The sequence below is a fragment of the Archocentrus centrarchus genome, chromosome 1 (assembly GCF_007364275.1).
Source record: "Archocentrus centrarchus isolate MPI-CPG fArcCen1 chromosome 1, fArcCen1, whole genome shotgun sequence".
NCBI classification, from domain to species: domain Eukaryota; kingdom Metazoa; phylum Chordata; class Actinopteri; order Cichliformes; family Cichlidae; genus Archocentrus; species Archocentrus centrarchus.
The window spans coordinates 14,707,912-14,852,090 of NC_044346.1; the positions used below are offsets into that span (position 1 = coordinate 14,707,912).

The window sequence follows — 144,179 nt, forward strand, 5'->3', positions numbered from 1 at the left end:
TGGGTGAAATGCCCTAGGACGAGTTCGTTCAAATAGCAGGCGTGGAAATCGCAAAAATTGACACCTTCAATTGAAGATGGCCGACTTCCTGTAGGGTTTGGGGTATGGGTCCAAGAGACTTTTTTGTACGTCTTAGTATGTTACATGAGCCTGTACATTTTCATACATGTAGATAAAACGTAGCTCCGGGGCTACTCAAAAAACATGCTATTTTAAGATATTCCGAGCTGCCACTAGGCGGCGCTCTAACGTTTATGGACTTTATGCATATGAATGTGTTCAGGGCAGCATGCTTATCACACCACTGAAGTTTGAGCCAGATTGGGCAAGTTGGCTTTGAGTTACAGCCATTTTTGTGTTCATGGCGAATCATCGAACTTTGCCGTCCCATAAGGGTCCCGCCCTTTTGTCAAAAAGTCACAGTTTTGAAAACACAGTAAGTCCAACTTCTTAAGGCTTTCCAGGTGAAATTTGAGATGGTTCTGCTAAACCACCTTGGAGCTGGACCTCCAAGTGTAAAATATGACATTTCCTGTTCCCACTAGGTGGCGCTGCGACTGATATTAAATATTGTCATATGTATGTGTTCAGGGGGGCACCCTCATCCTACTGGAGAAGTTTGATGCACATTGGATCATGTAGGTATGAATGAGAGGCAATCAAAATTTCATGGCGAATGATCAAAGTTCAAAGGGGCATAAGGACCCCTCCCCCTTGGCAAAAACTCACCATTTTCGAGATTTAGATTCCCCTGGGGGTGTAGGTTAGACAAACCAAATATGAAGATGATAACGTCTAAAACCTCTGAGTTATTAGAAAAAGTGTGAGGGCTGCAAATCGCCAAATTTGCATAATTAATTCAAAATGGCGGACTTCCTGTTGGGTTTAGGGCATGGCTCCAAGAGGATTTTTTGTGCGCCTGGACATGATATACATGTGTATGAAGTTTCATTCATGTACGTGAAACACAGCGGTGGGGCTCCAGTTTAGGGGGCGCTAGCGAGCCATTTGGGCGCGCCCTTGCCCGAGCCCATTAAAATACTTAAATTTTCACCAGGTGTGACGCATGTGCAAAGTTTCATGAGTTTTTGAATATGATAAAGCCCCCAAAAAGCCAATTCATTTGCCTGAATAATAATAATAATAATAAAAAAAAAAAAAAAAAAAAAAAAAAAAAAAATAATAATAAACGAAGCAATTACAATAGGGCCTTCGCACAGTTCGTGCTCGGGCCCTAATTAAAACCGCAAGCGGTGATATCGGGCCCTCGCACTCCGCGCGCGTCGACCTGTGGCGCTCGTCGACCCGTGCCGCACTCGGAGGTTTTGTGATCGTGATGGGTCTCTAGAAAGTTGAATTCTTTTATAGGAAAAGGTATCTTTTGCTCTCGGCATAGACGCAATGGAATATTTGGGGGTGTGGTCACGGCTCCAGCATGCAAAATAGGGCATGGGTCTGATTGACTTTTTTGATGGGCTGTTTGTCTAGATGATGTGGAGCCAATTTGGTCTCACTGGGTGAAATGCCCTAGGAGGAGTTCATTCAAATAGCAGGCCTGAAAATGGCAAAAATTGACACTTTCAATTGAAGATGCTGGACTTCCTGTAGGGTTTGGAGTATGGCTCCAAGAGACTTTTTTGTATGTCTTAGGATGTTACATGAGTGTGCAAAATTTCAGAGCTGTAGATAAAATGTAACTCAGGGGCTAGCTAAAAAACATGGTATATTATGATATTTAAAGCTGCCAGTAGGGGGCGCTCTAACGTTTATGGACTTTATGCATATCAATGTGTTCAGGGCAGGAGGCTTATCAAATAGATGAGGATTTTGTAAGGAATGGTGAAAGATATTTCATGTATTTCAGAGCAAAACTAATTCTGTGGACGGTCATACAAATTTTCATTTGCTTCTGTAGGGGGCGCTATTGCGCCTACAGTCTTGAATCTGTAGTTATGGATTCAGCCTGGGTGTGTACATGAGTGATTAAATTTTCAGCCTGATCAGACAAAGCATGTGCGAACAAGTGCACAAACAATTTTGGTGGTGAGGGAGAAAAACAAAGGCCAAATTTAATGGCCTGGTGTGACAAGGCCGTTTAATATTTTGTAAAGATTTCCACAATATTTGATGGGCTACTTGTGTAGATGATCTGGAGCCAATTTGGTGTCAGTGGGTGAAATGCCCTAGGACGAGTTCGTTCAAATAGCAGGCGTGGAAATCGCAAAAATTGACACCTTCAATTGAAGATGGCCGACTTCCTGTAGGGTTTGGGGTATGGGTCCAAGAGACTTTTTTGTACGTCTTAGTATGTTACATGAGCCTGTACATTTTCATACATGTAGATAAAACGTAGCTCCGGGGCTACTCAAAAAACATGCTATTTTAAGATATTCCGAGCTGCCACTAGGCGGCGCTCTAACGTTTATGGACTTTATGCATATGAATGTGTTCAGGGCAGCATGCTTATCACACCACTGAAGTTTGAGCCAGATTGGGCAAGTTGGCTTTGAGTTACAGCCATTTTTGTGTTCATGGCGAATCATCGAACTTTGCCGTCCCATAAGGGTCACGCCCTTTTGTCAAAAAGTCACAGTTTTGAAAACACAGTAAGTCCAACTTCTTAAGGCTTTCCAGGTGAAATTTGAGATGGTTCTGCTAAACCACCTTGGAGCTGGACCTCCAAGTGTAAAATATGACATTTCCTGTTCCCACTAGGTGGCGCTGCGACTGATATTAAATATTGTCATATGTATGTGTTCAGGGGGGCACCCTCATCCTACTGGAGAAGTTTGATGCACATTGGATCATGTAGGTATGAATGAGAGGCAATCAAAATTTCATGGCGAATGATCAAAGTTCAAAGGGGCATAAGGACCCCTCCCCCTTGGCAAAAACTCACCATTTTCGAGATTTAGATTCCCCTGGGGGTGTAGGTTAGACAAACCAAATATGAAGATGATAACGTCTAAAACCTCTGAGTTATTAGAAAAGTGTGAGGGCTGCAAATCGCCAAATTTGCATAATTAATTCAAAATGGCGGACTTCCTGTTGGGTTTAGGGCATGGCTCCAAGAGGATTTTTTGTGCGCCTGGACATGATATACATGTGTATGAAGTTTCATTCATGTACGTGAAACACAGCGGTGGGGCTCCAGTTTAGGGGGCGCTAGCGAGCCATTTGGGCGCGCCCTTGCCCGAGCCCATTAAAATACTTAAATTTTCACCAGGTGTGACGCATGTGCAAAGTTTCATGAGTTTTTGAATATGATAAAGCCCCCAAAAAGCCAATTCATTTGCCTGAATAATAATAATAAAAATAAAAAAAATAATAATAATAATAATAAAAAAAAAAAAAAAAAAAAAAAAAAATAATAAACGAAGCAATTACAATAGGGCCTTCGCACAGTTCGTGCTCGGGCCCTAATTAAAACCGCAAGCGGTGATATCGGGCCCTCGCACTCCGCGCGCGTCGACCTGTGGCGCTCGTCGACCCGTGCCGCACTCGGAGGTTTTGTGATCGTGATGGGTCTCTAGAAAGTTGAATTCTTTTATAGGAAAAGGTATCTTTTGCTCTCGGCATAGACGCAATGGAATATTTGGGGGTGTGGTCACGGCTCCAGCATGCAAAATAGGGCATGGGTCTGATGACTTTTTTGATGGGCTGTTTGTCTAGATGATGTGGAGCCAATTTGGTCTCACTGGGTGAAATGCCCTAGGAGGAGTTCATTCAAATAGCAGGCCTGAAAATGGCAAAAATTGACACTTTCAATTGAAGATGCTGGACTTCCTGTAGGGTTTTCCAGTATGGCTCCAAGAGACTTTTTGTATGTCTTAGGATGTTACATGAGTGTGCAAAATTTCAGAGCTGTAGATAAAATGTAACTCAGGGGCTAGCTAAAAACATGGTATATTATGATATTTAAGCTGCCAGTAGGGGGCACTCTAACGTTTATGGACTTTATGCATATCAATGTGTTCAGGGCAGGAGGCTTATCAAATAGATGAGGATTTTGTAAGGAATGGTGAAAGATATTTCATGTATTCAGAGCAAAACTAATTCTGTGGACGGTCATACAAATTTTCATTTGCTTCTGTAGGGGGCGCTATTGCGCCTACAGTCTTGAATCTGTAGTTATGGATTCAGCCTGGGTGTGTACATGAGTGATTAAATTTTCAGCCTGATCAGACAAAGCATGATGCGAACAAGTGCACAAACAATTTTGGTGGTGAGGGAGAAAAACAAAGGCCAAATTTAATGGCCTGGTGTGACAAGGCCGTTTAATATTTTTTAAAGATTTCCACAATATTTGATGGGCTACTTGTGTAGATGATCTGGAGCCAATTTGGTGTCAGTGGGTGAAATGCCCTAGGACGAGTTCGTTCAAATAACAGGCGTGGAAATCGCAAAAATTGACACCTTCAATTGAAGATGGCCGACTTCCTGTAGGGTTTGGGGTATGGGTCCAAGAGACTTTTTTGTACGTCTTAGTATGTTACATGAGCCTGTACATTTTCATACATGTAGATAAAACGTAGCTCCGGGGCTACTCAAAAAACATGCTATTTTAAGATATTCCGAGCTGCCACTAGGCGGCGCTCTAACGTTTATGGACTTTATGCATATGAATGTGTTCAGGGCAGCATGCTTATCACACCACTGAAGTTTGAGCCAGATTGGGCAAGTTGGCTTTGAGTTACAGCCATTTTTGTGTTCATGGCGAATCATCGAACTTTGCCGTCCCATAAGTGTCACGCCCTTTTGTCAAAAAGTCACAGTTTTGAAAACACAGTAAGTCCAACTTCTTAAGGCTTTCCAGGTGAAATTTGAGATGGTTCTGCTAAACCACCTTGGAGCTGGACCTCCAAGTGTAAAATATGACATTTCCTGTTCCCACTAGGTGGCGCTGCGACTGATATGAAATATTGTCATATGTATGTGTTCAGGGGGGCACCCTCATCCTACTGGAGAAGTTTGATGCACATTGGATCATGTAGGTATGAATGAGAGGCAATCAAATTTCATGGCGAATGATCAAAGTTCAAGGGGCATAAGGACCCCTCCCCCTTGGCAAAAACTCACCATTTTCGAGATTTAGATTCCCCTGGGGTGTAGGTTAGACAAACCAAATATGAAGATGATAACGTCTAAAACCTCTGAGTTATTAGAAAAAGTGTGAGGGCTGCAAATCGCCAAATTTGCATAATTAATTCAAAATGGCGGACTTACTGTTGGGTTTAGGGCATGGCTCCAAGAGGATTTTTTGTGCGCCTGGACATGATATACATGTGTATGAAGTTTCATTCATGTACGTGAAACACAGCGGTGGGGCTCCAGTTTAGGGGGCGCTAGCGAGCCATTTGGGCGCGCCCTTGCCCGAGCCCATTAAATACTTAAATTTTCACCAGGTGTGACGCATGTGCAAAGTTTCATGAGTTTTTGAATATGATAAAGCCCCCAAAAAGCCAATTCATTTGCCTGAATAATAATAATAAAAATAAAAAAAATAATAATAATAAATAATAAAAAAAAAAAAAAAAAAAAAAAAATAATAAACGAAGCAATTACAATAGGGCCTTCGCACAGTTCGTGCTCGGGCCCTAATAAACGAAGCAATTACAATAGGGCCTTCGCACAGTTCGTGCTCGGGCCCTAATTAATAGCTCAAGACTTTTGCACAATACTGTGAGCTTTTTCAAAGTTAAGTGTTAGCTGAGCTGACTTTTTAATTGTTTTATCAATAACTGAATTTATCTACTAAGTATGTATTATGCCTTCTTTTGTGACTGTTTAGACTCTAAGCCCTGAGAATTAGCCCTAGACTGGTGGCCTGATGTGTACCCCACCTCTCACCCTATGGTTTGATGATGATGATGATGATACTTTATTGATCCCACAATGGGGAAATTACAGTTAACAAACACTCATTGTTAAACCAACCAAAAAAAAAAAGTAATTTATTTTTAATTAAAACATTTCACAGAAACCACGCACTAAATACACATAAACAGTATTCAAAAAATCCCTTTTTTTGTGAGCAGAAATAAAGTTTTGTCATACATGCAGCAAACACACAAACTCACAAATATCCAAATGTGTAAAGTATTCCGAATGTAACACACTGTCAATATGAAATATGTGGATAGAAGTTGTTTATTTTTTGTAGTAGAAGGAGAAAAATATAATTACACAAGGATAAAGGTCCTTGGAAAAAAGGGTGTTAAAATTTTGGTAATAACACATACGTAACACATGTAATGTTTTCTTGAGCTGAAAGTATAGCCTTGAAATCCTTACTCCTTACTAATCCTGAATTGTGTTTGTCATTTTGTAAAAAGTATGTTATAAATTGTGAAGCAGAAAATATGCATTCAGATTTGCACATTTAGTAATCGTTTCAAAGATAGTTCTTTAAGAGTCACAATTTTTAAGCAATCAAATAATGTAAAAGCAGTCATAACTTTATTTACAGACTAAACGTTAATCATTTCAGTAAAACTTTACAATAAAATATGCATTTTAAAGTTTTTAATTGTAACTGTAATAATGGCATTTGCTTAAACAATGTAAGTACATTTATGCATGTGTGTATATATACAATAACTGGTATATGTTCACTGCCACTTCACCAAGCAAATTTCTTTGAATGCTGGCTTGCAACCTAAATCCAAAACTATTTACCCAGTATTTAGTCATTTTTGCATGCATTTGTAAAATATTAAAATAATAGAGGCTTGTCAGAGGTAATCAAATTCTGTTTGCATCAGTGTGGAAGGAAGTGCTTTACAAAGCTGCATTTTGATGTTTCAGGTTTATGTTGTGCTAATTGCAATGATGTGAATTTCACTTAAATTTTATGTCATTTGTGTTAAATAAATATATCTTTGTCCATCAGCATTTTTTTCTCTACCATTAGTAAACATTAATTTAAATTCAGTCATGTGTAACACTGTGCTGCACATATTCCTGTGCCAGTAGCTGGTTTTTCTCCTTTTAGTGCATGTGTACCAAGGCCATTATTGGTGCTAATTAAATATGAACATATTGGCTGAAAGGAGAACAATATTTAATGATTCTGTACAGCAGATTTATATCCACATGAATAATATTATAGAAGTCAACGTTCAATTTAACACACAATAAAACCCAATTAACTGCTGTCTCCATTTCAAGCTCATCACCAACGGACTGGACTATATTTATGTTTCCTGTCTAAATTCATGAGGCATATAATATTTTTATAATTTCCATCTACAGTGATGGGCTGCCCAGTGTTTGGGGCCCATCCAGCTGCTATATCCAGCCTGTTTCCAGGGGCTTCCGCTCTCCTTTAATGACAAGTGATAGCATCAGCCTATATCAATCTGCCCCACAGGATGCTTTAATCCACCATTAAGCAGATGAAATGTTGCACTGAGCCCGCAGAGCAACAGTGACAGCAGGAGCGGTTCTAAAATTTGTATGCACGCCCCTCCGGCCTGACCGCAGTCATGGACACCCTGCGTCAAACCACCCAGTCCAGCAAAACACAAACCTCTTCCTCCTCGGAACTGGATCCAGAGGTCTCAGTATCCTCTATTTATATGCAGTGTATATTTACAACAGGCCGGATGATTAGGATGCTAGCGAGTAGTGCAAGTGCAAAGAGAATGTGGGGGCAATCTTCCTCGGCTATTCTAAGGAGACAAGGGGTTTATCAGGGGTGAGCCACCTCTCTGATGTCAAAGCTTGTTTTCAAAGGATCTGTCAGAGCTCCTTTACCAAGGTGCTTATCACCTTCTGCAACTGATCCCAAACAGCTTTTTTCTTTTATAACTTGTATACAATCAGATAATTTATGTGAGACTGAGATCTAGATTGCAAAAGATACCGGGAAAAGAGTATGTAAGAAGAGAAGAAAAGAACAGGAGAATGAGGATACAGACTCACCAGAAGTGGACAATATATGATTGGAAAAATGTTGCCTGACCTTATAAGTCTTGATTTCTGCTGCAAAGTTCAGATGGTAGGGTCAGAATTTGGTATAAACAACACCAAAGTGTGTGGATCCAGTCTGCCTTGTATCAACTGTTCAGGTACCTGGTGATGTAATGGTGTGGGGGATATTTTCTTGCCACTAGGGGGTTCTAAGGTTCTAAGGGCCCCTTAGAACCAACTGAGCATCATTTAAACAGCGCAGCCTACCTGAGCACTGTCACTGACCATGTCCATCCCTTTATGACAGGGATCCTCAGGGGTCCGGTGTCCTGCAGGTTTTAGATGTGTCTCTGCTTCAACACACCTGACTCAAATATAGAAGTCATTAGCAGGACTGGAAAACTTGACTGCATACTGAGGAGGTAATTCAACCATTTGATTCAGGTGTGTTGGATCAGGGACACATCCAAAACCTGCAGGACACCAGACCTCGAGGCCTGGATTTGAGGATCCCTGCTTTATGACCACAGTACCCAAACTGGTTTCTTGAACATGACAGTTTTCTCAAATGGCCCCCAAAGTCACCAGATCTCAATCCAGTAGAGCACCTTTGGGATGTGGTGGAACAGGAGATTGCATCATGGGTGTGCAGCTGACAAATCTGCAGCAACTGTGTGATGTTGTTATGTTATTATGGACCAAAAACTCTGAGAAATGTTTCCAGCACCTTGCTGAATCTGTGCCATGAAAAAATGAATGCAGGTCTGAAGGAAAAGGGAGGTCTAGCCCAGTACTCGCTTAATAAAGCCTGGTGAGTGTATGCTGGCATACCAAGAGATGAAGAGATGAACCACGAGGTACAACTGCAATCTGATTCAGGAGTATACTGAACTAAATATACGGTTGGACAGGATAAAACACATGATCATCACACACACACACAATTGTCCTCAAACAGGAGACTTGTATTATGTCAGAAAATCCAAAATGTGAAACAAATAATGAAGCAAGATGTCATGTGGTGTTGATAAAGTGTTGAGATTTACAGTGCTTCTCAAATGTATTAGACCACCTCTATAGTTAATAGGTAGTATCACTCCAGTGTTTCTGAATATGTTCATATATATCGTAATGCTAGGCACACTCACACACCGGTAGCTAGGAAGAGCAGTTTTAATCTTTAAAAAATAGTTGAGATGCTCTTGCCTGAAAAGAGTTATGGACACGCTCAGAATCTGAAGAATGAGCACAAAAACATCAGCTTTCACAAAAGCAAAACATCCATTAAAGCTTCTGCCAGCGTGTTGAGCTGTGGAATGTTAAACTAGTTCGAGTTTACTGCTGCGTGTCATTTTCCTGACCCATTTTGTTCTTAAACAACCAAATTCCTTTATAACATTTTCTCAAAAATTCAAAAGAAACTGCAGGTGAGGCTGATGCCAAACAAAAAGATGAATTAAAAATTTGACCTTCAGTTGTTAAACCTGTTGCAGTGTTGGGTGTTTCTCACAGAACTGGCTCTACACCAGTGTGAGAAAAAAAAAAAAAAGACTTGCTTCTAACGTTCTCCATGAGAGATCATTTTACATGTAAAAATAACCAAAATCCCAGCGCTGCCGTCATCTCCGACTTCTGTGTACGGTGATTTTGTCAACCAACGTTGCAGTTATAAAAATCACACACAATCACCTCTTAAGTGGATTACTACCGGAGCCCAGAAAACAGCATACTATGATTTACTCATGAAAGTGGCTCTATTCACATTTTTCTCATAAGGCAGAGTGCTTATGTTAGTCATACTCAATTCTTATAATTATGTTGAAAGAAAAATGCAAAAAGAGACACTAGTATTGTATGAGACACATAAATCAGGACATATAAGACAAAAACATTTATTTATTTATTATTTAATGCCAATTCATCCATTACTTGCCAAATATTTGACTTAAAACCAAAAAAAATGTCACCCTCACGGTGGTGCTAGAGGGTTATTCCGCAAAGAAGATGCTTTTCTGGGGACCTTGATTACCTGCACAAACCTTCAAGGCAGGCTTTCAAGGAAGATGTATTTAATTTTAAACCTGAGAAGTGAACTCTGTGCCAAACTGTGACATCTGTCATTTAAAAGGAAATTACTAAAGAGCTTTGCTTTCTCTGTCGTCTGCTGAAGATGATGAAGCTCAGGAACTGCACCGAGAGGGAAAAGGAAGCAAATCCTGCATTTTGCCGTCATGGCTGTTGGGGATAAAAGGATGAGGGCTTTGTATTGCATCTATCACGGGGTCATTAGTGCCTGCTGTCATCACAAGCTTCCCCCTGGATGAAGAGTTGATCCTGGGCAGCAAAGCCTGGCTTCAACCAGCTTCTTTCTCTCTTTATCTGAGACACTCATTAAAAGCATGTCACGTCTTTAATGTCTAAATTGGAAAAAATGCAAGTTAACTGGTTGATGAATGTCACGCTGCAGCTTGACAGGCACCATGTGCAGCTGTCGTCCATTGATTGCATACATCTCTGTCATCAGTCATGCTTCACGCCCAGGAATCAATATCAGAATTTTCTAACTTTCCAACTGAGAATTTTTTTGTTTTTTAAAGTCTTCATTTTTCCTCCTTCCTCACTATGGGAGGAACGTGAGGCGTAACAGGGTATAAAAAGCTTACTGTTTGTTTCTATAGTTACACCATTTGGTGCGTGTCCCATTTTTATTCCTGGCTGGTCAAGTGAGGAGGGCAAGATTTATTTAGAGGATGCAATGAAAAGTGTGATACAGAATGCCTGGATGCATATGGCATCTCTGCTATTTGACCCACAGTTGGAGGAAGATTGCTGAGCGGTTCACAGTGTTGTCCTAAAACAGCACTGTTTTAGGATGTTTCTTTGAGTCTTCCAAATTAAAAAAAAAGAAAATTTTTAAAAAATAATAACAAATTGGACTCCTGTCTATATTCTGACTGCTGCACCCAATAAAAAGCAGCACTTTTACTGAATAATCATTTCAGTGGCTCAGAAGTTTCATTGTTCAATATATTGTAGCATTAATTGTAGTTAAGTTTTCTACCTACCACTGAATTCTTGCACATGAGCACAATTCGTGCTTAAATGGATAAATTTACTGGTGTTAAATTATGTAAAAAAGAAGCTTTTTTTCCCTATTATGTAAAATTATCACTGACACTGGCTACAATAAAACAAAAATCATACATTTTGAGCATTGCAGCTGCAAGAAAAGTGTGAAAATGTTCAAGTGTTGCACGTGGATCACTTCATCAAGTGTCAGGCTCAACTTAAAAGATGACCCATAAAAGGCGACTAGGTATTTTTATCTTAACATGACCTTGTGCAGCATACTGAATACACATTCTCACATTCTCACTGCATCCAGTACGACTGCTTTATGCGTCCGTGCTCTGCTTTGTCACTGCAGCAAAAGAATGTCAAATTTTCCTCACCTACTCATTCTGTTGAAACTATAATTTGCACACCGGGTTTTTATCAAACAGCAGCATTCAGTTGCATGAAATATGTAGATGCTGTAGTCATAGAGGAGGGGACTTTCCCTGATTTAAATCTTATTTAACTTCAAAACACACAGCCATCCAATTGAAGTTATTACAAGCCCCTTGCTCTGCAACTAAGCCTTGCAAGAAATGGTGGCAATATTTGTATGAAATGAAGCCAGAGACATCCAGCACTATATTTATGCAGCATTTTATGTATTTATTTCCATCACAGGTATCTTAGGTGCAATAATCAGCTACCAAAGGAGAAAAGGAGAAAAACATAATACAGCATATTTTGAGCTGTATTATGTTTTCTACATGTGTGTGAGACCAAACAGTTTCCAACACCTGTCCTGCCAACTAATACCAAGTTATTGTCCCCATGTTTGGGATAAATGGCGCCTCTGGAGCTGAAAGTGAGGTGACCTTCGGGGCACTCTAAGTCAGGAGAAGAACAGAAACATTTTCACACATCATCATTTCACACAGGCAGACCTCTGGCTGCGGATCGTGTTGTTGTTACTTAAGTGTCTGAATCCCTGCTGACTAGTTCGGCTTGTATATAATCTTAATTTGTTTGGGTATATCACATTGCATTCTCTTAATCCATCCTTCATGGTACTTTAATAAGGGATTGTTTCATTTACATATAATTCACGCCCTTACAAATAAAGCAGTGATCAAACATCAGAAGATGTTACTGACTTCAAAATAACTTTAAAAAAACAATAAAACAGATAAAGAATCAGAAATTTTATTATCAAAGAGAATTACTGTTTATTTCTTAGCTTTAATTCATAGCTTTAACAACTGGTTTGGATCCTAGTACATTTTCATATGCACACTTAATAAAACTAGTTTCTTTGCTTTGGATTTTATCCCCTACGCCCACACTCCTACCCCAACACCCTTTTTTAGTGAGAGAAGAGGAGAAGGGTAAGTGTTGTTTGGGGCAGTCTTGTCCAATGGTCTTTCTTAAATTAGCCTTGGGGGCCGGAGGCTCCCCTCCCTGCTCTGACAGAAGGAGGAGCCTATGCAAGTCACAGTCTACTGTTTCATTCACCTGCACAGCTCTGCAGCATTCACCACACTTGTGTCTGTGTGGCCACACCAGAAACAGAGAAACACACAGAGGGCAGATTCCAACTGGCCCAAAGTTTCTTTACTTTTTTCTTTTTTTTAATGCTTTCTTCCTTACTTAAGAGGAATCAGCCTGCTGCTGCTGCTCACTTGTTTTAACTAAATTGCAAGGCAGCTAGCAGTAGAAATGGCTGGTTGTCTGCAAAGTTTTGAACTTTGTAAAAAGAGTGCATTCTGGAGATGCCTGCTTTTGGCTTTGTCTCTCAGCTTCTGCTGTGCCTCAGTATATGCAGGGCCTTTTGATTCAGCTCACCTCTATCACCACAGGCCTGGACCTAATGAAGATGATATAATTGTTGCTAACAATGGAATCAGGGTGCCTTTTGGGCGTTCTGTGTTTCTGGACCCTGTGAATGACCTGGTAACAGAAGTACAGCCTGGTGACCGCTGCCACATTACAGTCCTGGACAATGATCCACTGGCCCAGAAGCCGGGGATGCTGACCCCTAAAAGGTTTCCCTGTTTGTTTGGAATGGAAGAAGTGAAATACACACATTTTGGATCCAGGAGCCCCAGTAAGGATCGTGTGAAGCTACAGCTTCGTTATGACTCCCACACAGATACAGTCATTGTCCCCTTCATGTTGGAAGTCGAGGTGGTTTTCCAACAGCTTGAGATCCTCACCAGGAATATGCCCCTTAATGTTGAAAAGCTCAATGGAGAGAGCAATCCTATTGACAAAAAGGGTCTGGAGTTTTCCGTTGAGGATGGTGTCACACAGTGTAAGATCACCACTCTGGTCGGCGCAGGAGGTCTTCCCAGGTATGGCACTCTTTTGAACAACCCTTCCAATGGTCAGATGACTGACTGTGATGAGTTTGTGAAGCAGGGTATTCGCTACAAGCATACTGCTAAAACCAACTCACCAAATAGAGACTATATTCCAATGATGGTAGAGCTACAGGATAATGAAGGCAGCACCATAATGCAAGAGCATTTCCAAATGATGGTTAGAATCAGAGAAGGTGCAGAGAACACTTCTCCCAAACCCAGCTTTGTAGCTATGATGATGATGGAGGTTGATCAGTTTGTGATGACAGCTATTACAAGTGACATGCTGGCAGCTGAAGATGTTGAATCTCACCCAGATGACTTAATCTTCAACATTACTGCTCCACTTAACCCTCAGCAGGGTTATATCATCAGCACAGATGATCAGAACCTGCCTATCACCTCCTTCCATCAGAGGGATATCAAAGATCTTAAAATAGCTTATAAGCCACCCTCAGAGGACTCGGAAAAAGAGAGGATTTTTCAGCTAGAGTTTGAAATTGTAGATACTGATGGTGCGGTGTCTGATCCATTTGCTTTTATGATTGTGGTAAAGCCTATGAATACACTGGCTCCGGTTGCAACCAAAAATACAGGTCAGCTATTGTTTGAAGGGCAGTCCAGGGCGCTCTCCAGCTCTCAGAATTTAGAAATTAGTGATGAGGATAACCTGGAAGATGTGAGAATCACAGTTGTTGATGGTTTAAAGCACGGAGACCTTACTGTGCTCGGCACACGCAGGAAATTCTTCACACCCGCTGATCTAGACACTGCCATTGTTGTGTACCAGCATGATGGCAGCGACACCTATAGCGACAACATTATTTTTAGAATGACTGATGGCAGTAATGAAGTGGAATTTTTGTTCCCCATCACCATTGCTCCTACTGATGATGAGCCCCCTATTATTAATGCAAACACTGGCTTGGTGCTGTTCAAGAATGAAATTATGCAGCTCTCTCCTTTCATCCTAAGTGCAACAGACATTGATTCTGAAGACTCCACTATTAAGTTTATCATGGAAGCACCATACTCCACTGTAGGGCAACTCCTGCTTAGGCAAGCAGAGCTACCACCTGAGCCATCTCTGTGGAAGTTCAGCGAGACAGATGAGATGTTTGAGCAGGTGGTGACTGAGTGGTTTCAGCAGGATATTCTTGATGGAAAGCTTTTCTATCGTCACATCGGACCCCACAGCACCACCACTGTGACTGATCACTTTGTATTCCGGGTCCAGGATGATAACGACCCTCCCAATCAATCAGGCGAGCACACATTCACGATCAAAATCCATCCTGTTGATGACCTTGCCCCAGAGCTTTTTCCAGGCACCACCCTTCACATGACAGTCCAGGAATATGAGCTCACATACTTCAGGAAGAAATACTTGTGTTATACTGATCTAGATTCAGATGACAGAGATCTGAAGTACACCATCACTAAGCCCCCAACTGATACAGATGAGAACAATCCAGCCCCTTTGGGTGAAATTGTACTGACTGACAGCCCTGACACTGTAATTACAGAGTTTACACAAGCCCAGGTTAATCACCACAAAGTAGCTTATAAGCCTCCAGACCAGGAACTGGGCATCACTCCAAAAGTGTCTCAGTTCACATTTATTGTGGAAGACACAGCTGGTAACACAGCAAATGGACTTTTCACCATTTTCCTACAGCCAGTAGACAACAAACCTCCACTTATAACCAACACAGGGTTCACTGTTTTGGAAAGAAGTACATATGTCATTACCAGGAAGGAGCTGCACGCCACTGACACAGATACAGATGATGACAATATCATCTTCACAGTGACCCAGATTCCCCAGTATGGGCAGCTGCAGTATTTAGGGATTGATATGTCAAATGGTGAAACATTTGTGCTCGAAGACATCACAAACGGTCGTCTAACTTACATCCACGGAGGACACGAATCTCTCACTGATGTCATCAAACTTTCTGTAAGTGATGGTTTCCACGAGGTACCCATTACCATCAGGATCACAGTCGAGCCAGTTGATGATGAAATCCCAATGATTATGCTCCCATCCGGCCTGCTTGGAGCCTCCATAGATGTACTGGAAAATGGAGCCACGGAGATTACAAGTAACGTCATTCAGGGCCGTGATGAAGACACAGATGACCTCATGCTCACTTTTATTGTTGAAGAGCCTCCAAGACTTGGTGAAATACTGGTTAATGGTGCTACTGCTGAGAGATTTACCCAGGAGGACATAATTAATGGGGTGGTTGTGTATGCTCATACATCTGGTGAAATAGGTCCGGTCAAAGAGCATGACTCCTTCAATCTTACTTTGTCTGATATGTCAGAGCAGTGGGTCATTGGTGGCAATAAGATCCAAGGTGTGACAGTCCATGTCACAATCCTTCCTGTTGACAGCATTCCACCTGTTGTCAGTGTTGGGGAGCAGTTTGTCGTAGTAGAAGGGGAGAAGAATGTCATTACTCTGAACCATATTAAAGCTGAAGATGCTGACACCATCAGTGATGATATCTTGTGCACCATTATCGTCCAACCAACATCTGGTTACGTGGAGAACATCTCACCAGCTGCAGGCTCAGAGAAATCAAGAGTTGGGATGGCCATCACTGCCTTTTCCATTAAAGATGTTGCCCTAGGCCATATCTACTATGTCCAAAGCATCCACAAAGGGGTTGAACCCGTGGAAGATCGTTTCACATTCCGCTGCTCAGATGGTATTAACTTCTCTGAACGCCACTTCTTCCCCATAGTCATCATTCCAGCCAATGATGAGAAACCTGAGATTTTCATCCGTGAGTTTGTGGTAATGGAGGGCATGAGTCTGGTCATTGACACACCTATTCTGAATGCAGCTGATGCTGACATCCCTGAGAATGAACTGCACTTTGAGATCATCATACCCCCCAAGCATGGCACAATAGTTCAGCAGCTCAGCACTGGCACCATCCCTGTGGAGAAGTTCAACTTGGAACAGATCAAAGAAGCATCCAACATTGTCTATGAGCATGATGACTCTGAGACCAAAGAAGATAGCTTTGAAATCAGGCTATCTGATGGAAAACACAAAGTGGAAAAAACAGTTCCTATTGTGGTTATTCCAGTTGATGATGAGACACCAAGAATGGCTATCAACGATGGCCTTGATGTTGAGATCGGAGAGACAAAAGTGATTAGCAACAGGGTTTTAAAGGCAACAGATCTCGACTCTGAAGACAAAGGATTAACGTATGTTGTGCGATATGGCCCTGGCCAGGGCTACCTTCAGCGTATCAATAAATTTGGTGATGTTTTAGGAAATATCACCCTGGGAATGAATTTCACACAGGATGAAATTGATAAACAACTCATTCAGTATGTACACACAGGCCAAGAGGGAATCCGTGACCTGCTGAAATTTGACGTCACCGATGGTATAAATCCACTCATTGACCGTTACTTTTACATCAGCATTGGAAGCATTGATATGGTTTATCCAGATGTTATTAACAAAGGTGTGACTCTCAAAGAAGGTGGAAAAGTAACTCTCACCACTGACCTCCTCAGCACCTCTGACATCAACAGTCCTGATGAATATCTCAGTTTTAGCATCACAAGAGCGCCTAGTAGAGGACACCTAGAGAGTACTGACCTCCCAGGTGTTCCCATTTCCACCTTCACTCAACTGCAGCTTGCTGGCAACAAAATCTACTACATCCACACCTCTGATGATGAAATCAAAATGGACAGCTTTGAGTTTGAGGTGACAGATGGTTACAATCCTGTCTTCCGAACCTTCAGAGTGTCCATCACCGATGTGGATAATAAGAAACCCGTCTTAACTATAAACAAGCTGGTTGTGGAGGAGGGAGAATCCAAACTCATCACACCTTTTGAACTTAGGGCTGAAGATCGAGACACTCCAGACCACCTGCTGCGCTTTATAATCACCCAAGTGCCAGTTCACGGCCTGCTGCTTTTTAACAACACCCAACCAGTTACAACCTTTACCAAGCAGGACCTGAATGAGAACCTCATCAGCTATAAACACGATGGCACTGAGACCAGTGAAGACAGCTTCTCTTTCACTGTCACTGATGGCACCCATACCGATTTTTTTATTTTCCCTAATACTGACTATGAGACACGAAAGCCCCAAATGATGACCATTCATATCAATACAGTGGATAATGGTGTCCCCCAGATTGTGGTGAATAAGGCTGCTGCTTCACTGAAAGTCCTCCAAACTGGACACCTGGGCTTTGTGTTCACCAGCAAGGTCCTTCGTTCAGAGGACCGAGACAGTCCCCAGAAGGTCCTAAAGTACACTGTGTCTGAGGCTCCACTGCATGGCTTTATCATGAATACCGCTCTGGGCAATGACAGCATCAAGACATTCACACAAGGTAAGCTGATGTCACACTATTAAACTTTGTAACAGTGTTTTTTAATGTAAGGTTTACTAATAATTTTTTTTAGAATTAATATTTGATTAATTGGCTTTGTATAGTACAAAGGAAAACCCTGAATTGTTCTGAATTTATGACTCCAACTGCTGTTTTAATTTTAAGCACCAAACAGCAGAGTGTTAGCATCATGTTGACAGAAGTCCAAATATTTTCCCAGGATTTGTTGCAGACAAAAACAGACCTAAAAGACCTAATTTCATAAGATGCAGAGAAACACAGCTCCAAATAATTGTTGTAGCTGCTGGATGTGTATAACAGAAAAATATCTCTTTATAATTAGAGGAAAAAATTATAAGTGAATAAATAATATGCAGTTAAGAACAGTTATTTGCATATATATACTAACAGTATTGATTCTAAAATAGCTATCACATTCCCCATAAAATAATTTTAAATATATTTCTGTAAACTACATTTTCTGACTTTGCATTTATAATGTGGCATGTTTAATTTTAGCTACAGGCTGAGGACTGTAACTAAAACCTCATAAAAGTGGCTAGGTCATCACAGTTATCATTTCGGCTAACGGTTTCTCTATATTTGTCATGCAAACAGCTGATATCAATGACATGAAGATCTGTTATGTGCTGCTGGATGGGAGCAACGCCACCAGTGATATCTTCTACTTCACAGTTGAAGACAATGGTAGGAACCCTCTAATATCTGATGCTCATGTGCAGGGGTGCCAACCTGGGGGGTCATTACCGAAGAATCATTTGCATGAAGGTTTTCCTCATCGTTTGTGTGACTTTTAATGGCTGCTTATAATTTAAACTTCTTGCTCTCTGTCAGTGACCTAAGTGTTTGCATCACAAAGACTTAAAGCATTTAGCCATGACTGACACCCAGTACCGAGGCGCCACCTCTGTTCGCCCCACTGGAAAGGGCAGCAGGTTTAAAGGACAGGGGTCAAAGGGCACTTAAGCCAAACACTGACTGTGTGTTAGTAAAAGTAAAAGACTACCACATGCTCTCAACTGTATTGTTAATGAACAATAGAGTCCTTTCCTTTGGGGCGCTTCTCTGGGCCTTCAAATGTCACCTTTCATCATCTGCTTGAAGCAACACAGTGAAACGTGCATAGGTACACATGATAATATATTCAGTTCCTCTTATAACAGGTCTCACAAACGTGTTTTCTTTGACATCCACTATTCCCTGCAAGCATGTGACATGTGATTTGTAGAAAACTGCGACATGACTAAGATTCTTAACATTTAACCAATATTATCCAAAATATATAAATCCTGTATTTTCAATTAGATCTATTAAATTTTTCTCTATTTTCTCTCTCTCTTACTCTGACATAAGACTGAAGCACCCAGGCTTTCTGTAACTCTGCCTTACTATAAAAACATTATTTATATCCACAGCAGATATGACCTGACAATCTGACAGTCGATGTCGTTTATCCTAAAGAATTCTCTTAAATGAACCGGATATGCACGGTACAGACATGATGATGGAATACAGCATAATAAAATCGCTTGTTGGCTTGTCACCTCTAACTCATGTGTAGATTTACTCGGACGGCATTACATATTTATAGCAAATGCAAAGCGATAAAATGCAGCAGGTGGGCTTTACTATTTTAGCATTGGCTATAAAATATGAAACAAGATTTAGAAATGCAATCAGTGCTGCAGGGAAAGTTCAGTCTATAATTATGCTGTTTGGAGATGCGCGCTCCTCTATGTATTCAATTGAGAAAAAGACAGAACCAGGAGGACCTGAGTTTGCCACATTTAGCCTCATCTTAATGTCTACTTATTAACTCCTACCCTTAGACAGCGGGTGATATAGGTGATCATTTATTTTTAATGAGGATCAGTAGTTCTGACATTAATCAAAATAGATGAGATAAAAGTCCTTTAATCCTATAATGTAAACTGTAGACTGATATTCTTCCACATGTGATTTAATAAGCTGCCTACAGCAAAGCATTTCTGTCTGTAAGTGTGGGTTTTACCACAGGAAGGGAACACAAGGGCTTCAATTAGCTCAGCGCTCCTTTTTCTGTTTGCCACTTTATTTAAGCTTCCAGCCAGTTCAGCTGAACCAGGTGCAGTGGAGCATACTGGGGCATAAAACTAGACCCATGTTTCTACATGACTGCAGTTCACATGTAAAAGGGCATTCATTCATTCAAGAAACTGACAAGATATTTATATATATATATATGTATTACTGCACTTAATGGATAAGCTAATTACATACACTTACAGTACACTCCTCACCATGCCTATACATAAGCACACATACATATACACAAATACAAAGAGGCATCCGGGAAAAGATCAAAGAGATAATAGATAAGAGCGAGTTCAGCCAGCTGGTGGATCGCTAATGTGAAGTGTTGAAGAGGTGACCCCCGGGGGACGTGGCTTTATCCTGGACATGTAAGGGCATGTGAGTGGAGAGCGCAGTGATGGCCAGGCTGTCTGCTAATAAATCTAAGTAGGTGAGCTGTTTGTGTGGGAACCGGTGCTAGGTCAGTGGAGATTAGCACCCAAGATAATCCATTAAAACTGGCCTCAGGGAACAAACTTTTTTGTTTGTTCCCTGAGGCCAATGAATGTGACTTCATTAACCTGAATAAGGTTAAATAGAAATCTTTGCTTAAAGACCACCAAAATGCTATTAAAGCTGATTATAATGAATGCTTAAACTAATGAAAATAGATCTAGATGCAGTCACAGCCCTTCAAAACCAGCGTTCTCCTTGGAAACATTTGAAATTTTTAACCCTAAATTGAGTTTAATCATTGCAGTACCTAGACATTACCACTTCTAAGCTGAGTAAGTGTTACACAATTACACACAATCTGAATGCAGCCTTACACCCCAGAAATACCCTTCTCCACTGATATGGAAAGCTGCCTAAGGGTCTTTGCAACCTTTAAAAGATACCTGCCACTACATGCTCTCTAGTGATGCTTCTTTATGAGCAGGTCAAGAATACACACACAGATAATTAGCATATGCTCATGTAGAACTGAAGCAGTCTGGCATTCCTCTATGAGCCCCACAGGCTCAAATGTTGCAAGCATACATGTACATATGTAACTGCAAGTACGTGTATCTGCTGATGCAGTACATTAAGATCTTAATCAGACTTAAACATGTAATGTGCAAACCAGCAACAGTGTGTGTGTGGGGGGGGGGGGGGGGGGGGGGGGGGGGGGGGAGCTGTCACAATATATTGTGAAAAATATTTGAATTCTAAATTTATTATTTGTCTTTTATATATACTGCATATAGGTTTTTTTTTTATTTCTATTATGATTTGTTTCCGCAGCCTCCAGTTCATTTGTGCCATTCTACACACATCTATATACACCGATCAGGCAAAACATTATGACCACTGACAGGTGAAGTGGATAACACTGATTATCTCTTCATCATGGCACCTGTTAGTGAGTGGGATATATTAGGGAGTAAGTGAACATTTTGTCCTCAAAGTTGATGTGTTAAAAGCAGGAAAAATGGGCAAGCTTAAGGATTAGATCGAGTTTGACATGGGCCAAACTGTGATGGCTAGGTGACTGGATCAGAACATCTCCAAAACTGCAGCTCTTGTGGGGTATTCCTGCGCTACAGTGGTCAGTATCTGTCAAAAGTGGCCCAAGAATGAGACAGTGAACACTGGTGGCCAAGGCTCACTGATACACGTGGGGAGCAACAGCTGGTTCTTATAGAAAGGTGTCAGGATACACAGCGCATTGCAGTTTGTTGTGCATGGGACTGCATAGCAGCAGACCAGTCAGGGTGCCCATGCTGTCTCCTGTCACCCCACGAAAACGTCAATAATGGGCATGTGAGCATTAGAACTGAACCACGGAGCAGTGTTTTTCACTGCTGGAAAACTGCAGTGTTTGCCACTGCTGGAAAACTGCAGTGTTTGCCACTGCTGGTGGTCTGGTCTGATGAATTATGTTTTCCTGTGCATCGCTTACCTGAGGAACACCTGGCACCAGGATGCACTATGGGCAGAAGGCAAGCCGGCGGAAGCAGTGTGATGCTTTGGGCAATGTTCTGCTGGGAAACCTTCAGTTCTGCCGTCCAATTGGATGTGCATGTTACTTTGACACGTACCACCTACCTAAGCACTGCTGCAGACCATGAACAACAAACTGAATACCATTTCCACCCTTTAATGGAAACGGTATTCCCTTTCAGCAGGATAACACACCCTGCCACAAAGTAAAGTGTTCAGGAATGATTTGAGGACCACAACAGCAAGTTTGAGGTGTTGACTTGGCCTCCAAATTCCCCAGAGTTCAGTCCATTTGAGCATCTCTGGGATGTGCGTTACTGAAATATAAATCCCCTCTAAGAGTACAGTCTGTCAAGCACTCATGTACTAAATGCAAAATCTTTGTGACAAATTTTACTGTCCACAGTAACAAGCAGATTTTCACAACATTTACCCTGCTAACTCGAGGACACTGAAAAAAGAACATACACAGTAAATAGTAAAAAAAAATGTATTCCTGCAATGAAGTGCCATTTCACAGCTCCCTGGTATAAATTAAAGCCAAAAACCAAAAAAACATGGCCAACTCTGCATCAAAACACTAATATTTTTATGTTTAACTAATCGGCTAAGTGAAACTCCACACCATCACACCACTGTCCTATTTCCAGCCTCACTGCCACTCTTCTTCTCTGCGTCTGGCAGCTGAATCGTTTCACTCCTTGGAGTCAGCTGTGCAGTTCAGCAATGGATTAAAGACACTAGTTGTTGAGTTTAAGAAGTATCCTACAAGATGATGGCAAAAAAGATATACACATCATATGAGAAAAACGTAATGATTGTTGACACGTGATTTTAAGTTGTCAGCATGTTCAACCACTATACCACTATACATGGATCAGACCACTAATGCAACTGTGCACGTTCTGTATTAGAAGGCAGTAACAGAAGTTATATTACCAGCTGAGTGAAGAAGAGACCGTCTCCTTAAAACCAGCAGCTAAACCAATGTCAGTATGGGCTGGCTGGGCTTATGGTAGAAAACTAGCGAGTTGCCAACTTGGCTAACAAAGCTAGACAGCCAGCGGGCTAGCGTCACTTGATTGGTCACTTTGTCTAGTAAAAAGAACACCTGCTCTTGCTTTTCACTTTGCAAGGCTCAAATAAACAAAACAGCCAAAAGACAATCTGAGATTTACTGCTTTCCGATCCCTAATTTGGTCATTCTCTCTTTTAATAAAGTTCTCTTGGATCTTCTTGTCTCTAGCATAATGTCTGACCTGAGAATATCAAGCCACCGTTTTTCTTTTAGCTAGCTGAAGAGCCATAATTGGTGGTGTGCAATTTAGTGTACATTTTCCCGGAGATTGTGCCTTGCTCACTCAAGATATACTATTTTGTTTGTGGTATAAAAAAAAAAACAGTTATGTTGCGTTCAACCCATTCATTCTTAGTAATGTTGGGTCTTGAAACTTCTAGCTGAGATCCACACTTAAATCTCTGCTGGAGAAATCTGATTGCTGAGCATTCGTACATGAGCAAGATAATGTGACAAAAGTAAAAATTGTTTTGGCAGCAGCTGGAAGGAAGAGAGTCAAGATGATTAGTAGCCAGTGTACCAGACTTACAGTAACAAAACTGTGGCAGTGATCTTAGGCACAAACTATGGTCCAAGTTTGGTCTGTTTGCTGGGAATTTCTGTTTGAAAAGCAATAACTTATATTCAAGTGACTAAGTCTGGAATTCCTTACAGCCATTCAAAGAGTGGAATACTGAAGCAATAAATACCTGTTGTGACACACACAGCTCACATATATCCTCGTCCATCAGGAATGTGTCCAGTAAGCCACTGGCGAAGCAAGAACCCCTTTCTGTCAGACCTGTTTTTGGAACACAAACCTTGTAAATGTAAAGATACATTTTTAACTCTTTAGATTTTGGAGTGTTTTCAAATTTAAAAAAAAAACAACAAAACTTTAAATTCTTGCCAATCTCAAATGCAAGTCAAACTCTTTTTATTAACATAAGGCAAAAGATAAAGAAAGAACAAAAAGCTTTGCATTCACGCCAGTCTCTGGGTTGTTTTTTTCTTTTTTCCAATTGCAACAATGTAGTGTCCCAACTCTGCAGGGGGATCATGGGCCCTGGTGGGTTGAATGTTATGTGATCATTCAGAGCTGGGGAGAGGAATGCACTTCCTACAAGACTCCAGACTCCATGGCCACAGACAGAGTAGGGCCTAGAAGTGAAGTGGCATCCCAGGCAGACAGGTGTGTACGTGAGAGCGGAGGCTCCAGGGGGATCCCCTTTCAAAGCCTGCGGTCACCCCACTCCCAGCTCTGCAGAAATCTAACCCAATCTCAGATAGCCCGATAACCCACAGATTTCCACTGTGGAGGTGCTTGCTCCGAAGGGGCAGCTCCCCAGAGGGTGCAATAATACCAAGACAAAAGAGAATGGGGAAATTGAGGAAAATAAACTAAAAATATTAAAAAAAAAAAAAAAAAAAAAGCTAAAGCCTTTTGTCACATTTCTTCAGTACAGTAAGGGCACCCTGCTGTGTGTGGACTTCAGGCACACTGACATGGCCCTGTTACACCTCAACATCCTAACAGTGTTTTGGGATCTTACATGTCACTCGTGTCAACAGTCACCAGGAGATTTACTGGCTAATGGTGCCACTGTCGGGGCCCCCCGTGATTTGAAGAAGCTAAGGCCTCTCGGTCCTCCTCCACCACACCCCGTCCTGTTCTCACTTACCCTCCTTCCTCTTTCTCCTTCTCTGAGAGCCCTTCAGGGTCTCGCTTTTCTTTTTTTCTCGTGTTTCCATCTTTTTATCACTTCTCTTTCCTCTCACGTTTCCCCCTTGGCCCTTTCACTAAACTCTGCTATTCCCTCATTCTCAGTGTCTATTTCTCTTTTTGTTCTTTATCTTCGTTCTTGATTTATGGTGGTTGGGGGACTTCTAGGGTGCAGAGTTATGATGTATAGCTATAGCAGTTATTCTTATCTGCTCCCATATGGCAAAGCTGTTGCCAAGCTGTAATTCAGTTACTTGAACTCTGTGCCATGTCCTTTTTTTTTACCCACACTACTGACTTTGCTACAGAGATGGAGACACTGGTTTGCTGGATTGTCGGTTTGTTGATACATAAATGACTCTGGTTTAAAGTGAAATCTCTTAACCAATTTTAAATGGATTAGCTAAGGCACATTTTAAAATGGGAGTTTATTAGGATGACTGAGCCAGTCTCAAGTGATATTTTTTTGCCTACTTTCACAGTGGCTCAATTTTTCCACCCCAGAAAAAATTTTGTGTTCTGACATTTTAGTCTGAAGTATCTCTCAGCACAGCCTTACAAACTATAGATTTATAGATTAGTGTTGTTTTGTTTAGTTGTTTTTTTTGTTTGTTTGTTTGTTGTTGTTGTTTTTTCACTTTTGAACTGTCTGCATGATTTGACATCTGCATAGAAATGTGGTCAAAGTTTGTTTTGGGTTTTTTTTGCCTCATCATTTTGCACATATTTTGGTGAAAGATGATGATCTGCATTTGTTATGTCATTGGATTTACTTAATAGTTGCAAGGATCTGTGACCCATGGCACAAGTGTGGCAGACAGGGGTCAAAGAGCGTGCTGCTCTCGGGCCCTGTCGAATTATTTGCAACTTCCTGCAGAGATGTTCTCAGTGTCCTGAACAGAAGCTGCGATGCAGACACGTTGATGTGTTGATTTATAGCATATATAGAAACTGTCCAGAAAGAATAATTAAAGTTATTATTACTTCTAAAAAAAACAAAAAAACCCCCAGAAATTTTACCTGATCTCCCTTTTTTTTCTGTTTACATCTGTGCTTGACATCCTCTTGATTTAATAGACCATACTTAAAACCAGTGACATTAAATACTACACTGTAAACCCGGATAAGTTGAATCTACTTAAAAAAAACCAAGGTAACTCGTTGCCTTAAATTTTTTAAGTAATGAAACAGTTCATTTAACTCAGCCTGTTAAGTAAGCACTACTCCATTTCCAATTGAACTAAATTGTATGTTCTAATTGACCAAACTTATCTTTTATAGTTCATGAAAAAATAAAATATCTTTTGATCAATCAATTCCCCCTATCCTTTTCATGGTTGTGCGGGGGTGGTGGGGGCTGGAGCCTATCCCAGGTGACAAGGCAGTAAGATGCAGGGTACACCCCGTACAGGTCTCCAGCCTGTTGCGGGGCTGACACAGACAACCATTCACACCTGTGGGCAATTTAGAGAGCCCAATTAACCTAACCCCAGTAACTGCATGTCTTCAGATTGTGGGAGGAAACCTATACAGACACAGGGAGAACATACATGAGTCCACACAGCAAGAGTCCCAGGCTAAGGTGGAATTGAACCCAGACTATCAGATAGCTATTCTAGCTGTGAGGCAGCAGTGCTAACCACCACACGACCCAGTAACACAAATATTTTTTACAGTGTTGAACTGTGTCTGTTTAAATTTGGTAAATAAACATGATAAAACTCAGCCCTGCTGAATGCTGGTACATTAACATTTACAAATAACATTTGTCCATGTAACAATAAAAAAAACTATACGAGAGAGCGTTGTGAACAAAAACCAAACAAAAACACCAAATATCTTCTATTCCAAACAGCGAGAGGCCTGGGCCAAGACGGAATTGAACCCAGACCTCCTAGATGGCATTATACCTGTGAGGGAGCACTGCTATCCATCGTGCCACCATGCAGCTGCGCATTAGTCCAATCTGTTAAAACTGGTATAAACTAGATTTTTAGCAGGTGCAAAACTTGATGATATTAAGTTGTTTGAACTCAAACACATGATTACAATAAGATAGACCATCAAAAAGTACAGTCTACTCAGCATTAACAAGTTATGTTCATATTCTAGGTAATTTTAAGTAATATGAACTCAATATTTTTAAGTGGAATCAAAATCTGGGTTTACAGTGTAAGCACAGCTTCCTGGAATCTCCCCAGTATTTATATGAACTGGATGATTGATGAAGAAAGGCAATAATGTGAAGCTTGTCACTTGATGAGGATATTCTTAGAAGGTTGCTCTTCCTTGCATCATGCTGGTGAAGTTCAAAGCCTCATATTGACCTTCCTCTCCAGTGATATCTCCAGCCTGACCCACTATCCCACTACATCTATGTATGGTGCAGGCAGTGCTGCAGTGTAAATATGATCTGAGGAAGATCGTGCGGTTAATGGATGCGGGTGCAGGGAAATTCTGAGGCTGTAATGTCCTCAATAAGTTATGGTGATGTTGTGCTGGCACAGAATATTTGCTGAGTCATTCTCTTACTCTGCACCTACTCTGTGTTGGTGTCACTCAGATCGTATAACACATATTTCTTTAGCATTCTTTGCCATCCAAGTGGCATCAATCAAAGTAAAGCTAATTTATTAGATGGCTGCTAACAGGAACATTTGGAAATACGTGCGGCCAATAAAACTTTTCATCCCGGCAGAAATCATGATGACTGTCAGTTTAAAAAGCTAATGGAAATATGAGCTTAGCAGTCAGTCAGTGTGTGTACTGGATTTGATAGGCAGTCTAATATAGTGTGAGTGTCATAAAAATTGTAATAAAGAAGACTGTCAGTCATAATTATTGATCATATGGCACAGTAATGAGATTCCTATGTTTGCAGCTACTTTTCATGTGGGGCTTTCTATTTAGAGCAAAGCGAAACCACTTTCACTTGTTTCTGAAGTGCTATGTCCACAGAAAGTTTGGCATCCTCATTCTTGATTTGCTGAGGCTCATGCCAGCTCCAACCTCAGCGTCTGACAGCATGTACAAAAGAATTCAGAGAAATGTGGAGGCAGGCAGGGAGGCACGCCATGGTGGCAGATCTGGCCCACCCAGACTGCGGCCTGCTGTCCCTCTCAGTTGTTCATCCCCTTTTGCGAACAAAGCCGACGCAGGGAGGAAGAGGAACACGGAGGGGGAGGAGGTTTGTGGAGTACATCTGTCACTCTGCTCCACATAATCTGGGAGTCTGGCGGGAAGGAAGGTTTTTGCGAGACGGGGAGGGATAGACTGACAGACAAAGACTGAGGGAGATCTTTGCTTTGATGTTCTCAGCCAGAAAACAGTTGTGCTGGTTTCCACTCCTCCTGAGGAGGTATATTACTGTGCAGCTTTGTGCGAGTAAACAGAGGATGACATTCTTCGTGCTTCAGGAATGAGGTGCAAAGAAAAATAAAAAGGAAGATATGAAACAGCCATTGTCAATCTGGGCAAAATGAATGATCTGTACTGCTTGTACAGCCAACATTTTTTACAGAATTAAAAATACCTGTGGACCACACTGTGTATAACAAGTAGGCGATGGGAGACATCGCGCTACTTCTCTGATGTCCACTTGAAGTCCAGGCACATGTTTAGTTGACAGGCACGCAGACGTCCGCAAAGCAGACCTGCAGACGTGGCAACCATAACAGTGTCAGCTGTGTAATAGGGCCAGTTGTTTAAAAACACGAGGCATTAATTCACTTCTGAGGCTTATTTACCATTGAAAAAAAAGAAAATGTAATGTGAGCTGGAAAGTTTGTTACTGATCATGGCTGAACAATCATCGTAGCATAAACTGAGAGACAGCATGCGGCTGAAGGCTCAAATAAGCCACAGTCTAATGAAAAGGCTTTCGCTGTAACTATTTTATGTTATTATATGTAAGTATAAGTTCATATATAAGTATCAGGAAAGCAGTGTAACAGATAGCTTTTGTCTTTTCATCGGTCCTTTTCCCAGTCACTCCCTGAGAGGGATTAAACTTACTCTGCACATGCTCATGAGGATTCTCACTCTACTGTGGAAGAAGTGCAGAGTTACTTCACCTCTTCAGAAATGATAGGTGTTGCTAGTTCGAATACAAAATCATAACATGGGTGCCAAATCCAGGTCAACCAGAATTGCATTAGATTTGCAGTCATCTCGCGTGTCTCTGTCGATGGCATACTTTACTGTTAGAAACTGGGTTTATTTCAGTAAATGTAAATTTACCGCTGGAATAGTTTTTCCTTTAATGCAAAGTCGATGATACCTGACATGATTTTTTTAGTTACATTATTAGATACAACTATAGTAATCTGGTTTCTCTGAAGATGGCTTATGTTTGAGGAACAGTAGGTTAGTATGATGCATTTTTTTGTGAGTTCATGTATTATAGTATTAATCTTGTCAGTGTTAGAGAAAAAATATCAATTTCCCTTTTCAGTGTCACTTGAATACTGTAAAAATACCTTGTCTTTGCACTTTAAATGCTTGTTATTCATCACAATGAAGCAGCCTGTGAAATATCATCCCAGTACAGTTGTCTGATTCATAAATAGCCCATTGTTTTACCCCTTGTAGCAATGTAGAAACCTAAAGCTGCCTGATTGTTTGATGCCAAAACAGAAGCAGCTTTTTGTCTTGGCTGTGTTCATTCAATAAGCCCTGATGAGAGCCTCTGAATTAGCTTCTCCTCATATAAGTTCCAAATAGGGCCAACTGCCAGCACACACTTTTTTTTTTTTCCACCACAGAAACAATCTGATGATTCAAGTTCAAGTTGGGGTTTTTTGTTTTTTGTGGGAGTTTTTTTGGCAACCGTACATCCGGCTGTAATCGGGGCATTTTCCTTCTTGACTGCTGAAAGTCTTCTCTTTTAGAGTTTTGCTTGTTCAGCAGTTACTGAATCGATTCTGTGCAGAATTCAACGCCTGATGTTTTCAAAAAATCATTTATTCTGTTAACATGCTGAGAATTTGGGTCAGGCAAAAACAGACACGATACTTGTTTCCTGTATTTTTAGCCATGACTGCGGGAAACCTGAGCACGAGCATGGTTGAGAGTGCTCACTAGGCATTGCCACTCCATTTTCACAAGGGGATTGCTTCCATTCATGTATCCATCTGTGTATGCTAAGCAGAATAAAACTATTTCTTTAACTTGAACTTAGTTGTCTACACTCTATTTTGCAGAAAGAAATGAGAAGTAATTAGTCATGTTACAATCCCACATTTTCCAGGTAGCTGACTCAGCAGAGATACCATCCCATTATTACCATTACTAGCTAGAAAATCCACTGGTGTCATCAGGTGAATCTGATCATGCTTCTGCCTTTTGGTCCATGTGGTTTGTTTCTCTTGCGATACGGCCTGGCTTGGCTTCAGCGTTGACATATGGGTTCAAGGAAGTGGCCCCCTTCTTATTCTGAATACCCACACTCAGCTCCCCAGTGTTTTCATTCTCCCCAGTCACATAGCATAAAGACTGCAGTCCCTTTCTTCTTCACTGAGGCAAAACTGAGCTCAGTGGTGGCTCATTGTGAGGAAAAGGAGAGGCTCTTTTCTATTGTCCCATTGTTTGTTTTTTCATGCACCTTTGACAGGTGTAATGTCTAGTTCACCTTTATGTTTTATTATTTCTGACACCTGTATCAAATGTATTTTTTCCTGGAAATTCTGCTTCTTTTCATCCCCTCACTCCTCCAAGCATCTTTAACAGAGTCAGGTCAGTGGGGGCTGCCCTCAGTGTGACCAACGGAGCAAAACTAAAGCGAGACGGTCCTCTCTAACCTCTCTGATCCAGAGAATCCACTGAGCCTGACCTATTTCAAAAGTCACAGGTCACCAGGCTCAGCTCACTCAAGGATAAGGCATTAGGCTGTTTTACCGCCACTGTTAAAAAACAAATAAATTCAAATATTCAGAGTATGCAGCGTATTAGCTGACATATCTCTGAATCTATCAGCATTAAATCAGTGATCAAAACCAAGCTGACATTTACATGAGTCATGAGATATGAGTGATTTTCTTATCATCTTATCGCCTTGCTCCCTTTTTTCAAGAGGAAAAGCTACAGAGCATTATCATGACAATTTACTAGAGACCAGTTCATTAAAGATAAAACTCTATGGTCACGTTTTTTCAAAAGCAGATCATTTCCATTTTATCTGTGTTTATACGGGTCCTGTTGAGAGCAGAGAATAAGAGAGCGTTGCAGGTAGATGAGAATCTATTGAAATAAGAAGTAATGCAACTCTTCCCAAGTCCTGATGAAGTGAGCTTTAGGGAAGCCCTGGTATTAAGTTATCATGTTTCCCTTCCTAAATTAAAATATCCCTCTGATTCCTTTTATCCTTGAGCCCAGAGCAGATTGCAGTTTACATGCCTCAGTGAGTCCTGATGGGAACAAAATAGATTATTGTAGTCTCCATCAGAAAGAAGTTTCAAATGAAATGCTGATGCGTTACGCTTTTTTTCTTCTTTTCTTTCTGCCTCTCTTTAGGTGGAAATAAACTAAAGCCCCAGCCATTCCGACTCAACTGGGCCTGGATCTCTCTGGAGAGGGAATACTATTTGGTGGATGAGGATGCCAAATTCCTGGAGGTGACGCTGAAACGCAGAGGCTACCTGGGAGAAACTTCTTTTGTCAGTGAGTGTTGAAGGGCAGTTGTTTACAAACCCAATATATTTAAAATATCATTGTTCTTACCAGAATTTGCAGATATTTGGTTTCCATTCAAGATAAAGGACTTGTCCTTCCTGCATAGAAATGATAGGCGTAACTGTTGCTATTTTTCTGTCACTCATAAAAGAATATGAAGGATGATGATACCACACAACCCTTTATTAAACTGACATTTTAACAATGAATTATTACCCACTTTTAACTGTCTCCTTGGACTTTAATATTATTTATGTGTCTTGTTAAAGGTCAGACCTGCAATAAAGCATGACCACAGGCCCTTTAGTTAAAATCTCTCCTTTTAAGGCTGCAGGGTGTCCTCAGCTTATCCCTGCAGTCACACTAAGAAAAGCTCCACTCTCAGACATGTCCCTAAAGACACAAAGCTTTTGTTTTCTTGTTTGACTGCTGCTCCATTTCCTCTCTTTGTCTGTGAAAGACACTCAGCTAGATCCATGTATAACCTTTCCTAGTAAAGCTTGCATGCTGGTCACACACTTACTGTACAAAAGAACAAGCAGGAAACAGTACAGATGAGGCAAACCTCATAAAACTCAAGCTATCTTTTTCTTCTTCTGTGGTGTCAGACAACAGACAGAATATGCTACCTGTCATCGTGGTATCATTTCAGTTTACCGAGCTATAAATCATCATCTGCGTTGTTCATATATAGGAACCTGTATTTTACATAAAGCACAGGAGGAAACACTGGGATAAAATTGATGCCACTGGCACCCCTTTCCCACAGGTATTGCCACTAAGGACGGTACAGCAGAGAAGGACAAGGATTTCCGTGGTAAAGCCCAGAAGCAGGTCCAGTTCAACCCAGGCCAGACCACAGCAACCTGGAAGGTGAAAATCTTCACTGACCAGGAGTTTGAGACCTCAGAGACTTTTGAGGTACAGCTGTCAGACCCCGTCATGGCAGTGCTGGAGTTTCCTGATGCTGCAACAGTGGAGATTGTGGACCCCGGGGATGGTAAAAATCTGGCATTTTCAGTTGTTTGAACAAAATCTTTGTTCTTGGTCTTGATTTTGTTTTGTTTTTTACATTTTTGTGCTTTACTTCCAAAACAGAATCAACTGTCTACATCCCTCAGTCAGAGTTCAAGATAGAGGAGGATATTGGAGAGCTGTTAGTGCCAGTGCGACGTTCAGGAGATGCCAGCCAGGAGCTCATGGTAGTTTGTTACACTCAGCAAGGTGAGATGAACCTGTTTTTATTTTTTTTAAAATCAATGAGTCAATCAATAAATCAACACTAAATGGAAATAGTGGACTGGATGAAATGTTCCCATAATTCCTCAGGCACAGCCACTGGCACCATACCCAGCACAGTCCTTTCCTACTCCGATTACATCACCCGAGCCGAGGACCACACCAGCGTGCTACGTTTCGATAAGGATGAACGCGAAAAAGCCTGCCGCATCATCATCATCGATGACTCCCTTTACGAGGAAGAGGAGAGCTTTAATGTCAGCCTCAGCATGCCCATGGGGGGCCAGGTGGGCGCCAACTTCCCAACTGCCAAAGTCACCATTTTGGCAGACAGTGATGATGGTGAGTGGAGCGACTGATCATCAGAGAAAAGTAACCATAAATGTTTGTTGAGCTGAGGTTGTTCTTTTCCGTCCCCCAGCAGACTTGCAGTGTTTGGGTGCAGTCACTTTGGCAGTTTGATAAAAGGATAGATAGAGGGAGATCTCCATCTAAACTAAAAGTACAGAAATTTGTGATTGGTGGATTATTTCTTTGTTGTAACAATAACTTAAACCATTGGAAAGCCTGTTAATTTCTCCTTAAATGGTGCCACATTTGTGAGGAAAATGCATTTGTGGGTTGAGCAACAGAGTCGAGTATGTGAAACTTGACAAATCTACTTTGCCGATGACAAACAGCTTATTCTGCTATTGGATCTTGTTTACTGTGATTTATTGGATTGGATGATTGCTGGTTGAAGAATGGAACGCCATCCCACAGCAGTGTGTGATCAGCATGAGGAGGAGGTGCCAGGCTGTTGTGGCTGTGTGCAGATCTTCCACGTGCTGCTGAGGCCCCTGTTTGTTAAATGAATAAACTGTTAAATAATCAACATGTCCTGTTTCTTCAGACTTCAATCATCCAATCCAATAATGTTGATTCATTCCACTCTAGAGGCTATACTTCAGAGGCAGTTTTATATTTGCAACATTTTTTTCCCATATGAAGTTCTTTAACTGTGAATATCAGTGTTGGTGTACTGGTAAATGTGAACACACAAAGAGAACACCACACGTGCTGCAGGACATGCATAGAGTTCAAGACACGTTAGCGTTCAGAGTGTGCTTCTCTAGATTTACCCATCAGACACACATACACATTTATTATCATTTTTTCTAAAGTAAGGAGCTCCATTTTTTCTTAAAGCTCTTTAATTCTTTGGCCTTGACTTGGATTTAGAGAGCAGGTGTGGGTCTGTGTCCTCTACTTTTGCATTTGGGTGTCTGCTTGCTGTTAATCCACCGAAGGTGCACAGACACTCTGATCAGCACAGTCACCAGAGCTAAAGCCCTGGATGCTGCACCTGCATCAGAGGCTTGACAGTATCCCTGTGTTTATGCTACATTTATCCACTACACTCTGCCTGTCTGAGCGCTAGATACAAGATAACAATAGACAGGTGCTGAGTGGGAGAATGACGACCTCTGTGAATGTTATGCTACACTGTAGCCCGACAGATGAAAGGACTTTAAATCTCACTGTGCTCCTCGGGCAACCCTCACCGGCATTCAGGAGATCCCGGGGGGAAACAGAGGGCATCCCTTTGTCTGATGGGGCCATAAGGCAGGTGGTGGAGAGAGAGAGAGAGAGAGAGAGAGAGAGGGGGACTATTATGCAGGAAAACCAAATGATTGGCATGTTTTCCAGCCCCATGTGGTCTGTCTCTCTAAGGAATCTACAGGATATTAGCTTGAGAAAGAATCGCAATTCTATTATTCATTAGAGCCTCTTGACTTTTTCCTCTGATCACTATCACCAGATTTATTTTTTCCCTGTCTCCACCTCTCACCAATTTCTTGCACTTGCTTGGAGTTTAATTGATCTTTTTATATAAATAACCACTGTGCATTCCCAGACATGTAAAGAGACAAGAGAAGAATCTTCAATGTAAAGCTCTATTGTGGTCCTTCCTCATCTTCTTGGTGGGTCCTGAAGTAACACCACGCCATAAATCTGGTTCAGTGCCTGTGTGTGCCCGTCTGCGTAAAACGATCTCCCCGCCTGAGTAAACTTGTGGTTTGGACTCTTGCCAACGATGAGCCTCTATTGTTACTGTGGTTGTCTGGATCTTCCTCCCACTGATCTTAAGGTTGCCATGTTGGCACTCATTTCACCCTCTCGCTCTTCTTTTGGTACTAAAAGGAAGCTGAATGGCACTGAAAGCGACCTGTCCCTCAGCTTCAGTTGTCTTTTACAGCATGCATCCACTTCTAAATAAACTTAAAGAGCAGATCTGCCATTTCTGCTCAAGCACCAAGAACTGAGAGAAGCTTAATTGAGAAAGAGACCCTTCTGACATTCATTTGTATTGTCAGGAAATGTTTAACAGATACAGTGACAGATTTTATTGACATTCTTTGGGCACCGGTGTGACATCAAGGACAAGCATGGTCCAGCTTTGTATTGATTCAAATACTTTAAGTTGAAATGTTCTACTTGTAATGATAAGAAAATTTTACTCTTACAAATTTTTCTCATGCCGGGACCTCCCGTGCTTCTGTTTTGTCATAAACCAAGAGCACCTCAGATGTACCTCCAAGGTTTTCTATGGCACTGGTGCCTTGATGCAGCAGCTGAGACAATACCGGGAGATTAGAGAAAAAAGCTCCTGTTTGAAAGAAGTGACAAAGTCTGTGTAAGACGACGGGATGTGGCAGTGGCGTGAACCACAAGGTTGTCAAGCAGGAGACTGAAGTTTTATGTGCCATTTGGCAACTTTGTGGCTTGGACCATGTTTTTACTTTGTCTTTTGTTTTGTTTTCACTTAACGTCTGCTGAGGTTAGGCATCAAAATTATCTGATTAGGAAGAGGTTGTAGATTATACACAGTGATAATCGCTGCATTTAAATGTGAGACCACGCGTGATGAACTGGTAGTGAGACCTGCTCAATATCACTAGAAAATTTCTCAGAGAAGCACATCTATAAATGTTCATGTCCCTCAGTTTTTGCTGAAAAGCTGGAGCTCTAAATCTTCATGTCTATCGGGTCAGATCTCTAAGAGCACTGCTGGACACAGAGTGTTGAAAACATGCTTTATACAGAAGTGAAGAGAGATGGATTGACGATGTGTTCCAGCGGTCTGAATTCTTGCCCTCTGCCTTCCCAAAGGAGATGCTAGCCTCGGTGTCTCTGCCATCGCCCCTTTACCGTGGTTCTTATCAGCTTCTCTGTCATCAGACTCCAGGAACATCATTGCTTGCGCGCATACAAGCACACAGCTTATTCATCAGGTGTACCCTCAACCCTTTGGCGTTGAGTTCAGAGAAAGCTGTCAGGATTTAGATAAGTGTGGGGAGGAAAGCTGAGGCAGGACAGGATAAGATGGCTGACAGCTCTCTTCCTGTGCTGAGCAAAAAATGGGGGCATTTGCTCAGCTATTCATGCCAATCTGTCCCTGAACCTGAACTGCAAAACATGTCGTCTAAATATCCTCATAAATTCACAAATTTTAATATACTTAAAGTATCCAGGCTTGCGCATAAACTTATGTTACCTGCAAAGACAACAAGGCGTATTATTTTCTTCAGTTTGTGTGGTTTTGGAAACAACTTCCATATTTCCATTAAGAAAACATTGAACAGAGACAAGACAGAAACTGTACTGTGGCTCAATTATTTTCTAACTGACCTTCTTAATATTCACAACTCTCACAGAGCCGTCGCTGTACTTTGGAGAGCCCGAGTATGTCGTGGATGAGAGTTCAGGCTATGTTGAGGTAAAGGTTTGGAGGACGGGCACTGACCTGTCCAAAACCGCTACTGTGACTATCCGCTCTAGGAAGAGCGACCCTGTTTCTGCAGAAGGTAAAATCAGAAGTTTGACAAAATGCTTGACATTCGGTTGTTGCGTTAAGCATCATTTAATGGCTTCTTCTCTGTCTGCCAGCTGGACTGGACTATGTTGGCATTAGTCGCAACCTGGACTTTGCTCCAGGGGTGACAATGCAGACATTTAGAGTGACCATCCTGGATGACTTGGGTCAGCCAGAGCTAGAGGGACCTGAGACCTTTGATCTCGTGTTGCGGATGCCCATGAATGCTGTGTTAGGAGAACCAAGCACGACAACCATCACCATCAACGATACCATCACTGACCGTGAGTGTCAGAAATCAAAGCATATATATATTTATGTGCAGTATGTTGAAGCCGACAGTATTTTATTACATTTTTCTATTTTCCTATGCCATCAGATAGGATGGAAAAGTGTGGAATAATACATCTGCAGAACTTTTTTTAAACCTATAAGACTGCTGATAATCTTTTCAGCAGATATTTCATAGTCCTATAAATTATATATAACTTCATATTCAGCAAATAAACTATGATATAAATAATGAACTATGAGTGGTTAGTCTAACACTCTATTATGTAGCTATAAAGACTAGTAAAGACATTGTAAGTATTCATTAAAATGATTCTACACATGTAGAAATACTTTCAAATATTTGTTCTTAACTCTGTATGTATATATTTATGTTATGAAGCATCTATTATCTGATTATACACACAAACTGTAGGTCAAAAATAGCTATATTTAATACCACACATTAAAGGTGTGCAATTGAACACTTACTGAAAATTGTCAAGATTCAATTTGTGAAGATTGATTATTTTCTTTTCAGTGCCTAAGGTCCAGTTTAAGGAAGGAAGCTACAAGGTGGATGAGTCTGATGGGGAGGTAAGAGCCACAGTGTACCGTAGCGGAGACATCAGCCTCAGATCCACCGTGCGTTGTTACACTCGCCAGGGCTCTGCTCAGGTCATGATGGACTATAACGAAAGGCCCAATACTGATGAATCAGTCATTACTTTTCTGCCAGGTGACACATTTCTTTATGCCCTCTTATTTGCTCCTTTATGTACCATTTGTGTTTTTGTTTGTTTTGTTTTTTTTATATACATTCTCCGCACCCTGTATTTCCCCCCCCAGGTGAGACTGAGAAGCCATGTGTGGTGAGCCTGATGGACGACTCCATTCATGAGGACGATGAGGAATTCCGCTTGGTGCTGGGAACTCCCAAGAGCAAGTCTCCTTACGGAGCCTCTATTGGGGAGCAGAAGGAAGCACTGGTCACCATCACAGATGAGAAAGACAGTGGGTGCTTTCTGGAATTAAATATATGTAATATAAATAATGATAATATGTGGTAAAATCTGTGTTCGGCTAAAAGACGTTCAAAAGTAAGAAAAAAAAAAAAAGCTCATTTAAATGTTTATGGTGTGTAAGTACACATTACTTTCTCTTCCAGAGCCCATCATCCGTTTCTCTGAGATCAAGTACAGCGTGCGTGAACCCCAGGTGAAAGGCGATGTGGCAATAGTGAAGATTCCAATTCTGCGTTTTGGAGACACTTCGAAGGTTTCAGTAGTGAGGGTGCACACAAAGGATGGGTCTGCAACCTCTGGAGAGGACTATAACCCAATGTCAGAAGGTAAGAACCTGGTTTTAGTGGCTACACAGTGACTAAGTAACCTTCGTATTGCCTCCTGATATGACTACACACTTTGCCGTCTGTGTCCAAGATGTGGAGTTCAAGGAAGGCGAGAAGGAACACTTTGTGGAGATTGAGATCTTGTATGACGGTCAGAGAGAGATGAGAGAGGCCTTCACTGTGCACATGAAGCCCGATGACAACATGGTGGCTGAAATACAGGTGAGATAATAGCCACATGGAATACACGAGCAGATGCACATAAACAAATACAAACCAGTATGTATGTGCACGGTACAGTACTGCAGATCTACACAGGAGCCCTGTCATCTCAGCCTGTGTTAAAATAGGCAGGCAGCAGCTGGCAATGCTGTCAGCACGCCTGAACCACAGATATAGATAGAGATGCTGAGGGGAATGTCCCAGCAGAGCCAAACAGAAGACAAACCTATAAACAGAACTGCGACATTCTGCCCATATACTCTACATCAGGCATGTACAGCTCACGTGACCGAAATAGGTAATGACAGCATAATTTGAAATTACAATGTTTGATTTCATTGTACTTAAACTTACCTCAAGGGCCCCACAACAGATATTCTAATAGAAATGCTTTGAATCTGCGTCAAATTCATTTATCAAAAGTTACTTTATGATTGATAAACATGTTTAAGAGAAAACCAAAATCCAGTGTAGCATTATTATTTATCTCTAGCAGCAAATATATTTCAGAAAGGCCATCATGTTTTGTAGTATTGCTCAGAGCACATTTCTTTGTGAACAGTGCATTGAAAAGCCGGTTTTGTGAAAACAGATGAGAATTTCTTCCAGCTGTTTTTGGCTTCATTTAAATACACTCACCAGATACTTTATTAGATACACCTGTTCAACTGGTTGTTAATGCAAATATCTAATCAGCCAATCACATTGCAGCAATTCAATGCATGTAGGTTTGTAGACCATGGCCAAGATGAGCTGCTGAAGCTCAAACTGAGCATCAGAAAGGGGAAGAAAGGTGATTTAAGGTGATTGTTGCTGCCGGACGGGTTGGTCTGAGTATTTCAGAAACTGCTGATCTGCTGGGATTTTTCAACACAAACATCTCTAGGGTTTACAGAGCGTGGCTGAAAAAGAGAAAATATCCAGTGAGCGGCAGTTCTATGGGTGAAAATGCCTTGTTGATGTCAGAGGAGAATGATCAGACTGATAGGAAGGCAACAGTAACTCAAATAACCACTGACTGCAACAAAGGTATCCAAAAGAAGACCATGCCAGGTGTCACTTCTGTCAGTTAAGAACAGGAAACTAAGACTACAATTCACATGGGCTCACCACAATTGGTCACTAGAAGATTAAAAACAAAAAAACTTTGCCTGGTCTGATGAGTCTTGATTTCTGCTGCAGCACTCAGATGGTAGGGTCAGAGTTTGGCATAAACATGAAAGCATGGATCCATCCTGGCTTTTGTCAGCAGTTCAGACTGGTTATAATGCTGTAATGGTGTGGAGGATATCTTCTTGGCACACTGTGGTATCAACTGAGCATCCTCTATTAACACCTCATCTGTGTATTGTTACTGACCTTTGTGGCCACAGTGTACCCATTTTTTTGATGGCTGTCAGATCAGGTCAGATTGGTTTCTTGAACATGACAATGAGTTTGCTGCACTCAAATGGCCTCCACAGTCACCAGATCTCAATCCAATAGAACACTTTTGGGATGTGGTGAGATTCGCATTCTGGACATGCAGCCAGTAAATCTGCTGAGACTGTGTGATGTCGTGTCAATATGGACCAAAATCTCAGAGGGATGCTTCCAGCACCTTGTTGAATCTATGCCACCAAGAATTAAGGCAGCTCTGAATATGCAAAAGTGGGTCCAACCTAGTACTACCGAGGTGTAACTAATAAGGAGTCCAGTGATTGTACGCCAAAATGTAGTGTAGACTAATCACAGTGTATTGTCTTGCACCAAGGCATGCAAGGGATTAAACTGTTACTTCTAAACCTTTACCTTTATGGACTGAGATTTACAGTATGTGCATTTAAGTGTTTTGCATATAGCTACACAGAAATAATACTTAATAGTAATATAATCTAACTGCCTAACTGGCAGAGCTATAAATTTATTTAAAGTTTTGGTCAGTTGTTAAAGATGACAACCAGCTAATTATGCCTTTTCTCTTTTTGCCAGATGAACAAGGCCATTGTGTACATTGAGGAGATGGACAGTGTGGCAGATGTTACCTTCCCTGCCATCCCCCAAGTGGTTTCCCTTCTCATGTACGATGACACGTCTAAAACCAAAGACAAGCCCCACCCACCCAATGGATACCCTGTTGTTTGTGTGACAGTAAGTCACTCTGCAGTAAAACCAAACACAGCACTTTTTTCAGCTGTAATTATTATCTAGAACATACTGGTAATATTATTTCAAAAGAATGTAAAGTTTATCACATTCTTTTGCAGGCCTGCAACCCTAAGCACCATGACTTTGATAAAACGGGTTCCATCTGTGCCGCGGAGAACATCAATGACACTCTCACTCACTACCGCTGGCTCATCAGCGCTCCCACCGGATCAGATGGAGTAACCAGCCCCATGAGGGAGGTGGACACTAACACTTTCTTCACCAACACCAAGTCCATCACTTTGGATTCAATCTACTTCCAAGCCGGCTCCAGGGTTCAGTGTGCAGCGAGAGCTTTCAATGCCAACGGAGATGCCGGCCTGGAGCTCTCCAGTTCCATTGTTGTGATCAGCAAAGAGGAGGGTAAGAAGAAGCCAGCAGAGACTCACAGATAAAATACTGGCTATAGAATTAACTGGTTTAACCGCCCTCAACTCTTGGCAGGTATGTGTCAGCCTCGTATCCCGGATACCGTTGGGGCTGAACCTTTCTCTGCAAAGATTCGCTACACAGGCCCACATGATCCAGACTTCCCCAACCTCATCAAACTGACAATCAACATGCCTCACATGGACGGTGAGCAGCAAATCTTGTGGCAAAAACAATATATGGCCTTATATTAACTGAGGCCCCCCTATCCTATGTGTGTGTGTGTGTGTGTGTGTGTGACAAAAACAACCTTTCCCCCCTCAACAGGCATGCTCCCAGTGATCTCCACAAGGCCTCTGTCCAACTTTGAGCTTACCCTGAGCCCAGATGGCACACGTGTAGGCAACCATCGCTGCTCCAATTTGTTGGACTTCAATGAGATTCAAACTGGCTACGGCTTCATCACAGACGCAACAAAGAACCCTGAAATAATTGGGGAGACATCGCCCTACCAATACAGTGCAGTCATGCGTTCAGCCAACTCTCTGCGCTTTTACAGGAATCTCAACTTAGAGGCCTGCCTCTGGGAGTTCACCAGCTACTACGACATGTCAGAGCTGCTGAATGACTGTGGAGGATCTATCGGCACCGATGGACAGGCAGGAACAATATCTATAAGAAATGACTAACTGTAGACAGTAAAATGTTCTTTAAGCTTTAAGCATTTTGCTCAGTCTAAACATTTTTTAAGTGGGTGGTACATATCAAAGTAATATTCACATGAATGCCAGGACCCAAGGTTTCCCAGCAGAAAGCTGGATTGTAACATTATGAATAATATTCACGTCCCTCTAAAGTGCCTTTAATTGAGTGTCTGATGGGTTAGTACAGTAAATAGTGAGTGCTCTAATCTGGCACCTAGAAACTGAAAATTTTGCAGCAAATTTTAGTGGAAGCAGTGAAACTTGGGTGAACTCTAAAGTGCACCTGTGCAGCACTGACCCAACTGCAAACTGTCATGATGATGATATTTCAGACTTGAGGGTGCTAAAGCTTAAGGGGTTTCCTCACAGGGAGCAGCTAGTCTTCAAGGTTCATTTTTATTTGACAGAATTATGCAATTTTTTAAAATAAATAGGCTACATAAATTCATTGTTCCCTCACTTGCTGAGCTATCCAATGACTGTTGCTGCACATTATTTATGACAGGTCCCTTTTTTCTGCCTATTTAGGTACTGAACCTGGTCCAGTCCTACGTCACCCTGCGCGTTCCTCTGTTTGTGTCTTACGTCTTCCACTCTCCGGTGGCTGTCGGAGGCTGGCAGCACTTTGACCTGCAGTCAGAGCTCAAGCTTACCTTTGTGTACGACACAGCTATTCTGTGGCAGGACGGCATTGGCAGCCCACCTGAAGCTGAACTACAAGGTACCTTCAAAGCCAATGCTGTTAGTCTTTACTGAGGGAAAAATGTTCATTTGTGAAGCTCATTGGAGAACTTTCTCCTCTGTACTCACAGGAGCCATGTACCCCACCAGTATGCGTATAAATGAGGAGGGCCGTCTCGTGGTCAACTTCAAGACCGAGGCGCGCTTCAGGGGGCAATTTGTCATGTCTCATCCAGGTACAGTGTACACACCGTGAGCCCATTCTGTGGCATCATTCTATACAAAGCCATCTCCTATTGGATTACCCTGTGGTCCCCATCCTCTTGTTGTCTATTTATGGAGTTCCACCTTAGGGGTCTTCCTGTGTGAAAGACCAAAAGGGCATTTCAGCAAATGTCAAAATGACCCAGCAACGTTTATGTATAGGCAGCAAGTGGCACAGGCGGTGTGAAAGGTCACTCTAAAAATAAGAAGGTAGACGCTGTTACTAGTTTAGGTTGGACAAATTGCAGCTGTAAAGATTTATGACTGTACACATGTTTGTTTTAAGGAACCAGCGTGTCATCTATGGTGATATGTGCGGACCACCCCGGGCTGACGTTCACTCTGGCCCTGGTCAGGACTGAGCCTACGTACAACCAGCCCATGCAGCAGTGGAGTTTTGTCTCAGATTTTGCTGTGAGTCATTTTGCTGTGAAAACATCCTTCATTAAAGCACTAACAAACTAAACAGCCTTAATGTTGTTCCTCTGTGTCCGCCCGGCCTCTACTGTAGGTGCGAGACTACTCTGGGACTTATACTGTGAAGCTGACCCCCTGCATTGCATCACCCAATGGGGAGTTCAGCGTCCCTCCTGTCTGCCACCCAAGGGAGCCACTTACTTTTGACATGGACATTCGCTTCCAGCAGGTTAGAGCTGACCACTCTTAAAGGTCACAACAGAAAAATAGAAAGGCTTTTTGACTGTGTTGTATTTACACCAAGAAGCATTGGCTGTTGCCTTAATAATCCTTGTTCTCCAGGTGAGTGACCCAGTGGCAGCTGAGTTCAGCCTCAACACCCAAATGTTCCTGCTGTCAAAGAAAGAGTTATGGCTGTCCGACGGCTCCATGGGATTTGGAGAAGGAACTGATGCTGCTTTTTCAGAAGGTACTACACTACTGCCATCTAGTGGTGTTAAGTAACATCACAATTGTGGATCGTGACCCAAAGGCAATCTTGCATTTCATCTGTCCTTCACTTCAGGCTCCATGATTTACGGCCGTGTGATGGTGGATCCAGTCCAAAACCTGGGTGACTCTTTCTCCTGCAGCATCGAGAAAGTCTTCCTCTGCACTGGAACAGACGGCTACGTTCCCAAATACAACCCCACTAACAGAGAGTATGGCTGCCTGGCAGATGCACCCTCTCTGCTGTACAGATTCAAGATCCTGGTATGATGCAATGAATCCAAAGGATAATTGATATTGTGTAATCAAAAAACGTAGATGTTGTTTCTGATTTTCTTCTGTTCTGTTCTGTAGGACAAAGCCCAGCCAGAGACTCAAGCTACATCATTTGGTGATGTTTCTTTTAAGGCCACACTGGCTCAGGACACACCCGGAGCTCTGCCTTTGATCAAACAGCCAGGCTCAGACGGCTTTACACTCTCTTCCTCTCCACTTTTCCAGGTCCGCATCATTCTCAGATACAGCATGTTCATTTATGGAGGCTCAAAACTCACAGAATTAACAAATAAATAAATGACTTAATAGATAATAAAATAGATATCCCATTTTATTGTTCACCTGATACAGTATTGATCTCATTACATACTTTGATTGACAGCCAGTGGCACAAAAAGGGGGTATGCACTATATGCAAATGCATAGGGGCGCCGCACAAGAGGGGCGCGCCAAAACGATATGGGGAAAATATTTCTCTAGTTGCATTTTCTGTATTTAACAGCTGTGCTTATGATATGATCAATAACAGAGCCAGTCAGTAAGTTATGTCATAGAAGTCTTGTATTTTATAAGGCCATGAATAAGTGAGATCTGCACATATGAAGACAGTAAGTGTTGAGAGGATGCGGATGGTGCGTTGTGTGTGTGTGTGTGTGTGTGTGTGTGTGTGTGTGTGTGTGTGTGTGTCTATGTGTGCACGCGCAAGAAACCCACGCGCACACTCGTGGGTTGGGTTGGGGGGGGGCGCGCCTAACAAAGTGTCCGCATGCACCTAAGGAAGTATATATTGTTACAAACTAGTCTAGTAAGAAAAGTGTGATGCTATATTTCCTAATCTATTACTGCATTAATTCTAATGTTTTATTTGTGAGACAGCCACACAGGTGCTCTTTTAAACAATATCATGGTGCAGCAGGGTTCCAGGGAGCCATAATGCTTCTTTTTTAAACAAAAAGCCCCCTTTTTACCCAAAACAACAGCTGGATGGCTCTCTTTATTCGGAGTGTTTCACGCCAACCTGCTAGGGGCATTATACAATGGCCGATCCTTTTAGAAACAACAGCAACAGCTGGTTTGTCTTTATTATGTATGTTTCACGATAGCTGTTAGGCTCCTTAAACAAAGACATGTAGTCTATCATAAACAGCACCATCCTGGCTGCTTTATTATGTGTTTCACTGATACCTCACACAGAGCGCAGAATGCGCGCCTACTCAATCAGCTGTTTTACTCACATATTCGACTATTGTATGAGTCTGTCAGTTTTAAGCAGATTTGGAAATTAAACGTGTAATCCTAGCTTCTGTTTTAGCACCGACACTGTTTCACTGAGCGTGATAAAATCTGTCAGTTTGGTGAAAACATTATAGCTGCAGAATCTCATCCTTTTTCTGGCCACTTTATAAGTTCCACACAGTTTACCCCATAGTATGATTCAAAGTCAGAATAGAATATTGCACAGGCTGAAACAGTGTCTCAGTTTTTGTGTATATCTTTAAAAAAAAATCCTTTTTGCTTGTTTGTAAGTCAATATGACAGTACTTCATCCATTAACCAGACTTCTATGCTTTTTCATCATTAACAGAGATTCTAAGTCTTAATGAAACATTTCTACACAGTTTTTCTTCAACAGACGCAACTCAATACCTGACAGCAGAATAAAGTTGATAACAGGGTGTCGCTAAAACACATCACATCGACTACCATGTTTAAATCAGTTTACAAAAACTCCCACTCCTAAATAACCGGTGCCTGCAGCGTGCAAAGCTTTAGGGTGTTGCTAAATCAGAACGCACAGACTATCATGTTTTTCATGTGTAAACTTGTTTTTCTTTTTTTCCCTGTATTGTAGTCTCCATCGCGCACTCCAAGTATGATGCAGACAGGTCTAGCGACAGCGCACTCACAGTGCTCATGTCAGTGTTTATGTGTTTAGTTACAGTGTTATCAGTTATGTTGTGCCAGTCTCTCATCGTTGTTATTATTAGTTTGAGATGTGAGTTACACACGTTGTCTGTATTGAAGGTGGTTAGTAATGGGACACCGTGACTGAGATGACTGTAGCAGCTAATGGCCTAGGGCAGGGGTCGGTAAGCTTTAAGAGCCATTCTAACCCGGTTTCCACGGAAAAGAAAACACTGAGAGCAGCAAATACTAGCAGAAGCCGGGTAGCCGCTACCGCTACCACTGACACATATATTGAGAAACGAAAATAAATAAATAAAATGATTTTATTTTCAAGATCACAGTAATGTTCCAATTTAAAACTACAACAAAAACCAAACTGACAAAAATAAAATGCACTTCAATTGGATACTTATAATTTACTTCGGAAAGCCGCACAGAGCCGCAGCTTAAGCCTGAAAGAGCCATGTGCGGGCTCCGGAGCCACGGCTTGCTGGCCCCTGGCCTAGGGTCACCGTAGCTGTTTAAGGGCACAGCTTAATTTTGGCAGTAAAAGCTGCCATTCCTGTACTTAACCACTGAGAAGGTCAGGATTTCAACAGTTGGTTAAAAATCTGTGTTAGCTTTCTCCACTGGTGTGTGTTACAGTACTTTGTATACAACTGTAGTAAATTCTCTGGTCTGCTTCTCTGTTAAAACCATAGGTCTCACAGAATGGATTAAAAAAAATAATGATTTATTATCTAACTGTGCAACCCCCATGAAGGATCCTACATCTACATTCCTTAATACAAGAAATATGATTCTGAGTCTGTCAGTTTTTATTGGTGTATTGGTGGGTGCATATGTGCACGCCTTTATGTATATTTTCTTTTTATCTATGTGACCCTAATTATAGGACGTAAAAAACAAGACAAGACAAGGTTGTTTTTTTTTTTTTAATTTGTCCAATTGTTTTATTGATGTTTGAATTTAACACTTTAATTTCTTGGTTTTTGTTTTTTGATTGGTCCAATTCAATTTCTGTGGTTCTGTAGCCAAGACAGACTGGTGTTTGGGACCTGCAGCAGCCCGGGGTCTGGGAACTGGGTCAGGCCAATATTTTCCTCACTTCGAGAGGCATTTTCTGGTTAACAGAGATCATCATCAAGTATGACCCAATTACGACGCGACCGTCTGGCTTTTTTGTTTGATATTCTGATCATCGTTGGATCAAGGCTTATGTCTGTCTTCTGGCTCTTGTTTTCAAACTTCTTTTGCTCCAGCAAAGGGAAGCCTGACTGTAGAAAGATAGAATTAATTTCACCCAATTCCGGTGTGACTGCCTCCTTTGTCACTTTGCTGGACTCAGATGGGGTCTGGACCTCCTTTCGGCCTTCCATCATCATCAGGTCTTTCTTCACTGAATGATTACTTTCCAGGGTAACAGGTCTATTTTCTCTGTTACTGACTTCTGCAGCCAAGACAGGCTGGGGTCTGGGACCTGCTGCATCCTGGGGTCTGGGAACTGCGGCAGCCTGGGGTCTGGGACCTGCGGCAGCCTGGGGTCTAGGACCTGCGGCAGCCTGGGGTCTGGGACCTTTAGCAGGCTGGGGTCTGGGAGCTGCGGCAGCCCAGGGTCTGGGAGCTGCGGCAGCCCAGGGTTTGGGACCTGCTGCATCCTGAGGTCTGGGACCTGCGGCAGGCTGGGGTCTGGGACCTCTGGCAGCCCAGGGTCTGGGACCTGCTGCATCCTGGGGTCTGGGACCTGCGGCAGCCTGGGGTCTGGAACCTGCGGCAGCCCAGAGTTTGGGAGCTGCGGCAGGCTGGGGTCTGGGAGCTGCTGCATTCTGGGGTCTAGGACCTGCGGCAGCCTGGGGTCTGGGACCTTTAGCAGGCTGGAGTCTGGGAGCTGCGGCAGCCCAGGGTTTGGGAGCTGCGGCAGCCCAGGGTTTGGGAGCTTCGGCAGCCCAGGGTTTGGGAGCTGTGGCAGCCCAGGGTCTGGGACCTGCTGCATCCTGGGGTCTGGGACCTGCGGCAGGCTGGGGTCTGGGACCTCCAGCAGCCCAGGGTCTGGGACATCCAGCAGCCCAGGCTCTGGGACCTGCGGCAGCCCGGGGTCTGGGACCTGCAGCAACCCAGGGACTGGGACCAGCGGGAGCTGCCCAGGGTCCAGGAACTGGGTCAGGCTTGTATTTCGTCACTTCGACAGGCATTTTCAGGTTATCAGAGATCGTAGAGTGTGACCCAAATACGATCCGTCTGACTGACTTATTTTTTGATATTTTGGCCATCTTTGGTCCAGGGGACATGTCTGTCTTCAGGCTCTTGTTTTCCAATTTCTCTCGCTGCAGCGGAGGGAAGTCTGACAATGAAAAGACGAAAGAATTCATTTCACACTCAGAGACATTTCCCTCAGTCGCAGAGCTGGGTTGGTCTGCCATGCTCTTCTCTCGCTGCAGCGGAGGGAAGTCTGACAATGAAAAGACGAAAGAATTCATTTCACACTCAGAGACATTTCCCTCAGTCGCAGAGGTGGGTTGGTCTGCCATGCTCTGAGTTTCTCCCAGTTGTTCCAAGCCTCTGGGCTCAGGAAGATCATCTAACTCGGCTACAGTTGGATCAGATCCTAGCGCTGATAACACAGAAGCATTTCCCTCAGTCGCAGAGGTGGGTTGGTCTGCCATGCTCTGAGTTTCTCCCAGTTGTTCCAAGCCTCTGGGCTCAGGAAGATCATCTAACTCGGCTAGAGTTGGATCAGATTCTAGCGCTGACAACTCAGAAGCATTTCCCTCAGTCGCAGAGGTGGGTTGGTCTGCCATGCTCTGAGTTTCTCCCAGTTGTTCCAAGCCTCTGGGCTCAGGAAGATCATCTAACTCGGCTACAGTTGGATCAGATTCTAGCGCTGACAACTCAGAAGCATTTCCCTCAGTCGCAGAGGTGGGTTGGTCTGCCATGCTCTGAGTTTCTCCCAGTTGTTCCAAGCCTCTGGGCTCAGGAAGATCATCTAACTCGGCTACAGTTGGATCAGATCCTAGCGCTGACAACTCAGAAGCATTTCCCTCAGTCGCAGAGGTGGGTTGGTCTGCCATGCTCTGAGTTTCTCCCAGTTGTTCCAAGCCTCTGGGCTCAGGAAGATCATCTAACTCGGCTACAGTTGGATCAGATCCTAGCGCTGATAACTCAGAAGCATTTCCCTCAGTCGCAGAGGTGGGTTGGTCTGCCATGCTCTGAGTTTCTACCAGTTGTTCCAAGCCTCTGGGCTCAGGAAGATCATCTAACTTGGCTAGAGTTGGATCAGATTCTAGCTCTGATAACCCAGAAGCATTTCCCTCAGTTGCAGAGGTGGGCTGGTCTGCCATGCTCTGAGTTTCTCCCAGTTGTGCCAAGCCTCTGGGCTCAGGAAGATCATCATCTAACTCGGCTACAGTTGGATCAGATCCTAGCTCTGATAACTCAGAAGCATTTCCCTCAGTCGCAGAGGTGGGTTGGTCTGCCATGCTCTGAGTTTCTCCCAGTTGTTCCAAGCCTCTGGGCTCAGGAAGATCATCATCTAACTCGGCTACAGTTGGATCAGATCCTAGCTCTGATAACTCAGAAGCATTTCCCTCAGTCGCAGAGGTGGGTTGGTCTGCCATGCTCTGAGTTTCTCCCAGTTGTGCCAAGCCTCTGGGCTCAGGAAGATCATCTAACTTGGCTAGAGTTGGATCAGATTCTAGCTCTGATAACCCAGAAGCATTTCCCTCAGTTGCAGAGGTGGGTTGGTCTGCCATGCTCTGAGTTTCTCCCAGTTGTGCCAAGCCTCTGGGCTCAGGAAGATCATCATCTAACTCGGCTACAGTTGGATCAGATCCTAGCTCTGATAACTCAGAAGCATTTCCCTCAGTCGCAGAGGTGGGTTGGTCTGCCATGCTCTGAGTTTCTCCCAGTTGTTCCAAGCCTCTGGGCTCAGGAAGATCATCATCTAACTCACCTTGAGTTGGATCAGATTCTAGCACCCATAACTCAGAGGCAGTTCTTTCAGTTGCAGAGGTGGGTTGTTCAGCTGCATTCTGCTGAACTTCAGTCTGGGACTCCAAACCTTCCGTAGGATTTGGTGACTGAGATTGTTCCAGTTGTGAGCTGATGAATTCTGCGGTTTTTTTAAAAGCCCAGGGAAGTATGTGATGTGTCAAAAGTAAGAGCGGCATCTTTGTGTACAAAGCAAGTCCAGATGATATTCCACTAAATCTGCAATTGAATTCTGTGGTTACACTTTACAAGAGTGCGCTGTGTAAAACAAGAGAGATTCTGTGGATGTATTTTCAAGGTTCTAGGATCTCAACAATCAAATAAAGGCCTTTGAAGTGACATTCCAGAGAACTGTGACATCACCGGGTATACTTTAACATAGACCTAAACATTCCTGTTACCATGGCAACGTTTTTTTTTAAATAACAGCTGCTTCATTGGAAAAGAAACTGTGGGTTTAAAATCCATTGACTGTATGTTATTGCATAGACCTGTGATCCCCCCCCCCGAGTGGGCCGCGAAGGTACTGCAGGTGGGCCGTAGTATGCTAGCAAAATTAAATTATTTGCTCCCATTATGCTTTACTTGTGCATGAATTTTTACATGAATATAATCCCATACATCCCCTTTCCTATTGGTGGAAAAATGCACCACATCAACAATCAACAGAGGTGGGAAGTAACGAAGTATAAATACTTCGTTACTGTACTTAAGTACATTTTTCAGGTATCTGTACTTTACTTGAGTATTTATTTTTCTGACTACTTTTTACTTTTACTTCCTACATTTTTACACAAGTATCTGTACTTTCTACTTCTTACATTTTCAAAACAGACTCATTACATTTTTAACACGTCTGAGAAAAGTTTGCGGTCACTGCGCCGTCAAACGTCATACAATCTGAGCCTAAACGGAGGAATAATAACACATCAGGGTTATAATAGTTTTGGATTTTACATTATAGTTTAGTTTTAGTTAGTTTTTACTTTTTTTTCTTTAATTCAGTTAGTTTTAATTAGTTTTCAGAGTGGTTTTTCTCGTTTTTATTAGTTTTTATTTTTGGTTTCATGCTTAGTTTTAGTTAGTTTCAGTTAGTTTCAGTATTAGTTTTAGTATTTTCATACCTAATCAGGTGCAAGATTCAAGGCGCAAAAGTGACTATTGTGTAATGAAAACTTGACAAAAGATACAGTTTAAAGAAATATATTCAACAACCAGCTGTTCACAAGACATGCTAAATGTGTGTAATATTAAGGACACACATGAACATCAACAGGGAGAAACAAAGAAAAACATGAACTCCCAAACTCAATAAATTCTACAATAAACTCCACAATAAAGTTCAGCATCAGTGCAGTAGATTAACAACAGCTACATGTGGTGTTTGACAAAAACAAACTCTTTGAAGGAGCCAAAGCTCAAATCCATCTGCATCCTGATGTTCTCACCACCTGAAGCTGCTTCTGTTTTGGAGCTAGCTTGGTTAGATGCTCGCTAATTAAACCTGCAGGGTCTTTGCGGCCTCTGTACATAACCTACGGAAGTTGCCGACCTCATGTCCACATTTATGCTTGTGTAGCTGGATTGTGTGTGTTAATTACCTTGTGGTCGTGTGCAGGTGTTTTATATGCAGCGCAGACTGGGACTTCTTTTTTGGTCCTCCCTCTTTGTGCTCAGTTTTTTAGGTGCAAACATATTTGTCCCTGTTTTTTTTTCACTTTCTTCATTCCTTCACGTCCATCCTGATAGTTTCAGCAGTCTCCTACCAGGAATTTGCTGACAGTTGTGAGTCCTTATATTGATGCTTTGATTATTATTCCTGATTGTTATTCTCTCACTGATAAAAGGCACAAAGACTAAACAGTTTAGTCACAACTTTCTGGGCTGCGTGGACCCAACAAGTAGTCCCGTTTCTCAGAGGCGCAGGCCAGGTTACCTGGTAGGATCAGAGCGGTTTCTGTAGCCGTTGTGCGCTTCTCAGCTGGACTTTGATGTTGCTGGTTTTTCCTGACTGAGAAATGTTCCGCACATTTTTCATCATCCACAACAAGACTTTCGATTCTATCTGTGCTCTTGTACTCAAAGAACCTCCATACGGGACTCTGCCGCTTTCTCGGCAGACCGCAGCCATTACTCTGTGGACCAGCGCGGTGAGCGCACGCACATGCGCACGCACTCACCCAGTTGTCCTGTGGTGCTCCCAGCTTAAACTCGGAGAGTGGAAAAAATGATTTCATATCAATCCACAAGGCTTAAAAAAAAAAACAAGTAAATGAAAGTCAGTTTATCGATAATTTCAGTTAGTTTTAGTTAGTTTTGTAAACTCACAATTCAGTTTTAGTTAGTTATCGTTTTTTCCTTTTAATTATAGTTTTTATTTATTTCAGTTAACGACAATGTTTTTTCAATTTCAGTTTTCGTTATTTCGTTCGTTTTCGTTAACTATAATAACCCTGTAACACATATAAGAGACTGGCGTATCCTCCATCACCGGGGCTTATCGGGTACAAAGGGCAAACCCATATAATTTATATCTCATTTATAGCGCTATAATCAAGGGTTACAGCGGGCCGGACCGAGTCCGTAAGTTGGGCTCGTGAGACACAAACAGCTTAGCTAGCGCTACTGAAGAGGAGCGAGCGTAAAGGGAGTAATGTGTGGCAGATACTTTTAAATGCAATGTTTCTAAATGTTCAGCAAATATCAGCAAACACACAAAGTGTGTGCAATTTGTTACACGGTGTGTCTGCTAGCTAAAAGAAGAGCTGGTGTATTTCCAGGGAGAGCAAAGAGAGAGCAGTTCACTCAGAGATGGAGAAAGAGGACAGGAGAGGAAGAAGAGAGGTTAGATTTAAAAATGAGGGCTGGAAAACAAACTGAGGTATGCTGACTTTGTGTTATTCAAAGATTGTATGAAAATACTGTAGTTTAGTGTGATAAACAGATTAGCTTGTTGTACTGTATTTACAGCAATGCTCTGTGTTGGTGCACAGAGGCTGAGTTACAGGTTACATCAGTGCAGCAGAGATGAGTTTGAATCAAAGCTGCTGATGCTGAGATTCATTCACTGAATCCAACATTTCTACAGCCTGTATGCTGTCAGTGTAGGGGATGGAGATCAGCACAGATAGCTGTGAAATACTGGGTTACATCTTTGTGAATTCAGTTCATCCACACAGAGCAGTAAACCTCAGAGCAGCAGCAGCAGCAGGTCAGCTGATCACAGCCTGCACACCAACATCATTTACTGCAGCTCACAATAGAAAGTTGTGATTCTTCTCCCCATGCAGAGGCACTACAGCTGATCTTAGGGTTCCTCCACCTACTGAATACTGAAACCCCTGAGTATACTCATTTTTGTGTTTAGGTGTGGAGGCACAGTCACCCTCTACTATGGAGGACACTGAGACTAGAGCTGTGTTTAAATTCCCTTTCACAGTTTGTGTCCTACATAACAGATTCAAGCTGAGTGCATTCGTTAGAACAAAAATTTAGATTGGAATAACGTTTGTATTCTCATGTAATATTATTTTATATTATTATAATAATATATAATGAGGTTCGGTTAGCTTTACACAAAAATAGCTGGTAGAAATGTCCTCCAAAGAGCTACTTTTACTTTCTTACTTTGAGTACATTTCAGAGAATGTATTTTTTTACTTTTACTTAAGAAAGAAGTTGAACCAGTACTTCAACTTTTACCAAAGTATTTTTTAACACAAGTACTTGAAATTCTACTTAAGTACAGAATGTCAGTACTTTTGCCATGTCTGACAATCAAAAAATCATATGGCAACAGTTTTGGTTGCTGAGCAGCAGGTGAAAGTTGTGGGAATGACAGCAGCCAATGAGAGAGCGATATTGATACTGAGCTTTGAGAGATTTGTTACATTTAACATGTTTGGAGTGTGTAATTAGAAAATCCCTCAAAGTTTGGATGTTTCTTTAACTTTTAAGCTTTCTGGGTGTTAGTGCCATCTGCTTTGGTCTGCACACTGTCCAACAAAGCTGGAAGCTAGCGTAGTGCTAGGTTTCATTTTCAAGTCATTCAGAAATAAATATTTAAATAAACAAGACCAAATTTGTTGTGTGAAATTTTGACTGTTCTCCCCTTGAACACATTATTTGTAAATGAACCGGCTGCCAGCATAAATAGCAATGGGTGTTTCAGTCAAGCATGGACAACATAAACTTAATATTGGCGGTGCTCAGACGGGTGGCTGGAGGTGGGGGCTCCAAATCACGTTCTGCTTGGGGCCTAACAGTGGCAGTCCTAGCCTGTTTGGCGCCCTGGGCGAGCAACCCATCAGGATTCAGGTTCACACAAATACTGGGAATTAATGACCATATTTACAGGATTATAAATAGGGATGGGAATTGATAAGAATTTAGCGATTCCCATTCCATTATCGATATCACTTATCAATTTGATTCCTTATCGATTCTCTTATCAATTCTCATTGGGTTAGTGAATAAAATATACCACAAATGGGTTGGTTTGCATTAACTCTTTTTAATGTAAAGCAGAACAAAATTCAAACTGGTATAAAAAAAACAAACAAAAAAAAAATAAGAATTCCTCTTTCAAAATTAATACTAGCAATATTTTAACATAAAATACAACTGCAAGGTGTTGAAGCAGCCTCTGAAAAAAATGTGTCTGCATACACCTCAGAAAGTATATATAGCTGCGCCCCTGTTGACAGCCCTCTCATATTAAAGTAGAAATGCATAAAGAAATGTACAAGAGAAAAAAATGAATAATTGAATGCTAAATTGAAAATGCAAAGATGAATAAATATGGGAATTAATACAAACCTTTTTCAATAAATAAATTTTGATAAATTTAATGACAAAATATTTAATTTATTGTCATTAACTGTAGGATTTTTTTTTTTTTTTGGTCATTTTGGCATTTTTGGTCCTCCACAGTTTATGTTTTGCACAGACAGACATAAAGAGGATTAAACATGTTGTGCTTCTTTTACAGGTGGCTGCTGGTCGCGAGTGGTTCATCCACACTATCTACACCGTCCGCTCCAGAGAAAATGCCAACCGCAACATTGGCAAACGTAGTGTGGAGCACCTCCATCACAGTGTCTCCTCTGTTAAGCAGCCCCACACCTCCAACGTGGCCACCCACCACCGCCACCGCCGCGCCGCCCTCGCTTTCTCCGGTCCTGCTCTAGCCCAGGACATCGGTATCGAAAACAATCGGGGTACCAACATCCAGCACATTGCTTTGGACCGAAGAGACCGTATCGTAGTCAGCCAGCGCCAGCCTTGGCTCCCTAACGGTGACAACTTCCTAGAGCGCCCCCTGCTGGAGAGCTCAGGCAGAGAGCCGACTGACACCTCCACCATACCCTTGCTGGTGGGCGTCGCAGGTCTGATCCTCCTCATCTGCCTCATCGCCACCATCGTCATTCTGCTGCTGAGGCGCAAGAAGCGTGAAAAGAAGAGTCAGTTCCCTCCTTACACCACCTCCTCTTCTTCGGCCTACAGCGGCTACAGTCACAGCCCAGCAGGCATGTGGGGCGGTTCAGACAGCTCGGAGGTCTAAATGTGGGCCCAGCTTCAATTAAAACATCTGTCCCCTATTAAAAGGACTATAATAGTCCCCTCCACCACTGTGCCTTTGATGCCAAACTTGTGTAGCACTGAAAAGAGCCCAGTACAACCTGTGGACAGCAAAAGATGTCAGTACTCGGGTCCACGGGCAGGGAATGCACCTGAATTATGAGGCTTACTGATCTCTGATAATGGTTAGTCTTTAATTTACTGTAAATTTAGCCTTTATCACAGCCTATGCAGGATCATGGATATATGGAGAAGCCCCTCACAATACATATCAGTTTCATTAGGTGCCAAGTTGTAAAATATTGCTCTTTATCCAGTGTTTGCAAATGCATGTAATGTAGTAGCGCATGAGTGAATGGCAACCTTGTTTAAATTTCATAAAAGCAAATAATTTTCTATTTACAAAGTTTTTTCATGAATTATTGTATTTCACCATGTTCATTATTTTGTTTAGTGAAGATTAGAGCAAACTGGACTGAATGTTAGTTGAAACTGACCTTAATGAATGATAACGTGATTTTTTTTTTTTTCCTTCTTTAAAGATCCTGCCATGTACCTGTCTACTACTGATAAAAGTACCACTGTGGTACCATTGAAAGGGATTGTAAATGTTATTTTAGTCTTTTGAAAATGCAGAAATCCATTTTTTTACTTTTGTTTTTAGATAAATGTGGCTGAAATCAGATGCACAACTATCTGTGTACATATCAGGTGTAGGACTATTGGGGAAAAAAAAAAAAAAAGAAAGTACTACACCCTGGTGAAACAAATGCAGTATAAAAACGATACTTTTCCTTCTACATGTGACAGCATTCTACGTATATTTTAATGTGCCATTTATTAGAGTTTTAAGGCTTATTTTCTTTTGTGACAATTTTCAAAATACTGGATGTATGTTAACTTAAACTGTCAAATCCAAAAAAAAAAGAAAAAAAAAAAGTCATTTTCTGAATCTGTCTAATTTAATCAGAGCACACTTTTTTAATAAAAAAAAAGGGGGGGGGGGTAATTTACGATGCTCAGAAAGACATTTTCTACTTCACATAGGAAGATACAAGAACAGATGTTTTCTTAGAAATTAAAAAAAAAAGGGTACATATCGTTTGTTTCAAGGATTGGAATGTGGTACAACCAACAGACATAAATACATTTGTTTCAGTTAAGTACTAGTAAAAAATAAAGACTAGTGAACAAAAAAACCTGACCCAGCACAGCTGCAGTGTTTAGGTAAGTGACAACAAGGCAGACCTGTAAAGAAACACTTCCTAAAACCTAAACCAACCATATCAGTCCTTCAGGAATTTGAACACAATACATTATCACAGCCTGCAAAACAAACACAGACACTGGGACTAATGATAGCTGGCTGCAGTCTTTAGTTCTGTTAATGCAGATTTTCAACAGCTTCACAACTTGAGCTTTTTCCTTCGTCCTCGACCGTCTGGGGTTCCCTCTGACTTTCGTTTCTGCGCCTGGAAAAGAGGAGGATGTTCTCTTTAATAGATTGTTTAAAATAACAGACTTTTGAATATTAATGTGCAGTTTGCATTATTTAATATGAGGTGAATTTGTATCTTACTGAGCCGCTCTTTGGGCCCCGTTTCTTTTTCTCTGCCTTCTCCCTCTCCTCTAGCTCCATGTTCTCTCTCTCTATCAGCGTGATCAGGGTGTTGCATCGCCTCTGGAGCTCCTACACAACAAGCGAATAAGTTTTTAAAAAAAGTAAAAAATAAATAAATAAAAATAAAAAACACATTTTAATTATTAAGATGCTTAAAAATTAAATAATAGAAAAAAAAAAAAAGAGAGAAATGGAGTAAAGCAGTCTAAATTCACCATGGCAGTCCTGGATTTGAGGAACCAGTCGAAGCGGAACTGAGGCGAGTTGCGGATGCACTGCCGGAGCTCGTCGTACACGCTCTCCTTGTCAAAGCCCAGCTTGTGAAGCATACAGATGAGGAAGCGGTCTTCCTCCTCTGTGTAGTTCTTGCCTTTGTTAGTACCGTAGGAGATACGGAGCTGATGGAAAGGAGCCTTGTAGCGACCGATCTAGACGAGGATTTGATAAACACATTGAAGGATAAATACAATGCTGAGTGAGATATCTATTAGTTAACTTACATTAGAAGACAACATTTGACAGTTGACCATCTGCTACCTTTGAGTCCAGTGCTTTCTTGATGCTGATCCTTCTCTGAATCCTGGCTTCTCCTCTTTCTATCTGGGCCATGATCTTTTCGATATCTTGCAGTTCATTGCAACGCTCCCAGAATACAGCTGGAGGAAAGAACACAAACATTAGACGATAAGTCAGTTTAATTTTCTGGGTTTGCTTTCCAGAGAGTAAATTTAAAAGAAATGAAAAAATACCAGAATATTCCATGACTTCCTCTGGAGTTTTTCCCTCAACCTCTCTGGCAATGTTCTCAATATCATCTCTCCCCCATTTCTCATTTGCTTTGATGAACTGGTTAAAGTCACGTTTGTTCCAAATAGTAAATCCCTGCAATAAGCATACAGCTGATCAGTCAATGAACAATTGAGAGAAACACACAAACGTTTAATTTCCTGCACATTAACCACTAGCTGTGAGTAAATGACAAGAATAAACTACCTGCTGCAAAAGGGTTTCCTTCTCCTCCAGTTCCTCCTCTGTGAGGGCCTCAGCCTCATCAATCTTAGCCTGCTCCTCCTTCTGGACCTGAGCTGAGTTGGGTATATCTGGATTTCGGGGAACCTTAAAAGAGACAGCCACAGATCCACTTAGAGGCATCTCTAAAGACAACAAAATCTGGACAAATGGGAATCTCTCTGAATAAATCAGTTGTTCTATGTACCTTATATCCAATGGTCTTTCTGTAGAAGAGAATTTCTTTTTCTAGAAGCTCAAAGAGCCGTGGAGGGAAAAACTGGAAGTCCTGCACATTTGGCTGCTTAGGAGGACGAGGAGCCTGGAGAAAAAAAAAAAAAAAAAGCAATTAAAAAAATCTTTAAATTAAAGCCTCCTGCTGCATTAATGGCTTCAGTCTGTATGGTGTTTGCACAGTGATGTGTCCTACCTTTGGTGCTTTGGGCTCACTGACTCGCAGAGCTTCTCTGAAGTAGGCATCGACAGCATAATTGGCTTTCCTTTCTCTCTTGGGCGGCTCAATCCAGTTGGTAATGACCTGAACAGAAAATGAAAATCACAAGGTAAAGATTTAAGGCTCTTAGGAAAAGGTCGTTCCAGATTAAATACTGATGCTAACTAGCCTCCTTACCTTCTTCTTCTCTCTGTAGTCCTCTCCTTCAAACGTGTACACGCTGGTGTTCTCTGTGTCCATGGTGAAGTTTCTCAAAGAGCTCTCACCCAGCGATGAAAGTCTCTCCTTCATCTCCATCGTCTGGTACACAACCATTGGAAAGCGTGTGACTTTTGAAATTCATACACACAAGCTTTCATCCATCTATGCTTTTCGGCTAACGCAGCCAGTCTCACCTTCCTTTCACCTCTCTCCAGGATGGCATCGATGTCATCATCTGTGATCTCGCTCTCTTTGGAGGCAAACACGTGTGTGGCACCGTGGCGAATGATGGACAGCATCTCATCCTTACCCAGTTTGTTTGCACTCGGATCCACAAGTCTTCCTATTAAGATAAAATAAAATCTCTTACTTTAGCTTATTCCACAGTTATCATTCAGTACCAATATGTGAACTGCATCTTTCATTTTTTAAGAGTACACAGGATGACCTTAGGTGAGATAAATTACCCTGCTGGATGACAATGGAGTCCAGCCGCAGTTTCATCTCGGCCCTCTCCACAATCCTCTCCTCCACTGTGTTTTCAGTGATGAAACGGAAAACACGCACCTGCTTCTGCTGGCCAATCCTGTGAGCGCGGTCCTAAGCGGTGGAGAGAAAAAAAAACAAAGAACTTAGTCAGGTAATCTGATTCAAACAACCAATTTCATTGGTTGCACCAACTCTCCTCATATCAGGGAGATAATCACATAAGAGTACTAACCATGGCCTGAAGATCGACTTGAGGGTTCCAGTCAGAGTCGTAGAGGATTACTACATCAGCTGTGGCCAGGTTAATACCCAGGCCTCCAGCTCTGGTGCTCAACATGAAGATGAACTTCGCGCTGTTGGGCTCATTGAAAACATTGATGGAGATCTGTAAACACACAAACACACATTAAAATGAAGTGCTTTTGCAATCTCACCCTCAATACTGCCCTCTCAGGAATCATTTTTGTTTTACGTAAGATGACAAGTAAGCATCTCACCTGTCTCTCCTCGTGTGGCGTTTGTCCATCCAGGCGACAGTAACCATAGTTCCTCCACATGCAGTAGTCCTCCAAGATGTCCAGCATCCTGGTCATCTGACTGAAGATGAGCACACGTGAACCTACAAAACGAGGATGTGGATAAGTTTAAAGTCTAAACAGATGTATTTAATAAATAAAATACACACACACACACACACAGTCATGGACACAATCTTCACTCAACCACACAGCACTTTGTGTGAATTATGGGTATGCCACAAATATTTGGCAGTGCTACTGTGAAGGACCGCAAACGCATGGTAAAGACTGCCACAAAAATCACCGGAACTGCACATGCCTCTCTGCAGAGCATCTCCCATCGCAGAGTCCACAGAAGAGCTGCCTCCATCATCAAAGACCCCACCCACCCCCAACATGGATTATTTACACTTCTACCTTCAGACCGGAGGTATAGAAGTGTGAAATGCAGGACTACCAGACTAAAGAACTCTCTTTCCCACGGCCATTAGACTCCTAAACAGCTGAGCTGATAACTCCCTCATAGACATTACTGCACTGCACTTGACTGTCACTGTTTGTCTGCGTAGAGCTGCACATGTATGTTCAGACCATTTTTACTATTGCAACATAGGATACATGCACAATGTACATAACTTGTTATTCTTCCAGAGTTATATTTATTTTTACTGCATGCTTAATTTTATCTATTTTTTGGTATTTTGACATCCAGTGTGGGCAGCAAAGTAAAAATTTCATTGTAATGTTTCTTCACTGTGCATATGACAATAAAGCTTTGAAACTTGAAATATTTTGTAGGCATGTCTCCTCTAATAAAGACTTCGAAGTGTATTCTAAACTTTAATTAAAATAGTGGACAAAAGAATCAACATACCCTGCTCCTTCAGCTTGGGTAGCAGCTTGTCCAGCACCACCATCTTGCCGCTGTTCACTGCCAGGTGAATGTCAGTTGTGTAAGGTGGGCCGGGCTCTGCCCCGTCAAACAGGTAAGGATGGTTGCAGCATTTTCTCAGCTGCATGAGAACGTTCAGCAGACGCATCTTGTCCATTTTACCCGCTGAGTTCAGAATGTCAATGTCCTTCATCAGAATCTTTGTGTACCTGAAAGGTTGTGGCAAACGACTTCAGCTCAGTACCCAGGAATACAGGGCGCATGCATGCACAGACACACAGGCTCAGGTCTCATTTATACCAAGTAAACCTTAACTGAGGATGCTTACCACTCCCGCTGCATCTTACTCAGGCCAACGTAAATCTTGATCTCTTTTTTGGGGAGTAGAGTTTTCTCTACATCTGCTTTGATACGACGAAGCAAGAAAGGACGCAGCACCTACACACAAAGAGCGAATTAACCAAATAAATAATAACACACCTTACAACTTATAGCAACGTGCTGATATTCATATTAAAAACATTAAATACATACAGTGTGAAGACGTTCAACCAACTTCTGATCACCCAAGCAGTTATTTGTGTCAAACCAGGAATCAAAGTCCTTGGAAAAAAGAGAAAATTGAATTAGCACCTTAATACAAAAAAAACCTCATCTAAGGTCTACTGTGACTAAATATGTCTTCAATATTTAATATATACACTATTGACTTTTGTAGCACACTACACAAGTACTACCTCTGCTGAGTTGAAGACATCAGGCAGAAGGAAGTTCAACAGAGCCCACAGTTCATGGAGGTTGTTTTGCAGGGGCGTTCCAGTCAACAACAAACGGTTGGTGGTCTTAAATTCACGCACAATTTCAGATAACTACGGAAAAGCAAAGGAAACCTTAGCCATCTCACTATCTCACAAAATTAAAAGTTAAGCTCTAGGTGGCTGTTACACATAACTATTTTGTTTCAGCACTAATCTGACCTTTGACTTCTCGTTCTTGATCCTGTGAGCTTCGTCAATGACCAGGTATCTCCAGTTGAACTTCTTGAACACTGCTTTTTCAATAATGAGCATCTCGTAGGACGTGACGCACACATCCCACTCTCCAGGCAGCAGCACATCTCGGATCAGGGCAGTCTGAAATTGAAACAAAACAAAACAAAAAAAAAAAAAAAAAAAAAAGATTGTTTTTGCAACCAGCGGTGTATAGCCTAATTTCATAAACATACCTACAGTAAAATGAATAGAAATCTATTTTTGACACACTTAAATCAGCTAAATAAATTTAAAGCTCACTATAACCTGCCTGAAAAAACAACCAAATAATCTGGACTGCAGGAATGCATTTCTCTCTTTCAAATACATGCATACATACAGACAAGTCCCATTGATGCCATCATCAGCAGAACTAGTATTCTACATATACTCCCATTGCACATTTTCTACAGCTTTTAATGCCACTCAGAATAAACTCAGTCAAAACTGAAGAATAAAGTTCCTAATCATCCCTTTAAGTTTTTGACTTTTGGTTGAGGATTGAAACAAAAAAACAAACAAACAAACAAACATGTCATTGTTACCATCTGCAACAAGCCCATCTGAGATGTACAAGGCTAATCCAGACTTGCCATCTATAGGCCGCCTTGTTGCATGCAAGTGTGTGAACAAATTTGGAGACCGGGAAGACACGTTTGTGCAGGATTCCACTGCTTCAATCTCACCATGAAAAGCCTGAAACTCAAACTCAGAGCCCTGTATGTACTGCCTGGTTTAAAACTGCCTGAACAGCTGATTTTTCACATCCTCATGTTGTCCCTAGCTAACAGAAGGTACGTCTGCTCTGAGCATCCTGACCCCCAAACAGTGAGTGTTGTCAGTTACACTATCCTATTCTGTGTGACAATGTGGCATAACAATCAAATTATTTTTCAAAAATAGATGTTACCTGTTTCAAAAAGTCAAACTGCAATCAGAAAATTAGGGGTTAGGTTCATAAACACCTAACCTCATTATTAGGACTTTTTACACACTGGATTAAGACATTTAACAATAATTAAAGGCTTACGTTTAGATTAAAGAATTAAATGCCTTTTAAAACTTTTTAGGTGTCCGTGTGAACAATAAGACACAATATGGAGCCTACCAAAATTTTACTCTCCAGTCCTATTTGGTAGACTCCATACTGCGTCTTATCTTTGTCTTACATTTGTCTTTTCACACCAATAAATTCTGACACAGCACAGCTTACTCGTTCATCTCTGTCTCCGATCAGGCAGACTGCACGAAGAGAAGGCACCCATCGCTTGAACTCATTCATCCAGTTGTAGAGGGTGGACTTGGGAACCAGTACCATGTGAGGACCAGGGATGTTTCTGTAGTGCTTCATATAACCTAGCAGTGCAATAGTTTGGAGAGTCTTTCCCAATCCCTGAGAATCAGAAGAGAGAGAAGGTTGTGCATGAAAACACAGCAACACCACACAAAAAAAGTATCTGGAATGTACCTCCACGAATAAATATAAACATGAGAAAGTACTGACCATTTCATCAGCGAGGATCCCATTGATTCCATTCTCATACAAAGAAATGAGCCAGTTCAGACCACGGATCTGATAGTCCCTCATTTTTCCTGTTTTCACATCTACAACAGAGACAAGAAAACACACCATTTTTTGTTTTGTCTTGTAACACCTCCCCCCAACTAGGGGGAGTGCTGCTGCTGATTAGGTCAGTGGTTGGAGTGGAGCTGGACTCTGACTGCAGTGGCAGAGAGAAGGACACTGGACAAACTGCTCTCTATCACGGACAATAACAGTCACCCATTAAACACCAGTAACAAATCAACAATCATCATTACCACTTTACTACTGTTTATTACTGCACTGCATTGTCTGCACACCTGCCTCTGCACATTTGTATATGTATATTGCACTACCGGACTCATCCATATCCCTGTATTCTTTGCTTTGTTTTGTTTTCAGAGCACTAAGCCCCTGTACAGTTTAGTATCGTTTGTATAATAGTATAGTTAGTATAGTTTGTTAGTCTGTATTTTTAATATAGCTGCTGGATGCCCTAATTTCCTTTGGGGTCAAAGTATTTCTCTCTCTCTCTCTCGACTCATTTTAAAGTTTAGGTAATGTGCAAAGTGGAAGCAATAACAAACATTTCTTATTCGAAACAGGGCTTTCAAATTGTTTTGGAGTAGCAGGGTGGCATACCAAAGTAGCAGGTGCCTTATGACCGAGACCGAAGCCATGACGGCAGCAGATGATATGAATAGTAACATGGCAGTCGTGAACCAATCAAATGGCTCAGATTGAAAGAACGTAAATATTGCCACGTGTGTCCACATTGCGCTGGAAATGGAGACAGCGGATGGTGCAAAAAAATTTTTTTAAGGAATATTAAAAAGTAGACGGCGCAGAGTGGTGGAGTAGGTGGAAAACGCGCCTGCCGCCGGCATAATTTGAAAGCCCTGCGAAACCCATGGACATTTTGCATGTGTTAAAACAACCCAAGCGATAACCATTCTGTTTGATAAGCAAATTAGCCATCACATCTTCACTCCTGCCTAATACATGTATTTGTTAGATGCGCATGCTTAATGTGTATTTTGACTCCACATAAAAACAGGTTTTACTTACAGGAGGGAGACTCATCGAAGCGAGTGCACACATTTGTAGTCTTTGTGCTCTCGTTAAGAAGCTCTTCATCCTCCTCCTGCTCCGTGCGACGGTGGCGGTTGCTGTCAAACAAAGATGCAATATATTAAAAATCATCATGTGAACAAATTTTTTAAAAGGGGGGAAAAGAGGGAAAAAAAAAGTGCTATGAGAACAGGTACTCACTCTCCAGCAGATAGCAAGTTCTGTTTCTCGTCCTTCTTGATACGAGGACGTCCCGGTTTCATCTTGAGTGGTGAAGTGGGGGTCTTCTGAGCAGCTGGTTGAATGAAATGAGCAAACAACTCTGTTTGCTTCAGCAGATACTCAAATCTGTTGGTCCGGTCTGTTTGCTGTATCACACAGAAAAAACGTCCTGTTAATCTTCTGATCAAAGAGTACAGTGGTGAGCTATGTAATGAGGAAAAAAAAAAAAAAAAAAAAGGACTTACCACTTTCTCCTCGTAACCTGGAGTAGAATCTTTAGTTTTGGAGGAGGATGAGGAGGAGGAGGCATCTTGTCCATCACCACCCGCATCTGAAGAAGACTCTTTTCCAGCATCTGAAGAGTCAGACTTCTCCTGATCAAGTGTATCATGAAAACAAAAACAGTCATGCTTAGTGGACAGCAACTGACAAGAAGAGCCAAGTTCACTAACACACAAACAAACCGAAGGACAAGCCACAGCTTCAAGGTGCACCTTTCAAAGCGCATATTTGCAGAAAAAAGGCTATGTGTCACTTGAAATAATGTCAGTTCTTCCTTTAATTATATACTCTCAGATGAGGGCACTTTTGAGAGCACATTTACTGCATCTCAACCCATAATGACACCTACAAATTTGCTCCATAGAAGAAATCAGTCTTTTTTACCCCCTATGCTATCAATTAAACCCCACTGCTATGTACCAATGCATTAGAAAATTTAAACCTCTATTACAAAACCTGCAGTCGCAATAATGGTTGCAAGTGCATAAAATCCAAAGGTACACCTGCATTTGCCTCAAAAACAAACAAACAAACAAAAAACACTGGAATTATTTATATATAATTTCTTATTTCCTATTACTTTCATTTCAATACTTGTGGTCTATGTTAGTATTATATTTGGTTCTGTGTTGTTTTCAGATTTTGGTGTAATACGGATGCTCTTAATATAGTGCAAGCTCAGTTGAGCAAACTTCAGTTTTCTTTACGTGGGTTCATGATCTTAGCACACACACACACACACACACACACACACACCAGTAATTTTGGTCGAGCTGCAGGCACAGAGCGCAGCAGCATCCCTCCCCGGGAACAACGGCCATTACTACGCGGTACCCTCCGAAAACAAAGACGCGGATGGGCAGCTGAGTGGGCTGCTTTCCCCCCGGGCTTGTTTTCACAGAGTTTTCTAAAAGCCGGGTCACCGTTACAAGCATCCCGCAGAGTGAACCGTGTCTGGGAACCAACACAAAGCAAGTACAGACTTTTGAAGCGATACGAAGCAGGCAGCTAGCGGGGCTAAGCTAGTAGAGCGGACGCTTATGAAAGCGGCTGGCCTTGCTGCTGCTCGGCGCTGCTAAGCTGGTGCAAAGCACCGGGCTGCTGTCGTCGTGAGCTAATGATAGCGCCGCCGCAGCTAGCTAACTGACAAAATGAAAGTTTTACACAGCCGACACCGGTAAATGCGTGAACGGGAGACGGGCCTTTTCAGAGTTACACACATGTGTGTCGGCTCTGTGAAACACGGAGTCAGCGCTGAGAGGAGATAATGCCCGTTTTAACGCATCTTACCTCCGCTCCTCCGGCGTCTTCAACTTCAGCCTGCTCTTCCCGCTGTTCCACGCAGTTTGCGCTTTCGGACATTTTTGACGATTTTCCTCTTCCGCTCAGATATATCGTCCGTTATTAGGTTCCTTGTACGATCCCGTTTAAGCGCCGCTGGTATTTTTTCCAAACTTCCTCGAGGTAATTAAGAAAAATCCTGGTGTTTTTAATGAAAGACACACCGGTTGGCCACAGAGCACGTTCGCGCTAGCAAGGTTTTTCTCGCGCACCCGCGTTCACATATTTACCGGGTGTGAGCGCGCTATCGCGAGATTTTATTATGCTGCGTTCGCAGACCGTCAAAAATTTATTTTTCTTTAATTTTTCATTTGATAGCTTAGCTATAGCTTAGTTACTTAGCTCATCTGTACATACTACAGGAGAGGAAAGGTTATCTTTTTAAATTTAGGGTTGGAATTTAGGATGAAAGAAAGGGAAATGCAGGAAGTCTATGAGAACCGAATCCATTAACACAATCCGACGCACAAAATTATGTTTTACCCCTCTTAGCTGTCCCATCTACGTCTTTTAGGTCTTTGAAACCAGACCAGACATATATGGATATACTGACAATTTTCTTGTACATCCAAAGTTATTTGCTATAATATTGTAACTCATTTCTGAAGCAAATTACACTTGCAGTCACTTTTCCCTCTCAGTTTGATGTATTTATTTGATTACTCAAAGACAAGTCCATATTTGTTTCTAAAAGTCATATTTCAGCCCTACTTGTGTTGTTGGTTATTTGAAATAAAGACCTAATGCACACCTTAAACAACGCTCTGCATCCAGTGTTTTAAAGTCTACATACTTTATTTACAAAGTGTGTTACATGAACAAATAGATTGCTATATTAGTTAATTTATTATACTCATTATATATTGTTTTCCCATTTTGTGTGGTTCTTCTTACTTAATGACTGTCAGCCAGTTGCTCTCATATCACCTGTCCTGAATGTACTGTAGAGACTAGTCTTAGATCACCGAAGATCTCAGGTGAAAACATATCCAATTGGGCCGAGAGAAACGTAGAGATTACTACTTTTACTACATGGGTGGTAGAACAGGCCCCCATCCCCTGTTAAATTGCATATACATAATTCTTCTGTTCGAATAACAAATAATATCTCCTTAATCCAGCGTGCAAATGTAGATGGAGAGGTAGACTTTCAAGTTAAAAGAATAAGTTTCTTGGCAACCACCATTCCTAGATGCAGATCAATCTGGATGTCAGGTGAAGGCTCGAGGATTTCCAACTTTCCAAGAGTCTTAACAAAAACTGCAGGATATTTCCGAAAACTGGAGGTGGGCGAAGAGTGTTTGAACGCAACACATGAAGTGTACAAAAAAAAAAAAAAGAGTGTTAAAAGTTCTCGAAAATGCTCACAAAAACGTGAATTCGTTTAACTGTAAGCGTTTCAAATGGCCAGCAGCCTTCATCCGTGGAGAGCCGCAGACTGACTGTTAACACAAACGTAACAACAGCGGAACAGGCAAAGTTAAGAGAAAAAAAATACCTTCGCCCGAGGGTCCTACCGCCGCGTCTGTCCATAGGAATGACGTCGGTGGACGGTTAATCAGCTGTTTTCAAGCGAGGAAAGGAACCAAAATAAATACACAAAACACTGTTTCATCTTTCAAAGGCCGTCCGGCTCTGACCGACAGGTGAAGCTACTCTGGTCGGACGTTGTTGACATGCTTTATTTGGGTAAGAACACATGCTGGAGCCTCTGAATTACATAGTGGGATTTATGCTAAGTCAGTTTCTGGGCTAACATTTAGGCCTCTTCGGCTGGTTTTTGTCTGTTTGTTTTTCAGTTTTTGGTGTGTGTGGGGTCACTTTGTTAGTAACAGCTGCCGCTGCGGAGCGGTCGACATTATTTCAGAGGTTTAGTTTTATTGCCCATTCGAGCCGTGTTTACGTACAGAGATACCCGCTAATGTTACCCAGCTAGCGTTAGCAAACTAGCCGCGCGCGCGCGCGCGCGTGTGTGTGTGTGTGTGTGTGTGTGTGTGTGTTCGCAGTAACAGTAACAACACAGGGCGGCAGGTGTCTGAGATCAGACAAAAAATATGTTTGAGCTACCCCTAAGTAGTAGTAATGTGATGCGCAGTGGTCAGGGCAGATAGCCGGTAAATGAATTTCCTGCGCCGGACCGAAGAGAATAATGTAAACAGAAACAGTGAGCTATAGTTAGCGCCAGATGTGCTGAAAGCGTCTTAAATGCTCCGCACTGTAGATTCAAGACCTGTTCACATTATCGCTTATTAAACTAGGAAAACGATTCATCACTCTCAATAGTTTTTTAGTTCAAAAAGTGTGAAGTGTAATTAATTTTTTTTTTAAATGGCTCCAATGTGGCTTAGTTAACGATAATTCTGTAATAAAAAATATTGACTCAGAAAGTTTAAACCGGTAATGAAAAGATCTCTACAGTTTATGAATAATGCGGAAAATTTCTTAAATTATTTTTTTTACTAAGTATTAAAAAAGTAAAAAAAATAAATTCTAAAAAAACATTTTATTTGAGTCATGGACTGCAGGATGTGCTGGATAAATGACGTGTAGACATGATTCTGATCTTTAGCAGTTCTTGTGCGCCATCATGGTACCAATTTTTTAAAAATTCTTTTGGCTGCTCCATTTAGGGGTCACCACAGTGAATCATCTCACCCTATCCCTAGCATCCTTCTCTGTCACACCAACCCTCTGCATGTCCTCCTTCACTGCATCTATTAATCCTCTCAGTGGTCTTTCTCTTTTCCTCTTGCCTGGTAGCTCCACATTCATCATCCTTTGCCCATTGTATCCACTATCCCTCCTCTGCATGTGACCAAACCATCTCAGACTTCCCTCAAACTGCAATGTTCAGTCCCAACAAAAATTTTAGCATTTTCAACTCTGCCACCTGTAGCTCCACCAGGGCTTTTTGTTAGTGCCACCATCTCCAAATGGTACATCATAGCAGGTCTCACTACCATCTCGTAAAAGTTCTCTTTCACTCTAGACCAGGGACCTCAAACTCCCGGCCCGCGGGCCACTTCCGGCCCGCGAATTGATGTCAAAAGTATACTACAGTTTGGCCCTTTAAGTTACTTCTTTAAAATTTAGCTTTCCCCTTCAATTAAGACAACCATTTGTTGTGTAATTTAAATCAGGTATCCCCAGGTACCAGCGCATAGGCCATTTGGTACTGGGCCACACTGAAAAAAATTAATTATTTCTGTTTTAATTATTATGAGTCTGAACGACGTTTTATTTTTGAAAAATGGGCGGATTCTCTCCATTAGATCTGTTTGTGACTCACTCTTGACACGTGTCACAACCTTGTCTCGGTCACATGATACGTTGCTGCTAAAATTAAATCCACAATCTTCACTGGTTCCCGTACCTGTGGAAAGGCCTTTACACACCGGACGTGTAAATTTCGTGCGAATGTTTCGTGCGTTAAAAATATTTTTCGGACTCACCTGTTTTAAATGCAGCCGTTCACACCGACCGCATCATTTCGCAGGACGAATGTGCGGCGTTTGGTTTTTTTGGATCAAGTTCGATTTTTCTGACTTTCGCAAACAAACATCTGACCAATCAAATCGCTGCATTTAGCAACATGTGAGCTTATAGCGGAAAACGTACACTGAATAAACAGTGATGTAGGTAGGAACAGTAAAATAAATACTGTAAATGTACAGTTCAGTAATATAATACAATGTTACACAGTGTGTCTGCTAGCTAAAAGAAGAGCTGCTGTATTTTCAGGGAGAGAAAAGAGAGAAGTTCACTCAGAGATGGAGAAAGATGTAAGAAAGAGGACAAATGAGGAAGAAGAGAGGTTAGATTTAAAGGTAAAGACTGGCAAAACAAACTTAGGTATGCTAACTTTGTGTAATTCGAAGATTGTATGAAAACAGGTCAGTTTGCTGTACTGTATTTACAGTAAAGCTCTGTGTTGGACTGGTGCACAGTGTCTATGTTCATGGTTAGAGTTACACGTTACATCAGTGTACCAGAAATGAGTTTGAATCAAAGCTGCTGATGCTGAGATTCATTAACTGAATTCAACATTTATACAACCTGCTACTTTTACTTTCTTACTTTGAGTACATTTCAGAGCCTGTACTTTTTTACTTTTATACTTATACTTAAGTAAATAAGTACAAATAAAGACATACACAACCACTTGTTCTTTATTTATATATATATATATATATATATATATATATATATATATATATATATATATATATATATATATATATATATATATTAGGGGTGGGACTCGATTAAAAAAATTAATCGAATTAATTACAAGCTTTGTAATTAATTAATCGAAATTAATCGCATTTTAATCGCATTTCAATATTTGACATGAGAAATATTAATTTAAGTTTAGTTGATGAATGAATCAATATACATAAGCTTAAACTTCAAAATTTTGTTTATTTTCCCACCAGTCTACTACACAGACCAATGAAGGGTGGAAGTGCTCCTGTGATAAGCAAACTCCTGAAATTAAAGTTAAGCATCATAACTGGATAGTTTTATTCAACATTAATGTCTCACTTGTTATAGTTGGAAATTAATCATTCTCTCAGCTGTATTCCTTGATGTTGAAATGTGTTATGCTTGTTTTAACAGCTTATTTTAATTTAAAGACTTAAAATTAAACCACAAAAAGGAGAAAAAGTTCATTCTCCGTTTAACCAGCTGTTTTTACACAGCTGTGCTTCGCACTCACGGTTGCTAGGCGACATGAGCTACGCAGAGGTGACGGCAGCTGATATGAAGGCTAGCTGCTCACTTCCGGCCTTTGTGGTGTTCGTGGGCTGCGAAAGACGTGGGCCGGGTCCTTCGCAGGATGCGGCCCCTAATTTGGACATTGTGCGTCGATATAATCTGTATGCCGGGAACTCGCGCACTGAGAAACGTTCCACGGTGCAAAGTGCGATTAAAATGCGTTAAAATTTTTAACGCGTTAATTTCCCCGTAATTAATTAATCGAAATTAACGCGTTAAAGTCCCACCCCTAATATATATATATATATAATCTAGGGCTGCATAAAACGATTATTTTAGTAATCGAGTATTCTATCGATTATTCCAGCGATTAATCGAGTAATCGGATAAGAAATACTTTTTTTTATTAACAGTTTATCTGCATATTTTAACTTCCGTAATGCAGTTTCTCGCCATGTGAACAAACAGCGGTGAATGGAGCAGCTACAAAGTTCTCTTTTCTTCACCTTAACACTTGCTGATCAGGTGCTTGATGAAGGACCTCCAGCTGTTTCACAGATTTAATGGTGGTTACTAAAAGAAAAAGCTGCTGTTTTGGACGCTGGAAAAACGTTTCCTTTTTCACTACTTGAGCTCACCGTCACAGCTTCGCCTCTTTGCGCTTGCGCAGTTAAAACCGCTGCCTGCTATGAGTGTTTTGAAAAACTAGTGGCTGCGGGAGCCATGGCGCATGTGTGAGTAATGGTGTAATGCTTTGTATTCACAAGCATTCTCGAAAATACGTTTCTACTGCAGGTCTATATTTAGTCACTAATAAGGGATTAAAGTATAAAAAATATTTTGAAGGAGCCCCTCAGTCCTGGGGGGGCGGGCCTTCCGGTACCGAACCATCGCTAATGCTAATGGCCCGCGCTCGCTAGCAAACTAGTTCTGGTAGCTACAGCGGAAGTAAAGACAAAAAATAGCAGCTGAAATTCTCAGCGAGCACAACACACACAGACACACAGAGAGCAGTGGAGGCGTGGAAATGCATGTCAGCGACAGTTGCCACCCGTCCCGTAAAGTACGGAACACGGCATGTTACGGAGCCGTATTCCAGGGAGTCCCGTAACATACGGGGTTCTGTATTTTACGAGACAGGTGGCAACTCTAGTGATGATCCACTCTGTGTGAAAGGAAATCCATCGCAGCGACGGAGAGCTTTTTAGAATGTGTGCTTGTGTATACGTGAGTGATTCACACTCCAGTCCAGTAGGTGGCGGTAATGCAGTTCTATGTTGGTTTGCCAGCCCCCAATAAACCCACAAAAAAACGTCAGCACCAATGCTGCTAATGCTAGTGAGGAGCGCCGCTTACACCGAGACAGCTGAGCGCTGCAGAGTTTAAACGAAGCATCGACACAGTAAATTTGTGTCGATAAATTTTTAGAATCGATTTAATCGAGTTAATCGATGAATCGTTGCAGCCCTAATATAATCAGTGGCCCCCCACTGAGATGACAGAACCAGCAGTGGCCCCCAGGTCATTTGAGTTTGAGACCGCTGCTCTAGACTCTACAATCCCTCCTCTGCAAATGTCCAAACCAACTCAGCCTTGCCTCTCTAACTTTGTCTCCAAGCCGCTCAACCTGAGCTGTCCCTCTGATATACTCATTCATTCATAATCATGCCCATCCTGGTCACTCCCAGTGAAAATCTTAGCATCTTCAGCTCTGCCACCTCCAGCTCCGTTTCAAGTCTTTTTGTCAGTGCCACTGACTGCAAAGGTTTTCTGACCTTTTTAAAATGGGTCAACTAATTACTTTTCTATTGTTTTCCACAGACCGACAACATGGACAAGATTTTGGAAGGCCTGGTGAGCTCCGATCACTCTGTTCCAGTGAAGAGGGCCATTGTGAAGAAGGTAGTGGAAGCAGCTGAGAGAGAAGTGACAGAGGATCAGTGTCAGGCGCTGTTTACTCTCACCACCCGCCTCATTTTACTCGGTGAAGATGCGTTCCAGAAGCAAATTGGCTTCCAGGTTCTCGAAGCCTATGCACGCTACCACCGCCCAGAATTTGAGCGTTTCTTCAGTAAAGACTTCGTTCTCAGTCTGCTCCAGCAGGGTTACGACCAGCTGGACCGCAAAGACCCCGCCATAATAGAATACATTCACTGCTGCCTACGGCTGCTCATCAGCTGTCCCTCGGTGCTGGAGATCTTTGGTGTGATCCAGGTGGAGGTTTTAAGGATGGTGTGTGAACGCCCTGAGCCTGCTTTCTGTGCCCGCCTGAGCACTTTGCTGTCAGACTTTGTGCAGTGCATCCCGAGGGATAAGTCGAGTGTTTTATTCTGCCAGCAGCTGGTGAGGACCATCAGTTCTTTCCATTGCTTTGCTAGCCAAGAGCAAGAGCTGAGAGAGTATGTTGGTCAGGTGACAAAAGTTAGTGCACTGCTGCAGAGCATCTGGAAGGCTGACCCAGCTACTCTGCTGCCCTCACTGCAGGAAGTCTTTGCCATTATTTCCTCCACAGGTGAGACTCCTTCATTCCTTACAGGCTGTGGTTTAAACTTTAAAGGAACAATAGTCATTTCATAATTGATCTTTTTTTTTTTTTTTTTTTTTTTTTTTTTGTTTGTTTAAATGGGTTCACTTTTGAGACACATATAATTGTTATAGATGCTCTAAAAACTTAAAATATGATCAAATTTGGATTTTATTAATAGTTTTGTAGTGGCCTTGTTTTAGGATAGGGATGGGCTTTTCACGCAGAAATCCTAGTTGTTATTTGTTTGGAACAGCTCAGCTCTTGTTCAGAGGTTGCCCACAACCCAAATGCCCATAAATGACTAGTTCTGCTTGTGGACCTTATTACATTACAGTACATTACATTATACAAGGAGTTTCACACAAGATTTTTGATGTCTATAATCATCTTTGGCTGGACATGATTCTTCTGTTTACAGTAGCATGCAAACTTATACACTTTAGGTCAAGGGTGGGCAACCTTTTTTTTTTTTTTTTGCAGCTGAATTTTAGTAGACATGACAGATTACTTTAAAATAAGCCTGGGTCATTGTACTAGAAACCAATAACCTTGTGTTACAAATGCAAGGTGATATTCTTTACCTTGCACATGTACATAGTGTCTCCAAAGTGTAGTGGGTTTTCACATTCGCCTAACAGGAAAAAGATCCAGGGAGGAGACACAGATCCCTTTGGGATTGCATCAGGAAAGCCATCCGATGTAAAGGAAAAAAAAAAAAATGGCAATCAAACAGGCAGCGCTACCTGCTGTAGTGACCCTTTGTGATAAGGAAGCAGTTTAAAGTAGCTTTATACAAAGTAATGGTCATGAATATGAATTAAATAATTTTCAGTAACTCTACTAATATTGCATGGTATATTTCCGGCCACCAAGTAATGATGCGATCAATAAACTATTGGGCAAGCCCCACACTCTTAATTTGGAAGTGCAGTCACAGCTGACAAGTGAGCACCAGCCCTTCCTGTCTCCCTCTACAACCTGTTTGGAAGCTCATCAGGCTACTGTTGAGACTCATCCTACAGTCTGACTAAGGCCTGATTTAGACTTGAGACGTTGTTGTCAGCATTTATGTATGTGCGAGGTGCATTATGTGTTAATTACGGTATAGTAATGATGTCCCAGTATTTTACAGCGAATAGAAACAAATAAAATGCTGGGACTTTTTTTCCTCCTGGGTCCCCACATTTTGTTGTGGTCAGTTTTTTTTCTGAGGTAAGCATATTCATCCTTCTAGTTTTTCCACTTCTTTGTACATTCCCTCACATCCTTTCTGATAGTTTCAACAGTCTCCCTCCAGGGATTTGCTGACATTTGTGAGTCCTCATATTGATTCTATTCCTTATACCGAGACAATTATTGTTATTCTCTCACTGATAAATTTAAAAACTGCTGCAAAAAAGTAGCCGGAAATGCACAGGAGTTGGCAGTACTGAACAGACCAATCACAGTAGTTGAGGGCTGTGCTGCGTCAACCTGGCATGTGTTTACATTTCTAGGGAGGTGTACGCCAGATTACAGCGTAGGTTACAGCACAGATTTCCTGCTGAAGCATTAATCCCCAGTACCTCTCCTGTCTTGAACTTCAGCTGGTGATTGTACTCCTTGATCTTCTCCGAAGATCTTCTTAGAGCTGGAAGGTCACTCCAACCAGAATCTGCAGCTGGTTGAAAATACACTGTTAGCTCAGAGAAAATGAGAATGAAGTGTATCACCATCACAATTTGGAGTTTGGAAGGGTGGAGTTTGAGTTTGAGGCCAATTGATGAGAAACTCAGTGGAGAGAGAGTTGATACTTGCTCCTTTATTTATTGTCAGAGTATGAGTATTTAGCATGATTTATTCCTGTTTTTAAGAAAACGTGGGTGTGCCTCCTTTCATATGCACACCCACTCTGCCGAAGCTACAGCTTTTATTGATTTTGGACGTGGTGCATACGATGACCCAGTCACATAAAAAAATTTGTTTGTTTTTTTTCTTGTTTGTGTGTTTTCAATCATTTAAATACTGTATTCTAAAATCATGTCCAGCCCTATTTTATTTCACACCGAGTGATTTATTGAACACATTTTTTTTTTGAGGGGTAAATACTGAAATTATTTACTTGAAAGATGTAGCTAAGCATGGAAGAGCAAAACTGTCTCTAAACGTAATAAATAAGATAGTGTTTCACAAAATACTTGAAAATAATTTATATTTATATGCATTTATCTGTAGTTGTTTATTTTAGTAATGGGTTGATCAAAATCTCTGCACACTTGAAGGGGCAACAGCTGCTTCAGAAGAAAAGTTTTTGATCATCCAATCAGAACATAATGGCTGATTAACACTGTGTATTTGCCTTTAATCACATCATTAAAAGCATCAGTTTGACAAACCTAATCATAAATAACATTCATTTACTCATTTTCCTCAACAGAACACAGGTCAAAAGTGGAAAAATGGGTAATCATAAAAATATCCTATACCCAACATAAACCAAAAAACCCCAACATAAACACAACTGCAGATACCCTACAGAAATTTACTTGGTTATTCACATACAATCAACTATATAAACTGCCCAAGAATAAATACAAATTATCACGACTGGTGCAAGTAACATACCAATTTAAAAAAAAAAAAAAACCTTGCCCTCCAAGAAGCATCACTGATATCACCGTACTAGCTCCAGAAAACCACTTATTTTTTTTAATTAAAATGATCCTCATTCTTTTTTGATGGTGCATTTAAATGAATGAATGAATAAATAAATAAATATAAAAACTATAACATTACACTGTTCATCATTCAGTCCCTTATGTGTCTGTAACATCAATATCCAGAAAGCCTCTGTCCATCTCAATAAATCATAATCTCCACCCCTATGAGATCCCAACAGGTTCAGTACCATAAAAGCGCAGGGAGGCTACATCATGTTTCATATCAGTGAAGTGAGCTGCTCCTGGATAATCTTTATCCTGTCGGTGAATCGCGCTTTTATATTCACTTATGCTGCTTTTAAATTTTTAATAGTTTTACTTATGTATGCAGGGCCATATGGAGAGTGTATCATATGTATATATAGCGTGGGTAGATGCACAATTTATCACACCCTTAATTGAAAATGTTTTTTTGTGTGTGTGGGTGGCAAAAATATGCAGTTTTACTTGTATCATGACACTGAGCACAATTCCCATGCGATACTTAAGACTTCTTATATAGAAAATAAGCATGGACCAAAGAGTGATCCACATCTTTTTGTTTGTCTTTTGTTTCAGTTCTGATCCCATTCTGATAAATGACTGCCGATACAGATACAGATCTGTTTTTACTTTAATGTTATCATTAGTGAGGCTGAAATAAACCACAGTTTAGCCAGTGGGTTTTTCCATTATTAAGCATGTCTGTAATGGAGGCTACAATTCAACTGTTGGTGTGTGACTCTTGCACTTTTTCTACCTGTACTGCACACTTTTTAGTGCATGAACTCCTGGTACTCTTTCACTTGAAACCTTTGCAGGTGCTTGATTAAACTGGTTGTATTGTGTAACCCAGTCATGCTTCCACCCCTTAACACGTTGGCTTTACACTCATTGGAAGCAGCTGTCTTGGTTTTCAGTATTTCCAGACTTTAAAAACTCTCCAAAAAAAAAAAAAAAAATTTTGTAAAACCAACAACTAATATATTTGCTTACTCAGGTTAAATTTCACATATTACATTATGCTAGGTTATGGCAGGTTTGTGGTCAGTGTTAAGCCGGTAAGTGGATCACAGTGTCAGTCTGATATCTGATGAGTGAATGATATCAGTAGCAGATCTGATACCGATACAGGATTGAATTGGATCCATCAATAAAATCACAAAAATAGAGAAATTAATGTAATGGTAAATGCATAGACATAGCAAAACAGCTTACATTTAATTTTTTTTATGTTTTTGATCAATTTAATGCAATATTATATAATTAGTTAATTTTTTCTTTATAGTTTTGGCAGTTTTGGTTTTCTGTAGTTGAGAATATTTCAGTTGAAATCCAAATTGCAGTTGTTGGTGGTAAATTCTACTGATATCCTGACTCTTGTCTGCAGTTTGAAGTATAAAGCAGCACAAAATGAACAACCAGCAGACAAGAGTCAGGATATCAGTAGGATCTGCTTTGGATTGAAAGGTCACTTGGCTGCTGTTTTATTGATATTTTTCGGGTAAACCGTCCCCGTGAAATGCTTAAGAGGTTTGTAATATCCACAGATCGTATACATAATACATAGAGTTTCGTAATACATAAAGCACCATAGATGTTTGTGATCATGTTTCACTGCATCAAATCATAAACCTCTTCTGTCATAATGTTCATCCTTAGTGTTTGTTCCTCATATTTATGCAGGCTATATAATTTGACTAAAAATACAACTTGTATCCCACCCGGTGTCCTCTGGAACACAGAGAAAAGCTAAAATTATGTTTTTGTTTATTGCAGACCCCTCCTTTGACCCATCCATTGCACTGGCCAGCCTGGTCCAGCATATCCCAGTCCAGATGATCACCGTGCTTATCAAGAGTCTCACCACAGACCAGAATGTCAGAGACGCAAGCATGACTAAAGCACTCTGCAGGTGAATTTACACACCGAGTCGTTTGAGTTAAAAATAAATAAAATGATTCTCAGTTTTTTTTCATTTGCTTGCATCTTATTTTTTTTAGATACAACTGGAGTTGTACAGTTTTCAGGATGTATGTCTAAATGCCTTGAATAGTATCTGTACTGATATAAAATCAGCTGATCTATTTAATGACACCATAAGTGCATTTGTTCCAGTTACTTACCCTTTTCTGTCCATTTAGGATGATTGACTGGTTATCTTGGCCTCTGGCCCAACATGTAGATACCTGGGTCATCGCTCTCCTGAAAGGACTGGCTGCTGTTCAGAAGTTCACTATCCTCATAGATGTCACTTTGCTTAAAATCGAGCTGGTTTGTAATGAGAACTCCTCATTTTAGTTTCTTATAGATGGAAATTGTATGCGTCTTACCTAAGCTTCTCTGTAAATAAATGTGTTCACCCATAGGTATTCAGTCGTCTGTGGTACCCCATTGTGCGGCAGGGGGCGCTGGCTGTGCTCTCTCACATGCTGCTGAGTTTCCAGCACTCTCCTGAGGCCTTCCATTTGGTAAGGGGGTCTCTTGTGTCCTCACAGCCCATTTCCCTCTCATATGGCCACTTTATTGGTTTTCTCATTTTCATCTCTTCTGGCTTAAATTACTTCAAAGCTGCATAGACGTCTTTTCCCAGAACTCCAGGCTTGGCACCACTCTCTCACTAATGATGTGTGAAGCACTTAAATGCAGAGCAATGGCCCTTGAGTTGGCCAATTTCATTAGATTCTAAAAACATGAATAGACTCAAAAATACTCAGTAAATGAGACCTCTGTGGGGTTTCTGATGTGCAGCCACCCCGTGGCTTTCCATGCTGCAGATTTTTATGATTAATGTTAGCTGTACCTTCCACTGTTTTCAGCACCACGGAGTACTCAACATTTTTCTCTTCTCTTTATTCCCCTCTTTCTCAGGTTGTTCCAGATGTAGTAGATCTAGTCCAGTCCCTAAGGACAGATGGGCTCCCCACCAGTAAAGCATTCCTGCTGCAGTTCACTGAGCTCATACACTGCATGATGTACCAGTACTCTGGCTTTCCTGACCTTTATGACAACATACTGGAGGCCATCAAGGTAACAGAGTGGGGAGAACACCTGTTTCTGTGGTAGGATTTAGATATTTCAAAAAGTTTGTGTAATACATTAGGCCCATGTTTTATTTATTTAGATAATCAGAAATGACACTTGATATGCAATGGAGCGCTTCAGTTAGACGTTCTGTTAATTTTACTTTACAGTTTTGCTGTGTTAAAGATGTCTTCTCTTTTCAGGATCTCCCAAAACCTGCAGAAGAGAAGATCAAGCTGGTGTTGAATCAAAGTGCCTGGACGTCTCAGTCCAACTCATTTGCCTCCAGTCTGCTGAGGCAAGCAGGGAAGTCTGAGACGGGCAAGACGGGTCTGGTCAACCTGGGGAACACGTGTTACATGAACAGCATCATCCAGACCCTCTTTATGGCCACGGAGTGAGTCAAATTTCCCCGTTGTGGGATCATTAAAGTCTTATCTTATCTTATCTCTTATCGTAAAATCTGTAAAACCCGGTGTTCTTGTTGTGAAATTAAAAATTAAACGTGAACTGTTTTTTTTCTCAGTTTCAGGAGGCATGTTTTATCGTTGCATCTAAACAGTTCTAATACGCTAATGAAAAAGCTTCAGCTCCTCTTTGCTTTCCTCGCACACACTCAGGTTAGTGTTGTCCTGTAATATAGAGCATTGTTGCTGGAGAATCACAACAGTGGAGGATAATGTGTTTGGTTCATTTGTGTTTATCTGTCCTACAGAGGGCAGCCTATGCTCCCAGAAACTTCTTGGAAGTGTCTCGGCCTCCCTGGTTCAATGTGGGTTCTCAGCAGGACTGTTCAGAGTACCTCAGATTTCTTTTAGACAGGTATTGTAAATGGATTGCTTGCCCATCATTTGTGCATTCCTGAAAGCAGAATGGGATAAATGTTCATGATAAGGCCTGTTCTGTTTATGCTAATTGTATATGAACATGATTTGTAAACTGTATTTTCTTTGGAGTAAAATGATAATACCAGCGGCTCGGTAAGAAACAAACAGCTGTTGCACAAATTTTGGATTTTCATCTAAAGCTGATTGTGCCGATCTTTCTGATCTCAAGGTTACACGAGGAGGAGAAAACCCTTCAGGCTTTGGATTCAGCTAAACCAAAAGCTGCTTCCCCAACTGACGCGAGCTGCAAAGACCCTGCAGGTCCGACACCTGCCGAGGTAAATGGACAGACCTGTTTGACTCCAGGAGAAACCAGACCTGGAGATGACAGGCGGACTTTGATAGAAAAGCTGTTTGGTGGGAAGCTGATCACAAGCATTCGCTGTATGCAGTGCAACTGCATCTCTGAGAAAGAAGAACCTTTTACAGACCTCTCTTTGGCCTTTTGTCCATCTACTACTTTTCAGGATAGTCCTCAATCACAAGGGCCCTTAGAAGAGCCCAGAGTTCTCTGTCAAGGATCTGTCAATGGTGGCAGTGAAGTTCCTGAGCCAGGCTCGGCCAGTGCTCTGGCTAGCAATGCCCATTTTGTGCCAGTAACAAATGAGCCTCCACTCTCCGTGCCTGACCTGGTGAATTATTTTCTGGCTCCAGAAATCCTTGATGAAGACAATGCCTATTTCTGCGAGAAGTGTAGCTCCCTCCAGCGGGCAGAGAAGACCATTAACGTGGTGTCTGCCCCTGAGTACTTGATTCTCACCCTGCTGCGATTCTCATATGATGCCAAATGCCATATCCGTAGGAAGATTCTGGACAATGTCACCATCCCACCACTCATCAAACTTCCTGTGCATGACCCTCCAATACCTACACGGTGCTCTTCTTCTACCTCTTCTCCTCTGCAAGTGGATTCTCCTGAGAGCAGTGAGAATCTGGCCAAGAAACTCAAATCATCGCAACACGATGAGGAAGAGGAGAAGGCAAGGATAGATGGAGCAGAGGAGATAAGCAGGGCGGTTCAGTCAGTCCCCTACGTCCTCAGCTCGGTGGTGATGCATTCTGGTATATCTTCTGAAAGTGGCCACTACTACTCTTATGGTTGTAACATTAATGGGGCAGATGCAGTACAGCAAACAGCAAACCAGTTTAGCATCAAAGAGGATTTAGGGAATGGCCAGGCCGAGGGCAGCCTCTGCACCTGCTCAGCTCCCTCGGTTTCACAAGAACAAGGCGGCACACTGCATAATAGTGGCCAGGAGGCAAAAGATTGGCTGCTCTTCAATGATAGCAGAGTAACATTCACATCCTTCCAATCAGTGCAAAACATTACTAATCGCTTCCCCAAGGACACTGCTTATGTGCTCATGTACAGGAAGCAGGAGCTACCGGGGCAAAGCGTAAATGGGGGCCTAATGGCAAGTGGAATGAGACTGAGTGCCGAGCCTCCTCTGCAAAAAGAACTACTGGATGCTGTTATCAAAGACAACAAGCTCTATTTACAGGTACGTGAAATGTACTTCCACATAGCCTACTGGTGTTACGTTACCCTTTAAAACTGTCATTGCCCATAAATTCAAGTGTGAGATGATTAACGCGTGTTAAATCTGTAGTTTATGAGCTCACGGGGTATTTGGGTGGAAACTGTGCTTGTTTTTCCTTTTTTACACAAACATGCCTTAACATCATTAACAGTAACACTTCTAAGAGGGAGGTTGTTCTAAAAGTCAGACAGTCACTGAGGTGGAGAGCGATAACGGGAAAGCAGACTGTGGTTTTACGGATAACTTGGAAAACACACTGTGTAGGAGTTTTTATTTGGACTGCACTTGAAGCCAAATCTGAACTGTCCTGTTACAAGATGTGAAGAGTAATTTCACGAGTCATTGAGCTGTGCTCCGTTGGGTTGACATTCCACCACTTTTATTACATCTGCAGTAAACTTCCTCTAGGGGGTGCTGTAATGACATGAAGTGAAAGCTCTGATGCACTTTCAAGCACATGTAACTACACTGCTTCTTTGGCGCAGCAAAATTGAGTCCTGTTTGTGCTTCAGTATAGTTCATAAGTTCCTAATCTCACTTGGAAATCTCACCTCTCTCCCCGGCATGCTGTCATTAGGAACAGGAGCTCAGTGCTCGGACCCAGGCTCTTCAGGCCCCGTCATCCTCCTGCTCATTCAGGCCCAACGGTTCAGATGACAATAACCCACCAGGGAGCTGCGGACCATCTGGTGGAGGAGGAGGAGGGGGAGGAGGGTTCAATACCATTAGTAGACTGGTCTTCTGAAATAAAGGGGAAAAAAAATGCTGCAGGAAATCCAGATGAACTGGTGCTAAGGGAGTCCTGGGCTGATCCTACAGGAGGCTGAATCGTCTCACTATGTATAGCATAAAAGGAGCACTGAAATGATCTAGCAACACACACACAGACACACACACATCAGCACTGGTTCTGATTCTTCATTTGATTTTCTCTAACTCTTAAAGTTTTGGTTAGTCTTCACATATTATTATTATTATTATTATTATTATTTATTTTTGTGATTGAAAACATTGTAATCTTCTGTTAATCCTGAAAAGTTGAAAACTTGGGGTGAATATTGCTCACTGGTGCAAATATATTTCCTTCTTAAATGAAAGAATTATGACAAAATATGATTTGACAAATACTTCAGATTTGTCTTCTAATAAACGTTTTCTTTGATACATAAAAACCTGTTTTAGTGTAAAAAAAAGAAAGTGCTCATATTTTTGACTTTGTTTACTATTACCTCATACCCACACATGCACACAATACAGAAGAAGGTCACAATAGAGAAAAAGGCATTCATCTGTGGGCTATACAGATTTTTTTTTTTTTTTATCTATCATACTTTTTACTTGCAGCATATTGTGAGCTGTGGTGTTTCATTATTGGGGATATTGTGCCTGGAATGTGTACTCTTATTTTTTTTTATAGGTCTCTTACAACACATGCAATAAATGTACATATGACGTCAAATAAAAGAACTTCAAATGAATCACAAGGAATATATGTGGAAATCAAAACTTCATAGAGAAAATATTCAAGTTGAGGGCGCTTTCATGATCTGGAATAATCTAGTGGGATCTACTTTGCAAACTGATTTCACTACAGATATCTGACAGCATGTTTTAATGTATTCTGATTTAATGATTTAGCGAGACTTCTGTGTTCATGATGACTTGGATGTGCCTTTTGATATTTAATACAGGGTTTTTAAGAATGGAGTTTCTTTTAGTTTACACCTCAGCAGTACTGTATTAATATCCGTATTGGCTTCATTTCCCCCTGCAAATCAGTATTTGCGGTAATAAAGTAACCACGTAGGTTAAGGTAGCTATTTTCCGTGGTATATTAGCAAAGATACGGACAGATATCGGTGGCATCCAGTATGTAATAATAAAATGTAACATGGCAACAGAAGGCATGAACATTTTTTTAAAACCTCATTTATTTCTTTTTTTTTTTTTTTTTTTTTTTTTAATTTGCATGTATCAGATAGTGTATCGTTATCTTGAAGCTTAATTCCATGTATGCAACACTCTTCTTCTCAGAATCAATATATAAACATTTCCACTGTAAGGAATATATTGACCACTTGGGCATTTGGATCTGCTGCAAATGAGTGTGTGTGTTTTTTATTCTATAAATAATTTAGACAAAAAAATAAATGTTAGATTTAGCACTTACTGAAACTGCCAACCTCAGAAAACCGCTGAAAAAGTTACTTTAAAAAAAAAGTAAATGGCTTTGTTAATTAAAGTAATCAAAGAATTTCATGTTGTTGCAGAATTCATCAAAACATGCGGCAAATCCCCTATTTTATGCTTCGATTGCAAAATAGATTTGCTCAAAATGGAAGTGAGTGCACTCAAACCAGTAACCAAAAAGGGAACTGGAAAATCACATGCCGTCACATACTGTTCCGACAGGCAAATGATAGTTTGTTTGTTTTTAATGCAGCGAGACCAAATCATTAGCAAAGGTGTCATTTTTACACATTTTTAATTGATGTGGTAAATACACTGCAGTAGCACTTCAGCTTTCAACAGAGAAAAGAGAAATCTCAGACTCAGTTTTTAAACAAGCAAACTGGCATTTTTCTCCTCCTCTTTGTTTTTGGGGATGTATCTTAAATATTCTGTAACCATTCAATAGGATATTAGTATTTTAGATTATCTGCAGACAATCTAGAACTCTGCTGGTACCACATCTAAGGTCTGTTTGTTTTACTAGGTAATACTGAAAAGCTGAAAACAGATAACAGAACCCACATGAACTAAATTGGTACACGTACACCTTTAATTCATAAAATAATAGAACATAAAAGAAGGTACAGCTTAACTCCGGGGACTCAGGACCTTTGCTGTTTGATGATGTGACACATATGGTATCAAAAAGAATTGACTGGAATTGGTGTGTTGTGTCTACGGCCTTTAATTGCTCCCTGTTTCTTCGTCAGTACTAATGCTGTGAAAAGAGCCAATGTGTCCATAGAATGGAAAAGCCATTAATCACAGGGAACATCCATTCAGGGAAGCATAACCGTTACAATAGCATTCCAATAAGATTCTTCAAATTCCACTCGGATTCCATGGGAAACACGCCTTTGCCAGCAGGATGGACCAGTTATAGATGGTATTTTGGTCCTGGAAAAGTGGCGTGATTTGGTGAACCACATCTAGACTTATAGGAAAAAACATTTCTAACAGCTCTGGTGTTGGCTCTGTGGAATTTCGGATTTAAATACATGGTATGGGAAACAGATTTAAATTTAGAGGCAATCGTAAATAAAATACACACTGGGAAAACGCAGTCTATAGGCATGCAATCATAGATATACATGCAAAAAAAAAAAAAAAAAAAAAAAAAAAAAGCTTCATGTAAATATATCACGGAGCGCACTTTTCTTATTTTAAAAATGATTGTAGCCGTCTGTAAGGACTGCAGCAGCATTGTGGATAGTGTAGTCTAGACGTGCAGTGATTTGGGACTCTAGGGGTTGAGGCGGGTCCTTTCTTTTGTCTTTTTCAGCTTTCTGAAGCCACTTTTTGTCTTCACCCAGAGGTGCGTGTTGCTGCATTAACATTACGTTTCACCTACAGGAGAAAACAAAACAAACCCAGACTACGCTCGTATTGTTTTTTTAAGGGACAGGACACAGAGAATTGTTTGAACTACATGTCCCATGGTGGAAACTCTACAGTTTTCCCTGCACGCCGCCGCCTCTCCAGTTTGTCCTCTGAAGATTTGCGCGAAGTGTCCGGAACAAGGATACAACTTCCGACTTTGAATTTCAAAATAAAATTTAATATAACTTCGAAGCGTGTGTCGTGAACAATAATATTGCTATAAAGAAAAGCGCAACAATGAAAATATATATGTTCTTCACAAAACTGTAGCTTTTAACAATTTGTAAAACTAACAATTGCTCTAGAATATCGCTTAGATGAGAAAGGTCTGATACGTCTAATGTCACTCGAGACTGAAATAGCAAGTTGAACAATTTCTTAAGCTAACAGCAGCCTGTGTATCGCAGTGATAATAAAAAAAAATTGAAAATAAAACTCCTAACTTCCGGTCTTGTTGCCCCTGCGGCCGTTAGCTTAACACAGCCATGTTCCAGAGGAGGGTGAGTTTAGGGAAAGACGGAGCCACCCTGTCAATCACAATTAAGGAACCATGGGAGTAAACTGGTAGGAAAGCTCGGCGAAACCACTGTGTTTACGGTCGAGCTTGTTTCATTTTGCGTTCAGACAGTAACTATGCATCGGCACAGTGTGGGACATTTGCATTCGACCTCTCCAACTGGGAATCGCTTCACTTTGACGGGAATTAGCATGAGACGTTAAATATAACAACAACAACAAAAAAAACTTGCCGACTTTCAGTTGTCTGCGCCTGTTTTTTTTTTTTTTTTCTTTTTTGTTCCCACAGCGTTCCCGTTGGAACAAAATACAAAAGTCACCATTGATATTTGTTCAAAAGGCGGTGCCGCCGGGGTTTATATTTACTCCAACCTAAGGAGACGCACGTTTATTTGACTGTAACTCGTGGAAATCTGGTCTGTGCATTTCAGAGAACTGCCTTCTCGGCGAGTCGACTTTCGGAGGAGTGACGGTCGGTTATTGCACCTTTAAAAACACACGCACACACAAAAACAGCATTTTTAAAAAACTTTCTATTCGACTTCACCGCCTGAGCCTCATGTCAATTGCTGTTTTTCCAGGTATAAAGAAAAGACACTCCCGAAAACAACCCGAGCCAAGCGTCAATCCGGGCTCAAAATCCAGGGAGAGCGAGAAAAGGAGCAGAAATGAGTGGGGGAGAGGTGGTGTGCTCGGGCTGGCTGAGAAAGTCTCCTCCTGAAAAAAGTTGAGACGTTACGTAAGTGCACTTTATATCCTCTTTGTTAGGTTGTAATAAAGTAACATGTTAGACAAAAAGAAAAATCTGCATGCTTTTCCCTGGAGACTTCCCCGGGTGCTGACACAGACGATGTGTAGGCCTCATCTTGTGGGCATTGTAGCAGTCAGCTTCTGTCTTCTTTTTTCTTTGCTTTTTTGTTGTTGTTGTTGATGAACCTGAAACCGTGCTCAGATCGTCTTGTAGTCCCCTTAAAAGTTAAGTAACTTAACCACGACTTACCAAGTTTTGCTCACGGGCACGTCAGCGGGGCGCATGGCTGTTGTTTGGATGGCAAACTTGAGACTTTGGCAGCATTATCTCGGGATAATTTGATTGTCTTTGACCAGTAACGCAGCGCATTGATTACCTTTTGAAGCCACGCAATCAAGAGTATCAAAGGTGGTCGATGGCCATGAGGAGGGTTAAATGATTTACAAATCAGCTGCACAATCAGAGCTAGTTGTAGAGAGTTGTGCATCTGTATCTGTCAGTGTTTACATCCCAAAGTTGACTTATCTGTGACACTGTCAGTCTCTACTCACACCTGCCATTCAGCGTTACAGATTTTAAAATGATATGTAATCAGTTATGACATGCCATTAATTTTTTTTTCCCCACACTTGCAGTGTAATTGACACCATTTTATGTTCCTGTTCTCTCCGTTTAATTAGTGTGCTATTGGAAGAGCCTCTCACAGGCAGCTAAAATAAATAACTTGATTAGCTGCTTGTTAGCTGTCAAGCCCATATGATTTCCTGGTGCATGTCTTCCTTATTGATACAAGAGCTGTATGATCAGAGGAGGGATGTTTTTGTTGAAGCCAGGATTTGCATGAAATATACACACAGAGGCAAGGTTCATTAAGTGGCTGTATTACATTTATTACAGAATAAGGTTTTATTTGATGAGGAGTTGAACAAATTCATAATTTAACAGAGCACGTTCACCTGGGTCCTTAATGCATAACAGTGGGGGTTCATGCTTTACACTTTATAGTGTTAGAGGTCATCTTGATGCACAGTACTTGGTGAGAACTTGATTATATTCATGCTTGAGATCATGTCTGGAATTAAAGCTGATCTTGAATGATCTAATCAGAAATGGATAGTCCTAACCATATGAGTTCATACATGGCATCAGAAAACATCTACACATGTGTCTCTACCGACTCCTTGTAATTAAGTCTCACTGACCCATCACATATAAATACGTGACGCAGCACGGGAAAAGCCAGCCAAAGATGCAGACTGTGCACAAAAATGGTCAAGCAGTGACGCAATCAAGAAGAACTGGACTTTCCAACACTTGCGATGTTTAACTTAACTTCACTGTCTGCAGATATCTTGCAAAATTATGTCTGAAAAATGTAGTTTATTGATACATAGAGCATAAACTGCAAATAAATGATCAAACTATTTTGCCATGGGTCGGAAACCTCTCAGCTATGAGGGGAAAACAACCAGTGAGTGCAGCCACATGTGCTCAGTCGTGAGCAGCAAATAGATTCTTGTAAACCTGGTGTAGGCTTTATCAGAAGTTTAATCATTTATGAATGTGCTACAAGTACATTTTATATATTTGCTTTGCAACTAAACCACAAAAATTCAAAGAATGGACAGAGTTCGACATCTTCAACTCAAAAAAATCACAGAGAATAAAGAGAGATAAATAAATCACCTTTTGCATATTAATCTAGAAGTTTTGAGAATTATGTGCAGGGTCCAATTTTGTGAACCTGCATCTGCCTGCACCGGCAGGGCTCAGTACCGGGACTGATCTCTTACCTGCAGTTATCATCTGGTGTGGCCATGATGAATAAGTCCCACAGTTTGATCTGATTAAATACACTTACTCATCGTAAAGATTGGTTTTGTTCAACAGCCTTGTGCAAAACGAATGGCTAATAAATGAAACATGAAACAGCAGCAATGTAGCTCCTCATATTGATTCTTTACTTTAATTGAACTGAGACAGCTCACAGTGCTGAAAAAAAAATCATACAATATGGGACAGTTAAATATACACTTATATGTCAAAAGGTGTTATTTTGTCTTACTTTGAAATAATTTCATATCTGCATTCACAGTACAAACGTTAAGATGACCCAAAGTTGTTGTTTCTCAGGAGAAAGAGAAAAAAACAGCAGTGGGTATGGCAACTAGCTGCTGAAGTTGTGTAACTGTTTTCTGGAGATAGTGTTTCAAGAACCCTGGGAGAACTCGTGATTTTCTGAGGTAGAATTTAAGCTGTTTAAAACTACTAAATTATAGGGGTTTTTTATATCTCCATAAACCACAATGGTCTTTTTTTTTTGCTGTTTTTTTTAATGTTAAGAAAACATATTTTGAATTAATGGTTGGCCTTTGCTGTTAGTTAAACAAGGAACCAACTGCAAACTGCTTTCCTACATTTTGGGGCTTTATCATCACGTCCATGTTTGTGCCTTTCTCTGCCATAGGTAGTGACATCCACTAGTTTAAAAATATATATATTTCTTTTTGACTTTTGGAGGACTTAGCTATTAGTGTAACAGCAGAGTTTAAACTAAATCTGTGAGAAAAGTACAGATTCAGATTGTGGGTTATGATTCTGCCTCGTCATTGTTCGCTCTTATTAGACACTGCTCGACTCGTACAGACTGAGCTCCTCTGGATAAACTGTTAAAGTTGTTAAATCAGGGTTGTTTTTCAGCTCTGATTTAACAAGTGACTAATACTCTGATCTAACTTTCAACAATGCGCTCTATAGTAGTGCAACAATCTAAAATCTAATAATACTACGGTAATCAAAACAGCGGGGTGGGTTGAGCAAGCTTGGTCACATGAAGCTTAGTGGAAGTACTTACAAGCTGTTCGCATCACTAGATATTAAGTCTAATAAATACAGAAGTTCTTTTTTTTTTTTTTTAAATGGAAATGATTCAGCTGGTTATGAAGCACAAGAGTTTTTCGTGGGATTAGTGGAGACTTTAGTTAATGTCTTGAATTTTTACTTCCCTGTGTGACCGAGCTGCTGCTTCTTCCTCTTCTTCTTTTGGCTACTCCCTTCATGGGTCATCACAGTGGATCATCTGCCTCCCTCTCACCCTCTTCCTTGCATCCTCTTTCTGTCACACCAACCCTCTTCATGCCCTCCTTCAGTACATCCATTAATCTTCTCTGTGCCCTTCGTCTTTTCCTCCTGTCTGGCAGCTCCATCTTCACCATCCTTTGTCCATAATATCCACTATCCCTCCTCTGCATGTGTCCAAACCATCTCAGCCTTCCCTCAACCTGCGCTGTTCAGTCCCAACAAAAATTTTAGCATTTTCAACTCTGCCACCTGCAGCCCAACCAGTGCTTTTTGTTAGTGCCACCATCTCCAAATTGTACATCATAGCAGGTCTCACTACCATCTCGTACAAGTTCCCTTTCACTCTAGCTACTATCCTTCTGACACAGCATTTAGTGTAATCAGCAAAAAGGTCAGCATGATGTTAAAGCTGCAGTGTTGATAAAACAGCCATGAAAAAGTAAGGTGGCATGGGTAATATGTTGTGGCCATTTTTCTCAATGATCCATCCCTTGATTTTACAACAGAGCTCTTTCACCCCGTCTAAAACCCCAAGCTTGACCATTTAGTTCAACTTGAGCCAGGATGATGGAAAGAGAGCATTTGGTCAGGAAGATGTATTTAGATTAAGTAAAAGTTGTATGTTACTGCAGGTGAACCTGCAGCTCTCCCCATGGCATTTTGTAATGATTTATTTGGTTTACAGCTGAAATAATCATGATCTCAATATTTGCCACAGTAGTGCAGTCCTGGTTTAAACGTGAGTTTGTTGTGTTTGGTGGTAATCATGCTATATGATGGCGTTTGCTAGCAAAGTAAGAATAGCTAGGGACTTACTGAGTATTTTTTGTGGTAAAATTACATTAGTTACATTGATAAACTTAGTGGCTTGCACTGATGTCCCTGAAGACTAGGGACCACGATAAATTGAAATTTGTAGACTATTTACTACTGAATTGGTGTGGGTATTTTGTTTTTTTGTAGCTAAAAGAACTCAGCCTTTAATGAATACAAAATATGCCATAGGATCAGTGCATCCTTAGTTTCAGAGTAATTGAATGTGCAGTTCAAAGTGGTTAAAGAAGAATCAACACTTCTGGCAATTAATTTATTATTTAAGGAGAGCTTGAAGGTATCCAACCACTTTGTAGGACTTTTCCCAGTTGTACTTTGTTGTAGCTGTATTCTCAGTGGTTTCCTCCTTTATCTCCTTCGCTTCTCTTACCTAATGTGCAAATTTGTGTCGATGCCCACAAGTGTAAGCATCCTTAAAGGAACAGCTTAGAGATGGATGTCTTCAGGACATCTGTTGTGTGTTGTCATATGGGCCCGAGGAGGTGCAGAGATAGAGTTGCAATGTTGCTGTCATCGTCGCTCAGGTAAAAGATGTATCTCAAATAATTCTTCCACCACATCATGGAGGTATTGCTGCAAACACTAAGGCAATAAATAAGGAGAGTTATTGATAACAGTTTATTGATATCAATGCAATTATTTAATCTGCTGAAAGTTTGTTTTTATGGATTCCCTCATTGATTCCTGATCAGTATTTTCTATTGGGGAAACAAATAGATCTGCACAGGTTTTCAGCTTCAATGTTGCTGTTTGTTATCTGGGTCTAAACTAGGTATAACACCGTCATTTCCTTGCGTGTATTTCCCAGTACTTCCCCCAAGTTCGTACAAAGAAGCGAAAAAACTAGAGGGAAGAAGAGTGTTTGCACCTTTAAAAAAAGAAACTGACCAGCAAAGAGTAGGACCCAGGAGGGGAAAAAAGTCCCAGCATGTAAAAGACAGGGAGACAACTGAAATGTAATTAACACACGCAGTGGACCTGCACAAGCATAAACGTCGGGAACAACATTGGCCACTGAAGTAGGTTATGTCGTAGCTCTACAAAGACCAAGTGCACAAGTCTGAATCAGAGGTAAGCTGGAGGAGGAGGCTGGGGGACAGGGAGGTCTGGGCTCCACTGCTCAGGATGCCGCCCTGCGGCCTGGCCCCAGATAACTGGAAGAAAATGGATGGATTGATGTTTGTATTGTTTTGTCATTTTAGATTTTAACTTCTAGTGAGCTACCTGTCATGAATTGTAGAACAACATGCATCATTCATAATGTGCGGCACAATTTGGATGTTATTTTCTCATATTTTAATGATGCATAAACATTGTTTGCAGTAACGCATTTTCATATATTTAAGTTTTTTTTCTTCGTTGTTTGGAGTATAACATGCAGTGTTCATAATACATGGTGCTGCACAGTTAATCAACATTTAAAGTGCGATTCATGGGCGCCGGGGCGCCCATGATTACGCGATATAAGATGAGACAATATTGTTTATATCGATATAGTCTATGTCGCGTTACAATCCTGCTTATAGCTCCACCAGTTCGCCTTTCTCTTTTCCCAATTTTTCTCTGCACAACTTCTCACTGCCCCGCCTCTCTCCCTCACCGCTTCACCCGTAAATAATGCAGGAAGCGACAGCATGGAGAAGTAAACAGACACGAAGCTACTGAAGAGGAGCTGGTTAGTAAAAAGAAAAACAGTGCCCAGTTATTTGGAGATCGTTCGGATTCCAAGTGTCAGATGAGCAGCAGAATAATGTATTCTGTAGAGAATGTTGCAAACCCCGACAAAAGGTCCGAGCACTCATCTTTTTCACTATGCATCCCAATGCTAATGGCCATGTCGCTAGCTAACTGTTATGATAACAACTGAACAACGGCACCTCAGCCAGGGGCAGCTAGCTAGAACCCTGCTGACTGAAGGATGGGATTTTGTTCAGTCTGTTTACATGTTTTGTTATTTGTACAGAGTACTAGATGTACAGGAGTACACACATGAGGAAGCACTTTGGTAAAGTCTACTTCACTGGAGAATAAGGCAGCCTTTTGCTATTTTTGCTCCGTATCTTTTCTGTTTACATTTTAATAGCACAGCTGTGGGACTTTTGTTATGGAGGAAAATTCATTTATTTGAGGAGCATTATTATTTAAATATGCCAGTAGTTTATTTTTGAGCAGTTTCTCATGTACATCTACAGCTGAATGTAAAAATGCCCATGTGACATTTGGGACATGTAGCTTTGACTCAGAAGTGCCTTTTTGTTTATACCTTTGGGAAGGAAAAATATCAAGATATATATATATATATATATATATATATATATAATCGCCAGTCAGCTAAAAAAATATCGAGATAGCACTTGAGGGGCTCTGTCAAAATAATTTTATTCTTTAATCCCTCATTAGCGACTAAACATAGACCTGCTATAGAAACCCATTTTGTACTACGGGTGTGAATACAAAGCATTACAACATTAAGCGCATGCTCTATGTGCAGTCTGTCTGCACAGGCGCTGCAAGCGCAAAGAGGCGGAGCTGTTACTGAGACAGTGAGCTCAGGTGGAGCCAAAGGAAATGTTTTTCTAGCATCCAAAGCAGCAGCGCTTGTTCCTGTAACTGGGAAACAGCTGGAGGTCCTTCATCAACCACCTGATCAGCAAGTGTCAACATGAAGAAAAAAGAACTTTGTTGTTGCTCCACCCACCGCTGTTTGTTTCACTCAGAGAAAAATCTGCAGTAAATCTACCGAAGTTAAAATATGCAGATAAGAGAAAAGTGTTTCTTATCTGATTACTTGATTAATCGATGGAATTATCAATAGAATACTCAATTACTAACATAATCGATAGTTGCAGCCCTTCTTGTTTAGTTGACTAAGAAATTGCCGGGAACATCCCTAGTCTAAACACAACAAACTGAATTTTAGACAGGCATGTAACTCAGGTGCAGAAAAAAGCTCCACTGCCCTGAGTTTGACATCATCGTTTTGTTATGTGAAACTGTGAGAAACAAGATGCCAGCATTGATGAAAGGAACTGATATACTTGGAGACACAATTAAGACTGGACAGTTCTCAGTCGAGAATCTTTGGTTCAGTATCAACATCTCCAGCAACAAACTGTTTAAACCGACTGTTTATGGGCGTCATTGTGAAACTGTCATGTCTCAGTAGAAATTCATTATTCTGCCAGTTCATATCACAGAAATACAGGCAACGAACCACATACTTTCTGAGGCTGATATTAAAGATGGCTTCAAGAGCTGTCCTCTTAATCCTTCTGCTCCTAGTCAAGTCACATCTTCCACTTTGTTTTGCATTTATTCTTCATATTTATTCATCACACCTAGACACTGATTGGAAGTCATGTATTGAAAGTGTCATTAGGAATCCTTAATTTTAGGTGAAAATAATAATATTGCCCATCCCTTAATTTCTCAGGTCTTTTCTTCCACTGCGCATAGCTTCATAGACCATTGTAGTCCCTGTAGTTTATTGGCCTGCACTTACTGAAAACAGATTAGGATTTTGTTGAACACTTTGTGCAGCCCTTACAAGGGCCTCAGTGCAAGAGCGCAGGGCTGCAGGGTAGACCGGATGAAGGAAAATATTGAACCCTGAAGGTCTTTCTCTGGCTCTAAAGGGAGACTGAGGATGTGCTCCATGCTGGTCTTGAAGCCTCTTAGCTTGAAAACAAACATTTATAGTGTACATCAAAGTGTCCCTCAGCCTTTGTCTGTGGCTGACTGTAAAACGCTGTCATTTACACACAGTTAAACAAAACTGTATGCCACCAGTGTGACTACGTGGTCAAAGAAAACAAAGGCATAGCTCTTCGACTAAGTAGAGGATTCATTAAATCTGCTTAGCAAGTGGAACAGAGAACAAATGCTCACTTTCTGTTAACCCCCCCTCCCTACGTGCTTGAAGAAACAAACAAACAAGCTACCCAAACGGGATGCAACAGAGGGGTACTTGTGCAGCATTAGCCTCCTAGGCTAACAAAGAAAAATTACTGGACTGTGTCCTTATCGTAGCAGCCGCACAGCTCTCCATTTGGAGCAAGCAGACTATTGTTGTGTGATCTGCCACAGCTTGGAAATGGATTGAATATGCCATTAATTATTTAATGTCCATTACAAACAAATAAGCATTAATTATTAATATCTGCGCTACTACCATAGTTGTCCTTACCGGCACACTTTTATCCTTGATACAGACTATCGTCATTGTGTAATACATATGCGTATCAGTGTCATCGTAGCATAACTGATACTATAGCAGTTGAAAAGTTAGACTACATGGATCAGGATCAGGGAAAATGAGCAGAATCTGTGATATTTACAACAGTTTCTGTGAAATTTTGCTGTTTTTTGTTTTTTTTTCCCCCTGAAGTTGAAAGCTTTTTTTTGTGTGTGTGTGTCCTGCACTGGTGTTTTGGTCTTTGTTTTAAAACACAATTGCAGTAAACATGAGTGTGGTTGTTCTCCATTTTCTTCTTGGTATTTATAGTCGTGTAAGCCTGAAATCAAGTCATTGCCTCACAAAGAAAAACACAGCCATGAAAACAAATCATTCAGTTAGGGCCAACCCTTGTGGAAGTTTGGCAGCACAGAGAAATTTTTTTGGGTACACGGTAAATTTCTGACCTGTCACAGCATTACACAAGTGATAATTTCTATAATAATGCATGCAGACACATTTGCTGTTTTCCATCAGTGCTTAATGTGGCATCAGTTTTGAGAGTTAGGAAAAAACACGTGGTGCGTATCAGTCCCCTAAAATCTAATCTCTGTTTTTGATAGTGCCTCTGTGGGATCCTAACAGCAGCGTTTGGTGATGTTCAGCTTTGTGAATAGATGCTTCATTCTCAGTACAGCAGATCTGTTCTGTCTCATCTCTTATGCAGGCATTTGTAAGTAGCATCTGATACCGCGTGCATGACAACAATAAAAATGGATTGAAAGCTACAGAAGTGAACTTGAACTAACCTTGAATCAGATCCTCATGTGTACAGTATTATGTTCTGTTATGTAAACTAGACACTTGCATGCATAACCTTTCATGCAAATTCTTGAGCAATGCAGCTGCTTTTGAGAGAACAGTAAACCTTTGTTTATACCAGAACACCACTGTTTACAGCTTCAAAATGAAGCTGAAGTTGAAGATGATTATTTGGGTGCTATAGCACCTTGCTATAGAGTAAACTTTAGTGTGAGCGCTTCAAAAACAGTGAGAGGTTACAGCGAGTATGCTGCTTGCAGGTTTATTTTTAGCTGACAGTTGGTAGAGGACATGATTGGGGAGGAATCATTAAGATGAAAACTTAAGGAGCTCTGGTTCTGAGTGCATGACGATGCATCAGTTACTTAGATTTTATTAGATAAAAATGTTTCTGTACAAGAACAAAGAAAATGGAGCCGTGTCATTGTGATCAAGTCTGTATTGGGGTTGTGTTTGGTTCACGAGTGGTGCTCTGTGCTGATAATGCTCAATTACCTCAGAAAATGCTAATTTTTACTTTTAATATGTGGCCTTTTAAACTTAATTTGTTACCGTAGCTGAGAACTGACACCGTTGATTTAATTGGTAGGTCAAGGCTAACGTGGAGCATTTTGTAAACAGATGTGTCTCTCTTTGCCTGGCACAGCTGTTTACTGTGTTTTGTGCCAAGTCCAAAAAGCAGCTCATGGAGTGACTGTAGAAAAGTGGTTCTCATGCAGACTTGGATTTGCTGTGCGAAACTTGGGAACAGATTCTGAGTTGTGTTTTCTGTTGTAAAATGAGCCTTTTATCCCTTTTTTGTCACCATGCCAAGTCGAAGAGCTTCAAGTGAAGCTATTATTAAATGCAGATGACAGAACCCTCAGAACTTTGCTGCTGGGCTAATTGCACACATCATCATGGTTTTTATTTCTGATGATTGACAGTTGTCCCATATGCAGTGAAGGGACACAGACTTGCGTTTAAAGAAAGTAGAAGGTTTTTTAGATCAGAATTCTCATGCCTGGTTTTCATGTTTCGACTTGCCAGCTAATGACACAAGGCGGTAAAAATAGGACGTGTCATAAGGCTGCTTCTATTTCCAGGGTGTAGTTGTAGTCTGGTGTGGACATAAAACAGTGCTAGCAGGGGAGCACAGAAGGCCAGAGATGGTTTACACTAACCAAACACAAAGACCAAAGGGGTCCCTCTTCCCATCAGATTGGCGTGCATGTCATTTCAGGGAAAGAAAACGATCAGGACTTCGGCCAAATGTCTGATTATGTGCATTCCCTGGATTCTTGTAAAGCGAGGGAAAATTCTTCAAGACTAAAGGTGAAGGACCACAAATATGTGTGCAGGAAACGCCAGGCTGGACTGCACCGCGGCGGTAATCAATACTTTTGTCATCATTGCTGAGGAGAGCATAGAGGGGGAAAAAAAAAAAAAAAAGCAATCAAGATGAAAAAGACTAGAGTGCTTCTCAAAGCCCCACCATTAGGCAGCCTCCAGTGAGAGCAGCTCTCTGTTCTCTCCCTCTTTCTTTCCGTTCCCAGTGCTTCTTGGCAGGCTCAGACAGCAGGAATGTGAGGTTGCTCTGTGCTCTTCTTTGCTGGTCTGCTGGGGTGTGAGCGCCTGGTCTATTGCTGCTGCTGTTGGCCACTCAGCTGAGGCTAGAATGGGCTGGACTGCACTGCACTGCACTGCACTACTCTGCAATGCAATGCACTGGCTGATTGTTGTTTCTCCAACACCATGAGGGAAGAGAAGCCGCTCCCTGGCGCCCCAGCAAGGCATGGCCGCCCCTTCCTGTGTGAGGCGCTGATGGCTACCAGATGGCGAGTGAAGACAGAGGAGGGGTCCCTTGCTCTTGTCTTGTACTGTCTTTTGCTTTTATATTGTTAATTTCCTGCTTCTGTCCTCTGCTTTGCACATATCTTTTATTTTTTTCTTTTAACTTATCTTTCTTTGCTACTTTTGCTCCAGCTGCTAATTATTCTGTTAATAAAAGATACTGAAAAGAAGATTCATTTTGAACCTAATGTTACCGGCTATACCAGGCAGTGTATGTATCTCCAAGTTATACTCACAAAAGACTGTGACTCACTTGTGATCTGTGACTCACTGCAGAATTGTATGCTTTGAAAAGCCTTTCTTGACACACACTATCTTTAAAAGTCACTGCACCACATTTTAAAATTAAGCTTTTTTTTTTTCCCTCCACTGTAGAAGCACTCGCTGCTGCTGTGCCCCAAGTGGGTGCAAAGACAACAACACACATTTTCATGGAAGTGTGGTACATTTAATAGAAAAAACAGGACCTAAGCAGAAAATGTAACCACTGAAGGTTGAGGTATTTTTGTTTAAAAAAAAATGTTTGTAATATCCTGATTAACTGGTCACCAAATGCTAAATTAGTTTGCCATATTGTTACCTACCTGTTGTGTTTTGAGTTTTGTTGGTTGTACTAAGATTTTGATTCTCATGTGGATCAGATTATTATTGAATTTGATTCAGTTTTAAATCATCTGTTGAACCGTACACGCAGCCTTGCGTGTAATCCCGAGGGTTACAAATAACATACAGGAAATAGTATCTGCTAACGTGATGTTTATCATCACGTTAGTCTGACAAGGAGAAGCTGTTGCTGCCACATGTCTTGTGATCTAAGTGTTAAAAAAAAAACTTCTTCTTTTTTGTTTCTTTTTACAAATGTCAAAAAAGATAAACAAGAAATTTTCCATTATGTCAGAACTTGCAGTTGCACACCAAATATTGAGATGGCTTATGCAAGAGTATCAAATAATTCCCAGAAGTTTCCGTGGATAATTGGACATGTGCTGTCTTTTTGCAGATTCTCCGAGCTTCTTTCTGAAAGACTTTTCCAGGAAGCTTTTGTTTTATTTCAGAGTTTGCACCAGATAAGATGCTCTCTACTGCAGCTGTGGCCAGCCTGTAGGCTATAACAGTCAGAGAGAGCACAGAAATCACAGTTAACCTTGTTCACATTCAACAATGAATGATTTGGTCTACTGCAGCTCGTGAAAGTAGGAGGGCGGAGAAGACAATAGAACAGTATTAAGTCAGAACAAACCATTTTGAGCTGTTTTACTTATGTAAAAAAATGTATTGGAACAGTGAGATAATGTGATACAAAAAAACCCTAATGCTAAGACCCAGTGGATGGTGAACTTAGGCACCACAGGCTGCTGGGCTTACAGTATACTCTGTATTACCCTTTTTAATTTTGAGCCCATGTATGAATTTGATGCTTGAAAATATTGGATGATTTGAGTAGTGAGGTCTGAGGATTGCTTTGGAAGGTAGAAATATGTGTGACTGTATCTGTTCCCATTTAACGCTTCACCTGTTGCACACACATACACAGCTGGCACTCGAGTTATGCGGTGCTGTGTGATCTGACCCTAGCCGCTGTGTCTGCAGCCCCTTAATATAGCCCGCTGCTGTCATGGTACTTTTTTGCCCCTCTTCCACTGCTCTGTGCTGTGAGCACCAATTTGTGTGCATGTTTGTCCCACTCTGCAGACAGGCTGAGTTAGACACGTGGGTGTTGACAAGTCAGCTTTGAAACTAGATGCGAAATATTGCTACTGACCTGCGTAATTTCCCAACTTACTGTGACTCAGACAGGCCCTCTTAAAGTGAATGTTATCAATCATTAATCTTGTGTCTTCATTTGGTTTTAAACATCTTATTTATTTATTTACTTAATGGTTTCTGAGTAGAATTGAATAAGAAACTAAAACAGATTAAAAAGGGAGATCTCTGGTATTCACCACTAGTCCTAAATCATCCAGTGTCCCTGATTGCGTTAGAGTTACTACAGTGCTGCCCAGTATCTTTGGCCTGGCTTCCAGCCAAAGGACGTGGTTAAACCTGTACTCATGTACACACACGCGCACGCGCTGAGAGAGTGGTGCAGGACAAACTCCTGCCCTTGCAGAGGATTCATTTGTAGACTGATTGGAAGTCTGGAGGAGCTACCTTTCTTGTTCACCTACTGTGTTGACTTTTCTCTGAAGGTTCCCGGGCACTCTGTTCTTCTTTTTATGGTGTTGCAAACCTGTGGAATGACTTGACTTTTTTGACTCCGCTCTAAAACAATGGCATTTGGATAACCCGCTCACATTTGATAGTCAAGGTTGGTATAAGAAAACCCCAGTTAATTTAATGAGGTGGTGTATAAGATGCATTGTTTTGATTGGGGATACAAGTAACTAATGTTGGTAAAGGTCTAAGTTTGAGTGAAAATGACAGTATTAAAATGCATGAAACTTGATTTTGTGTTCATTTCAATGTTAAACTGTGTATATTGCCTTTTATGTTAAATGTAAACTTTTAAGTTTCATGTGTAACAAGCCCATTTTTAGTTTCTATTAGGTTTGCTTCATGACAAAAACCTCCACAGCATCTGTGTTTATTATTTTGCTGTTTCTGACACAGTTTGTGTTCTGCTGTGGCTTTTTTCTCACCTGTTAGGTCCAGGTTTGGCTGGATTGCACTGTTTGTTTTCAGGGGCTAAAAGCTGAATTATTTAAGCCCGTCTCGTCAGTGGTTAAGGAACAGTGTGCGCATGTGAACAGTCTGCCATGCCAGAGGAATGTGTTGAATTCTAACTATGCGGCTTTGACAAGTGCATGCGACTCAGCACAAGAGCTCAGATTGGTTAGGATTAGAGATGCAAAGGCAGATAGGATGAAACCAGGAACAGAGAGGGCATGGGTAATCAAAACTTCAGAGTGTGGTGGATAACTGTTAAAGTGTCAAGGTTGTGGAGCAGCAAAGTATGCATCGTTTTGACTTTCTGCTTATCTGGAAGAAAAAGTTGAAAAACTGAAAAACCACATACAATGAGGAAATACTGTGGGAATGTGATAAACTCATGTTTTGGGGAGTAATGTGTCCTGAAGTCAGAGGCAGATGTTATTGTTGCTACAGTTTTAGTTCTCATGCATTCATGAACCATCCTGACTGTATGAGCAAGGTTATTTCAAAACATTGAGTCTGGGAATAATTTTCAGCTACCATTCTGATTGGTTACACTTCAGTTTTATTTAGTATATATATATAAGTGACTAAGTAACCCTGACCTTTATCAGAAGAATTCACCATAATCAAAATCCGATACTGCTGCTTGTGATAGACAGCTGATGATATTTGACAATCAAGAAAATGATTGGAAGTTATTTTCTTATTTTCAGGCATCAGTGTGAAGAGCATTTTCGGTGGCGTTTCGGTGTGTGGAGTGGGAAAGAAATTTGTTTTTCAAGATCTGATAGTTTAAAATATTAACAAAAACCTGGCCTAACATAGAATACATGTAGTGTCTTTCTCATGTCATAAGTCTAATGGTGTTTCCTACTCAGTGGGGTAATAGGTATTGATTGCTGACCTGGATTTTGCCCTTGCCACCACAAGCCAATGTGAGTGCTCTTTTAACATGCTGGAGAAGCAATACTGTGAATTACAAGAAAGTGAGAAGGATACTAAAGTAATAGAGAAAATGTTGTCTGTCAGTGATTTCTTCCAGCTGCACCTCTTTTAATTTTGAATATCATGATGATACATGTATGTTGATGCTTGTACCTTCAATTTTTCTCAATACAGTGTTTGTAGGCAATCTTTCCTTTTAATGTTACAATGAGACTGAAAGCCAATTTAGAGGAAAACCTCATATATACAGCTTGCCAAATGCTAAATGGACTGGTACTTACATAGGCTTTTCTACTCAGTTATCTCATTCGTCTCATTCGCCCAGTCACACATACAGCACTTTTCAGCATGGGGACTGGAAGGGTCAGGGGCTATATAACATTTTTGTACCTTTGACCACGAGTCCCTTCTCTGTTAGGTTCCAGTGACTGGTTGGTAACTCCTGGTTGCAGATTTCTGGATTGCATGGAAGACGCTGACTGTCTGCAGACCCTCAACAACTTCTCATGAAGCAGTAGTGAAACTGTGAAGAGTGGGATGCAGACATGAAAAGGAGATCATTTGCCTTCAAAGCAAAAGTTGTGTCTTTTGGAACATGTTAGTTTCAATGTTAAAGTACAACTTTTACTTTGAAGACAAACTTTAACTGTTTCCGGTTTGTGTTGCACAAGTTTCACTATCGCTTAATGGCTGGTTAGCAACTGTTTGCACAAAGGTTGATGTCTTTCATGCATCTTTCAAAGCAATCATAAGGAGTTTTTTGGTGCAGCAACCTCTTTGCGACAGCAAGCAACCTCGAGCAATCGCTCGACAACTGGTTGGGGAATACACTTTTTCCCTAGTGACCAGTGGTTACCAGGTGGTCGTCACCCGGTCTCTAGGCCTGTGTGACTGAGCCCTTAGCTCATCCAGCTGAAGGTCTGATGAGCTTATGCCATGGAGAGGCATCTGTCTGTCTGACCACAATTCCCAACTTTTTTCTATACTTCACACAATTCAATCCGGTTGTTAAGTGATGACGTAGAATTCCATTTCCGGGTCCAAACTGTCACGTGATCAATATTCCACAGTGCTGTGTCCCTGGTTGTTTTAACCAATCCGACTCGAAAAAAACACACTCAGCTGTGATTTTACTGATGAGAAAGAAAAGCAGAAATAGCTACAATTGATAAGGTATGTTACAATCATCTTTAATAGTGAACAGTCATTGGTTATGCCATTGCTGTTTCTTTAGGAGCATTTGGACCCAGAAATGACGTCAGACTTAAAGACCAGATAACCTGTGAATTGTGAAGGATCATGAGTTAGATGAGCTAGTCTTGTTCTGAGACATTCTGCTTTTAAGACTCATTTATTAATTAAACTTTAAGCGCTTTGCAAAGCCAAACATCCTCATACCAGCTTCAGACATCTACTCTCCTCAAACTCTGACCGTGTTCTTGTCAGTTCTTCAGTCACGTCTGTTACTTGCTTTTTCGAGTTGGTCCGATTTGTGACTGTGCCACTTTTTAATCTCTCTTTTCATGCAGGGTTACCTGTATTTCATAGTTGCTTCCATGATCGTTGTACTTTCCATACACTTTTTTTTTTTTCCTCATTCTTCTCATTATTGAAGCGAAGGCTGTGGATACAGTGGCAGGCACTGAAGTTGTTGCTTCTGCTTAGGTACCTGATATGCTCTGCTCTACTGTGCTGTTCTTTACACACCAGCCGGTCATGATTGTCACCAGTATTCCAACATCTTACAGTTTAGTTCACTCTGGTTATTCTTTTTAAAGACTGTCATCTTTCTTTGCATTGAGTTACATTAAAAATATGAATTGTAGGAGTGTCATGCTGTGGCCTCACAGCCAGAAGGTGCATTTTTGTTTGTTAGGTTAACTATGAATTGGCTGAAGGTGTAGATGTGGGTTGGAATGGTTGTCTTCCCTTCTCTGTTAGTGCTTTGTTTCAGCAGCAGCAAAAATATTATACTGGATCTCCTGTTCATAAACTGATCTCTTAGTTTATGAATACATGCTCATTGATTTGACATTTTTTTAATTTAAAAAGCGAAAGTGCTGAGGACTATTGAGGAGGATGGCAAATTGTTTATTAAAGGGTATGGGGCGTCACTTCATTTTAACGGAGACAGCTCTTAAAAAAGAGTTGATGCATAATTGCGGTTTAAGTGGTGGATCAAACCCTGGCTGTCTCGCTACAGCATGCATTAGATGGCTATAAAACCTTAAATGTACAAATGCATGCATTTGACATTACAGAACAAGACTTTCCAATATAGACTATATATTTTAGGAAGTTCAACATTTTGTGTGAAAGCTTTGATTTATAGGCAAGCATCTTATAAATGAGAACAAGTCAACACACATGCAGACACACAGCCACAAAAGCCAAGCTGCTACTAAGCAAGCTTAAAAAAAAAAAAGAAACCCAAATTGTTTTGCGTAATAATTTAGTTGGAAAAGTATTTGGCATTAGCTTTGCTACTTGTAGTGTGTACAAGAAATTCCACACATTCCTCAGTAAATGTGAATTAGTGTGTGGGAAGCACACAACCACTGATGCAGTACACAACCTCTCAGGTATGTGTTTATACCATACAAATTTGCTTTCAGTTGAAAGCAAAGTAGTATCATCTGAATGTGACAACAGAGCGGAGGTGTGTACCAGTTTCAGGGGACTGGTGGAAAAAGGAGGTGTGTCTTTAACTTGGCTGAGAAACAAGTCCAGGCATGCTCATTAGCTCAGCTCTAAGAACAGGACACCAAACACAGTTAATAAAAGTAAGAATCAACGTGTATTTCAGATGAAAGGCAGCTCAGTGAATTATCTTTTGTAGCAGAGTTGTTGACTCATGTAACTGTGAACTTGCATTGTATTTCAGCTTTTTTTAATTTTATTTTTAAATCTTCTGTAACCAGGCACCACTTCTTTTTTTTTTTTTTTTTTTTTTGAAAACAGCACCACTAGCCTCACAGAATTACATATCAGACTCCATTTCCTTATCTCTGCGTTCGGCATCTCAAGCCATTTCCTAGTGGACAGACTCTTGTAACAGAGCGACTAATTAGATCATGTCTAAGGCAACCTCTCACTGGCCACTAAATGTGATTTGGAATAATTTTCATTGGACTGATTGGATTAGACTGCTACATGGATAAGAAGTGGGTTAGAGGCACACATGCAGTGGACTAACATAGTGTTAGCAAGGTGCCTGTTATCCAGCTTTTTTTTTTTTTTTTTTTTTGTAGTATTGAATTATAATCAACAAAAAGTCTTAAAATATAAACATGCTTTCCATGGGTTCATTGGTGTATACTTCATTTGAAGGAAAGTATTATTAATATAACAAATAAGCAAAACATATACACACACACACCCCCCACACTTCACCCACAGATGCTTTTTAGTCTGACTATGGAGAAGTCATTCATCTCACTATGCAGTGGGGGTGCAGTGGGATCACCATGAGTCTGCAGCACAACCTGCTGTAGTGTGAAACTGAGGGCTTTATGTGAAAATATCCCAGAATATCTACAATATTAATCTGGAATATCATAGATGTACCTCTTTGTATTACAGGAGTGAATAAAAAAAGCCATGCTTGAAATTCAGAGTGGGACGGTGCACTTTGTGGCATGTGGGCACAGCTTGTTGAGTAGTGGCTGATATTTTTGGTTCTACCCACCTATCTTGAGCCAGCCTGTTGTAGGTGTTCTGCAGTGTAGAAATGGTGTGCAGTGGGGGTTGCGGCGGGCAGTTGTTGCCAGGGGAGGTGGTGTGTTATTTTCAGTCCATTGTGTCTACTTCCTGTGGGTCAGGGGTTATTGGAGCAGGGTGTTGGAGACTTGACGGAGTGAGAGGAGGGGAGGGAAGTCAGCAGGGTAGGCAGGAAAGTGACCAGACTCACTCGACAACAGCTCAGCAGCTTGCTTACCTTGCTTCTCTTGCACTGTTTTTATCTGAGCTAGGCTTGGACTCTTCAGAACCAGGTAACAATATATAAATTGACCTTCGGTAACCAGCCAGCTTCTCATTCAGGATTCTGTTTTTCTCCTTGTTGTCGTAGTTCTGCTGCTATGATTATTTAACAAACAGCGGTAGCTTTGCAACTTTCAGCAGTAGGTCAGAAATAGACTGTAGTATTTATCAAACATAAAAGTGGAAATTTTTGTTTGGGGTAAGGCACATGGAAAATATGGAAGAGAGGAAGTAGGTGGAAGTTTGACAACTCTTAGCCTAAACACCACATTATGGTTGTGTATTTGGAGCATCTGGTTGTCATCATCACTAATGGCTAAACTTTTTTTCTTTAGTGCACAGTTAATTCTTAAGTAAATAACTGAGTGTAAATGAACAGCTTTAAATGTCATGGCATAAAAAGTAGTTTATGAATGACTATCACAAAAAATAGCTCCAAAATGAACATGAGGCATTTTCTTTCGTGTTTATCACAGGCAAGACCAGGTGCTCAAAATGGTCACATTTTTGTTGGAAATCCTTTAAAAATAAGTGAGAGCTTTGTCTATGCAAAGGAAATGGCCATCATGACTGCAGCAACTTCCAGAGTGCTGTGACAGCTCTTGTGTGAGGAGGGACTTTGTCTTTATGAGCAGTATTGCATGTATTGGAGATGTTTTGAGGCCACCTCAAATAGCAAGCGATATTTGATTGGGAATCCAGTGGGAATTCATTACCATGTTGCTACGCAATTCGCTGGACTTGTCTTGGATAAAAGTGCTTATTTTTTCCTTGATTGTGCTTTTTCCTTTGACATTTTGATTGTTGTGATAATAGAACTAGAGTAATACTATATGTACAATGAATCCAATCTCACCCACAAACTGATATAACACTGGCTGTACAATGTGGGCAAATCATTGAATTGTCTTGTCACAGTTCTTGTTGTCACAGTGCAGATGTGATTTGGTCTCTGCTTCCTCCAGCTTAGACGTTAATAGTATTTTAGTGAACTGTGCATAGGATTCCCTTCAGTGAGTCATACACTTCCAAAGAAGGCAGTCATCACTATCTAGTTGCATCATTTGAGCGTATAAATGCGTTTTTATGGAGAACCTATGAGACATTAGCTGTTTGCAGTATTGAGTAAATTTTTAGTCAAGATTCTAAAGTTAGCACCCGACAAACCCCCAAACAGCCACAGTGACAAAAGAAGGCAAAACAGGAAATCTTTTTGCTCAGAGTGTGTGTTGGGAACAGATGACCAGGAAGATAAAAAGTGCTTACAAAGTGGAAACTTCCACAAAGGGATGTTATTTTGCTTTGTGTGTATTTTTCTCTCCCTTTTTTGCTGTTTCACAAAGACCAGTGCTTCCTGGAAAACCTAGTAAGAGGTACTTGGTTTAGTTACAGTGAAAAAACTAATATATACATATAGTTTACTATATAGGAAAGTACTGACACTTCTGTGCTCCTTCAGTCATACTGGATGTGAGACTGTGTTAATATTTAAACCCGCTCCACTGGAGTTAATGCTTTACCTTATGAGTACGGTTTAAGTCTGAGCCTGTCTGAAAGTGAGACCGGGTGACCCACCATTCTCTCAGCTACACTTCAGAACTGCCGATTGGTTCTATTTTTCCTTGGGCTCGCTTGTGCTTTCCTTGTGTTACATCTTCCCCACCTTCTCCCTCTCGCTTTCTCTCTTTCGGTCTTTCCCTCCTGCTGTCTGAGCACACTCTAATGAATGATATGGGATGATTGCTTGGCTGAGAGATCCTGTCTCCGCCCTGCAAGGAAGAGTTAGTATAGAAACAACAGCAATTACACAGCTGCCTATCCAAGCCAAAGGAGTAACGGGGTTCTGTGGTCCTGGGCTGTATGGACACAAGATGAGGGCCACGCGGTTGGTTTAGGGCACATCCTCAACAAAGCTTCAGAGAACTAAGTACCTGCTGTTGCAACCCTGGGTAAGCGTCACTGTTTCATTTGCAGGTCTTTTTTGCTCAAAATCAAAGGTCATGTCACACTTTTTCAGTTCTACTATCCTTCAGTTGTTTCATCGTGTCCTTCTGTTTATTTGAAGTTAGAGCGAGGTGGTTGTTATTTTTGCTTTTACAACATAGTAATAGAGGACATAGATTGAGGTAATAGAGTTTGAAGATTCGTGATATTATCTTGTTATTAGGTCACCTGTGAAAGCCCAAAAATGAAGAACACCTGTTTGCCCTTCAGACGGCCTTTCATGAGAACGTCTTTGTGTGCACTGTTTGCAAAGATAGCAGTATGAGTACCAGGGTCTGTGTTCTTTGGACAGCTACCGTAGATTGTTGGGGCTGGGGTCAGATGGCGCCTAGCTGGGTGAGAATTTCACAGCTGCACATGAAAGTAGAGTGACCGTGGGATGGTGGATTGAGACGGAATGACTGTGTTGATGATGAAGGAAGCGAACTGGCATGTTTTGATCCTGCAGTAGGTGTTCCTTATGGGTCAACACATTGTTGAAGAGCCTTCATATACAATGCTGCACACGTTCTGTTTTTACTGTACACAGCAGATGTCTGTTAACTAGTTTATTTCTGGCAAAGCAGGAATGCACAAATGGTACCTCCACAGTACATGTGCAGTTGCATAAAACAACTGCCATGATTGGTCTTACAGCCTGTGCACAGGTTGGTGTTGGCTGCAGCTGCTGCACAAGATTCTACACAGAGCCCCATTAACTTGCTATTTGGTTGTGCAACAATGCAATATTATCATTTGTAATTAAGCATTTTTAAACTGTTTCTTAAGGACATTCTCGTATTGAAATGTTGTGGTTCCAAATAAGTACACAAGCAGTGTCTCCACAGTCTGTTCTAGTGTGAAATTTCAAGTACTTATTCAATATGAATTATGTTCTTGTAAAGCACAAAAAGCCTAAATGAATAAAGATAATGTCTTTAATTATGTTTAATTATCTCCATATTGATTTTATATATATATATAGATATATCCCAGCTATATAAGGCCTGCACAATTTGAAGAAAATATACAGTGTGCCTTAATATTGTTTAATATAGCAATGCAAATCTGCTGATAATCATAAAGTCATATGTTTTGACTTTAATAGGTACGCTGCAAAGATGGGCCCAAAACATAAAACAATAGCCTATTCTCCAAAAAAAAAAAAAAAGAAAAAGAAATAAAAGGGATTTTTAAACATGCTTTCTAGAACAAAGGCTGCATATTTGCATGGCATTATTTGACTAAAGTGACTTTCCTTATTCACTGCATTTCAGTGTTTTCATGTTTATGGTGTATGCTCATACTGAGATGACAATAAAATATGTTGTTTTTACAGTGCTGTGTGCAGCCACAGAATGAGCAAGCAAAATATTCATCAAGATCATTGCTGCTGCTTGTAGTCTTTCAGCATCCCTGGTTTTGTGTCTTCTGTTCATCCAAAACTTTGTGGAAATGTATGGAGAAATGTCTACAAACTAATACACAATTAAATAAGAGTACACAGAGACCTGAAGACCGTGGTGCTTTAATGCAAAGTTAGTCATTTTCAGTCAATTAAAAGTTGATGTCTTTTCTGAGGAATTGTGGGTCTCGAGCTTTGGCTCTTCTGGAAGAATTGAGACTTGGGATTCTTGCTGTTGTGTTTTTTGACCTGTGTGGGAAGATGGGGTACTTGCATACAAAGGAACACAATGTGATGTGTCTTGTTTTCTCTTGGAGAGGAGAGAAATGAAGAGGTTGACTCTGAGATGGGAGCAGTGCTATGCAGTGGAAACAGTTCATAATTGAGAAGTTCATAACCAGTTGGGAGATTTTTTTTTTTTTTCTTTCTCATTGTGGGTGTTTCTAAGATGAACATTGAAGGGTTCAGTGGGACGCACACATAAGCTAGTATTGTAGTTGCTTCATTTTGTTTGCCTGGGTGGTCCTATCTTTAGCTCTGTTCTCTGTCTGTTAATTTCCTCTCCTGTCTTTAGCCTCAATACCGCAGGTGATAGAAAAATGAATTGTGTATTTCGTATGAAATAATTTATTTGGACAATTGATCTTCCTGAGCCATTTCCTAAAATGAATAGCTGATAACTTCAGTCACTAATCATCCCACTGATTTATTATTTTTCTAGTAAAAATACCAAACATTCTCCAGCTTCCTCCTTCTCGGTTGTGGCAGTTTGCTGCTTGCCTTTACCTTTGGATAGTAAATTAAATGTCAACTTGCCTAGGGCTATTGGCCATATTAATAAAGTGTTATACAGTGTAATGAAAATATATAAAATATGGTGTTGCTCAAGCAGTTTTTGTCATTACACAAAATAAATAAAAAACTCCAGTATCCTAGTGTAGTCAGACTAGCATCTTAACAACCAGGTTTTACCAGGTTGGCTAAGCAGCATGAGCAACACCAGCACATGGCAAATTGACATTACATACCTACTTTACCAAGGCTAGATCAACCAAATCAAATAAAGAAAAACTGGCTAAACAGATGTTTCACCAAATTTCACCAAAATTCCCAGCTAATATGTGACCCGATCTGGCAAAATGAGTCAAGGACTAATCAGTGCACTGTATTGCGGGTCATTTCCGGGTTCACGGGATGCTCTTAGCGTCTTAGTTTTTCATTATGCTCTCCCTTGTTGCTAAGAACATTCTGTGAACTTGGAAATGACCTGCAATACATCGCACTGATTCATATGTTATTGGCCTAAGAATTAGCCCTTGCGACTTCCGACTCATTTTGCACGATCGGGTCACATATACCAAAATGTCCCTGCAGTTAGCTACAGTGATGAAGCGCTTAGACAGTTCTGCTTTGTGCCTTTATGTTTCTTTTCATGCACAGCAGGGATGTTCCTGGTAACTAGAGAAGAAAAAAATTGATGAGTCTAAAAATAAGAAAACAGTCTTAAGTTTAAATATGGTCTGTAAAACGTGTATTTAGGAATCATTTGTTAATTAATGTTAATCACTGCATCTGAAATATACAGGGCTTTGTGCCATGTGTTATTTTGCACACAATATTGATGCCAGATTAGTATGCTTAACATCTAAAATCCAACCGTCAGCGGGCGTTGTACATTTATAAAATTAACATTCAGTCATTAGGTGCTGTCTCTCACAAAATGTTTATTAGTTTATCCAACTAGTATTTCTGGTGCCGTCTGAGAGTGGCAACTTTTAACCATCTAGTAGACGGCTCACATAGGTCCCTAATATACTGTGCCATCGCGCTTCATGTAGCCTTTTTAACTTCTATTTGGCTGTAGCCCTTTGAACCACTCACGATATTTTAACAGACCATATACACAATCACATTATTTCACTACTTAGAATTATGTTATTGTAAAGCACAAAAACCACAGCTCAGCATGAGCAAATTTCTCTTACCGTCTGATATCTACAGCGAGGTAATGCTGGTAATATCTCTATATTAATTTTCCCACTGTTGCCTAGCTACCAAGGATGCTTTTCCTGTTTTGTTTTTTCCTTTGTTTTCTTTGTTTTTAGTTGCTTCTTTAATTATCATTCATTTTAATACAATTACACTCAGCCTGTTCTACATAAAAAGGATTGGATAGAGACTTCAGCATAAGAGCTTTTTAAAACACCATAAACCCTTGTTATCTCGACTTCCAGTCACCGACTAGGTATGTTGGCAGCACTGGGAGAATGATTTGGGGTTGGTCTTCTACCATGGTAGAGGGTTTTATGAAGAACACGAGTGCAGGAAGCTGTGCATGCTGTGGCATCTCTGACCTCTTTGTATTGAGAGTACAGATGGGAAACCAAATCATAAAGTCTCCACAGGAAGCAGGGGGAGGCTCAGATCTAGGGAAGAGGATGGAGTCTTCAGATTCTACAGCAGAAAGAGAAATGCAAAGAACGTTATTTCCGTGCAATTATGAGTTATGCATAGACATTAGATTAGCAATGGAAATGAATAAATTAATATTTCACTGCTGTAACCTGGGGACAAGACTTTATGTCTGAAACTGATTCCAGGAAAAGCAACATGAATTGTGAGAAAACACATTTAAAGACCCTATAAATGCTGTTTTCTTTAATGTGATATATTTCCCTCTTAAAGCAAGATCCTGTTTATGAAAAATTTTCCTAAATCAGCATCATTTATAGAGTGAAATGCAGGTGGACAGTCTGGGTAAATATTCTGTCAAAGCGTTCCAATATAGCATTATTCTTTGACCCAGTATGGTGTTTGCAGGTAGATAGCACTCTCCGACAGCACTGTGTCTAACCGCTTTTCTGGTGGAAATCGAGCTTTGCATTGTGCAATGCTCAAAAGACAAAAAGCTGCTACTACTAATATTTTTTCACCACAATTGATTCATTAATAATAGATTAATAATTTTCATCGTCAGATGTCTTTTCTTAAAATATTCTTTATTAAATATTTGATTTCATATAGAAGGCACGGCTGCTCCCTTATTTCCCAAGGGGTCACCACAGCAGACGAATCGGCATGTTGATTTGGCACAGATTTTCCACTGAATGCCCTTCTTTATCCCCTTCTTTATATCTGGGTTTGCGACCGGCACTAGGAGTGCACTAACTTGTGACCAAAGAGACTAGGTTTGTGTTTCTTCCCGGTCTCGAACCGGGGGGTCTTTTGCATGTAAGGCGAACATGTTTTTTTGTTTTTGTTTTTTTTGCGTTTTTGGCTACAGCGGCTTTTGTTTGCAATGGAAAGAGACAGGAAATGGGGGAAAAATACAGGGGAAGACACGCGGGCAAATTGGCGACAGACCGGGACGGGAACGCCGCATATGTATGTGGTCGCCGGCTTCCCACTAAGCCACCCAGGCGCCCAAGGCGAACATGTTAACCACTAAACCACAGTCACTTTTCATATATATATTTTTTTTCATATTTGAGTATATAATCAAATTTACAATGTTGACATTGACCGCCCTTTTGGATAATCACTTACCTTAATTTTCACTTTCATGCTGCTTAGTCAATGAAGACATAAAATGTGTTGCAGTTGAACAATAATAAATAGTAAAAGTATGAGTAAAACAATAGCCACTGAGATTTATTTATTTATTTTGAAACATCAAGTGGAATGTATTGTGGTACTACAACCATATTTTTCTAAAGGCAGCACATACTGCAGCTCTCCTGGTCCCACCCCCATTGATTTAGCAGTGGCAGTTAAGAAGGTCTGGGGCAACCTGATTACATAGAAGAGGAAGTCAGAGGAGGGAGAGGTCACAAACTGCAGACCCCCCCCCACACACTGCAGCACACGATAAAGTCAAAAGGCGCAAACAACAACAAAAACAACGCTTCACTATCCAGTTCACCATCCTTAAATACAACAGAATATTAGTGAAATACTGCAATGCAACTTTCTACTACAGATATGCAGCTTGCAAGGTAGGCACACTATTTTTCTATCTGTACTTTAAACTAATTTTTTTTTAAAATCATGTTGAGCTTTATGGTGCATTCATAGCCTAATATTTAGGCTAGAAGGCTTGCCATGCAGGGTAAATGGAATACCTGAAAATTATATCCACCTTTTTCCTTCATACACCAGTGCTGCAAGAAAATCGGAAAGGTTTCATTAGTTCATCAATGCTTATTTGTAAGCTGCAATAGCGATCCATGCTCATTTTATGGATCCACGTATGAAAGTCTGAATTGAATTCTGTTGGATCCATATACAGCAATATAAGGTGAGACATGAAGAAAAAAGAAGCTTCCTTTCTGCCTTTTTTTTGTGGGGTGGGGTGGGGGGGGCACAATCAGTTTAAATTAGAATGAAATAGAAGGAAAGAGCCACTTTTAAAATATTAATACGATCCTTCTTTGTGCTGTCTTTAAAAACAATTTCTCAAGAGGTTTAAAGAAAATCTCATCATCTGTAATTCACTAAGATCCAACTTAAATGCTAATTTAATTGGAATTTGAGTCCAAAATTGATGTCCTGTCATTCGGTGCTTGTGCACAGCAGATTTTCCATCAAATAAGATTAAATGTTCAAACTGAGGCAAAGATATGTTGGTAGATTCTTTGTTAGAAGTGGCTGTGATGTTCCTCTGTGCTCTTGATGGGCTTTAAACCCTAAATGGACAAATAGGATTTAAAATCTGTTAGTGAAGTATCCCTGTGAGACAGAAGTCTTCTTTTAAATCACAACTTTTCCTAATCCTAACTTCTCCACTCACTCTTTCTTTGCTATCTGCTACCAGGTGCCATGTTTGAATGTAGTGAACATTAAACAACTTGATATTTAATATCTGAAAGAACATGCTTTCTTTGCATGGCAGCTTTTTTTTTAATAGTTTATATGTTTCTGGAGGACTCAGTGTTAGACTTGCCACCTGCTGTACCAGCTGTAGTTCACTTCAGGTCATTGCATTAGATTTATCTAACAATACTCCAGCTTGCATGACCGTGATCTCAGCAGAGCAATCACGAGCGTGTACCTGGAGGACAGAGACTGGTTGTAGCATTAGCTGGCTGTTAGCCGTTGCTCGCTGACCGTGGACCTCAAGCATGAACATCTTTCCTGGAGGTCCCCTCTCTTTCCAGCAGGCGGAGGGCTGATGACGCTGGCTAAATGGCTTCACTTAGCCAAAGGCCATGCACTCTTTCTTGTACGTTAGCTACCCTCTCCAGTCCTCAAGGATGTAAAAATAGCTGTTTAGCAAGAATCCCAGTCATGTCTCGCTAACAAAGACTGATTTATACAAGTTGCAGCACCAAGCATAGAGGAGCTTTTGTCCCTTCCCTCCTTCTCCTTCTGCAGACCTCGTCACCAAGGCCATGAGTGCCAAAATCTCTGACGCTCTTGACACTCCTCTTAAAACGGGCTTTGTTCAGCACAGTATAAGGGACGTGATAGTGAGGCTCAAGGAAGCAGTGTGGTCTCTAAAAAACTGCGTATTTGTTTACTGCATTTCACTAAGATCACAGTGTCATGGAAATGTTTTATATTAGTTTGTTTGCCTTTCTGCGTCAGCAATTGCAGTTTCATAATAATCAGGTATTTACCCAAATAGCTGAAAATGTCACAGGGACTCTGTGAAATTCATTCCTTCATTTTTGCTCCCCCCCCCAAACTTGATCTGACAAATAAAATGATAATTATTAAAATAAAACTGGCCAGCATCTGGAAGCAGAAAGGGAACGGAAAACAGGAGTGTTACTGTTTTGGTGTTGCTGTAGCATGACCTTTCTCTGACTCTACTTAATCACAGGACTTTCCAGATTTGTTATGCATTTTGACAGTGGAAGAAATACTTGTTCAGATGCATGACATGCTTAAATGTTTACACAGGAGTAGTTTTAATTATATGGATTGAAGCTACAATCAGATTAGATTAACATGTCCTCTGACATGGCACTAAGCAATGGATTTCATGAATATTTGTCCACATGAACACATGAGTAAGATTAGAGCACCTCATAGGTCTTTTTTTTTTTTTTTTTTTTTTAACATTTTCTTGCCTTCCTCCAGGCGCCCTTATTCCCTCTAATGAGACCGCTCTGAAGAGTACACAGATCAATACCAACACACTGGTTACTGCAGTACGTTTAATTTCCTGCTGTGGAAAGATGTACTGTGCGAATGTGAAGCCAATACAAGGATTTTTATTTATTTATTTATTTATTTTATATATCATATGAAATGACCCATAAGAGATGTGTTTTCTATGTGGTCAAAATAAATGCAGTGTTGCTGTGATCTCTGGCAGATAAAAGAAGGTAATTTACTATCTTTTTTTTCCTGTTATCACTAAAGTCTTGATCTTGTCTCTTTCTCTCTCAGCTTCACTTCATGCGTATCCCGTGCCCCGTCTCTCCTTTGCTCTTTGCAGTTTTGTTTTTTTTTTCTTCTAAGGAACAAACAGAGAAGCTGTGCTAGTCAAGATGAGTCAGTGCAGCTGGGGTGCAGGTCATTTACCCGCAGCCCACTCAGATAGGACAGATGGCTCAGCCAGTCGCATGCTGCTTCGTGTTAACTGTGCACCCAGAGCTAAGCTAATGCTAACGCTGAGTGGTTGAAGTGCAAAGAGTTCAGCTAATCATCTTCACATTCATCTATATGTAAAGGTGAATAATGCTTAGATGATGACATGGTATCTTAACACGAGGAGTTTGGTTTGTCAGGCTGGTTGTGAATGAGCACGCTTGTTTACTTAATGTTTTTCTCGACCGTAGGTTAGTGAGGTACGTACTTATACTGGATGTGGGGGAAAAAAAACAGGGTCATGTATGAAATCTGGCACACAACACAGGCTCAGTTATGGTTACGTGTTTGAGGCTGCGGTTTTAAATTGAGAATTTCAGCTCAAATGAATTTTGATTTAACAAATGTAACAAAAAGACTAAGATGTGGCTGAATACAAAAATAGCATGGGTTGTGCACAGAGGAACCAGGAAGCTGACTTTCAGATTGTATGGTTTGGGCCTTGACAATGGCAAAACCCTAACCCACACACCAGGAGTGAAAGGTTCAGCTTTGCATTATGATAGGAAGGTTAAAGGATATTTCTGGCATTTCCTGTGAATGTGACTGTTGTGACTCTGTGGGTCCTAACATCACACTCTCGGCCTGTGATTTGGAGATTTGGGGGCATCAAGAATTTATGCAAAACACTGTATATCGCACCAGCAGTGCGAGCCTCCTGCTACTTTCCAAGTAAACATGATTTTAACATCACTTTTTTTTCCCCCAAACACTTGTCACTTGAGTCTGACCCAAAGTAAACACAGAAAGTAAGTCACCCTGGCAGACACATTACAGTTCGCTGCGTTTCTCTATTCTGTCATCTCTACTTCAGCTTTGCAACACTGTATATTTTACAAATCAAGCAGCTAACCGGTTTGAGGCTTAGATATATTATGAGGTAGTTAGACTGAAACTTGCCTTTGGTTTGTTGCTTGACCTCAGTAACATTACCTGTTTGAGAATCCTGAGGATTAATATTACCTTTACTTGGATTGCCATTTGCACTAGTCCTTTCAGCATCTGGTGTTTTATTTATTTATTGACACCACATACATTTTTTTTTTTTTTTTTTTTATCACTTCATGTAGGTCTGGTTTTTGCTGGCCATCCTTATTTACATTCGGGATGTGCACGACTACTTGACTTGAGGACTAATCGTGACTATTGTCACTAGTTGGTACTAGGGCTGCAACTAATGACTATTTTGATAGTCGATTAGTCATCGACTATTGAAACGATTAGTCGACTAATCAGATTATGAATCACATAATTATGAAATGGCGCTTATTTAGCTATCAGCTTTTACATTTAGCATAAGGTTATTTAAAATGTGTTAGTAAACACACAGAAGATGGATACTTCATTCAAAAATTTTAATCAGGTTTGCTATGTGATATGTGAGGTCCGCTTTGCAAATGTTGCAGATATGCTTATTTTTTCCTTTGAAATTGTCCCAAACCTTGGATCGTTTAGCACGCCATTGTTTCACCAGTAGTCGCCATGACTAAACATGCCGCTGAAGCTCGCCAGAGATAAACGGACAGGAAGACGTCTCACTCTGTTTAAAAAAAAATAAATCTGTAATAAAAAACGACTATTAACAACAGTTAAATTTGTCATCAACTATTTTTATTGTCGATTATTGTCGACAGTGTCGACTAATCATTGCAGCCCTAGTTGGTATGAGAGATACTAGTCGGGTATCCTAATTGTTACAATCTTAACAATTGGGCTAACTATAAATACACCCTGGACAAAGAAGTGAAAAAGATAGAGGGGAAAAATGTGATTGCACCCTAAAGAAAAAAAAAACAAAAATACTGACCACTCCAAATAGCCAAAGACCCAGGAGGGAAAAAAGTCCCAGCATTTTATGTTTCTGTTGACTGGCACCACATATAAAACACTGGAACACGACCGCACGGCAATTAACACGCAACACAATGCACCTGCACAAGCATAAATGCCGGCAACAACATTGGCCACTTAAGTAGGGTACGTCGCAGCTCTACGGGGACCCAGTGCAGAAGTGTGAATCAGGCGTAAGCTGATGGAGAGGGAGGTCTGGGCTTCTCTGCTCAGGCTCCAACCCAGCCCCAGCAGAAGAAAATGGATGGGTGGATGGGTGGATGGATGGATGGATGTTTATATTGTATTGTTTTATTATCATTTTAGACTTCAACTTTTATTGAGATGTGTGTCATGAATTGTAGAAGAACATGCATCATTCATAATGTGTGGCACAATGTGATGTTAACGGATGTTAATTTCTCATATTTTAATGATGTATGAACATCTTTTGCAGTAACGCGTTTTCATATATTTCATTTTTTTTTTCTTTTCCTTTGTTGTGTGTTTGGAGTATAATGTGCAATGTTCATGATGATGCGTGGTGCCACACAGTGCGATTAAAGGTTTCAAATGCCTTTGACATTGTCAATTAAACATTCCTAAAATTGAACTTGATATCTCAGTGTTTCTTGGTTTTAGACTAGTCAGTTAGTCTAATTTTTTACCCCTTTGTTTAGTCAACTAAGAAATTAGTCACCTGGAACATTCCTAATTTACATGCCCTCACACTCACAACTTTGGAACCTGTCGGATGTCAGTCCATCTGGTCACATCATTGTTGTTGTTGTTATTTTTGTTATTAATAGGTGTAGTTTCACTTTTCTCTGTGGTTTGTGTGTTTGGCTGCTCTCAACAAACTAGCCGTAATGGAAGCACTGCTTTTTGTTTCAGTCAGAGGGTGAAAGCCTCAGCAAAGTGTTGTAATCAGTTAAGTGTCCTTTTAACTTCCTGACAATTTGCATTGGTACATTACATTTAATATGCAAATTAGACAGAAGTTGTGCCTGCATTAATGTTGACTGACACGGATGAAACACCAACAAACTATTCCTGAAACAGAAATAACTTTTCACATATTCTCCAATAGATTTGATAGCAGCACACCTGACTGTGTGCTGAAGAAACAGGGTGATGCAGAATTATAGATTCACACAGGCCTGCCTCACTGTCATTTACCGTTAGACATATGGAGGAGTTTAAGTATGCAGTTTAACAGCCTGTGATGAGAGTACATTTGCATTAGCAATTAGGGCACTTAAAGGCCTTTAAGGCTACATTAAGCTATCTAAAGCATGAAGCACAATTAGCCTTTTAAGTGTAGTAAAGCTGGAGTTGGTGGAGCTTGAGTGCTGTTGGCAGGGTGCTTCACTAGCACCTAATTTCACAAATTTATCCCAATAAATTACATCAAATTCTTGTACTCTGAGAGCAATTTCAGTTTGGCAGCAGCAGGCTAAAACAGAGCTCAAAAGTGTGGATTTATTTAAATCAGACTGCATTTGGAAGTTTAGTCATCTCTTTAATCAGTATCATTTTGTTTCAGTCATTTCTTCCCCAATTATGGACTTGGTAACTAAGAGTACTTTCCTTAAGACTCATTTGGGACTCTGGCTTATTTCATGTTTTGGCAGAGAAGTAAGATACTGAAATGTTACACAAGCAAATGCCAACAAGCCATAACAGGGGTTAGTCAGTATTGATACCAAACGATGCCTAAAAGGCATAGTTTATCTAATTTGCTTAAAGTGCATTGGGAACATTTCCCAACGCAAGTTTCCACCTTGATAATTAGAGGCTCCATATCGACAAGCTCAAACCTTTGTGTTCGGTTAATATACCACAAAATAAAAGATCAACATTTCTGAAAAACCCTATGAATAAAGCCCAAGTCACAGTTCCTTGCAGGCTGCAGCCTCCACCTATGGAGGTCTGCAGGTGCACATGCTCTTGAAAGACCAGGAGGAGAGGAAGAGTCTTGGTCCCTCTACAGGTTCACTTAAGGAATTCTTGTTGTGACTATGTACTTCCTCTAAGTAAATTGTGTAGCCATCTTTCTGTTATTTTGAGATTAATTTTTTTAGGTAGGGGCTGTACAAAAACAGAGCATCACTGCAAGAATGCAGCACAATTTTCATAATGAAAAATAAAATTTAGGGTGAATCTGTCTTCTCTTGTGGTTGGTGCTAGATGGCACAGCTAATCTCTCCATCTTTGTCTTTCACCATTAATGTCTTTGTGGACCCCATATTGCATTGTAAAGCTTGCATATTTTCCCCCACTTATGGTTGGTGCTAGATGGCACAGCTAATCTCTCCATCTTTGTCTTTCACCATTAATGTCTTTGTGGACCCCATATTGCATTGTAAAGCTTGCATATTTTCCCCCACTTAATGCAGTTACCCCACTTCTCTCCCCCACCTTTGCCTTTGTCACTCCCAGTGATGTTGGGTCAGGAGGCCTCTGACGCCAGTGTGACTCCACTTAGTTGGCATCTCCTCTCAAACTTCCCACCCTCCCTTCCTGTGTCATCATCTTAGCAAGCCCCTCAATGCCCCCTCTGTCCGCCCCCAGTAGGCTCCAGGACCTGGGTGGGCAAATAGAGGTTGTCTTCCTGTGTCCCATCCTATCAGAAGGCATACTTGGAGAAAAGGGGGTGGGGGATAAAACACGGCTGGCAGGCACAGCTGCCATGCCAAGGGAGCCCTCCCCATCTTGATCCAGTATCGTCCCATGCTGTCCCATTCCCAGCCCTGGGGCCGCGAACACTAGACTTTTACAAACTGAAGTGGACTCTGTGATTGTTGAGTGAATTTAACAGTTCAGACTAGGGTAGTGCATTAAAGAATGCTGGAATAGACATGCATGTATCATGCACTGGAATCAGGCTTAGACCAATTGAGATTTAGCCACGGATTCAATGCACCATTGGCACAATGGACTATACAAACCAAAAAAGCAGGACTAAAGACCCTATCCTAGTCTTCATCAGTATTCCCAGGAGGTATGTAATGGTGGGCAGCAGTCATCTGGTCTTACACTACTGTGTGCTTGTGCTTGTAGGATTGGATTCAGACTAATCTAATCTGGTTATATTGACATTCTGTTCTGTGTGCTGTATATGCACTTAAAACAAGTGTGTGTGCAGAGTTTATATATTTTTTTCTTCTTCATTGCATGTTTTCTTTTGAGGTAAAATCAAATGGTAATCACTCGTCAGTTCTCAGTAATGTGGAGTCTTAAAGCTTTTTAATCTGGCACCTTGTATGCATTAACATAGTTTTGTATCCATGCCAGTGACACGCACCGTTTCCATCAGGTTAGATTGAGTAACTGTGTGAGGGGCTGGCGGTGAAGACCCTGGGTGGTGTTTTCATTTGTGTGTTATTAACTGTATAGGTGTTTATTTTTATTCATATGTCTAAGGCTGGATGGGTGGTACAGATTCTTGGTAGAAAACAGTGTGAGTGTGTATAATTGTGCATAAGAAAAAAACTGTGAAAGCCCACAGATGGAGGAGAGATGCTCTAGCTACCACACAGCTTGTCCTCCTAGAGCCACTTCAGTCTGTGACCAGGCTAATGTAGCAGTGCAGAAACACTGCGCGCAGATTCATGGAAATACAAACCGCTGCTTTTTACTGTTTTACTGTGACTGACCCACAACACAGTACTACCTGTAGGTTCAGAATTGGCTTTTGATCTTAAGCCTTGTTGTGTATTTAAATATGTTTTTACACTGTGAATATGTTACATCTTTTGAGAATATTACATTTTGACGTTCTGTCCCAGGACTGAATCATAAATCTTTTTTATTGTATTTATTGTTTAACTGATATACTAACCCACCACATTTTTAGTATTTATATTTTCTGGACATGTCATTTAAAGCATTAATCATTTGATTTTAGTACTGTCTGTGATACATCTTTGCTTATAATTATTGTGATTTCATTGTTGTAATTAATGTGTTATGAAGTCACATTTTTGTGAAGCTGAGTTATCAGTGACATCAACTGCGGTTGTTGGACATTCAGTTTGAGTCATCATTGTACAGGAATTGCAGATGTGGTCTGCCTGTGTATTTCTGATGTAAATGATGTATATGGTGTTTATTTTAACCGTAACTCCTGACTTTTTAAAAGGGACTTTGCTGCATGACTGTAAAAGCAGTTTTATGGAGCAGGTCTCACATGTCTGTGTCTTGAGCATGTACGACTTACTCAATCAACGCTCTCTGTCTGGGCGGGCCTGGCCTCGCTGTAACCCAAGCTCACAGGGTAACCTGACCCGAGATAGCTTTGTCAGAGAGGTTCCTTCTCCACACCCGCCATGTCAACAACACTGGCACATGAGTGTTGGTTTGTTTTGTTTTTTTTCCACCTAAGCTTTTGTACTTAAATTTGATATTTAAGCATCCCTGCCTCAAAGGATGTAGGTTTAATAGGTTTAAGCCTCAGTTTGGACTGTGTGGGTGCGTTTGTGATTATGTAATACAGGCCTTTTGAACTAGTATGTGTGAAACATGTGCTGCGTGCGTGAGTGCACTATGTCAGTGTGTGATGTGAATCTTCTTTGTGTCTGTGTGTTAAATGTTTTAGTATTTTTAATCCATCTGATTCCTGTATATCCGTGTGCTCGTAGTTTAAAATCCAAGGGCTCTGCAGGTCTGCTTGTTTGTTCATCCTGTTGGTGGGGGGAAAAGGTCTGATGCTCTTCATGCTGTTTCAGTGTGGGGCTTGGCTCACTAACAAAGGACACCCTGTGGATGGAAAAACAACAGAGGGATGAAAAAAACAAGGCCAGAGCATTGTTAATAGGGTCAAAATCTTAGCCCAAAACAGCAACAACAAAGCTTTAGTTTGCATTCCTCACACTCTGTTGGTATGCTTCCTTATCTGTTTGATCTCAGTGGTGGTTGTTTGTCTACTAGATCTTGTGTGCCATTTTAAACTCACATTTTAAATATCACTCAGGCCTCTTTCCCACCAACAGGGTTCCAGAGCCCGTGCTGTAATTTGAACCGTTAGGCGGGTTTTCCACCGCCGAAGCACTCGGTGCTCGGCCAAAAAACGGGTTCAATTCCGGCCCCGCAAGCTAGCTGGTCTGGAACCAGGAACGCCTGATGAAAGCAGCAGAAGGCCGTGACTCTGCCGTCTCAACATCAAGGTTTCTACCATATTACATGTGTATTACATGAGAAAAGCGAAGCGATTTTCACGGCTGTGAATTAGGTTGGGCTCTAAGGCTGAACTTGCTGCTTTGTATCAGTTCATATCACAGATAAAAGGACACAAAGTGCGTACTTGTCGTCTTGCTCTAATCGCTGTCTGTGTTTCCCTCTGTGCTGCACACAGATGCTGCAGTAGTTTGGTTTGGACCGTAAAACGTATTTGCAGCACAAGAAAGAGGAGCGTGGTCTCCCACGTTTGTGCGCTTTGGCTTCCGTGTCCAGATGAGGACCCGCCCACACTCATACGTAAAGGAGCAGTTCACAGAAACGCGGTGGGAACGCGGGCCCGTTCTTAATTGTTTCGCCGGTTCCTTGGGATCGGCACGGGAACTTGCTCTGGCTCCGGAACCTCGGTGGTGGGAAAGTATCATCAGAAAGGTTCTGTTGTGGAGTTGGCCATTTCCTTTTGGTGTTACAACACAGTTGATGAATCTTAAAAAAAATCCCATACTTGCCCTGGCTTTACCAGTAAAAGGAAGTGAAATATTTTTGGACAAATCTTCTGTTCTCTACAAAATTGCTTCTTCTTTCTTAGGCAACTCTCTAATATTTCACAGTGAGCTTATTTTGAGCACTGAAACATTCGTCTTAGCTGCCATGACTTGACAAAAACAAGAGATCATGACTTCTTTGAGTCAGCATTTTTCTCTCTCTCTCTCTCTCTCTCTCTCTCTCTCCGTGTGTGTGTGTGTTTTAGGGGAACTAAAATAGAGTTGAGTGTAGTGACAAAACAAACTTTCCTTTGGCTTTGTATTAAACACCTGAGCAGGTCTTTGACTCTTAGCTACCTTTATCTTCACAACAAAAACCCACAATATGACAGCTCTGCAGGATATGTAAACAAGTTCAGAAGCTGCAGTAAGAAGAAATATTGAGAAGTAAAAAAAATTATAAAGAGCTGGAGTGAAATGTTATTTATCGTAGTTGAGGACAGCATGCTAAGTTACTATAATAAAAGCTTCCCAACAAACATGTTGAGAGTGACAGTGGGCAAGAGAGTGGGAAAGCGTGATTGTAGTCAGATCTTTTCAGTCCTGTCAGTTCACTTTGACCACACTTTGCAGTTAAGTAAAAAACATTTTGCAAACATAGAAATAAAAGCTGTTGGTGTAGCAGATGTGAAATACCTCCTAACTGCTGCTGCTTTGCTTTGCTTAGGTTTGCTTCCTCCATGCTACATGTGCTCTGCCACTAGCTGCTGCTGTCGTGCGGCGAAGTAAACACAGAACAACGTAGAACTGACGTAGAGTTGAATGGATCAGACCATTAATCAGCTCATAGTCGCTGATATCCGATTCAGCTTTTTGGGTCAGAACAGTATCCAATCCAAATATCCAATCCTACTCCGAATGAGTACCCAGGTCAGGTTGGCAAAAGTGATGACAAGTTTATGTTCATGCTGTCATACTAATCCAGGGGTTATACTTTGTGTGCTCGATTATGGAGCACTCTGCTCCACTTGGGTCTGAGTGACACTGATTTTTGTCATCAGTGAGTGAACATGAGGTGCAGAGTGGACAGGCACAAACACGGAAAGACACAGATTTTAGTGACAGTGGAGAGAACTAAGTGTTTAGTTACAGTTCATTACAGTCAAAATGCTTTTTCGAGAACAAAGCCATGAGGAATATTACCATAAAGGTGACCTAACACTGAAGGACAGTAGCTGTCACTTTAACTGATTGATGAAGCTGGCAATCTTACATATCGTATGTCTGAAAAGGCTGATCGTGAATACAAATGAACTGCAAGTGGAAGTATAGTGGCACAAAGGGAAGTTTTATGTTTTTTCATCACAGCCACAATAATTTATTACTGATATATTACATTATAGTAGATACAAAGGAATTCATATAGTCTCCCATTGTCTCATTCTAATGCCTCATTAATACATTTAAGGATTGTATTAGTAGATTGTTTGCTCAGCCCTTGATTTAGGTGCCGTTTACACGAGACCGTTTTCATTTTGAAACGGCGTCGTTTTGATGCGTTTCGGCCTTCTGTTTACACGACAACAGAGTGAAAACGATGTGTTTCAGAAACGGGGTCCAGAGTGGAGCGTTTCAGAAACGCACCGGCTTGCGTTTTCGTGTAAACACTTGAAACCGGGGTGATTTGAAAAGGCTCGACTCGCACATGCGCACTATGGTTGCGACAGCCACAGTTTTTCGCGCACGCGCAAATTGATAAACAGTACTCGCGGATTCACGAGTGCTTCTTATGCTTTTCTTGTGTTTTTACTGTTTTGTAATTTAGCGTTGTGTGCAGCAGCGATCCAACCTCATCGTCAGTCCACACAAAACCTCTCACATTGGCCGTTTTGTAAGTAATGAACAATTTGCCGCACTACCTACTGTGTCACTCCACGCATGCGCGTCTTGCATAAACAAACTTTGCAAAGAGAAAACCAACGCCAACGTGTGGCCTGGCATGGGAACTACATCGTTTTCATCGTTTCCATCGTTTCACATGTCATCGTGTAAACGCGGATCGTTTCTGAAACGCCATCGTGTAAACGAAAGGCTGAAACGCATCAAAACGACACCGTTTCCAGTGAAAACGGCTTCGTGTAAACGGCACCTTACAGAGTTTGAAGTCAGAGCTCCGTTCAGCCTATACCCCCACCCCTGGTGTCTGTCTGAATTGACCTCTTTTGTTTGCTATGTGATGTCTTTTTTCTCACAGACAACAAATTGCATTTGAAAGGAAAGACCTAATTGCCTGTTTCTTATTATAGATTTGGTTGTTCACTGCAGTCAGGGTGCTAGACCAAACTATGTGGCTTTTGTTCTGGTTATCCCAGACACATATTTCTGGTTACGGGCCTCTTCCCTCTGGCTCTCACTATTCTTTAGTGAGGGCTGTGCAGCTGGTGGAGAATGCACACAAAGACACAAGCTATGCTAGGATACATTGACCAAACTGAAAAAGTAAAGCATTTGGCCAGCCTGTGGTCATCTGGGAATGGAGCAGTCATTGTGAGAACACACATGTAACCCTTGGCCTCATTTCTGTGCTCACCCTGCAGGCATGGAAGAAGCGGTGGTTTGTTCTTCGCAGTGGCCGTCTGACGGGCGACCCAGACGTATTGGAGTACTACAAGAATGACCATGCCAAGAAGCCCATTCGTGTGATTGACCTCAACTTGTGTGAACAGGTATGCTTCCCTTGTACTTATGCCCTGCAGTTTTACTGCATAAATTGTATAAGTTAGTGCCATCTTGAATAAGTCCAGTTTTGCAATACATCACATCGATACTGTATATTTGACATATTAAACGAATAAAATTAAATATTTAGGTGTGATTTTTTTTTTTTTTTTTTTTGTTTGTTTTTAGAAGTCTGTGGCTTTTATGTGATTCTAGTTTGTAAATGTAATATTTAATCAGTTGTTCAGAGGGCACTTACTATTTAGATCATTTTTTTCAAATAATTTTAATTAAGAATGAACATTTTAATAACTTCTTTTCAACTCCTTTTTTTCTTTTTAGCTGTACTACCTGTGCTTTGACTAGCTCTATTGAGTCATCTGTCTTTCCTTGGCTGATGCCACATTACACTAAGCTGTGTTGGTCGCTCCCTTCAGGTGGATGCTGGTCTGACCTTCAGCAAGAAAGATTTGGAGAACAGCTACATATTTGACATCAAGACCTTCGACCGCATCTTTTACCTGGTGGCTGACACAGAAGACGAGATGAATAAGTGGGTTCGCCACATCTGCGATATTTGTGGTTTTAACCCCACCGATGATGGTAATTGCGATTGGCCACACGTCACTGCATTCACAGCACTATCAGCATTGATATTTTGCTTCACCATGAAGGTCACACAGTGAAAGTTCATATGTTTCTTGCATTTTATATTTTGTATTTTTTTTGAGTAGAAATTTGAAGACGTTTACTCTGAACTGCTGATATTTCTTCGAAATGGATGGCACGGTTACATTTGTGTCCCAGGCTGTGATTTATTTCATGAGAACACCATCGCTAGATCAGGAATAATAACATGGTCATTGACATACATCTCACCGTAACAACCACCTAATAGCAGGACTGAAATGAGCCATTTTTAGCATATAAACATACATCTGTCACCTCTTATCTTTTATTTTTCTCAGTGTGATTAAGTATATCAGTTTGCCAAATGCATGAATGGGCCAAGCGATACTGTAGCATGGGCATGTAAGTTACTGCTGGCATGAACCGCAACTTTAATTTACTGAACGAGTTCCATTGATGTGGCCACCTGTTACAAGATAGCATATTTTACATTTAGCTGATACTGTACTGCTTAGTTTATAAATGTGGAAATCACCAGTTGCCTCCACTGGTGTCTCTCAACAATGTCCGTGGACATGGTAAAGATACCTGTACCAGCAGTGAATTCTTTTTAGCAGCCTTATATCAGTGTGTGTTTCATTACCACCGTGATGGCAATTTATCGTCTCAACTAAGCAATACAGCATAAGTGTAGTGGATAATTGATTTACATTTGATTGCTTTCTTTTGGATGTCACCATTGTACCGTACACATGTCTGCATCTCTCTTTCTGAAGGAGTTATGAGAACCAACTGAACGTGTCAGGAGGTCTCTATTCAGTATAGTTCTCAGCCAAGGTCTAATGATCCATGTGTTGATCTTTGTGCTGTATTGAGGCTCACGTTACTCTTTTTTTCCCCTAGTACCTTATAATAAAAGCATTGTACGCCTGTCAGTCTCACTGCCCTTCTTTCGTTCTTTCCCTCTTATCGGGTTTTAATTCTCTCTCTCTCTCCCATGAACACTCCTGTTTCCCCTCTCTTGTCTCTTTGTCTTTGAAACTAATTGTCTAAATGTCTTCTATAGTTTCTTGACCTCATCAGCTAAGCACTAAGCATTTTAGTGCGGTGAGAACTGGCACAGAAGTTGCACATGTTTACGGTTTCACATGCCACATAACTCAGATTCTTCTTGGAGAAGAAGGTGCTTTTCAAACCTGGCAACTGAGTCACTGATTATACTCCTCCAAGGTCATCCTCTCCAAAGTGTGACTATGCCTCCAGCTCTGTTAAATAGCTAGTGTTGCAGGGTAACCATGATAACAACACTGATGGCACCTTTTCAGTAGATGTATTGGAGCTGGCTTTTAAAACCCTGATGTACAAACTAATAGTAAGACTGTTAAAGTAGAACCTGGTTGTAAAAACAGATATCTTTGCAGATAGCCTTGCAGTTCTCAGTACAAAAGAATGTCCCTGGCTCTCTGTTTTGTGCTTGCTTGCACTTCTCTGCATGTGAGACAAAACTCCCACTCTTCTGTCGTGTGTGTGTGTGTGTCTGTGTGTGGCCACGCTAGAGTGCTTCATAGCTGGGCTGATATTAGAGCAGGGAACATTAGTAGGGCTGGGGGAATGAAGGCTCTCAGAGTGAGTGTAGGAGGTATAGATTAGTACACGCAGAGGGGATTTTCCCTTTTCCTGTATGAATCAGCACCTCAAGCTTCAACAAACAAATGGCAAAAAAGAGAGAAGGACATCGCGGAGGAGATGAGAGGTGCAAATGATGCATGTAGAAGAGAGAAACTGACTTTTAAAGGAAGAGAACTCAGGGACCTTACATGAGATAAAACCACATCAGTTATAGAAGAGTGTGGGAGGAGAGCTGTGAAAAAGGAGAAAAAAGGAGAGAAATGTGGAATGAAAACACATATACGCATCAGTTATCTTGGCTTTTAGTGCAGTAGAACAATCAGCTCAAACAGAAGGTTTGTTTAGTAACTCAGTGTGAGAAAGCAGAGACCTTTTAAAGTGATGTCTGAAAAGTGGCTTGTGGTAGTCAAAAAACAGAAAGTAGACTGTGTATCAACATAAAGCTTATTTCTTTTTTGTTGTTTGGGGGGGTTTACATGTGTTGTACATGAAATGATGGAGGCTAATACAGGTTCGTGACAGTGCTTTAAATTTATATCAGTGACATCGGCGTGCTTAAATTTGACATCAGCCACTTGTGCCAGTATTTCTGGCCTCGTGCTGGGCAGTGTGCTGCACTTGGATTTATTTCCTATACCCAAGAAGGAAGTGAGGTTATAGTGGTTGTAGTAGGTTGTTGTGGCTTATTGGATGTCAATAACAGTGTTTTAGCTGCAGGCTAATGGCTTTAATTGGAGGTTTAGTTTGCTACATAGTACAGGGATACACATCTGTTCACCAGAATGTGCGTAGATACTTCAGCCGCTCAAGTTCACACATTATACAGATGTAAAGTTGACGTAGTGTCAGCCTAAATGGAGACAGTTGAGCGTTACTTAGGAATTAGGTTGCTAGGAAACAGCTTGGGTCTAAGTTTACTTTGCTAGAGTTGACATTGGCACATACAGTTTACTTTTTACTTATACCATCACTGGCCTCGCTTGTATTTTCTCAGTGGCTTTCACAGGGCCACAATGAGTTTAGCTCCCTGACTTTTGTCCATGACTGCGAACGCAAGAGGAGGCATAGATTAACAAACAGCTGCAAACATAGCAGAAATGCAAAAAAATACTAGGACACGGTTGTAATCCAAAATTATTATTATTATAACAGGATGAAAACAAATGGAGCAAATTCTTTAAAGTCCAACAATGAACCAAGTGAAATGAAATGAACACGTCCACTAGATCCAGTGGAAAAAGGTTATAAAGGAACAAAACATCATTTGGTTCCAGCTGGTGTATGTTAACTTCAATGCTTTACATGAACTGAACAATCTAATGTACATTGTGCTGTGCCAAGCTTGTACTTAAACCTGTACAGCAGTCATTTACTGACATCTGCTGAGCTACATGTGACAGGTCTTGATGGCATTTTTTGTGGCCATTTTTTAGTTGCCTGGTTAGTATGAGAAATTAACCTTATCCATTCATTAAATGGTCCTTGTTGTGTAAAATGACAAAACTGCTTATTCCCCTAAAAGTGTGAATAATATGACAGTGTATTATTTGCTACCGCTGTCAGTACTTTGTCATTTATTCAGGGGCAGTGGCCTGCATCCTCTGTGGTCAGTTGTGGAGACAGCTTTACCGTGTTTCACTCTTTAGTTCTGTGTGCCACTCATTAAATAGCACAGTAAGTTTTGACAGGAGTTATCCTCAGCTTTCACATCTTTCTCCCCTAGATGCAGGAAAAGCTGCTCACCAGTCCACCGTGGGACTGGTGGTGGAAACCGCTCCACACCCAGCTCTGGGCAGCATTGTTGGTTCAGGAGTGCTGTCCAGCGTGCCACCTCCTTACCAGCCAGTCAGTGTGCGACACCTGGACTCACAGTCCAGTTCAGAGGAGCCCCAGGATTACCTGTGGCTTGCCAACTGTGAGAGCAAAAAGCCTGAACCCAACAGGTGAGACTGTGTCAGAGTAACTTCTTTTGCAGGGTCAAGTCTCCATAGTCACTGTGCTGGGAGTGTTACGTGGTGATTTAAGCATTTCTCTGTATGGTTTCCAAACCATTTATTCTTTTTGTATCCTTTCAACTGTACTGCCACTCTTGTCCTTGTCTCTACTGTATGCTGTGTGTAGCTCAGTGGAGCATCACTCTTTCTTGGAAGGGGACCAGGAGTATTTGCTCCTGGAGGAGTGTGAGAGCAAGACTGTTCCTCCACAGGCTAGCCTGTGAGTGGCCAGCCATCCAGCTGGAACTGCCTGCTTGTGTGGAGTGTTGCACATGCATAGAAGACAGACCTAAAAACACTTGTAAATGTAAATGTAAAACGATGGTTATTAAATCTGGATTTGATTTGATTTGCAAATGGCCATCCTTGTAAACAGTAAAAAGACTCATGCGTTTTGCCTGCATGTTTAGAAATTACCTGACCGTTACCTAGAATCTTAGTATTCTACTTCATCCACAAAGAGATGCTAATATGGTGAGAGTTGCAAAAGATTACTGATAAGAGATGTCTGGATCGAACTTAGTTACTAATATGGTTTTAGTGCACTGGCATGATGACTTATAGTTGCTGGGTGAATTTTGTGGCTTCTGTAAATCAACATATTTTCTTTTGGGTATTAATTATCTGGTGTTTATGTGTATTGTGTTTTTAGAGCCCATGCTGAGTGCTCCAAGTCTACCTCTTCAGAGACAGACCTGAATGACAACCTCCCGTCTCACCGCACGCCTACATCCTCCACTTCCTCGGCTAAACACACCTCACACAATGGCTTCTTCCCACAGCACTCGACTCCTGCGTCCGCCCCTTCCATCTATGACTCGCCTCCATCACGTGGTGCCTCACTCTCAACTGACAGTGGCTTTTATCATCTTCCTCGCAGCTACTCCCAGGACACTGTGCTGCTCCCCAAGTCAGCCTCCTCTCCCCCGGCTCATCCAGACAGCGGGGATGCCTCTGAGCTTTATGTGTTCAACACGCCGGCACGGAAACCTTCAGTGGAGACACAGATGCGCAACCTTTCTATCAGTTATGACATCCCTCCCACACCCGGTGCAAACTGTACCTACCAAGTGCCCCGCACAGTATCAACGACAGGGGTGGGAGGCTCAGAAAGTGGGGGAGATGTAGTGCCTCCTCCCAGACCGCCCAAACCTTCCCTCAGTTCCACCTCAGGACCCCCGCCACCTCCTGCAGAGCGCTCACCTACAGACACCTATAGTGTGCCTCGATCGGCCTCAGAGACAGATGGAAACTACTGTGTGCCTACTAGTGCTGGGAGTAAGGCTTTACGCAGCAACACTATTGGCACTGTGGACTGTTCACGCGTCCGCAAAGGTTTGTATTGTAGAGGTTTATTTTTCTCATAGTACCCTTTTCACTTTATTTTACTTCCTTTCAGCTCATAAACATGTGCTTTTGTTAGTTTCCTTTTTAATAACAATTTTTTAATCCATGGCCAACATTCTTTTTACAGAGCCTTAAAATAGACTGGTAAGAGAAGTGAAACTTATGGTGTAAACATGGACAAAACAGAATTTATTTTTCTTCTTACTCCTCCCTCTTGTGGCAACAATCATCATTGCAGAAGTAAATAGATCTTGTATTGTCCTGTCAAACAAGCAGTCATGGTAAAAATAGTGAAATATAATATTCCCCTGATAAACTCAAGGTTTTTGTGAATATCTGGCCCTTCTTCTCTGCTTTGTGTCTTGGTGGCTGAACAGGTTAGTGGGTATAGAGTAGAGCTGCACAATTATGGGAAAAACCATAATCATTATTATTTGGGCAATAATTGTTTTCTCCGTAATTTATTTATTTAACAAACCACATGAAAACAATGTCTTTCTACAGAAGATTTTCTTGAATTATATATAGAATTCCAGTAGAAAAACAAATAGATGAGTAACAAAAATGAGATGAAGATGGTGGGGGATACTGGGTGACAGGGTGGTCTGGTAGGAAGCTGGGCCCAGATTAGCAGGTGTCTCAGAACGGCTGATCTCTACACAGACTGGTGCATCAAGCGGCCCAGTTTACAGTGAACTCAAGCCACTTAGGAGACTTATATGGTAGCCACAGGAGCAGTGATGGAGAGCCAAAACAGACAACCATGGCTCATGTCTCTGTAATGCCTCTCCCTTAATCTTCTGCAAACGAGTCTCTCATTTGTCTTCAAAGCTTTTTTTTGCCCTGTTGTGGTTCTTGTGGTCATAAGTGAAATGCATTAGCAATGGCATGAGTACCTGATGACAATACAAAAAACAGCAATTATATACTGTACAGTAGAGTGCCTTCTTGGTGCTTTTGAGCTTTGTCTCAAAATCTGCCAAGTCATGGAAACACTTAACAGTTGCCCTATATTGAGTATTTTGTTGGGATTGTCCTATAGCATAAATATGCCTAAAAGAAGGCACATTAAGTGAAGGCTAAAAATGTACAGTGCACATCATTTACTGATCACTGTGATAAATGGTTGTTTATTAATGGTATTGCAATCATGCTTGCTTTTTTTTGTATTTTTTTTTGCAGATTTTGGATCCCAGGACTGCTATGACATTCCGAGATCACTCCCTTCTGACAAAAGCTGCTCGTTTGACTTCAATGAAAGCTTCAACACCTATTTTGTAAGTGTTTGAAGTGTAACTGGTGGATCACAATTGTGTCGAACACCTTTGAGATGTAGCTTTGGGGACATGTTTGTTAAATCCAGTGAGGTTTGTTTTGCCTTGTCACCTTCAGAAAAGCAAAGGAATGATGCCAGTGAGTAGCCATTCTACAGAAGAGGTCGACCAAAACTACGTGCCTATGAGTGCCAACTCGCCATCACATCATCACTCAGGCAGTTTGCCAGAGCCGATGCATGAAACCAACTATGTCCCCATGACCCCAAGTACTATGGAGTTTTCCTCCCTGGGAAAACAGGTTCCTCCACCTGCTCACATGGGATTCCGCTCAAGTCCAAAGACCCCTCCCCGCAGGCCGTTGCTCAGTGACTGCCAGCCCCCACCCGTGGACCGAAATCTCAAGCCTGATCGCAAAGGTGAGTGGACAGTGGGTGTGCATGCATGCGTAGCTGTGACTTCATAAGTATTGTGTTTGTCAAGTTCTTGCTTTGGGGTAGTGTGTGAGTTTATTGTTGCTCTGAACTTAGTTTAGTATGCTCAGCGTTCACTAATGCACCAACTGTACGTGCTTTGTCTCTCACTCTGCTGCTATTCCCACAGTGGCTGGCTCGTGGTCATAAAGCCATCTGTACAAAATTTCATTCTAAAAGTAGTGCCATTTTTCATCCTGCTTTAGTTGTTGTCATCATTAATGTGGAAAAATGTTTCTCTCGTTTTGTCTCCCTTGGTCTGTCTGGTGTATTAAATACCACCGTCTTCCTCTGCGGCTGTCCTTGACCAGCTTGTTTCACCTTTTGATTAGTTTACTGCCTCTACATCTTATTACATCCAACACAGTTAGCTGCTTGTCAAAAGCATGTCTGCCTTGAGCTCCTGTGAGGCTCTGTTAGCCATTTTGGAGGGGCCTGCTCCCTGTGCCATGGGGTGATCGAGGCCTTAATTGGTCACCTCCATCCCCTTTGTTCCCATCATCTGAATGGAGCCCTTTGATTAGAAACCTAATAGCAAGGGGATTTAAAATCTGGGTAGACTGAAAGACTGAGTAATGGGTAGAATGAGAAAAAGAGGGTTGCAGAATGATGGGAAATGATCACAGAGGCACACCAAAAGCCAGGGTTGTTACGGTCACTGTAGAAAATAATACAGTTTTATGGAGTTTTAAATTTCCCAACTGGGAATTCTCCCTTTTGCGTGGCCCTTGAGTCGCTCAGCTCCAAGTTTGGCTTGGGTCATTGTTGAACTGCGGTGACTGAAAAATATATATATAAAATAAAATTCCTCAAAATCATGTGGCTGCTGTTCATGCAGCCACTTTGAAAGGATTGCAATTTATCTCGCATAAGGAATAAAAATGCTAGTGAATACATTGGCACAGGAGAGATGGCCTTTAAAATTGCTCAATTTCTTTTAATTCTACAAATTTACAAAGGATATGATTGTAAAAGAAACTCCATAACCCCCTAACTCCTTAACCTTTTTCACCCTGTCCACTAACCAGAAATGTCCCCCTTCTTTTCACTTATAACTCAGTTAAATGGGAGCTGTGATGAACAATCTTTTAAAATATTTGGTATTTAGAACTTTTACTTAAACTCTTGAAACCTTATTGTGGTATTTTATTTTATCTAAAACACTTTGTAGCTAATGATTCAATTCCCATGAAAATATGATATTTATCCAGTCCTCCGTCCCACTGCTCCTGGCATCAGATTTACTCTACTTGGATCACAGGTTTAAGATATTTGGATCTGTTGCCGTTTTTGTATTAGAAATGCCACATAGATCAGTATAAAACACCATAAACGCAGCATATGAACTCACATCTTTTGGCTGATGTCCTTGATTGGTAGGATATGTTAGCGATGTTGCTATTTTTTTTTTTTTTTTGGACCTCACTTTTTTTTAAAGTAAAGAACATGTGTGAATTCATTATTGTGGGATGTCGCATGACCTTTAAATTGTCCTGTGATGTTTTTCATCTCTATATTTAAAGTGAGCCAGCCAACTCTTCTGTTTTCTACACCAATCTGAATCTCTGCAACCTCTTTTCATCTTTTGCACTTTCCTCTCTGCTTTGGATGTCTGAGCCGTATGTTGCAAACACTTTGATGAGTGCATTCAAAGCAGACCTCACCTTATTTACACTATCTGCGGATCCATTCAAATTAACTGTCTTTGTCTGAAACAGTGGCACATTTCTGACAGCACTGCAGAAAAATGTTGTGATCGGTGTGTAAAAGGAGCAATGTGTGTGTCGTCCGCAAGTTTCTCTGTTCTGCAGATTGGTTTGAGCTCTTCTCAACATGACATGATTTCTCAGTGTTCTCTCAGCGCTTATACACAGCTCATCGTGCATGCACAGCTGTGATGTCAGTCTTTGTGTGGGAAGCCGTGGTGCATGGAGTGAGGTGCATGTTGGGCAGTATGGGTCCGCTGTTGTCATGACAATCATCCTCTTGAAGTGTGCTGAGCAAAAAAACAAAAAGGTGGTTGGGTGTACGCGAGGTTGTAGTTTGTGCTCTTCAGCTAAGTCTCGTCTCTTTTGCTTTGCATGGCGGGGGAGTTGTTACAGTAGGGCTTAAAGCTGTTGTGATTACCAAAAAAATGTTATAATCAGCAAAGTCTTCTTTCACCAATCAGGTCACAGTCCTAAAATAATAAGAGCAAAAGGTGTCGGTTTAGAGCGAACAGACTCTCAAACCGTAGGTGAATTCCCAAGGGGACGACGCAAGGGTAGGTACACCACACTGAACTGCTGTGCATCTGAATACTTTTCATTCTTTGACCTTTCCACACTCTACTTCACCTCTCTGCATGCTGTCAGTAATGTACTGTGGAATATATTTCTTGTTTTTCAGGAATGTGTCTTCTAAAAATATAAAGTGGATGTCAGAGGTGTTGCATTAATCCAGTCTAATCATTTTAAATCCCAGCAGGGGATGGATTAGTGTGTACCTCTTGTTACATCTTAAGAGTCATAACATGCCTTTCAAAATAAACCATTTCTATTACCTTAACCTAAATATCTCGTCACTTTTAATGTGACGTCTTCCACGGAGTCAAATAACTTACTAACATTTCTCTTCCTATACATCTGTGTCTTTGTTTTTGTTTGCAATGCAACATATTTTACTTCCAAAACACAGCCACAACAGACTTACTGTCACTGAAGCATTCACACCTGGCTTTGGAAAGGGGTAGATTGCTCTTCAGGAGGAAATTGAACAATCATATCATCTGATAAAAGAGAAACTTTTGTGGAAATGGTGTCTAGTAGGATGACAATACACTGCCCTTAGGGCTTAATGGGAATGATACAGTCACCAACTCTGTCCATTTTAGCGCCTATGGGCGGTTTGGACCAACTTCTTAGACAGAACTCCCGTCAACCACCATCACCAAGACACAACTTTTAAAAAAAAAAAAAAAAAAAAGGTGTGCATCCCTTCAGTAGAGTTCCACCACCATGCAATCTACTCTACTCCCCACATTTTTAGCACATGGCTCATCTTTTTCAGTTTTTATCTGAAATGTTCCAAGATCATTTTATAAAAGAAGCAGTTTTTTTTTTTAAATGCTCCAGTTGAGCAGTGTTCACTACAAGAAGCTCTGGTTTGGTTAAGGCCAACTTAAGAGTATAATTATGTGAAGATATGTACATGACCACTTTCCTACGTGCAGTTTAAGGATTGTATCTTGACCAGTGGCTGATTGGTGTGTGTTTCTACCTGCAGGAAAACCTGCTCCACTAGAGATCAAACCAGTGCCAGAATGGGATGAGCCGTGCACACCTGTCCGCTCGCCTGTGACGCGGTCGTTTGCTCGAGAGTAAGTATCTAAAACGTTCCTCAGCTTTTCTCATAGTTCAGTGTTTTGCTAACAAAGAAGGGCACGCTCACATGCCTCTTTGCAGGGTTATTGTCTCAGAACGCACACTGTCCCTCGCTCCCCGTTAAGAAACTTAAAAGTACTGTATATCTTCATCAATAAAGCAGCTAATGTTATATGTGCATCATCTTATCTGCTCTTTATATTGGAGTTGAAGTTTTCTTTTTTTGCTGTGAACGTGCCCTTTTGTAGTAGGTCCAAATAACTAAAGATGTAGGCACTAACACTTCATGCATTGCTGTAGTCACTGTGTGACCAAAGTAGCACTGCTCATAAAACAGGTCTGAAATCAGCCTTACAGCTATATGATACTGAAGGAAGTTTGTTGGCTTATCTGAGATGAAGTTTATTTGTGTGCTTAGTGCTGTAGGGACTCCTCTGGCTGCAGTGGGTTAGAGCTGTTATGTCTGTATTATATTTTGTGCTCGCCAGAGACTGTAATTTCTGGGAAGTCGGTCTGTAAACATTGTGAATGCTGCTTAGTCTCTCTAGGTTTCCAATGCCAGCGAGACCCCCGTCAGTGCATAGCACGGCCTCCAGCACTGACTCCGAGGACTCTACTGAACCGAATTATGTAGCCATGAACCCTAATATGTCCACAGATGAAGCAGTATGTAACACACAACTATACTCTGATACAAGAAGTTGCATGATTGACTTTTTTCTTTTCGTTACAAATCACAGATAATCAGAGCTAATGAAAAAAATGTGATAAATGTCTAATTTGATTTTTATTGTGATTATTATTATTATTATTAATATTTTTGTGGTGTCTGCAATCAGTTTCATCTCAGTTGAATTAAATCTGCAAAGACACAAATAAATACAGCAGAAGATTTAGTATGAGTCAGTTTGGAGGATCATACACCATGCAACTTGCAATTTTGTGCTGTAATTGCTTACTGAAACTATTAAGAAATCCCATTTCCAGTGCTCTTCTCCCTGAGCCACACATTAGCGTGGACAAATTACTGGCTGCTGCAGATGGACTCCTCGCCACTTCAACCTATTTCTTTGCAGTTTCCTTTCGCCCTGCTGCTCTGCTTTCTTTGTGCTCTTTCTCTTCATTTACTTTTCAGGTGCTGTCTTTAATTCAAATATAAGCTATAAAGAAATGAAGTTAATGTGCCTCTTTCAAAATTGACTGCTCTTCAAAATTGACTTTATGAAGAATAATAGTAGGTATATGAGCCGACATTTCTACCTACAGGGATACTTTCTCTTACCCTTTCTCTTGCCCTCCATGGGCAATCAATTGACCGTTTTCCTTTTTTTCTGCTGTTAACAGTTTGTTTACCTTGTTGCAACGTTTGCTTTAATATCATCTGCTGACTTCCTGAACTTTCATCACTCTTGTTGATTTCATTCTTTCTCCGTAGTTTCTCATTTCTCTGGCATCATCACCTTTATTCCTGCATTTTTGTTCTTAACCTCCTGCTGTTTTCTCTTTTTTTTTTTTATCCTTTGCAACTCCGTTCTTCTTACTCTGTGTAGAGAGGAGTCCTTCTACTGCACAGTCCCCATCACCCCTGTAAAGAGGGAGGTGGAGGAACTTGACACCATAGAGGAGGTGAGCAGGGGTTGCCAGGTTAGACGTGCATAGCCTGCCCTGGCATTTTTGGGGTGCTCTTGTGAGATGAGAAAGTACAAAGAACAGACTTTGCTGTGCTGTTATCACTTCCCAAAAACCACCTACAAGCTGTGGCATGAATACAAGGATTGCAGTGATTTTCAGATGTTTTGTACCATCACTTTCCTTAAAATTAGAATGTCTTAGTTTTGTGTCACCATCCTAATTCTAATTAATCTCTCCACTGTACTTGTATTTCATAATTAACATGACTTTTAGGCCCCAAGTTGTTGTCACAGTACCTGAAATAGACATTTTTCACTGACGAGCTTTGTTTTAAAGGTTTGTTACCATCGTCAGTATTGGGACGAGCTACATGAAAAGATGTTCACTGATTGAATATATTCAGTGCTCTATAATTCCAGTTTAAATAACCAGTACATGGAGTGTAGTTTTTGTAACCCTACAAACCTGATGCTCCCCGTATGAACACCCTCTAAAGATATTTTAGGCATTGTGACAGCTCATTGGTGCATTTGAACATGAGCTGTTTTTCACTCTGACTATGCTATCATTTAAATAAAAAAACAAAAAACAAAACAACCTTTTCTGGCTTAAGCAGATCACGAAGCTTGCTCCGCCCATGAATGCTGACGGTGGGAGTAGCCCTGTGGTCAAACCGAAGGGAGACAAACAGGTAGAATACCTGGACTTGGATCTCGATTCCGGCAAGTCTACCCCACCTAGGAAGGTAGGAACTTACCAGCACTCATATTCTGAACCACACGTTCTAAATCTCAGGAAATTTAAAGTAATTTTAAGGCTGACCTCGTTTTTCCTCAGATGAAAAGCAATGGAACTGGCATCACAGCATCAGACGAGCGTGTTGACTACGTAGTTGTGGACCAGCAGCGGACACAGGCCCTTAAGAGCACCCGGGAAGCCTGGAGCGATGGCCGCCAATCCACAGAGACAGATACCCCCTCTAAAGGACCCAAGTGACCCTGTTGTCCCAACAACCTAAACCACCAAACTGCCAGACCTTCCACACTAGTGCTGGTTCTGATTTGTACTTTGGGACAATCCAACTGTCCCATTCCACCTTAACAAGATCCCTAGTGTGTAAGAGCCAGTGGAGCGTCATAGCCACTCAACTTTCTTTCGTTTACACTGCTGTTGGGCTTAAAGGAGTACTGTGTGTACAGTTGTAGAAAGGGGTGTGGGCCAGGAATAAGCTGTATGCAGTTTGAAAGCATGTGGAAAGACTGTTTGCAGGATTTGACCTGAGCAGACTCATGAACTTTGAACATTCACTGCCTTCTTTACAGATTAGTTTTGTTGTTGTTGACCTTTCAGTGGCCTGTGGGCCGATCCAGAGTTAACATTTCCTTAAATTGTAATGCTATTTGATGTAGTTTTGGAGTGTAAGTGAAATCACTTTATAACACGATTACAACATTGTCAGCGCAACACTAAAAGTTAGCATAGCAGGTTAACAGTGTTGATTTTTTTTTTCCTTCTGCTGTTCGTACAGGCTGGAGTTACCGCCGACGCTGTTCACACCTCAGTTTTACAGTTTCTTCTTGAAGTTATCAGGAAGATGGCTTAAATTAGTGGTTCTCAAATTTTATAGGTCATGTCCCACTTCGCCCATTTCACGGCCCATGCGAAGCGCGGTCTGGGGGGGAGGGGTGTGTGTGTGTCCCCCTCATTGCTGAATCGGTGTTGGCGCCCCACCTGTCGCCCCACAGTTTGAGAAACACTGGCTTAAACTGACCCCCAGCTGTGTCCAAGACGAACTTCAAACCAGAAAGCCAGTACGACAGAAGTTTCAGAGTTGTATTACTTTTTTTTTTTTTAATTCCACTGCGCAGGCACTTGTACTAAATTCAAGCTTCGGATTCACTTGAGGTTTAATCCACTGAACATGATTTGATTTCCATTTATTTAGTAAGTGGAGATGCTTCGATCTGTTGTAATGGAAGTGCAAAGACTGTAAAATAGTGTTATGTATATAAACAGGAAAAGTGTCCTTTATTTGTATGGAATATCCAGCATGTTTGACTCTAAGGTATATGGATTCTGCAGGGTAGAATCCCGTACCTGACTTGATGGTATCAGCACTTGTGATAAATGAATGAATTACTGTGAGTTTTTAAAAGAACGTGACAGGTTTTCTATAAGTTATGCAAAGGTATCAAAGAGAGAGAGAGAGAAAAATCAGGTACTCTTTATAAATGCATATTAATGCAACTTTCCATTTCTAATTTATTTCTCCAGTTATTGTATCAGGTGGATGTCTTGTCCATTTTTAGCTCAGTATTGATTGATATGGAGGAACATTTGCTAAAGTCTGTTAAAATGCTTAGTTTGACAAGCAGTCAATTAGTTTCATAAGTTCATTTCCTTCTTTCTCTTCCTCATTTCTCTCTCCACTTAGGCTTAATTTATTTTAAATTGAACTGGCATACAGTTTTGGGAAATTGACTGTCTCATGCAGTCAACTTGATGCATATTTTAGAGACGGAAAGTTTTCGTCTGCATACATCCATGCTTTACTTGACCTGTCGGCTCTCCCGCAGAAATCCCGAGCATGTGCTGCCACGTGATAAAATCATAGCTGTACATATTTTGCCATCAGTTAGATTAACATGTATCATTTGAAAGACGTGCCTACTAAGTCATCATTCTACTTCACTCTTTCCTTATTGCAGTTTCTTTGTGAAATGGACTGCAGGGCTGATGATGCTTTATCTTTTTTAATGATTCTCAACAGAAATGTAAATTTAAAAAGTGGACTAAATAAAAATCCAGCCTCAAACCCATCTGCAGGTGAAGTGTTTATTTTCTGTTGTTCATGTGTGTAATTTGATGTTTTCTTTGTTCTCTGCACTTTTAGAAGAAACTGTGTCCCTTACACGTAACCTATGATCTGCATATATACATTCTCTGTAGTTATGCTCACCAAGTATGACTGTGGATGCCATTTGAGTACAGTGAACTCATTGTCGTGTTAACAAAACCCTTGAAACAGAGTGCAGTATTCCTGCTGAAAGCAGCAGGAATACTGTACTGGAGGTGATGGACATGGTCAGCAGCAATACTCAGGTAGGCTGTGGTGTTGTAAAAGGATGTTCGGTTGGTAGTTAGGGGCCCAAAGTGGGCCAAGAAAATAGCCCCCACACCATTACACACCACCAGCAGCCTGAGCCTTTGGTACAAGGCAGGATGGATCCATGCGTTTATGTTTTAAGTTACATTGTGACCCTACCAACCGCAGCAGAAATCGAGTTTCATCAGACCAGGGTTTTCCAGTCTTCTGCACACGTTTGTTGCAGTGAGTGGTTATTTGAGTTACTCTTCTATCAGCTCAAAGCAGTCTGGTCATTCTCCTCTGACATCAAAAATGCATTTTCACCCAGAGAGCTGCTGCTCGCTGGATATTTTGTCCATTATCTGTAAACCCTAGAGATGGTTGTGAGGGGAAGTCCAGATCAGCAGTCTCTGAAATGCTCAGACCGCTTAAATCACTTTTCTTCTCTATTCTGATGCACGGTGTGAACGTCAGCAGGTCGTCGTGCATTGAATTGCTGCCATGTGATATTAGATATTAGATATTCGTGCTAACGAGCAGGTGGACAGATGTACTAACAAAGTGGCCGGTGAGTGTATGCCTAACTATGGTCCATGTAATTCAGAGCAAGGGTCACTCTACTAAACCAAAATTTAATTCATTCCCTGTTTTTAGTTTATCTGCCACTAGATGGAGCTATTGTTTGAAAGACTGCATGGTGCTTTGCCTTCACGCTTTGCCTGAGTCCACACCCCTCCACAGTGCAGTCTCTTCCCCTGATCTCCGCCTGTTTGAGGCTCTGCAGTGCTGTGGCAGCCAAAATTACATGAACAGTTTCTTCACTGTGAGCGTCACAGGCTGGGTTGCTGCACCTCTGTGTTTCTACAGAGGCACCTGGGCCCCCAACAGCCCTCAAGTTACAATAAAAAGCTATAATTAGAATTTAAATGCATTTTAAATATACAGTACACTACTGCGGTGCACCCCTAGAAGGATTTTTTTTTTTTAACAGGGTCTTCTCAAGAGGTAAAACATTGTTAAAAATAATCCGATTACCTTGTCGTTTATTCTACTAAACCAATGATTCCTGATGTTATTTAGTTTTGTTGGGTAATAAATATGGGTGAGCAACAGAGCCTGGAATTAAGGCAGTTCACTAAATCAACAAGAGTGATGTGATCATAAATTACAAGCGAGCAAGAAAGCTCATTTGTGTCAGAGCAGGTGTGCATCAGCTTTCATGTATTTGGAATTTGAAGTGTTATCCGTACAAGATCAGTCCCATGTTAGCTTTGATACAGATGATGTATGCCTGTTTTCTCCCTCCACTTAATAAGACATGTACCAGCACTGACAGCTACCTCTGTTGGCTAATTATTTAGATTTATAGATTTGGTAGAGGGCTCCCAGTTTATTAAAATCCAGCATATGGGCTCATTGGCATCACTGTCACGCCTAATCCCGTAAATCTGTAGTAGACATTGTGAAATATAATTCATCCTATATAAATCTGTCCTTCATGATCCATTTTAATCACTGTGCAAATAACCCAATTAAAGCAAATGTCATCGTCATATCAGCATATATTATAACTGTTCGTAAGACGTGAAGCAGATTGTCTAATGTTGCCATCAGGTAGCGTCACACTTTGTGGAATGTTTTTTTTTTTTTTTTTAAATTCCCACATCACACTGTCAGATGTGGCTCACAGGATGACAGGTTACCATATAACATTTGACAGGTTTTGGCTCATTTTCTCTTTAATGATTGCTACTTTTTCAGCGTTCATGTGAGCGGCTGGCTCGCATGCTTGATGAGTGAGAACTAGATTACTAATAATGTCATCATCTGGGCTGGCGCCAGGTTTATTTTCACCTTATGCTCGGCCGTGGGGACCTGAAAAAATGCCCCTCCCTCGTGTGTTGACATTTTTATCACGATTCTCACAAGCGCAAGAACTACTTATTTCCACTTTTATTGTTGCCTTGCACGTATAATTTACCGCTTTGTCACTTCCCTTTTTCTGAAGCGACCACTGCACACATCTAAGTAATAAGGCTGCTCACCCAGTCTGTGGTAACGACTGAAATTCCAAGAAGAAAAGTGTCATGCCTAAATCCAAAAAACCGTGTCAACAACAGCTTCTTCTTTTTTTTTTCTTAGATCTTGTTAAGCAAACACAGAAGTGACTGAATCTGAGAGCACATCAAGGATTTTATCCTTTATCCAGCTAAAAGCTTCAAGCTGTTTTGCTGTGAGAAAAGCATCTTAATCACTTTGTGTGGGTGATCGTGATGGAATGTTTAACATTAAAATAAAACTTGAGCCCGAGTGTTTGTTTGCATGTGTGCTTCTACCTACACTGCTGTGGCTTTGTGATGCAGCCCGGGGAGCCTCTGTGCGGCATCTTTGGCTCTGTGTGAGTAATGGGGCAGGGGGAGAGTCTCTGGCTTCTTAACGGGGCCCAAAGAATAATTATGAGGCGAGCTGAGAGGCTGCTCCCAGGCAGCAGGCAGCCCTGTGAGCTTTATTGGGTCGAGCCTGTTGGCTTGGACCGCTGCCTGAACTGATGTGAGCGGTATCTGAGGTGGCCTGAGGTGCTGCCTTTTGGGGCTTGTTACAGAGGTGCACAGGGACAGTTGTGGTGCGTTTTGGTCTAAATGTGGGTGGGAGCAATGACAGAGTAAGCTATAATTTCCAGACCAATCTGGGGCACTGTGTAGTTGCTTGTGAACATGCTGTAAGAGTGGAAATTTTAATGAGAAATTGCGCTGATGCTCATGTCAACAAAAACCAAACAACTTGCCTGGCTAATTAACACCATTAGTATGAGTGAAAAGTCAGCACTAGAGACTTCAGTAGATTATGCAGATGCAAGTCATATTAATGGGAAACACACTACAAGCCTTGAAAATAAACATTCCTCAAGAGACATGTTTAACCAAGTAGTCGTTATTGGACTGGCAGTGCACTCACCTGATGGTGTAGTGGCATCTGCACGTGTCCTCTGCTGGTTATTCATGGACGCTACAGTGCAGCCATTACCAGAACTGTACAGTAGATTAAACACAGATGCTATATAATGTGCAATACTGTGCAAAAGTCTTGAGTCGCCCCTCATTTCTTTATATTTTGCTTTGAAAATCAGATAAAGGTGCAACAATTTATTGAAACATGTGCAAACATACATGGAAATACAGCATATACTGTAAGGCAAAAACAGAGTCTGTACAATTCTAACAAGCTTGAAAGTCAATATTTGGTGTGATCGCCTTTATTCTTCATCACAGTCTGAACTCTCTGAGGCAGCTTTCTTGTCATTTCTTTAAGCAGTCTTCAGGAATAGTTCTCCAGGCTTCTTGAGCTCTTCTTTGGCTGCCTTTTGTTCTGTTCTCTGCTTCACTGCTTCAGTAATGTTGAGGTCCGGGCTCTGGATCCATGACTGAACTGCTGCGTGTTTTTGTATCCAGGTATGCTTTTACTGCACTGGCAGTGTGTTTGGGACACTCACTGTTGTACCTCTCTCCTGACCTCCTCTGTACATACTGACATCAATTTGAAGCAATAATTTCAAATTTGGCTTCATCCCACCATCAGACCTGACTGACTTAAGAATGGCTTCTTGACAGCCACCCTTCCACTGAGACCGTTTCTGATGAGGCTTCAGTGAACAGTAGATGGATCAGCTGAAGGGTCAGATGCCTCTCTCTTGTATCAAGTCTTAGCTGGATTTTTTTTTTCCTGTTTCTTAAGTTCTTGACCTTCAGGTACTGTTGATCTGCTGTAGATAGTTTTTTTTTTTTTTTTTTTTTTTTAAGGTCTGCTACTTCTTTTCACCTCCACTCAACCAGTTTCACACAGCACACCATGTTGAGATATCTCAAGTTTTCAGCTAATAGCTTTTTGGGAATCACGTTGTTGGTACAAAAATGCTATTTTATTTCTGTCAAACTGTGTTATCATTGGCATTTTTCATAGATTCAACAAAGAAATGGGAACAAATGATGTGTTTTTGTAACAAAGTTCCCAAAGATACAATTTAAAACTGATTCTTTGCTAAGTTGTATGTAACACTGCTTCATCCCTTAGGTTTGGTGCCTATTTCACTTGAATGAGTCATTGGTCATTCCTCTGAAAATGGTCAAGTACAAAGACTGGACTGAAAATGAATAAAAAAGCAGCCAATCGACACAGAAAAACTTTGGAAGACCTTCAGAAAGCCTGGAGAACAAGACCCCTGTAAAAAATACAAGAAAGTCTGGCTGCGTGGAATATAAAGAAATGAGGGGGTGACAAAACAT

General features: G+C 41.1%; 4 protein-coding genes across 4 annotated transcripts; 3 read left to right on the forward strand and 1 right to left on the reverse strand.

Annotated features, from left to right (window-relative positions):
* The first annotated feature begins 12,684 nt into the window (after positions 1 to 12,684).
* Positions 12,685 to 55,796, forward strand: frem3 (Fras1 related extracellular matrix 3). The gene is made up of 24 exons (XM_030721962.1): positions 12,685 to 17,713; positions 18,332 to 18,421; positions 31,063 to 31,209; positions 31,991 to 32,221; positions 32,320 to 32,445; positions 32,551 to 32,802; positions 36,159 to 36,308; positions 36,391 to 36,600; positions 37,128 to 37,325; positions 37,436 to 37,600; positions 37,755 to 37,937; positions 38,029 to 38,159; positions 40,131 to 40,289; positions 40,406 to 40,709; positions 40,791 to 40,922; positions 41,043 to 41,374; positions 41,948 to 42,140; positions 42,232 to 42,336; positions 42,651 to 42,778; positions 42,876 to 43,010; positions 43,124 to 43,250; positions 43,347 to 43,534; positions 43,625 to 43,771; positions 54,432 to 55,796. The coding sequence occupies exons 1-24, from the start codon at positions 12,685 to 12,687 to the stop codon at positions 55,002 to 55,004; spliced, it is 9,435 nt and encodes a 3,144-aa protein (XP_030577822.1). The 3' UTR covers positions 55,005 to 55,796.
* Positions 55,797 to 55,969: 173 nt separating this feature from the next.
* smarca5 (SNF2 related chromatin remodeling ATPase 5) lies at positions 55,970 to 65,922 on the reverse strand. Its single transcript, XM_030722058.1, has 24 exons — positions 65,644 to 65,922; positions 64,317 to 64,445; positions 64,051 to 64,217; positions 63,847 to 63,947; positions 62,740 to 62,840; positions 62,449 to 62,628; positions 61,182 to 61,337; positions 60,942 to 61,073; positions 60,739 to 60,807; positions 60,533 to 60,642; positions 60,187 to 60,413; positions 59,292 to 59,413; positions 59,027 to 59,179; positions 58,773 to 58,905; positions 58,500 to 58,648; positions 58,282 to 58,404; positions 58,081 to 58,188; positions 57,859 to 57,972; positions 57,636 to 57,758; positions 57,392 to 57,524; positions 57,180 to 57,298; positions 56,858 to 57,070; positions 56,601 to 56,711; positions 55,970 to 56,493 (listed from the first exon to the last, which is right to left on the reverse strand). Exons 1-24 carry the CDS (start codon positions 65,713 to 65,715, stop codon positions 56,428 to 56,430), a joined length of 3,111 nt encoding a protein of 1,036 aa, XP_030577918.1. The 5' UTR covers positions 65,716 to 65,922; the 3' UTR covers positions 55,970 to 56,427.
* Positions 65,923 to 67,081: 1,159 nt separating this feature from the next.
* Positions 67,082 to 82,548, forward strand: usp38 (ubiquitin specific peptidase 38). The gene is made up of 11 exons (XM_030742330.1): positions 67,082 to 67,383; positions 72,235 to 72,925; positions 77,398 to 77,533; positions 77,763 to 77,892; positions 77,988 to 78,089; positions 78,490 to 78,648; positions 78,846 to 79,039; positions 79,169 to 79,262; positions 79,358 to 79,464; positions 79,699 to 81,031; positions 81,648 to 82,548. Exons 2-11 carry the CDS (start codon positions 72,244 to 72,246, stop codon positions 81,813 to 81,815), a joined length of 3,105 nt encoding a protein of 1,034 aa, XP_030598190.1. The 5' UTR covers positions 67,082 to 67,383; positions 72,235 to 72,243; the 3' UTR covers positions 81,816 to 82,548.
* Positions 82,549 to 110,469: 27,921 nt separating this feature from the next.
* On the forward strand, positions 110,470 to 139,624 carry gab1 (GRB2-associated binding protein 1). The gene is made up of 13 exons (XM_030743478.1): positions 110,470 to 110,482; positions 111,524 to 111,657; positions 124,350 to 124,478; positions 124,908 to 125,073; positions 128,453 to 128,672; positions 129,376 to 130,058; positions 131,253 to 131,347; positions 131,463 to 131,763; positions 133,988 to 134,080; positions 135,082 to 135,175; positions 135,719 to 135,845; positions 137,428 to 137,556; positions 137,649 to 139,624. The coding sequence occupies exons 1-13, from the start codon at positions 110,470 to 110,472 to the stop codon at positions 137,805 to 137,807; spliced, it is 2,343 nt and encodes a 780-aa protein (XP_030599338.1). The 3' UTR covers positions 137,808 to 139,624.
* Positions 139,625 to 144,179: the final 4,555 nt, after the last annotated feature.

Coding starts and splice junctions, on each gene's coding strand:
- frem3 (XM_030721962.1), top strand. CDS start 12,685: ATGGCTGGTTGTCTGCAAAGTTTTGAACTTTGTAAAAAGAGTGCATTC. Junction 18,422..31,062: donor CTTCACAGTTGAAGACAATG/GTAGGAACCCTC, acceptor GCCTCTCTTTAG/GTGGAAATAAACTAAAGCCC. Junction 32,446..32,550: donor AGTTTGTTACACTCAGCAAG/GTGAGATGAACC, acceptor ATAATTCCTCAG/GCACAGCCACTGGCACCATA.
- smarca5 (XM_030722058.1), bottom strand. CDS start 65,715: ATGTCCGAAAGCGCAAACTGCGTGGAACAGCGGGAAGAGCAGGCTGAA. Junction 64,446..65,643: donor AAGACGCCGGAGGAGCGGAG/GTAAGATGCGTT, acceptor ACACTTGATCAG/GAGAAGTCTGACTCTTCAGA. Junction 61,338..62,448: donor TCGGAGACAGAGATGAACGA/GTAAGCTGTGCT, acceptor TTTCAATTTCAG/ACTGCCCTGATCCGAGATGT.
- usp38 (XM_030742330.1), top strand. CDS start 72,244: ATGGACAAGATTTTGGAAGGCCTGGTGAGCTCCGATCACTCTGTTCCA. Junction 72,926..77,397: donor TGCCATTATTTCCTCCACAG/GTGAGACTCCTT, acceptor TGTTTATTGCAG/ACCCCTCCTTTGACCCATCC. Junction 79,263..79,357: donor CTTTCCTCGCACACACTCAG/GTTAGTGTTGTC, acceptor TCTGTCCTACAG/AGGGCAGCCTATGCTCCCAG.
- gab1 (XM_030743478.1), top strand. Junction 111,658..124,349: donor ACAGATATGCAGCTTGCAAG/GTAGGCACACTA, acceptor CTCACCCTGCAG/GCATGGAAGAAGCGGTGGTT. Junction 131,348..131,462: donor AAAGCTTCAACACCTATTTT/GTAAGTGTTTGA, acceptor TGTCACCTTCAG/AAAAGCAAAGGAATGATGCC.